Source organism: Stegastes partitus, unplaced genomic scaffold, assembly GCF_000690725.1.
Source record: "Stegastes partitus isolate 25-593 unplaced genomic scaffold, Stegastes_partitus-1.0.2 Scaffold64, whole genome shotgun sequence".
NCBI lineage: Eukaryota > Metazoa > Chordata > Actinopteri > Pomacentridae > Stegastes > Stegastes partitus.
In genome coordinates this window covers 503,992-619,852 of record NW_007577795.1, presented here as the reverse complement: position 1 = coordinate 619,852, position 115,861 = coordinate 503,992, and the positions used below count along the sequence as shown (strand labels likewise).

The 115,861-nt window shown below is 39.9% G+C and overlaps 6 protein-coding genes across 7 annotated transcripts; 3 read left to right on the top strand and 3 right to left on the bottom strand.

Moving 5' to 3' along the window:
• Window positions 1–3,366: 3,366 nt before the first annotated feature.
• LOC103353205 (EGF-like repeat and discoidin I-like domain-containing protein 3) lies at window positions 3,367–15,959 on the bottom strand. 2 transcript variants are annotated; one of them, XM_008276059.1, is made up of 10 exons: window positions 15,763–15,959; window positions 12,351–12,476; window positions 12,124–12,255; window positions 8,208–8,321; window positions 7,836–8,017; window positions 7,593–7,748; window positions 7,357–7,501; window positions 6,398–6,582; window positions 6,157–6,312; window positions 3,367–4,289 (listed from the first exon to the last, which is right to left on the bottom strand). In XM_008276059.1, exons 1-10 carry the CDS (start codon window positions 15,836–15,838, stop codon window positions 4,146–4,148), a joined length of 1,416 nt encoding a protein of 471 aa, XP_008274281.1. In that variant the 5' UTR covers window positions 15,839–15,959; the 3' UTR covers window positions 3,367–4,145. The 2 variants fall into 2 exon arrangements, with proteins under 2 accessions (XP_008274281.1, XP_008274280.1); XM_008276058.1 differs by having other exon boundaries at window positions 6,398–6,600; window positions 15,763–15,927.
• A 3,344-nt stretch (window positions 15,960–19,303) lies between these two features.
• LOC103353203 (abhydrolase domain-containing protein 2-A) lies at window positions 19,304–39,440 on the top strand. The gene is made up of 12 exons (XM_008276055.1): window positions 19,304–19,476; window positions 22,522–22,608; window positions 23,124–23,158; window positions 23,371–23,586; window positions 27,146–27,321; window positions 28,712–28,879; window positions 29,433–29,616; window positions 30,642–30,734; window positions 31,397–31,498; window positions 31,739–31,808; window positions 31,916–32,000; window positions 35,380–39,440. The coding sequence occupies exons 4-12, from the start codon at window positions 23,378–23,380 to the stop codon at window positions 35,586–35,588; spliced, it is 1,296 nt and encodes a 431-aa protein (XP_008274277.1). The 5' UTR covers window positions 19,304–19,476; window positions 22,522–22,608; window positions 23,124–23,158; window positions 23,371–23,377; the 3' UTR covers window positions 35,589–39,440.
• A 1,570-nt stretch (window positions 39,441–41,010) lies between these two features.
• On the bottom strand, window positions 41,011–45,670 carry LOC103353204 (retinaldehyde-binding protein 1-like). The gene is given in 8 exon segments (XM_008276056.1): window positions 41,011–41,817; window positions 41,900–42,010; window positions 42,088–42,246; window positions 42,329–42,507; window positions 43,427–43,631; window positions 43,739–43,867; window positions 44,430–44,465; window positions 45,634–45,670. Coding segments are annotated over 7 exon segments (978 nt in total). The 5' UTR covers window positions 44,439–44,465; window positions 45,634–45,670; the 3' UTR covers window positions 41,011–41,631.
• A 6,342-nt stretch (window positions 45,671–52,012) lies between these two features.
• slc39a1 (solute carrier family 39 member 1) lies at window positions 52,013–58,751 on the bottom strand. Its single transcript, XM_008276054.1, has 4 exons — window positions 58,525–58,751; window positions 57,199–57,329; window positions 56,009–56,329; window positions 52,013–53,738 (listed from the first exon to the last, which is right to left on the bottom strand). Exons 1-4 carry the CDS (start codon window positions 58,637–58,639, stop codon window positions 53,385–53,387), a joined length of 921 nt encoding a protein of 306 aa, XP_008274276.1. The 5' UTR covers window positions 58,640–58,751; the 3' UTR covers window positions 52,013–53,384.
• A 985-nt stretch (window positions 58,752–59,736) lies between these two features.
• tmem208 (transmembrane protein 208) lies at window positions 59,737–65,631 on the top strand. Its single transcript, XM_008276053.1, has 6 exons — window positions 59,737–59,932; window positions 61,415–61,510; window positions 61,853–61,912; window positions 62,017–62,153; window positions 63,768–63,852; window positions 64,934–65,631. The coding sequence occupies exons 1-6, from the start codon at window positions 59,927–59,929 to the stop codon at window positions 65,069–65,071; spliced, it is 522 nt and encodes a 173-aa protein (XP_008274275.1). The 5' UTR covers window positions 59,737–59,926; the 3' UTR covers window positions 65,072–65,631.
• A 22,337-nt stretch (window positions 65,632–87,968) lies between these two features.
• LOC103353200 (mothers against decapentaplegic homolog 6-like) lies at window positions 87,969–111,129 on the top strand. Its single transcript, XM_008276052.1, has 4 exons — window positions 87,969–89,367; window positions 91,144–91,197; window positions 91,683–91,760; window positions 110,146–111,129. The coding sequence occupies exons 1-4, from the start codon at window positions 88,626–88,628 to the stop codon at window positions 110,781–110,783; spliced, it is 1,512 nt and encodes a 503-aa protein (XP_008274274.1). The 5' UTR covers window positions 87,969–88,625; the 3' UTR covers window positions 110,784–111,129.
• Window positions 111,130–115,861: the final 4,732 nt, after the last annotated feature.

The window sequence follows — 115,861 nt, the reverse complement described above, 5'->3', positions numbered from 1 at the left end:
CTCTTCAAAACTTCTATCAAAAGAGACCCTTGCAGGTAAGAAAAATATGGTGAAATCAAGTAACATCAAATGAGTCATGCAATTGCTAAATTTTCCAAGTATTGATTTCATATTGGGAGGAAATTATGATTAATCACATGTCCACTAAAGTGTACATCATGCATCACTGGCTATATTTCAACTACAATCTACAGGATACAATAAGGCTATTACTGCTGCTGTTCTTGAAAATACTTCATCTCCAGGAACTTTTTTGGCTGTAAATAAACTTGTTTGTGTTTTAAGAATGTAACTAGAAGTTTTTGTATGTCTTTATGAATAGCTTTATATTTTGTAGAGCTCAGGAGCAGAGCGTAGTAGACAGGCCTACATGGTAGTGGAGGAATTATCATCACATTCAAGTGAGGAGCATGATGCTCGTAGCAGTGATGAGGAATAGCTGCCACAACAGGATGGATTAGCAAATACTAGCAGTAGTGGCAGTGGTGCTGAGGACACTGAGTCTGGAAAGGATGCTGAGGGACATGAGGCTGAGGGAGCTGAGGATGCAAATGATGGGGAAGGAGTTGAGGCCGAGGATGCATCACTTAGCAGAGGTCAAGGGGAAAAGGGCACATAAAATCCCAGCAAAAATGTCTGTAAAACTAAAGACAATGAGTTTGAGGGAGACGTGCCTCCTTTTTTTTAAGAGAGTGGAAAGTGGATGTTGAGGGAACAGAACCAATAGATTTCTTTATGTATCTATTTCCAGAAGATCTGATGGATGATATAGTGCACAATAGAAACATTTATGTACTCCAAAAGGGAAAAGAGAGTCTTGCCCTTGACATTACAGGAGCTGAAAATATTTCTAGGAGTAAATATGGTCATGTCATACATCAGATAACCAAGATGAAGAATATATTGGTCATCAGAGGCAGGCCTTTGTCTGGATTTGATTGCAGATGCAATGCCAGTGAACAGATGTCTTGTGGCTTTGTGCCCTGGGTGCTTTGCAAATTATCACAGAAAATAGTCTCTACACAAGTAGCAACTTGTATGCTTTGACAATAGATACAGCACCCTCCATAATTTTTGGCTTAAGATGGTTAAGATGTGTTCTGTAGCTTCTAGTAATAGGACTACAATGAAAAACAGAGGAAAATTCAACCTTTAATTCAAGTGCATTTATTCAGTGTGAAAAAATCCCACATTAAAAAGTAATTCTTTTACATCAAATCACGTGTGCCACAATTATTAGCACCCTTGATGTTAATACTTTGTACAACCCCCTTTTTCCAACAATTCATTTGAGTTGAGTTGAAGGTTACATTGTTCTACAATTTTCAGTATGAGAGTATGCTTCTGCAATAAAAATTGAATTTATTTTAAGGCTTTTAACACATCTTAACCAATAATTATGGAGGGCGCTGTATATGATGCATGCCACCTCTAGTCAAGACACTGTGAGGATCTATCTTTAGTTTAGAGATTTGTTACTAGTGCCAAGCGGTCCTCTGTTCAATGACAGGTCCAATTTTATGCCAGTTGTATGTACACTCTTTCTGTTATGACCTGGCTAATGTAACAGATTTTAGTTTGATTTTGATGGGCTGGGAAAGTTTAGAAAAGGTTTCGTTGCAGTAAAGCTAGCCATAAAAATACTGAGTATAAGTTAGTGCTGGGGCAGTGCACCCTACTATGGCTGTTATGGACAGTTGATGGATAATGAGCGAGAGACTTGGGAATCTATACAGGAGAGTGAATCCTTCAATGGTGTGTTGGTTATGTAAACATAAATTATAATATTTTATAGTTCACATCACATTTCACATTTCAGAAGACTGTATGATATGATTTTATTCATGTGTTTGTTTAATATATATTTCTACAAAAAATGCATGCTGTCCAGCTGAGTGGACATGTAAATATATTTTTACAAAAATGGGTTGAAAAAAAATTAAAGTTCAAACCTTGATTTTCATGCCTAAAGATGAATAAAAACACTTAGTCAAAAAATCCTTACTGAAGTTATCATAATTCATGCATGAAACGGTTAAGATGATGAATTGAAGGTGGTGTGACTTTCATTTGCATAGGGTGGGGACCTCTTTCTGCAAGCTGCACTACATGCAAACCATCTCCATTAGAAGGTAGGATGGGCGTCTCTATAGCTCATCTGGTTGAGCGGGCATCCCATGAACAGGGGCTATAGTTCCCCAGTGTGGCGTTCGTGAGTTTGTTTCCTGCTCACAACAGTTTGCTGCAGGTCTCTCCCCATTCTTCTCCCCCCTTTCCTGTCTCACTCTCTCACTGTCCTGACTAATAAAAGCAAAAATGCAAAAAACAAAAAAGAAGGTAGGATAAAGATTAGTATTGTACATGTTTACATGGAAAAATAATACCTCAAGGCAACACTGTGCAGTTAGCCTAATTTTTTTCAAGCAATATAATGCATTAGCATATGTGTGTAGACATGTGTTTATGTGCATTTATATGATCATAGTCAATGTTTTTTACTTTACAATCTACTGATAATTTCAGGACATGGACATAAAAACATTTTATGGAAGGAAACCAAGGAAATGTGCAGTTAGGGACATTCCCTCAGAAAATGAGGACAGTGTGCTATCAGGGAGTGATAGTGAAGGAGAAGTGGAGGAGTGGATCCCTGAATCAGGTTTGAGGGACACTTAGGAGCTCAGGGGTCAGTGAGAGGTCAGGTGTGAGTTGGAAAATAATTGTGTGTGTGTGTGAGTAGGTGTGTGTGTGTGTGTGTGTGTGTGTGTGTGCGCGCGCAAATCTTCCTGTTGCATTTCTTTCTTTCCAATATTTTTTTGCTTTTCAGAAGAACACCAGCCACAAGGTAGTGATTCTGAGGAAGAGGGAGATTCAGATGAAGAGGAGGGTGAAGTGTCCCACCTCCCAAGATGGAGAAAAGTACACAACTCCATCGATGCCTACCCAAAAAAAAAAATTAATGCAGCGCTGGATGTAAATAAATGTGTGTTTGGGACGATGTGTTTGGGACGATTTGTGCTTTGTGCAAGAGGCAGAGGAAACCTGGCAGCAGGTTTGTTAGTAAAAAGTTTGAGTTTAGGGTTCAAACCTAAAGCCCTGCTGCACCTCCTTTAATTTTTTTTAACTTGTCCTTTTCCCTTCTCACTTTTTCCCACGTGTGACTTCACTGACAAGTCTGGTTATTCAGAAATCAGCTACCAACATCCATGTACACACACTGTCTGACCTAACAGGGCTCTACAGTCAGCACTGGCTCCTTCTGACATTTAGTATAACAGCTCAAACTTACGCATGATTAAGACACATCTTTTTGTCTCTTGACAGGAAAGAGACACACACACACACACACACACACACACACACAGATTTATTTTAACATTTAATAAAGGATCTTAGTCCAAGACCAACAATGAATTAAAAAACAAATGTAAAACAATGTTTTCTACATATATGTATCTTTCTACATATTTCACATTTGTGGTAAAAAGTTTTAAATTAGAATGAAATTTTATGTAAGAATGAAGCTGAAAAATGTGTCAAAATGTGTAAAAAAAAAAAAAAAAAAATCAACAAAACAGACACAACATGAAGAACTTGCCCTACAATTTACTGGCTTCATCAGTGTGCTGCAGTACTACTTTGAAAGTTTTAATTTTCTACTCTTGGACACACTTTGTCTTCCTGAATGGTTGGAAATTCCAAAATATACGCTGTATTGCACCGACCCTGCGTCATTATGCGAATTTGTGCTTGAGTAACCAAACAGCAGTTGAATAATAGACAGAGTAAGACACAGTGAGGATGATAGTGACGATGTTTTACCTCTGCAGATTGTTAAAACTACAAAAGAGCAGAGTTTGGATTCTTAAAGGGAACAAATCATTCAGACTAAGCAAATCTGTGCAAATTAGAAAAACAAAAACAAAAAAAAACGCTAAAAGCATAGTTACTAAATAAGGGACTCTGTGAGCAATCAAAAGCTGCAATTTCAAACAAATATATCAACATAAACATAAAAAAGTCACTAGTTAGAAAGTGCTACAAGTGTTAAAGTCCAAGCTATGCAGCAAACATGATCTCGGTGGATCCATTCTCTGCTGCGGTCGGAGGAGATGGAGCTTTGATTATTGGTTATTGATGAGCTTCTAGTCATCGCAGCCGAGCAGCTCCATGCGTAGAGTGATGCGTTCGTGCCACTCCCAGGGGATGACGCGGATGTATTGAGCGTAGAACGGAGGCTCAAACAGATTCTTCTTGTGGGTGTTGTTGTCAATGTTTCCTTGGAAAAGCTGCAAATAAATGTTGGGGTAAAATATTTACTCACTGAGCAAAAGTATCGTGCATTTTCCTATAAGACAAAGTAGCGACCTAAATTAAACTTCCACTGGATGCAACCAAGCTGAATCAGCACAATTTTCATGATAATGGCACACACCACAAAATGCCAAATGCAAAATGACTGATTGTGATGTGTGTTGCAAGATGCTGCTGGCTCCACCCTGATGTTCAGAACAGTTAGACAAAGCCTTGGGCAGCATCATTATGCCATGAACCTAGAAGCTGTTTGCAGCTCAGTAAAAACATCAGTTTGTTTGACTTTTTATGACTCATCTGCAGCAAAAAATCTGATCCTTTATCAAACAGCACAGGGAGCTGCCTTGTTGGACTTGTGTCTTTACAAACTGCATGCTTTGTGTACTACTTTTTCAGTTTATACACAAACACTGGAGAAAATGTTTTAGCATTTGTAAGCGCAATGGCAAAAATAAGTCACATCCTTTCCACTTCTGAAACAAAAAGGCCTAACATGACATTTAAATGACTGTAGCTTCTTAACTACTCCCTCTACACATACAAATGAGGTCTTGCCACAAACAGCCCCTCATATAGTCTCTTGTAATAATGGCAAAAAAAGACAAACTTGGGGGTGATACAGAAAACGAGCTGTGGATGACAACGAAAAAGTTCTCCGAACAAATATGTCTGTAATGTGGGGTATTTTATTTTAAATTTGCATTGTGCATTTTTCTTTCTATGGAGCATGCATATAGCTACCAGTTGTACTGATGAAATTATCTTTAGGTTTAGGCCACAGGTGTATGCTGTATATAAGCAACATAATGAGTGAAGTTACTGGCAGAACATTATTTATGCAGCGCTCTGATGCTCTGGACTCTCACAGACTGTGCTGTCTTTAAAGTTGATGAGAATAAGTTAATAAAAATGGAAGTTGAATGAGTTAGTTAAAAAGTTGGATAAAAAGTTTAAAAAGCTGTTTTCTGTAGTTCTCTGAAAACCCGTCAGAGTGAGGCTCTATGCGCTGTTTTGGTTTCAGACTTTGCGGCAGAGTGAGTGATCTTACCGCTGTACGGTCGTAAGCTATCTTAACTCTTCATCATCTCAGTGAGCAACTTGTTTACAGCAAGCAGCAGCAAAAAAAGGGGCTGTTGCTGAAGTGCTTTTACACGCTTTTGCCTTTTAACAAAATCAAATTGTACAAAATGTATGAAAGCGACTGTGACACTTCACATCATGTAGTGTTTTATGAGAAATTAAGAATATATTGGTGTTTCATCAGCAAAACTCTGGCTGATTATGAGTACCTGAAAAGGGCTGTAATCAGCCGATTTAATCGGCCAGTTCATAAATCAGTCAGGCCCTAATTTTGATACAAAATTCCAGTATAAACAATATTTATATTATTTGTAATCCTGTAACTTTCGCTGCTGAAATGCTCCAAGACGCAACTTGCAGCATCATTGTAACTTTTTACAGTCTGTGCTTTGGCTGCTGTTGTGCAAAATGCATACGAGAAAGAAAAATATTTGATGTTGTTTTTGCCCAAAAAAAAAGAGCTTCCTGAGTCCTGTGATATCAAATATGTTCATGTTTACTGAAGAGCAGGGTGTGGGCCAACTGAAAGTCTCGCACAGCTGACAGTGTGTGAGAAGAAGAGGTGGGTGTCCACACCCACTTCTTCTTCTCGCACAACTGAAAGGTATGTGAGAAGAAGAGGTGGGTGTGGACACAGGTGAATTATAAGGTTACAAAAACTGCACTACACTATGACTCACTTACTAGGACATACATTTACAGTGTACTGTATACTGGTATATTATACTAAAACACAGTTTTAGATATTCATGTATGTCTGACCTTATCGTTTTCGGTCTTGTCGTCCTTCACCGTACTCCAAGTCTCCCCATCGTTGCTGTAAGCAACTTTAAACACCGACACAAACTGGACCACCCCAAAGTCCTTTGCACCTTGAGTGATGATGCCTGTGAGGCGTTTTGTTTTCTCAAGATCAACCTGGCGAAAAACAAACAAAACAAACTGTGATACTCTGCTTTGCATTTAATCAATACTGACGCCTGACCACAAACGTTTCCCTCACCTGGATCCACTCTGAGCGGTTGTTGTGAGCAGGAGACCAGGCGTTTGTCTTCCCCGCCTTATCCAGTCGGGCAAACTGAGGGTGCCACGTGAAGGTGTCGATGCCCCATGTGCGGAAAGTGCTGGAGGCTGAAAGCTGCCCGTCCGAGATGAGCCGAGACTTCATCCCCAGAGGCTCTGTGCAACCTGCCGTGTTTGAATAAACTGTGAATCCAAAGCAGATGGAAAGACGGAGGGAGGAAAAACCCAAAGCGAGAGAAAGAGAAAGAGCAGACAAAGAGGAGAAAAAGACAAGTGAGTTCACCCGAAGAAAAGAAGAATCAACTTCACCCAGCATTTGAAGAAATGAGCAACAAAGCATGTAACTGACTGAAATAAATTAACACCCACTGATGATCAAGTGGAAGGAAGAGAAAGAGGTGCACAGAGTAGAGGAACGCATGCCATGGAGTGCATAGAGCTAAGTGCACATTAAATCTGTATATCTGGAAATGTTTAACTTGTTATGATTAAAGAAGACACAGTTTGGAGGTGGACAAAAACACAAATGTGTGTGTTTCTGTCTGACTGCTTAGAATTGCTGCTTTTGTTGTTGCAGAGCGAGTGCTAACCCACAGGGTGCTGTTTATACTATACATTTTCTCTGTGGTCTGACCATGGCTAGATGTTGTGCAGTTGAAATAAACTCTCTGACTGTCATTTTGCCTGTCAGCAAGACCACAATAAGAAGACATCAAGATAGGAAAACCAGAAACAGAGGGAAAGGTAAACAAAAGAGACTCATCACTTTAATTTTGCATGTTTTTGTTGATCTGGCTCAAAGTGGAAAGGTCAGCGAGGGCATAACTTGACTTGACTTGAACCTGAAATGGGTCATCCGTCTCTTTTTATTAATATCAAATTACTTTTGGTGCTTGCTGGGAGAGTTAAAGCTGTATCGGATGCTTTCTTTGTGTTTACCATTGAGTTCACAGCCCACCAGCTCCATGCGCAGCGTGCAGGCCCTGCGACAAACCACGGGGATGATGCGGATGTACTGGGCCACGATCGGAGGGTCAAAAAGGTTGGTTTTTGTGCTGTCGTTGTCTGTGTTGCCCACAAACACCTGCAGCACACAAACATAGGCGATGAGGTGAGGGAACTGAAGGAAGGGAAGCTTTCTGTGCACATATATTTAATAGAAAAGAACGTCTAACCTTGTCCCTCCGCTGATTATCCCCTTTGTAAGTGACGTAGCTGTTTCCGTCAAAGCTGCTCGCCACCTTGAAGGCCTTGATGTACTCAGCTGTGCCCATTCGACTGGCTCCCTGAGTGATGATGCCCGTCAGACGCATCTTCTTCTGCATGTTAATCTGCAAAAAAAAAAAGGCTCCTACATCAGTAAAAATCATTGCTTCTGTTGGTCGGCCTCATGACTTTAAAGCGTTAACTTGCCCCACCTCGATCCAGGGGTTCCTGTCGTGGGTGGCAGACGTCCAGGCGTTGACGATGCCTTGGTTGTTGAGTCGAGCCAACTCCGGGCCCCAGCGCTGAAGACCCAGAATGCCGTAGTGCACAGAGGAAGCAGAAATCTGAGACTCCACGATCGCTCCTCCTTCCATCCCGAGCAGAGAAATGCAACCTGGGGTATATTGTAAAGTATTTAAGTCACTAAATGACCAGTAAAACACTTGTTTAAGATGTTATACTACTTTAAAATAGTCCTTGCACAAACAGAGTTTTGATAAAGACTTTTGATGAAAAGTAAGTGACACTAAGCTGTACCCATCTGAAATAAGCCTGTATACAGACGTGGTAGTTGCTGAACTTACGTAGCTGGCACTGCTTCCCAACATACGGCGAGAGGCACTGGCAGGTGTAGTCTCCATCAAGATCTCGGCACGTCCCTCCATTCTTACAAGGCTGGTTGGCACAGTCGTTCACATCTGAAAACACATCAACTTCTATTAATCTCGTGTCCTCAGATCAGTGAAGTAGTCTGTGAAACACATCAACACACCTGCTGCCCACAAACAGCTTAGAGAAAGAACATAGTGTTTAGTTCAGACAGATGGACAATTGTCTCACTGTGTCTCCAAAACACAGTTGGTAAAAAGGTAGTTTCTCTTAATTCTACAGAAATGCTCCTGAAGGCAACACTGAGGAGGAGGAGGAGGTTAAGGGTCACAGCTTGATAATTTTGTGCCATGACTTGATGAATGTGATGACACAGAAGATATTCAGAGTTTATATCCATGTTGTGTCACCAACAAACTCATTGTCAACAGTATAACAGAATTTAATTTCTGACACCCACTAATGACAAACATACCAGCTGGGCTCTTTAGAATACATTTTGCATTTCAGCTCATTGATGTAGATTTCAGTAAATATTAGAAATCAGTAGAGAATTTCTGACAGTCTTACTGCATTATAGTCCAACATATTTTTAATAAACTCCTAAATCTTGTGTTTTCCTTAACATAAATGAATACATTCCACTTTTTTTTTTTTTTTTTTTAACATAAATGAATACATTCCACTTTTTTTGTGCATTAATTTGATACAAACTGGACCAAACCTACGCCCATGTTTCATCTGATAGCGAGATTTATCATTTGTGAGGATTTCCAGATATTTCTTCTTTGACAAAAGATAACTGACATGACTGATAAAAGCCTTTCCTCCACAAGTACCATAGCAACAAATTACATCTGCAGTACCTACTGTAACCACCCTGATCCCTGCTGTGTAACTCCCACTCATCCTCCACAAGGTGGCGTGCTTACACAGCATGTCTAGATGTTTATGTGGAGCAGCGGGCTCAACGCACAATTTCAGCTGAGCAACAGTACATGTTCACTCTTCAATAAAAAGGACCTACACATTTTTACAGAGTAGTGATAAAGCAGATGTGGTGACCAAACAGAAAAAAAAACTATGAAAAAACAAACAATAACCCTCATTGGCAGCACTTTTTAAATATAAATTCTTCTCTGCAACACTGTTTAACCAAAGAAGCTGTATCCAGATCACTTGGCAATGATGTTTGTCTTTGGTTTTGTTTTAATCAAATAAATGTGATATATCTTTAGAATGTTTCTCTGACTCTAACCTATACATTTACACAGGACTCGAAGCAGCCAGATCAGGCCTGAGTGCAGCTCTGCTCCCTGTTACTTCCTAACAAATCCACTAAAAACAACAAGTGGATCACAACCAGATGACTGTCAGATTTTGTGCGTAGGTCTTGGTATGTGTACATAAGCCGCTGTCTGTCCCTGTATTCGCTTATACAGGGATTTATCATTTATTTTCCTTGCATGTACATCTACAGGTGGGTGACAAATTAAAGGAAAAACCTGAACTCTTGTCTCCGACAGTGAGGGGATCTGGTGGATCTGCAATTAGAGGGGAAGGTCTTTGCAAATCAATACAAAGTTGTTCTGAGTGATCACCTTTATCCTTTAAAGAAACTATCCTGACGGAGGTGGTCTCTTCCTTGATAAAAATTATGCGAATAATTTGTTATGGCCTTTGCAGTCACTAGATTCCAACCAAATTGAGCAGCCATGGAAGATTTTGGACTGATGTGTTCACCAAATGAGGGAATATCTTACGGAAGAACAGTGTTCATCCCTCCAGGAGAGGTAAAGAGATTTATCAAATTAATACCAAGGTGCACTGAAGCTGTTCTGGCAGCGAACTGTTGCCCAGCACCTTACTAAAACACTTAATGTTGGTTTTTCCCTTATTTATTTCCTGTCTTTACACCTATCTGCCAAACAAATAGAATAACGTAACTATGTACCTGAGAAAATTTTAATTTTAATAGGCTTTGAACCCCAGTTTTAGGAAAAAATAAGCATAAACCTGGTCTAAATAAAAGCTGTGTAATCACTAACTGTCCCAGCACATGCGTGAGAGCCTTATTTAATTGTCTTACTGACCATAACAAACTGCAGAACTAAAGCAGATGACAGGTTGACGTAATGCCACATGGGTCTTTTTAAATTCTTGTTCCCGCTAATGCTAAGAGGATTGGTCACAACTTAGAAACGAATGCCTGTATGGCTGTGACAAGTGTGTCCCAGCAGAGCTAATAACACTGAGAAACAAGTGATCTTACTGAGAGATGGACCGTGAAATAGCCTCATTCGATCCTTAAATCCAGCTCTGCAGAGGCTGCTTTCACTGAGCATCTCATTTAGTCAAGTGGAAATATTTTCCATGTGCTTTGGCAACACTGTTCACATGATGTTTATACTAAATATGCACAAATTATTAAATCAAATTTTAAAGAAACCTCACCTTGTTAACTTCTGGAATGCTCTCTACCTACAACCATGTCACTATTTTTTAACAATAAGGCCATGTCTGATAATAAGATAATAATGGACTGAAATTTAAATTGCTGAGCTTAAATAATTGTAATAACATTTTGAATTTGAATCTCATAATTTGAATTTAAATTTATTACACTTTAATTCTATTCTAATAAACTTGAAACTGAATGTAATATGTTGCAATTGCTCTGAAATTGTAGTTGAATTTAACCAGTGACATGCTGTTTAAGCTTAAAGCATGTTAACTATTAGTTAATGTTTGTGGTGTTAATGGGCAGACATTTGTGACAGTCAGTTTTCACAATTCAAATTCATTTCTTGAGATTCAGATTCAGATTTTGCCGCACATCTGAGTCTTTTCTTTTCTTTACTGTACATATTATATGTTCCATCCCATTCAAGCACCTCGTCACCAGTTCAGCCTGTAAAATCTGCCTGATTCAAAATTAGAAAATGTTTGGGAGTGGTCGACCAAACACTACAATTGGTGGTCAGACTGTGGGCTTTAGGAGGTTGAGCTGTTCATTCACTAAAAATGCAGCTTGAGTAACAGCATGAGTTACAGTCCTGAGAGTCAAAGCTATATTTTGAATCTTTTTCCTCAGAGTGAGTCATAAACACAAATAAGCTTTGTGTGTTTCAATCCATAACTACGAATATTAGTCACAGTTAAGAGGATTTTCAAAACGATATTTACAAAATAATCCCATATTTTCTCCCCTTTCTTAATCTTTAAAGTGTTTTTTCCTCTAATAAAGCCAAACTTCTTGCGATAACCACAAGCCGACATCGTGATTATAATAAGAGGATGTGATGGAATTTGCTGTTATTCAATTCTTCGTGTGATTGGATCAAACTGCAATACAAATGGATGCAGTGTTGCCCCTGTGTGGAGGGCGTCTGCATGCTAAGAGACTTGGAGTGGCCTTTTACTAATTAGCCAAACAGAATAACCACAGAAACCCGCTGAATGAGTCCTTTTCATGAAGCTGCCGAGCAAACTACACATCTCTTTCACCGCTGATGTTGTGACAGGATGGGAAAAAAAAAAACCCTCATATGTTCACACTTGTAGAGAAATCTGCTGAAAGTAGAGCCTTCTGGTATTTGTGCTGTACTGCTTGCTGAGCTGTTCTGACCATAGACTGGAGAAGTTCCTATGCAGTCTATGGTTCTGACTAAATTTGACTTGAATTTGCTTACTTTTTCTGGAATTAAAACCAACCTGTTGTAGATTTTCTGCTTTACATCTTGGTGATAATGTCTTCCCTGAATGATAAATCCTTCGCGTAGACACTAACTGGTTAAGAGGCTTTCAAATTAGGCATCTTCTAAGAAAGTAATAGTAGTTTTATAGGTGCTAAAGACGTAAAGGGAGCAAATCAGGTCAGGAGTAACTTACTGATCTGGCAGTGAACTCCCTCAAAGCCGGGCTGACACTTGCAGACGTACTCATTGAAGACGTCGCCTCGCCTGGTCGGAGCGATGACCTCGCAGGACCCGTCGTTCTTGCAGGGGTTGGGACTGCAGGGACCTGAGGCGAAGAATAAGAAGAAGGAATCAGATTAGTCTTGGTTCAAAAATAACCAGGCTTGTACCCAGAATTTCCCCCTTTTTTCCCAGCTCTACCTATCTCCGTCAGGTTGCAGGTGTCTCCTCCAAAGCCGTCAGGACAGATGCAGATGAAGGGATCCTCTCCTAAACCCGTCACACATGTCGCCCCGTTGTGGCAGTGATTCACTTCACAGTAGTCACCTGAGGGAATAAGAGAAAAAAAAAAGGAAGGGTAATGATTATCATAAGTTTATGCCCACATTTTGACCTGCAACATGGCAGAGTATTCATCTCGTTGCCATGGAAACTGGAGATCCTGACAGTTTCTCCAGCAATGCAGCCACAACACAGACGTTGCTCTAAACCACTGGCTGTTTCTTGAATGAGAAAACTTTTCCTATCACGTGTTGTTATTATATTTGTGAAAGAAAAGAAAAGAAAAGAAAAGAAAAGAAAAGAAAAGAAAAGAAAAGAAAACAGGTTTTCACTGAATTATTAAATTACTAAGTATTGTTGTTTTACTTAACTGATTCCTGAAAAAATAAGCGAATTTAAAAAGGCACTACTTTGTCTCTAATGCAGCTTCCTCTCTCAGTCTGTGCTCTTAAGCAGAGTCACTGCACTATGTGACTGGTTGCAGACCACAATCAATAGCCTATCAAAATCGGAGAAAAGTCGAAAACTTCTCTTTAAATTAAACATATTTAACATATACACAGACATTCCAACAAGGTTTTCTGTTGGAGTTTGTGCTATCCTATATTTTGAAACCAAAATATTGATTTTTCCCTACTCTATATTGGTTCCCAATATCATTATTCACTCTTCTTGATTGCTAATAATTAGTATTGGTCCAGAAAAAAACCTTGTCAGATACCCTTCAACAGTTCTGTGCTGCAGCTCCATAAAGTTTGGTGACTTTCAGGAGATGAGTTTTCAAAAAGAATCACAGAGACTGAAGCAGAAGAGGATGAGACATCCAAACTGTTGTTTTCAAATACACTTTAGGTCAAGACTCCAAATGCACCGTAGTGTTGTGTTTCCCAAAAATCAATTCAAAAGCATATCTAGTTTGAAACTTGTTTGTTGAGTCTACAGATGACTTTTGTCTGAATGCTATGACGGCTCACAACTGCTCAAAAGAAACGTTGAATATTATGGAGGTTTTCAATGTATTTCAACGTGCAGCTCGGTCACTGTTAAGCCTTTTGCAGCTCTGAGACAAAGGAGCTTTGTACCTGAGGATGAAGGAGCAACTGTAGCAGACGGGATGAAGTTGCAAACAGATGTTCAACACTGTATTGTCTGTAGCCTGACTCCTTTAAGATAAAGAAATCCTCTCAGTTAAACCTAAACAACTTAGTTTATTGTGTACTTGTTGAGGCAACACATCTATTAAGTACACTGATAGGCAAGTGAGCAACATAATCTAAAATAAATATGACTGCATGCTCAGCCAATACAGTGCATCTTAATATCCGAATCTATGATTGAAGGGTTAAAAGGGATCTACTGTGTTTCCTCAACACTGCTGATGCAGCTTCAGCAGTGAGGTCCAAAGTGCTGAGTCACTGATCCTGTCTGGATCAGCTCAAAAGATGGCAGAGGCCTCCGATGGGAGCGGCAGGGTACAGATTTATGAGTCACAATGTCAAAATCACAAAACCTTTAACTCACAATGTTTGCTCATGAGAAGCCACGTCAGAGTCACCGAGCAGCCCCAGGTGGAACTGCCGGAGTCGAACTTTCTCTTTTTGGAAAAACAATGAGGCGTAGAAATGTGATTTTGAGCATGTGAGCTGGATAACTTAGCATATGTTGTCACCATACTCAATCATTTGCATACTAAGTGGCACATCTGACAGCTGTGGTTGGAACCGGGTCGACTGGCTTTACCACTGAAGTCAAATGTTTCAGCATGAAAACAAATCTCAGTACAACCATGTATGACTAGAAGGGACAATTTATGCAACGGAAAATGTGGGTTTTCATACACTTCATAGACTGATGTGGAAACAAAATCCTTCAAAAGTGTGCTGCGGATAAATGTTGCGATGAGAACAGTTAATGATTCCTGTTGTACAGATACAGTAAAGAAGATCTGGAAACAACTGTAACAGATTTTTATGAAACCAACTCTGACGGCAGAATGTGTGTATGTGCAGGATTAACAGCTTGCGGGATTAGCCAGGTTGAACAGAAGCAGCTCTTTCAGGAATGAGCCACAGTTACACAACATGACGGTGCAGCAGGACACGCAGCACATTTGACTGACAGGGTGGCAATAAGCAAAGCAGTTAGCTCCTGCATGTACACAAACAGCATGGCCGCTGAAGAACAAAAAGCCACACAGTATAAAGGAAGCCAAAACACTTGACATCTCCATTTGACTCCAGGTCCTGCAGGTTGGCTGCACATTTGCAGGTCGAACTAAAGCTACTGTAAGTGAGCAGACAGCTGGCTCATGTTGGCCTCAGACAACAACACATATGGTGTTATTTCCACCTCCATCTGCACCACCTCTTTGTCTGACCAGAAGTGCGTCACGGAACACTCAAAAATAAATGCTGAAAAAAATCACATATAAGTACTTTGCAATGCATCACTTTGCTTCCAAGTGTGTCTGTAGATGCTTTTCACAAACGACTGCGCTGCCTGCTGTGGATGGTGCACGAGAGAGCAAAACAAAAAACAAAGAGTAGCATCTCTTTTGCAAAACCTGCCTCTTACACTGACCACTGTGCAAAACTGAACTTCAAGTAATAACAGAGTCTCGCATGTAATAACAGAGCAGCCTCACATTTAATCATCCATTCTGCCGTGACAATAATAATAAGTTTGCATCTAGTACTTCGGTGCAGATTGTCATTTCATCCTGGTATTTTTGAGTGTTATAGCAGAAGCCTGAGGAAGCTTTTTGGACGAGAGGAACCAAAAAATAAGTGACGCTGCTGTCTGCTAAAGCACTTAGTACTCAAACTATATGTACAAATGACATATTGACTGTTTTTCATGAAAAAGTGCATATTTATATGATTGAATCCTAATTTTGGGAGTAAATTGGACTGCTAAAGATGAAATAAACATGTTTTTAGAGCAGCTACTTGAATATAACAAGAGAAATACAAGTATTAGGTATTTAGAAAAACACTTCCAAAGATATTTAATGTTTAAATTTGAAGGCTGCACATCTCCTGATTCATTAAATCCACATCACATCTCAAAAAAAAGCGTATATACAGTGTATAGAAAGTAAAATCAACAAGCCCGTGACCTGGTTTGACTACTGAAGGGTGGGGAAAACGAAAGAAAATGAATGGAAACTACAGGTGCCACTGCCAAAGTCAACTTGTGGATTATATGGAAAAAGAGTAAATGGAGTCTGGAGGCAGAACTCTGAGAGACACAAGTCACCAAGTAAACACCAGACAACAGGAGCTGATCTGTATGAATGCGATTAATCAGATTTATTTAAAAGAGTCCTTACCTCTGATTGAATACAGGCAAAGTAGAAGAGTAAAAGCTCCTAAATACGCCGTGAACACATTTCCAGGACGCTTCATATTCGTCTGTCTCTTGCGAATTTTTTTTCTCTCTGCAGGTTTGTTTGTTCGGAGCGACGCGCTGCCACTAAACGTCCAGCCGGTGCTGCCTTAAAGTGTTGTGGGAAAAACCGGGATTCGGAATGAAACGCAAATGAGGAGTCAGGTGAGAGGAGAGGGAGCTGCTGGGATTTTCCGATAATACCCGAGTTAACGACGTGTGACGTGATGTGTTGGGCGGAGAGTTTAGAGGAGGAAGAGAAGTCCAGCAGCATGTTAATTAACATGTTGTGCAACTCTGCTTTATCTCTGCTGCCTGTTGAATTCACACAGTCGGAATTCTGCTGCACATTCAATTCAGCCAAAACGCATCTTTGTGCTAAACTATTTCCTATATCTTATTATTTTTTACTTATACTAGTGCATACAGACAATTAGAACATTAATGAAAAGTTAAATGTCATAAATCAGTTATTTAATGAAAGTGAATATTGAATATATTCTAGATCCATTACACATAAAATAAAATGTTTCAAGCATGTTTTCCATTTTATCTTTCATAATTATGGCCTACAGTCAAAAATATATATTTATATATTTTTTAAAATCTCAAAAAATGTAATAAAATAAAATAAAATCTATTTTAAGTTTAAATAAATTACTATTCAAATGGTTATTTAGGAAATTAAACAATTGAAATTAAATAACTTTTAATCTGTCATTAAAAAAGTGGGAAAAAAAATATTCCAGACTCATTACACATGAAGTAAAATGTTTCAAGCATTTTTCCATTTTATTTGTCATAAATATGGCCCACAGTTAAAAAACAAACAAACACATATCTCTAAAATGTGAATATTTAATTTTAAGCTTGAGCTAGTTACTAGTCAAACAGCATGCATACACGGTATCTTTTGGTCTAGTTCAGTACTTGTAACCTGTTGACTTGAAAGATGATCATCAACACCCTCCATGAGGAGTTTAGGCCACAGAAGGTCATTGGTGAAAAGCCAAAAAGGATGATCACAGCCTTAAGGGGATTGTTGTGAAAAATCCATTCAAGAACTTGGGAGAGCTTCACGATTGGACTAAGGCTGGTGTCAGTCTTCCAACATCTTCAGGAAAGGAGCTACAACTGTTGCTAATATCAAGACACTACTAAACCAGAGACCATGTCAGAAGTATCTCATCTGGTCTAAGCAGAAAAATAACAGAAGTGTTGCTCAGTTGTCTAAAGTCTGCCTTTCAGATGAAACAAAATTTTGCATTTCACTTCAAGATCAAGTTTCTAGAGTCCGGAAGAAGAGTGAAGAAGCACAGAATTTAATGTGTTGCAAATCCAGTGTCAAGTTTCCACAGTGATGATTTAAGGTGCCATGTCATCTGTTGGTGTTGGTCCACCGTGTTTTATCAAGTCCAAAGTCAACGCAGCTTCTACCAGGAGATTATAAAACACTTCGTGCTTCCATCTGCTGATAAGCTTGACGAAGACGCAGATTTACTTCTCCAGCAGAATTCATCCCCTGCCCACAGAGCCAAACTACTACTAGATGGTTTTCTGACTATGACATCACTGTGCTCGATTGGCCAACTTAACTGACCTGAAGCCAAAAGAACACCATATTGATTTATTGTCAAGAGGAAGATAAGAAAGAGCCAACCTAAAATTACAGACAAACTGAAGGCGCTTATCAACCAGCCTTTTGCATCTAATTCTTTCTCTTTACTATAAATGAGCTCAAAGACATGGTCATCTTAAATTAAAGTTATCGCAATAGTCTAATTAGTTGTCATTCCTTTTTGACCTGTTTTATGAAGTGCATGTGAAGGCACCACTGCCTGTCCAAACTGACAGGGGAGGCGGAGCTTTGAATAAACCCCATGAATTACAGACTGCCTCTTTTCCACACCATTTAAGGTTAAAATAAAAAAAAAAAAAAAACAAACTTGGAACTAATGTAAACACACCTAATTAAGATTGTAGTTCTTATATTAAATTTACAGGCTTTATTGGTGGGATCTGGAGTCACAGAGCTACTCCCACCATCAAATCTGAAAGAGTAAAGTGAAAAACTGAGTGATTTACTTAACAAGTTGGTACTTTGAATTAATCCTCGTGGGAAAGCTCTGCTTTTGACCCTTGCCAACTATTTAGAGACAGAGCAGTCACAGTGCAGCGCTCAGCCTACTCCAAATCTGTGGCCACTGTTGCCTTTGGTCAAAGACACTGGCCACAGTATCATCAGACATCATTCATTAACTTTTATTAAGCGGAGAAAAATCTAATTAAATAAAACCACAACTGCCCCACGAGGGATTACAAAGCAGTTGCAGAAGTATGATTCATTATGTTTTCAACATAAAACATTTTAATGCAATCCAACACTTGCAGAAGGATTTATGAATTCTGTAAACAGATATTTTAAAGTTATATTTGAGCAGCCTAAAAGCTCTGAAAAACAGCTGAGAAACATTAAAACCCAGGGCCTCTTCCTAGCCTCTCAAAGTGTAAACTTCAAATTGTCAGTATTAGTCAGTGTATGAATCAGTCTGACTTTGTTTAGCACTTTTTATACAAACAGAACGTGTGTAATTAAAAATCAAGAGTAGCAAAATATGACAATAATAGAAACGTGTTGAAATTAAACACTAAAACGTGCAAATAGATAGTCGAGAGTTTTGTTAGTCTCTGCTGCCCTCAGGTCCACAGTGAGGGTATTTTGCATTAGAAATTTCAATATCGCTCTGTTCTCATGGTGAACCCATAACTAATTAAACGTGATTTTGTTTTTGAATAAACTACACAGCACTGAAGGTTGAAGGCGTCATAGTATTCATCTGTTAAACTCTGTCGCCATCAGGTGGATATAATACTGCAATTACAACAGGGTGCTGCTTCCAATAATGCTCTACTGCTATCTACTTTTTATTAGACTAATTTCTCATTTCAAACACCCGTAAAATAACTAATTAAGCACAGTGTATGTAAATAACAAACTCTTGCAAATGCACATTTTCATGCCTTATTGCAGCCTATATGTACATGCTCTATAGTGCTAAATAACAAAGGGAAGCTTTCAATCTGATCTGATAAGAAATCGCAACCAAAAAGCGTCCAGTATCCTCTAAATAATAATATCTATTGCTTTTATTGAATACAGATAAGCGTGGGTGAAATGTTGTGTAACAGGTTTCAGCTCACGTTTTTGTCACATTCAGGAGAGATCTCATCGGTTGTATGTCGAACACTAAAATCTACAACGGAATTATTATACAGATTTTTAAAAAACTGATTTACTTATTAGCCACGATATCTTTGTTAAAATATTTTGAACGTAAAAATACGAAAATACGAAAAAAAGACAAATCCGAAGGGGCGCGGAAACTGACCAACCTGTACGTCACTGAATATTTTAACCAATCAGAAAGCGAGTATGCAAATAAGGGATTCTTCTAGGAAGTGAGCTGCCAGCAACCGCCGTTGCTACTCGAGCTAGTGCTGTTAGCTACGGCTGTGAAACGGTGCGGAGGGTGTGCGACACATCGTGCTGCCATGCTTTGAAGACACATTAGCAACACAAATGAAAAGCCACGAACACAATTACAGCCCTCGTCGCTATTAAAGGAGAAAGGAGGCGATTCATACTTGCTCGGCTGAGGTGAGTAAATACCGAAGACGATGCAAGCTGCCGCGTCCTTTGCGATGCTACACCGTTAAATCGATAATAGCGACGCCCAGACACTGATTTTTTTTGGTTTTGTTTGGATTAAACCGATTTAAAAGATTTAAAACTACGGGTTATGCGTAAATAGATTTAAGTTGTACATTTTGTGAAAATGTAAAGCTACTGCGCAAAAATATTGAGGGTGGGTGGACAGTAACGGAGACCCCGGTGCTCATTTACCAGGGCCAATAAAGATGCTGTCGGCCTGCCCTCGGATAAACACAACACGGATGCGCAGCTCGGTTAGCATCCTTTTTATATCGTCCGTGAATGTGATAGTAGCTAGCGGTACCTCGGTGCAATATTGTGTCATTTGTGGCTGTAAAACGGCTCCCTGGCTTGTTGTGAGTCGTGACAAAGGAGAAGAGCTAATATTAGCAGAGCTGCTCCGGAGTCAAATTGAATCGTTTTATGACCCGACACAGTGCGGCTTGCATCGGAGAAAGCACACTTGTCTGTTTGCTTCAGCTCCACGCCGCTGTCAGATGCGCTCTGGGGGTTTGTTTGCAGTGCATGAGACGGGTATTAGTGGTGTTATTTTATGTAGCTAATTTTATGCAGCTGGGGAAAGTTCTGGCACCAGCGGCTGAGTGTCGTTTACATGTAATGCTTGTATAAACCCATTACTTTGAGGCTTTTGTGGGTGTGAAGTTCTGATTTTTCTTAGAGCAATGTAGGAACTTCTTCTCTCTGGTGACACAACACAGATAAATGCAGAGAACAAACGTTATCAGGTCTTATGAGCAAGGCTGGGTATTGCTTCATAGGAACATGTTGTACATAATACCAGCTCCTGCAATAGACACATTCAAGAGGACTGAATGCAAGCAGCGGTGAGTCTAGAAAGTTAACACTAAAAGCTCTAACTGCTTTTCAGTCATTTTATATGATTTGTTCTAGTAGCTAGTTGAAAACTATGTCAATCTGAGGGTCAACAAATCCCACTTTTGCTTCCTATTTAACACCAAATGTTATTTATTATCTGATCTACATATACTAATAATGTAACATTTAGTGGATTTGTTATTAAGGTGACTCATATTCAGAATAGCCCAGAAGAAGAGCAATGGAGTATTTTAGGGTAAAAAGTTCATAGAACAACATATGATTTGAATTAATCTTACTTATCAACTTATGGTACAATATAACTTTCTTTACTGATTGGAGAGGTGGTGTTCTTTCCTGCTTCCATACGTACATTAGTGTCACTGCTCCAGATATCTTGCTCTTAAACTGAAAAATCTTCTTAATAGTGAAAAACTTGAAATGACAAAAACATTGTGACTTCAGTTAAAACAATGTATAGCTTTTTCCAGTAAACTAATATCCATCTGTGAAGGCATTCAGTATTCCACTGTGCAACTAATGATTTAACTGTAGCCTATAAACTGTGACTCAGTGTCATTTACCATTATGTCCTGAATGATCCTTTCTCCAGTTCAGGGATGATTTATGATTAAAAGCAATATTTAAGTTACAGGTGTGTTGTGTGTAAATGTGCACACTTCTTTCACATCATGCTGCTGTTTCATGTTGCAGCTGTTCAATAAACCCAGAGGAAGGACTTAGACGAACCGCTGGAGGCAACAAACTGAACTTTAGATCATGTTGACATTTTTAAAATCTATGCATGCTGCTGTGCATAGCTGTTAAGATAATTTATTGGCTCTTTGACCTGCACTTGAACACCGGAGCTGCTTCTCCAAAACTTCACTGAAGGAATTTGACCTATCGCATCTTGGGTGGAAACCGGAATGGCCAGTCAGATTTCGAAGATGGTCATGACCCCCTGTGGCCTCCCTTTCAGGGCCCCACTGAAGGCATGTGTCTGTAATGACCTCTGTCCACCAGCCAGAAATAAAACAAAATCATGTAAATTAGAATGACATGAAGAGAGAACATCAGGTAACTCTTCATAAATGTCAAACTTTGTACAGTGTTTTTGCTTGATGTAATGGTTTTGTTGGAGATAAGTGACAGGATCAGCTTGAACTGAGATAGGGTGAAGGACACGGCTAGCAGTGGTAACCTCAAAATGTGAAAGTGGGAGAGATTTTTCTCAGAATAATGAGACAAAAACTGAGGCTTAGATTTGCTTGACATGTCAAAATGTGCATTTTTCTAATTGATAAGGATGAATAATAAACCATCTTTTACACCAGGGGGAAGGGCTTGGTTAGATAATGACATAACATCTCAGTGACCCTTCTACTTGTGTGAGATATGGAACTCAGAAAAAGAACAACAACGAAGAGTCCCTGTCTGACCTTCCAGTATTGCTATTAACTGTTTATTCCTCAAAACAATAGATTATTTAAGGAATGTGCAAACTCTCCTAAACCCAGGGACAAGCAAAAGATTCCACAACGGGATTTGGAAACTCTGACAAAGAAACTTTCTCTCTTGAACGTCAAACACACACACATACACACAGACTTTGTATGTATACGTTTATGAATTAATTTATAATTTTAATAATCATAATCAGAATAATCATCAGAGTTTCCTGGATTCCTAAGACAAATAAATATTACTTTACAAATTATTTGAGAAGAAACAGGGTTCTCTGCATATCTTCTGTTTATTTAAAATCCAGCTGGATGGGTGTTTTTCAGCTCAATAAAAATAAATCCAGAATTAAGCAACTTTCCAGCTTCTAAGCTTCCTGGCTGTCTTGCATTCTCTCCTCTGTTTTGTGACTCCACTGCTTTTTCACCTGTCAGTAATTCGTTTTATCAATTTTATCTGTAAATAATTGCATATGTAATTAGGTATGGTATTGCTACAATATCAGAATTAGTTAGCCAACTAATTTAAGCACTGAACTAAATCACTGTAGTGACAACAGGCATATTGAGGAAGGTGCTGTGAAGTAGAGATTAGACCTCTAACACTGTTCACCTAAAACCAAAGAGAAGTTGATTGTTGTTATAATCACGTTCTCATTGGATTTTGTTTGTTTTCTTTTGTAATTCTCAGGTTTGACCGTGTCACTGTGACTTCCCCTCTGGACATTTTTAGACTTTTGGAGCAAGTTATTATCGGCGGCTAACTTGAACACAAAATGTAAGTTAAAAAGCTTTTTATTTTCAGTTTCTGCCTAAGTTGTTGTGCAATGCATCATCATCTGTACCAAAGTCTACATTTACCTTTTATGGAATTTTTTTTTATGTGTTTACTTGGTCAGAACAATGCAAACACTGTGATCTATTTTTGGGAAATCATGTATCAGAACTTCCCTTTTTCGTGGTAACAAGCAGTACTGGGGCCTCTGTACTCTTTGAAGTTCCTGTTTTTTTTGTAACTTCTTGTCTTAGCTGACTTGTTCATACTCAAGAGTGTTAATTTTTGTGTTAAAGTGTGAATGTGTTGATGTAAGGCCTTAGAACTGATTTCAATCAAGAATCAGTGTGTGTCTGCTGTATGAAATGGTTTATTTAAAGTCATGTCAGCACCATTATCCTATATGTGGCAAGGCTTCCTATTGGCACTGTTTAAGCTGTAATGTAATTAAGGTGAGTGTGTTAAATAACTCACTGTGCTTTATCTGACTGAGTTGCTCTCTCTCCGTATTCCCACAGATCTGTTGCTATAAGGCTCCAAGAGGAATATTTAGGTCAGTCAGACATCATCAGATATTTCTCTGCTTCATCTCGTCTCTGACTTAATCCCAGCTTATCAAGAACTCAATCATTTTAGCATTTTGTACAAGTCATGGGTGCTTTTATTGTATTTAAATAACAAGACTGAATACAAGACTGTGTTGTATTTTTACAGAAATTTGTGTTTCACTGGGTAAAATACTAAAAGTTTGTTTTTGTTTTTCAGAATAATCATGAGCACCCACGACTCAGACGTGCACACCATCTCTCCAGAGCTGCCGGCGATGTTCGACGGCATGAAGCTGGCGGCAGTGGCCACAGTGCTCTACATCATCGTCCGCTGCTTAAACCTCAAGAGCCCCACCGCGCCACCGGACCTCACCTACCAGGACACACCCCTCAACCGATTTCTCCTCAAGTCGTGTCCTCAGCTGACCAAAGAGTGAGTTGCATTTTTCGGCTCTGTGCCTGTCACTTAAGGTGTTTCCATGGAAATGTTGCTGCTGCTCAGCCATCTGTGGCTGCAGTGAAGGTAGCAGTTTGTCTGGCAGTGGTCCCATCTGTCATCAGTGTTCCTGAGTGTGCCACATGTCAGTACCAGGAATGTCTGGCTTTGCCATCAGTTCTAGCATGAATTAAATACGAGGCTGTATTTTTTTTCCTGTTGGGGAGGGTGGGTGGTATCCCAAATGTAGACCGGGTTTGTCACACTTGCATTATGGTATGGAATCATCCATGACAGGGAAAGGGGATTTGCATTCATGACTATGCTAGTCTCCCCATCAGTAATGTCGACTATAATTTGGCTCTTCCATCTGAGTTTATAATTGATGCAAACCAGTGGTTGTGGGAAGAGGGCAAGTCTTCCCTGTGTAGGCTGAACTAGGTTAGTAGCACCTCCATTCACCGTCAGCAAATCTAACAAGAAAAAATACAGATACAATGTTATGTAACTGAAGAAGGGTGACGAAGAGATACCTTAACATTTGCTTATGTGCCATTTCCAAACACTGCCTCAGTTGGATCAGCACTGCTGGAAGGTTATGTTTGCAAACAGAGACTAGTTTGACTAACCCTGTGACCTAAAATGTCTCTAAAGTCCTCTGTAAACAGCTGAAAGCATTTTTAAACTGAATATCGGGTCACATTTGTTTTTTAATATTATTTTGTATTGCACTGCTGCTGTTAGCTGTAAGTTAACACGCAAGTGTCATTGTATTTTGCACAATGACAACAAAGTCTCTATCTATGAGCTAATTCGTAATTTCATCACATTTTACTGGATGCGAACATGAAACAAACACTCTAATGTCTGATGTCATAATAACTGATGCAAACCTGCGGTTGCTGGAACAGACACGTCCTCCCTTTATTTAGGCTAAACCAGATTAGCAGCAGTGCTCAAACCTACTGTCATTTGTAGGAAAAGCTCTCTCTTCCATTTCACAGGGTCAATTTAACAGTTTTTTCTCATATCTGTCCCTGTCCTACTGTTGTCGCAGTTCTCGATGGCAATGTTCAGCTCTGTAGGGAGACTCTTTCCAAGCGTTCATCACAAGTGTCTGCTTATATAACCGATTGTTACTGAGCCCTTTGCCTTTCAGCTGCGTGGACAGGGAATCATAAGGCCACACTGATGTTTACATTTTTGTCTGACTTGTTATCATTTCGTCCTGAACAGTCAGATTCTCCTCAGCACACAGACACGTATACACCAACGTGTAGAAATATGAAAGCCGAACATCCTGTCTGCATTGTTAATGTGGTTCTCAACATCATCTCTGTTGCTGAGGAGTCACGTTTGCAACTCATGACACCCTGAGTCGTTGCATAACAGATCAATTATACAGTGGAAACCATGGAGGGGTGTTGTGAACTTGACAGAGGCAACAGTTTGGGAACATGCACACTAGGGTGTCTACAGGCCAATCGAGAATAAATAACTTGAATCGCAGTACTTTATTTTTTTATCTGTAGAAACTTGTTTAAAGTTGACAAAAAAAAAAGTTACAGTCACATATGCCGAAGCTGATTGTGAAAGTTTTTACACTGTATTTTAATTTTTGGTCCTTGATGTTAAGGCAACAGTGATGTTACAGATATATAATATATTAAGGCAGGCACTGAAAGTAAACAGAGCAACATCTGAAACTTTAAATAGTCTAATTTTCTTTGGCACACTTAGCATAGTGTGACGCCAATCCATTCAGCCTCTATTGATTTTCACCAAGTATCAAACAAGCAGAGAACGCTGAACTTTACTTCTGGACTTTGATCTGGACTTTAGATCTTCGTTTCGTCAAACCGCCCTTCCGCGTCTGTTTCCCCTTTTCTGTTACCTAATAGCTGTGAAGGACAATAGCGCACACATTGCCTACAAAGGTGACATTTAGCGCTTCATAAAATGCAAATTTGGCAAACCAAAGATTTTCCCCATCACCCAAATCGAAGAGAAACTGAAACTTGCTGTCATTCGTAACATCATTTATTACAGAAAATTACAGGTTTTAATCACACAATGTTTAATTTAACATTTGTTATATCAGTTTTACTTCTAAGCTGAAATAAAAAGTGTGTTCAGTTATAATTAACTTAAATGTTTTTCTGTATTTATACATGTTTTAAATTTCAAAAAGGAATTGGGCTTATTAATGAGGATTTTTTAAACTATATTCGGGAATAAACACAAGTTGTCTGTTGCCTCCCATTGTAGGACTCAGCTAATCTGGCTGCGTGCTTATCTTCCTATCCACATTACAACAATGAGGTTATCCTCTTCCCGTAGTCATAGATTAAGCAGAGTACCCTCTAGAAGAGAGTGGTTAAGCTTTAGCTACAATTACAGTGCACGCTGTTGGTGATTACATTGTCACCAAATGGAGGTAGTCTGCTTTTTTGATTGGCAGTTCGCTTATGTAAGAGTGTACTTACTAGGTACAGTAATTGTTGGAGCCACAGCAACAGATGAGGAACAACAGGTTAAAGGGCTTGTGTAACCTATGATGTTACTGAACCCTCAACGCTCTGCTGCTTCTTACTGTCTTACCGTGTTTTGGTCTGTGTACTGTTAACACAACCAATGTCCACGTGGCGGCTGTGCTGTAGTTTAGAGTTAAGCTGATCTTGTTTATCTCGTCCCATTGCCTCAGATGGCCTATTCTTCACTTCACTGTCAGCAATTCTGACAAGAGAAATTCCCGATAGGATGTTATATAACTGAACGAAACACAGATACTTAAATATTTGCTAATGTGTCATTTCCAAACACTAAATCAGTTGGATTGGCACTGTTGAAAGATTACGTTTGCAATGGAGACTAGTTTATCTATAACTAAAGATGTAACATAAAATGCTCCTGAACTCCTCCCTAATTAGCTTCTTAACTAATGAGTTACAGTGTCACGTTTTACATGGCATTAAAAGCAAGTTGTCTTAGTTGTTGTCCCTGTAGCTCTTTTTTTTAATCATCCATGGTTATAATATTCAATATATTAGGCTTTGCTTTGCTTTACATGCTGGAATAGGCCAGCTGATTTAAAAAAAAAAACAGCATCCTTAAAGGTTTTCCTGTCAAGTTGTTCACATTGTTTTGCTCTCATTGTGGAAATAAGATGGGAATTCATGATAATGCACAACAAAAGGCGCAATACTTCAGAGGAACATTACATAATCCAAAGACTTGACTCCTACAGTTCACTCCTACAGAGATGTCACTGGAATTCAAGTGTGCATACAGAGCATAACTTAGCAAAACACAGCAACAGACGGGCATGAAACACTGATGAATGTTGGCCGCTAGAAATGTGACTTTGTATGCAAACTATGTGCGAGAAAGTTCATGTCCGTGTCATAAACCAGCAATGCAAATATCTGTGCTCAGGATAGCTTTGTGTTGATGTCGTTTCTGGGCATTAACCTTATGCTCTTATCAAGCGCATTAGAAGATAAGCTCATATTTCTAGATCAAATTTCATAGCAGAGCTCAATTTTGTGTTTTCCAGGTACATTCCTCCCTTACTGTGGGGTAAGAGCGGTCACCTCCAGACGGCACTGTACGGCAAACTTGGGCGGGTGAGCTCACCTCACCCCAGTGGAATCAGGAAGTATTTACCCATGCAGGACGGAGCAACTGCCACCTTTGACCTCTTTGAGCCACTGGGGGACCATCGAACTGGAGGTGATTAGTTTAATCAAGATTTACATTTTGTTAACAAAACACTTACAGTTCAGTGGCAAGAAAACACATAGGAACCCTTTGGAGTTACCTGGTTTATCTGCATTAATATGATCAGATTTAAGTCACAAGTTTCGACAATCACAGTCTAAGAGCTGCTTTATCTCGACCACATTCTGAGAACGTTGGCTCTCATCTTACATCGCATCTCTAATGTGGGCCAACCCACACTTCCAGTCTTGTTTCATTGATTTGAGTCCAGGAGCTTGTTCAATCTGAAAACAGTGTGCACCGTTTGGCAAACTTTCCACATTGTACAATATGTTTCCTCAAAATGGGCTGCAACAGGCTTTGAGGTATGTTTTCTTTCATTTGGTGTTTGTCTCAGAGGTGTTACTCAATCAGTGGTGTGTATAAAAACTCTGCTGTTTTAAAAAGGCAACAAAAGCTTTTTCAGCTGCCATGGCTGGAGAACAGAGTGTTCAACACACCACCATGGCTGTTTAAATACACATTTTGTTGGGACTGAATGTGCAGGTCCAGGTGTTTTAACTGGACTTCAAATGGCTTTTGTTTAAGCCATTAGCGTAGCAACCTACGCTGTAAATGTTCACATTTTGTGTTCAATGTGGACAATAATAGTATAATTTGTGTGTAGCTCCAAAGAGTTCACTTATTTTTTTGCTACTGTACTGTTTAAACTGTAGCTCTGTAGTCTTTTGATGCAACCCCTAATGAGTGGATGAGGGATCTCTCTGCTGATCTTTCTGAGGTCTCTCCCATTTTGTTGTTCCTGATAGAATTCTTGCTTGTTCAAGGCCAGGAATAGATAGAGGATGCCATTAGATGTAAAACCCTCCGGGACCAACTGTTGTGCCTTTTATATATAACTGTATTAGAAAAATGTAAAAGGGCTTGTTTTGAGATATTTAGTAAATGAAATTAAGTAATTTTGCCAGTAGAGTATTGTCAGCTTTGGATTATTTTTCCCTGGATTTCCAGGTCAGCTAACAGGACTGACTCTTTCTTGACTTGTTGGTCCTTAAATCTGGCAGTAGTAATGCAGTTGCGTGAGGACCGTTTTAGAGAGGGATTCCTTTCTTTGAAGGCCTCAGCTGAACCCTGACCCTACCACCTTAACTTTGATCTGATGGTTGTCTCAGAAAGCTTAAGCCTCACATGACATCTGGGGCCCAAAAAAAGTAGCACTACTATTTTTATTTTACTTTGACTGAAGCTATATTTGACAGATTAACAACCTAATCCTTTGTTTTGGATCGGCTGCCATGCTTGGCCTTGCTCCTTTTATTATGGTAATCTCTGTTTAGGAGAGTGACATACCTTCCTCCTTAACTTACCTATTTCTAATTGGCAAATTCTCCTGTTTCACCAGATGACATCACCATGGTGATATGTCCCGGTATCGGTAACCATAGTGAGAAGCACTACATCCGGACCTTCGTGGATTACGCGCAGAAGGATGGTTACCGCTGTGCTGTGCTGAACCACTTGGGAGCTCTTCCCAACATCGAGCTCACCTCTCCACGCATGTTCACTTATGGTGAGACTATGGCGCTGACTTAAGTTTTTTTTTCACTGCAGTTGTGAACCCACATTCCCCCCCAGGCACCTTTTCAAAAGGGTGTGTAGAAATTATACACTAGTTTTTCAAACAAAGAAAGTATTTCATTGGGTCTGCTGAGCCTGCTGGTGTCTTGTAATATATTCTCATGTGGTTGAAGCTTAACAAATTCTGGACAGAAGCCATTTAATTGCAGTGAGCACAGCTTAAGAATTATTTCCAAGCAGCTCTGGATCTATTTGTTTGTTCTGGTTTGGTGAAATGTATTTTTCATTTTCCTTAATTCGGATCAATCCTGGTACAACATATTTCAAGTTAAAAGCTAAGACACTAATTGAGCTTATGGAAGAACTTCTAGAAATAGGGATTATGAGACCTGAGCTACTTGGAAACAGCTCATAGAGATACAAATCTGATACCCTGAGCTAAGGGCACCTTCAGCCAAAAGTGCTGAGCAGAAACAAAAACATCCCATCCTACAGAAGTATCGCTGTATGTATTGAGTAGTAACTCTATACTGTTTCTTTTACAGGGTGCACATGGGAGTTTGCGGCCATGGTGGGCTACATCAAGCGAGCGTATCCTCAGACCCAGCTGATCGTGGTGGGGTTCAGTCTGGGTGGAAACATTGTGTGCAAGTTTCTGGGCGAGAACAGGACGAACCAGGAGCGAGTGCTGTGTTGTGTCAGCGTCTGTCAGGGGTACAGCGCTCTCAGGTGGGTTGCTGTCCTCTCATCTCTTAATTAAATTCATGGTTTCATCAAAGCCGCTTTAGAACCCCGGCACTTGATGTACACACACTTCTAAATATAAAATGAAGCTCAGCATAATGCCACAAAATGATTAGAGCTTGCATAATGTCATCACGCATTTATTCACCAGTCTACCCAACAAGTCTGTGCAGCTGTTTCATCATTGAGCTGTTCTTTTGTAGTAATGTAGTAATCTTAAATGATAGTACTGTTTTGATATAGCAGTCACTTTTAGGATCTTTAATAAATGTAAGCAACAGTCACATAAAAACTTGACTTTAGTGCTGGATACTGCTCTCCACTAATTCATTCACTTTGTCCTCGGTTTGCTCTAATTTTTTTTAGCGTGCATGATTTGTGAGTTTGTGCACACAGAGTCAAATTTGTGAAACACGCATGAAAAACAAATGTATTATGATGCTGTGTTTAAAGCATTAGTGCATGTGGGCGTTTGTACTCTGTGTTCATGTTGGACTGAGCCACACCTTCTGTGTTTTAAATGCAGCCAGCATCTCTTGGCAGACTTGACAGGCTGAGTCTGTTAAAGTTTGGATTCAGACAGCAGGGGAATGGTGTGTTGCAGAGACTGGCCTTCTGTGAAATTGGATTTGCAGTTTCTTGTCCTTTAATGAATTCTCCTTTCAAATCGTTGTCCAAACCTAAACCGTTCTCCTGTCAGTGTTCCTTGAGAGCTGAGGGTTTAAATTATTTTTACAGTTTTGTTGGACATCAGATTGTATTGAAAAGCCACAAGGAAAGTGAAATAGATTTTTTTTGTTAATGGTTGGTAATTTGTTGAATGTCAATAGCTGTTGTTTTGCTTCATTCTGTCTCTGTCAGTGAGTTGCATACTGATGCCTGACAGGATCGCTGCTCTCTACCAGTGTGACTCTTTGTCCAGAGGATTATACACAGGACATTCAGTGTTGTTTGGAATGCAGACAGGCTGCACAAAGCTAACTTCCTGTGTGTTTGTCTCTATCTCACAGGGCCCAGGAAACATTCCTGCAGTGGGATCAGTTTAGACGCTTTTATAACTTTCTCATGGCAGACAACATGAAGAAAATCATCCTCTCACACAGGTACCACTGTTGGCCTTCCACAAAATGCAAAATGCTTCCCCACAGTTTCTCATTCCTTATTTTATGGTGTTTGGTGTAGGGGTCAACAAATCAATTTTTAAAGTGTTTTTGCTATTATCAATATCATTATTTTTTAGATTTAAAAACAAAAAATCAAAACCACTACTTTGGCTCTGATGCAGCTACCTCTATTTGTAGTCCAACCAACAGCACTGCAATTGTGTATTGTATAAGGTATATATGTCATTTCCAAATGTCTTCTTGATAACCAATAATCTGTATTAGCCTTGAAAGAATCAATCGGTTGACCCCTAGTTTGAACTTAAAACTATGGTTCACCTTTTTGATCCAGCAAAGACAATGTCAATCCATCTTGATTACGGTCATGTTTATTGGACTGTAGTGGCACATAACAGATCTGTGTGGGTTAAACAGGTCGAGACATTAACTTTTATTCTGCTTTATGATAAGTGGAAATAAATGGGAGCCAAAAATTGTAGCTGTTGATGTCACAATGTAAAATAGATTTGGTCACTTTCCCACTGTGGTAATAATAAAGTCTTATTGTAGTACTAATGGTTAAGTTATGGACTGCTGAAATTTGTTTAAAAGTCATCCGATATGTGTGTTTGTGTTCACAAGTATGTTCATGTATGTTACAGACACAGTTTGTTTGGTGGGAGCTCAGTCAAAATGATCGATACAGAACTAGGTCGACTGTACACGGCAACATCCCTAATGCAGATCGACGACAACATCATGAGGTATGTGAATAAAACGTTTTATTGCTTCGAGCAGAAATTGTAGCTGTCAGTTTTTTCATGTGGTAGAGTGCAGATCTGTGTTTTTGCAACTCGTGTATGTATCTTACTTGTTACTTAAAATAATGTTAACCCATTTGTAAATATCGAGATTCTGCAGTAACTAAGATTTTCTTGTCATTTCTGCTGAACTTTTCTTCTTCGATTGTAATCGACGCTGCTTTATTCGGGGGGCTTCAACAGAAAATTCCATGGCCACAGTTCTCTCAAAGAGTACTATGAGAAGGAGAGTTGTGTACATTATATTCACAATGTAAGAACTGCTCTCACTTGCACCTCACACCTTCTCAAATAATGTTTCTGTCTTTGGTCTGTTTGTGTACATGTTTGATGTATGAAATGTTATTCTTATGTTTCCAGGTAAATGTACCACTGCTGCTAGTAAACTCTGCAGATGATCCTCTGGTTCATGACTCACTGCTCACCATCCCTCGCACACTATCAGGTAATAACCAGCATGTTATATGACAACAGCAGCACACCAGGTTCACTTTAGCAACCTTAAGTCACACTTTTGAGCTTCTTATGATCTTTTATTTGCGTGGGCAAGTTGTGAGTGTGGCAGTAGGCTTATTGTTGTCAATCTTTGATTACATTTGTTGTCAAAAAACAATCCAAGAGCCAAACTAATGACCTGAAGGAAGACACCCGAAATATGTGTGTTAGTTTAAAACCGGCAAAAATGAATAATATCCTGATAGACCGGTTTGTTTTAAACTGTTTTTCACATAGAGAGATGGTACTTCTGAATATGCTGTTCAGTAAACTTCAGAGTAAAATGAGTCGTCTTTTGGCAATATCAGCTCACAACATGCTTTCATTGATAAAAAGTGAAGAAAAAAAAGGGGAGAAAGTGCTTAAAAAGAGCTAAATCGGTTGCAAACAAAGAAAAGGAAGGTGCAAAAAAGCAGTACAAGTCTTACACTGTGTATGGTCATTTAATAAGCTGATGCTGGATTATACTGACACGTGGAAAAGTAATGAAAATAAAGATGTTATGCTGAATATTTGTTGCAACAGACAAAATCTTCAGAATTAGAGATAACATTTTTAATTAGTACATGCACCTGCAAACAGATTGTAGCAATCATTCACTGTTCCCTGTAATCTGGGGATTAATACAGCAGGCTTGTCCTGTCTGACTAACTGCTGCAGTTGAATCTCAACGCTGGTTCTCAAAAACCACGTCTGCAAAAAGGCCCTCTGATGAGTTGTCTCCGCACCCTGACCGGGGCAGGGCGGGGCAGAGTTCAGGTCTATGAGTAATGTTTTCTGGTCTGCTGCAGCAGCTGTAACACTCACCTACAAGTATAAGTGTCCCTCTGTCTGTTTAAAGTGAGTTTTACTCCATCACAGGTTCCTAAAACCAATCTTACCCCGGAAATAGGTTGAGTACAAAGTCTGAACCTCATTTTTACCTAACATAAAAAGGCAGTCACTCAGACTGACTGCACATTACGTAGTGTCTATCAAGCCTTCCTTTTCCTCAGCCTGTGCTATATTTAAACTTACTTACCACTTCAACTGTTTTGGAAAAGGAAAATTCCTCAGGCAAGGGTGTGTGTGAGAGGGTGAGTGGGTTCTGACTGGAAGTACGTGCCACTCTATCCTACATATATGACTCTGGAGAGCAACACTTACAGAAAGTGGATCAGCTGCCCCTTTGGTCTAAAATGTGATACAGTGACTCAGACAGGCAGCTACTGGCAAAGGACCCAACAGAAAGACACGCGCTGTGTGTTGATGCTCGAATTAGCTTGGGTTAAAAATGCTTGATAGGAGTGCACAGCTTACTATGAAGTCAATCATGTTACATAACGTAAGAATACTTAAACGAGGAAAGCTAACCCTCTTCCTAACGTGAGGTTATTGTTTCTTGTTTTTCTAATACAGTGAAACAAAGTCAAATCTTGAAGCAGTATTTTGTTTCAGTCAGGTCACAGTGCATGAAGTGCCCCAGTATTCAGATCTTCAGCTTCAGTGTCTTTTTTTAACTTACGAGGTGTTTTTTTAGATCATTTTGTTCCCACCTGTCACTCAGCACCCTGCTGAGGCAGTGGCTCCAGGGTCTGCTCAAGCACTCAGTTGTTCGAGGGCAGCTCAGCGACTGTCGTGAATAGTGCACAGCGGTGAAAGCCCTCTGGGATCTTAATCGCTAGTCAGGCAAATCATGCTCCCCCACTAACCCAGATAAGAACAGGAGAATGAAAAGATCCAGGCCAGTCCTTTTCATGAGAACACTTTGCTCTGGTCGTCCACAGCTGCAGCGCTCCAGAGGTTCATACAGCTGTCACAATGAGATTAATGTTTTGTCAGCTGTGTGGAGATGACCTACTTTGAATTTCAACATTTATTCATTGTGAATGATGGAAAATTGGTATGAATGGATTCACTACGTTTTCTTGTGTAGAGAGCACAGATGTAGCATTGCTCATCAAGCATAGGTCTCTTTATTGGAGCTTTAAAGCCCGGTGTGTAGGTTGTCAAGTGTGACGATTACATCAGTTGGAAAAGTATGTGGACATCTAAACATTACACCCTGACAAGAATCTGAGCTGAGTCACCTTGTTCAGACTGCAGGGAAGGTTATGGCAAAGAGAGAACAGCGTTCACTGCAGTGACGTCTGTGTTTAGAATGACACAGACAATAGAGAATGATCTGACTCTCGTCCTGCACTCTGAATATGAGCTTTGACATCTGGACGACAGTTTAGAGTTCTCAAGTGTAAAGTAAAATTAAACTGATCAAGATTTTAAACAGCAGTTGCGCAATGTTTATTGTCTCACTTCATTTAGTACTACAGAAGCATGTGCAAGACATTGACAGTAGCTTGACAGCAGAGCGTCTCAAAGTGGCCACGCCCATAAATGTGCATAATTTAGGCCTTAATACAGTTTTTAAGCCCTTTTAAGCCTGTAAACATGTTTGTTTCTGCTTTTTTGAACATGCTGGTGCTTTAAAATTGTGCTTTATTTGTTTTAAATGTTTTATTGTTTCATTGCTACCATGCTACAGCTGTGCAATAATTTACTCCCTCTTCTATATCTGCTTGTATCTATTTATTATATATAGGTTTATATGTTGACTGTCTGGGTTTCTGCTCTTTGTAAACTTTGGTGCTTTAATGCATCAAATGTCACAACAATGCTGTAATGTATATTTAGGGTTCTGTGTGGCAGCACAGTGAAGTGGATCCTGATTTTCTTAAATATCTCACCCCAAAAAGCATGAACAATAATATGGTGCTTTAGCACATTAATGTTGCAGCAGGGGTAAGCCTGTGTTTAGCCATAGAAGCATTGATGAGCCCTGGTGTATGGCAGAAAGATGTGTGATAGAGCTGACATAAGGGCTATTTGCAGATCAGTCAAGTTCTTCCACAGCCAAGTAAAAAAAAACAAAAAACATTTGTCTGGGTGCACAACGGCAAAGACAGGCGTGTCCACGTACTTTTGGCCATATAGTTCCAACAGTCGAGTTTGTCATCCAGTGAGACCTGCCAGTCGAGGCACGCCTATATCAGTGTGTTTATATAGTTTTCAAAATCACCTCCCAGTTGCAAAAGAGAAGAAGAAAAGCTTCTTTTACTGACGTGTGTGTTTTTCTAGTGCATCACACTGCATCTTTAGAAACCTATTGATTCAGTGTAGTCATACTGTTATCTTTCTGACCATGCAAACACACCCTCACTATCTCGTACAGGCATGAAATAATTCCTGGAAAGCCCATGTTTGGGCATGTGTCCAGCGTTGGTGTTCAAACGACGACGACACGCTGTGCAGAGTACAGAAGCCTAATTGCTGTCTACTCTTTCCTCCTTTAGCAAAGAAGCAGAATGTGATCTTTGCCCTGACGCTTCACGGAGGCCACCTGGGCTTCTTTGAGGGTGCCGTGCTCTTCCCCCAGCCCCTCACCTGGATGGACAAAGTGATTGTGGGATACGCCAACGCCATTTGCCAGTGGGAGAAACAGAAACCACCGTGCCAAAGCGGCCACCTGAGTGAGGGCTCCTGCGTAGAAGAAAAAGCATAAAACTGTGTAACTTTCTCATTCGTTCTCTTTCCTTTCACACCCTCTCCAACATCACGTTCCCCACACTGCACTGAGGAGACACCTTAAACTGCTCTCTCTTCTCTGCCTTCTCCTGCGGTGCTAATCACCACTACCGACCCACACTTCCCGGTCATACGCCTTCACAGTTTCCCCCCCTTCCCTCCTCCCCCCTTTGTAATCACCATCACCTTACAGTATGTGAAAAGTAACTAACTGCCTTTGTGCTCTTTTCCGCTGCGAGGACTCAGAGCAGGAACATTTTGTTTCTCGACATCTACACAATAATGACACTTGGCTAAAGGAGGCGTTGACCAAATATGACCAGACATTAAGTCAAGTTGGCATTTACAGGAAAGAGAGACCACCACTTTAGAGTAGTCCAGTGAGAAACAAAAGCACACAAGAAGCCTCCTATTACAGACCGTGCTGCAGTCGGTGCCCATTTACAGCACCTGTAAGAAGCTCACTGCTTATCACCGCCAAGGCCATAAAGCCTAGTCTGCTGTCTTAACCAACACAGCATCTTTGTAGTTTGTATGTCTGTATGTATGTGTGAATGTATGTGTGAATGTGTGTTGCTCACTGATGTAGTGAGTATGTCAGTGTGCGCCTGTCTACACCGAGAGTTAAAGACCCACGACGGAGTGTGTGGTCCTCGTGTTCGGTTGGTGTGATCCGGATTCTCTGTTCATAGTCTACTGGCCCTTATAATGTCTGTTCTTTTGGGTGAATTGTTGCTCTGTTGTTTATAGAAAATGTACAGTAGAAAAATTAAGTATTACGGTGGGATCTTACATGTTATTTCCAGCTCATAACATCCTCCTGGCACTTTTGTTTGGCGCTTGAAATGAAAAGTGTTCAGTGCTTACCAGACATGACCCGGGATCAACCCCAGATGGGATCTGTGCACATTCCCACGGTCGCATACTATCACTTTGATTCAAAGCACTTTACACCCTGTACGCCACAATCTTTTTTCTTTTCCCCTTTTTGTTTTCTCATTAGTCAAAAGTGCAGGTATGGAAATTATTAATGGTTTAGCTCTCTGTGTGACAGCAAGAGAAAAACTAGAGGGAGCAAGGATGATAACGAAAAGTTAGATGACTCAAACGTTCCCCGTGTCGTGTGTTGTCAGTGTCTTTGAGCCCTCTTACTCTTTCTTCTGCCTTTGATCAGCTGCAGTTCCAGCCAAGATATCCTTCTCTTACGGCACAGAGGCTAACGCTCAACCCACCTCATGTGGTTCTAACATCTTAGTACAGTTTTGCATTTTCCTCCAGACGATCCTGTGGTTTTGAAATGTTGAAAATGCAGTCCACTGATTGGCCCATGTGGTGCTATTAAAGGGACAGTTTAGCAATGCAAAGCATATTTTAAGCTTTTTTTATATATATATATGTATTCTGAGCTGTGAGGTATGATGAGTAGGAGGGCTAAAGATACCAAAGCTAACTCTAACGTTTATTTTAGTGGATTGTTTGTTTAAAAAAAAAAAAAAAAAAAAGAAATACCGGTGATTGTTATATTGTATAATTCGATGGAGAATGCGGCATGCAAGAGAAGACGGATTTTAATTCTAGAGAATATTTTTGTTTCGAAGACTGTATTGACTGGCTAAGCGTGGAAAGTGTTGCAACACAGCAGCAAAAAACTGCAATGAAAGATCACCACAAACCTGTTCTGGATGAAATCATACTGCAATACTGGGACCTGTGGACTTTTGAAAACCTGAATCAAATTTAGAACTTGTTTTAAACCTTGCTGTAAGGGCTTAGGAAGCTTTTTCCCAGGCAAAGTCCAGCCAAGAAATCTGTGCTCTAAAACCTGCTACTGAACACTGTGATGAGACACGTGGGTGGTTTGAAAGTGATCGACAACAGTGCGTTTTGTTGAGCTGTTTCGGCCAAGACTTGTGTGTTTATAATACCTGGGTGATCGTATTTGTATATCGAAGTAGTGGTTGTTTTCTTTTTTAATTGGAAGAGCAATATATAAAGGTACACACTGCAAATCAGTAGAGGAATGCAGAATGTAAAAATATATTCAGTTATTAGAATCATATGTCAATGCTACTTGAGGAACCTAGAAAACATCCGTCATTATGCCTTAAGAATAAATATCCTGAGCATTAAAGTTCGTTCAGTAGTAGTATTGTAATGGTGATTCAGTTCACTGCTGTTGTTCCAAATTTAGAAAGATCCATTGCTTTTTTTCATGTGTAATTGGCTGAAATTAGAGGAGAGCAAATACTGTAAAATCCAGGTATTAATCTCCTCAATGCTGGCTTGGCTATTTAAGAAAAAGGGGGAATCACTGATCCAACACTATCTCCTTCAACTCAGGGCATCTGCCAAATACCAAGCACCAGTTTGATATCAATGCCTTCTTTTCACCTCCTGTGAAATCTGCCCGCTCCGCTGCGTGGAGCTCTTTGAAATCATTTTTACACACTGGAAGGAAAAAAAAAGAGACGAGGACCTGCTGTGACATCAGCCTGCCATGACTGAATTAGTGAATCTGAAAGTGAAAACACCACATTTTATTACAGCATTGACGATGAAACTGTACGTACTGTGGATCCGTGACCTCCCGACTGATATCCGACCCACTTAATAACGTGTTTCACCCTCTTTCTTTGCCGTCATCCAGCATTGTTCAAACCACAAATCGCTGTTTTCATCAGTCGTGAGGGGAGACGTAACTACAACTGCCAGTCATTCGTGGCGAACATCCTTTCATCCACCCGCAGTCAGATTATATGGTTCATGGTTCACCCTGTCCACAGCTCTCATTTTTTAAAAATAATCAGGTGTGGTTTAAGTTTTTTCTTGCTCGTGGAAAAATGTAAAGACTATCGGTGACACCAGCACAAACCCAGTTTCTGCAGTAGGAGCCATTTGTGTTTTTAAGGTTGTGTTTTTTTGCCTCTCCCCAACTTTGCACGAAAATGCAGATTTGGATGTATTATATTTTCTAGTTAATTATTTTTGGGTATTTTTGTTTTTGTATTTTGTATTGTTGTTATGACTTTCTTGTTTTGTTTGCTTGTGCAAATGCAGCAGAGCGTGTGTTGATGAGTGAACATGCAGTAGATGCATACTGTCATATCACCACCTCTGATCTACAAAAACCAAAACTTGTTCACTTTAACAATGAAAAAGCAAAATAGATATATAAAGATAGTGTATATTCAAATATTTGAGGGACCAGGGATGGAAAAAAGTAAAGGCAATAACCAACCAGGAGGGATTCTTTAATTATTTCAACACTAATGTGACTGGAAATGGTGTCAAGGTATATTAGACCAAAACATGTCCTACACATAAAGATAATTTCCTCATGGAGTGTGCGATCTGAAATGTTGTTTTACTGTATTGATATGAGAATGTGCTCTTGTGTATTTATGCTAACCCCAGTGCTTCAATCATCAAGATTGTGGGCTCGTGTTTAATTGCTTGGAAACTGAAGAATTCAAACATTCCCAGTAACTTGAAATCTCAATAAATCCAAAAAAAACCACATCTCGGTAAGAACGTTTATCTTTTAAAATCATCACCTATCTGCACATCCAAGCAAGTGGACAGGAGCCCACAGTGTGTTAACATACAGCAATCATTACACAGCTTTAATTTTGTGTTTACAAACTTGCAGAGGGAAGGTTAAGGGGTGTGGTGACGACTAGACGGGGCACGTAACGTGATGTACTCAGATACCGAACACTGGGTGTTTTTTTTGTTGTTGAAGGAAACCAGTGGTGTGTGTGATCCAGTTATGTGAGGAAACATGGTTATTGTGTTCCAAAATAAATTATTTTCTCAAATGAAAAAAAAAGTGTTTTCTTTTCACTTTACTATGACAATTAGACTACTAATGTTGTAAAAGAAGAAGCTTAATGTCAAGTTTATGTCAAACAAGGACAAAAATAATGCGATTGAACAATGGGATTATCATGACGTGGACAGTTAGGCCCCCTTGTGGTGGCAGCATTGAAGTCCTTTATATTTCCCCCTACACTTGTTTAGCTTCTTGGGTTTGACACATGACATTACATCCTCCACAATATAGTTTTAAACCCCTCTAGCATCATTGATTTAACACATGAAAGCTTATCTCTGATATTAGTTTTTTTTCTCAACTTAGAATGACTTTACATTGTTGTTTTCTCCAGAATATGCAGATGAATAAAGTCCCACCTTTCTTTCAACTCTAACTACTCTACGCTACACAATGTCCAGTTGTTGCATTCAAGTAATTCAGACTCATGTTTGAATGGGATTCTGAGGAGAATAATGATACAGTAAGTCCTGCCCTGCAAGTTGACAGGATTGGTTCTTTAGGTTTGTTATGTATGAAATCCTGGAAGTCTGAATCTGTGTTTTTGAGACTGTAATCTGTAGTTTTATTTTTTATTTTTAGGTGGAAATGCTGTGATGTGGCATTGACCGGTTATTTTGTTCATAAATTGTTGTCTAGAATATAAAAACACACCATATTAACATTTCAACAAGATTTTTTTTAAAAACTTGATTTTCACCAGAGGGTTCTTTAAGTAGGGCTGCAGGGTGGTGCAGTTAGCTAGCACTGTTGCCTCGCAGCAAGAAGGTTGCCGGTTTGCGTCCCAGTGGGGAGCACCGGAATCTTTCTGCGTGTTCGCATGTTCTCCCCGTGCAGCGTGGGTTCTCTCCGGGTTCTCCGGCTTCCTCCCACACAGTCCAAAAACATGTTGAGGTTAGTTGGTGATTCTAAATTATCCGTAGGTGTGAATGTGAGTGTGCTTGGTTGTCTGTCTCTAAGTGTAGCCCTGTGATAGACTNCCCTGTGATAGACTGGTGACCTGTCCAGGGTGTCCCCTGCCTTTGCCCTAAGTCAGCTGGGATAGGCTCCAGCCCCCCCGCGACCCTAGTGAGGATTAAGCGATGTATAGATAATGGATGGATGGTTCTTTAAGTATCTTTAAATTGGATGATTACTCCTTTTATTTATTTCTTTTTTTATTTTATTTTATGGACGTCTCAATTGTTTCTTAGTTTTGTTTTAAATGCAGCATATTTATATACTGGAATAATGTGCAGAACAAGAAAAACATATGAGCTCAGATGTTAACTTCAGTATATGCAGCTCATGTCAACTTGTGTTTTGTCTGACATGAACGACAAACTGACTCGTTCACAGATCAGCCTGAGGTAGCTGCTAAGCCTGAAAACTACCTTGAAGAAGACGGGGAGTCCGAAGGGGATAGGTTTCCATGGCAACTTAGGTTAGACTCCTCCTTTCCGAAGCAGAATTAGCTGCAAATACTTATGAAGTAAGCCTGGTTTATCTGATAATCCTGCTCTCAGGTAAATGGAAGAACAGGTGGGCAAATGACAAAAATGGCAATTCATATAAAACCACAGACACGCACACACAAAAACATCTATTTTATTGAACATTTCCCGACCCAACACAAAACTTCACAATGGATGCTAATGTTACTTCAGGCATCTGAGTATCACAGCTCTGTGATGCTGTCAGATCTGAAAAGAAGGCTGTGGAGACGGTTTCCAAGGCACTGCATCAGGAGGACCTCGCTCCTTAAACAATACTCTAATGCAGGCTTTTCCCTCATCGGTTTTCTCTCTGCACGCAAACCTAAAATTCACCCTCGTAATACACAGAATCTGCAGCGACTTAATTCGTCTGACAGGGTTTTAGGCATGAGCCTGTTCTTGTGATTTTTTTTTTTAGGGCAAAGAAACTTGTTGTGATCTACATCGTCACATAACCAACTCTCTCATTCTTGATCCGCTCATGCAATAGCAAGGAATGTCAGTGCTGCAAAGTAACAAATGTTAACTATCAGTTATTCTCTCTGTGATATCTAAACTTCCTTTTTCTTTTCCTTTTGTACCACATTTCTCATTTGCAAACCATCCCCTGCTTCTAACTCTAGATACTTTTTTTTTTCCTTGAGTAATAACAATAAAAAACAACCTAGCTCCAAAATAGACCACGTATCTGATCTGATCACACAAGAAGCATCTCAGGTGGAGGACTCTATTCTTGGGCTTGAATAGTTCTTTCAGAGAGCAGTGTCTTCAGAGCCAAAGACCTTGTTGGCGATGGTTTGATAGTCAGACACGGGGCCTTTTCCATCGAAATCCGCAGGTAGGAGATCTGCATCGAATTCTTTGAGGTAGTTGTCGAGCTCGTCGCCGTGAATGAAGACCTGAGGAGAGTTAAGAACAGAGGAGATGAGATCGAGGTTGATCAGATTGAGATCAGAGATGACGGTACGTTTCTGTTCGTACCCTCTCCAGCAGTTTGCTCTTCATGAAGGGTTTGACCACGTTGTATGTGGTGGTGAAGTACCAGGGCTGGTGGGTGACGTGGACCGCCTTGAAACGGGCCGGGAAGGAGTCCTGCAGGAAAACACACAGATCTTTAAAAAAAAAGGGAAGCTCTGAGCCTATACATGAAGAAACTCACAGATCCTGACCTGCAGCATGTCCACCATCTTTTTGAGCTCAGCCGGCTTTATCCCCGAGGCGTGCTGCATGGTGAAGCCTCGGAAGTTCTCGATCAGGACAAAGCCATTAATCTGGGTCTCTTCATTCTCAAGCAGCTTCTCCAGGATCACACAGTATGCTCTCAAGATCTGTTACACAAACACAAACACGTGATGCTGAGTGAGTTCTGAAAGGTTTCAGGTTGTATGCATGTCTAAGGGGTGCAACTACCTCGTCAAAGGTGATCTCCTCCAGGTCCCAGGTGTCGATGTTGAAGAGCAGCACCACGCGGCCGAACCGGTCCCTGCTGGGGAGAACCACGGGGTAACCGGCCTCGATGGTGCTGCGGACCGCCTCGGGGGTCAGGTTCTCAAACAGCTCCGGATACTCCTTCCTGAAGCGCACGTAACCTAAAAGGAAACACACATTCAACTAAAAATATCAGCCACATTCTCTAGAAGTGCTTCACAAACCTTCTGTGTGTTGAACGTAGCTGCTCGCTGCAGGTCAAACACAATGACTCCACTGTCTTAGTGCAGTTACAGTGCAGCCTCTTCATGCCGAGGCACCAATTAACCCACAGTAAATGTGTGAGTCCATCTGCGTGTGTGTGTGTGTGTGTGCATGTATTCAGCAATTAACCCTACAGAGCAAGTTCACATCACACCCCCTACTCACTCTAACAAGTTTCTGTCTTTGTGAGAACCAAATAATCAAACAAAAGCAAAAAGTGGGGAAGAAAATCAGCTTTGTACTGTGCACATATTACTTGTGAAGCTGAGGTTTGCTGGGATTGCATTCACAATCACAGCGACACTTGAAAGTTTATCAAGTTTAGGGTTAAAGGTCAGCTCAGGGTTTAATTTAGTGGAGTGTTGGTTACAGTTGCAGGGTTGTAGCAAGTAAACATGATTTTACTTTGCATTTTTCTCATCAAGAAGACAAAAACATAACAAATACATATCTCATCTCCTCTCCCAACAGAGTGAGCACAAGGCAAGGTGGAGTTCCCATCAGAGCCCCGAGGGCTCACTAGTAAGGCAAACTTGCTGTCCCATTTGGACACAAAGGAGGGCTTTGTCAGGGGAAAACTCAGAGGCATCTCAAAGCCCCCAATTAATGAACACATGCCTCTCTGTCTCATAGATGGACAGAACTCATGCAAATACAGAGCACAAAAGAGGTCTCACCCTCAATTACTGATGGAAAATATCTGCAGAGTCAGAAAATGTCTGCAGAAAGCATATGGGTGTTTTAATAATGTGCACCAAAAAAATAACATGATCTCTGAAATATGAAGTTGTGTGGATTCATAGGTGGCTGATTCACCTTTCAGGAGCTCGTGGGCTCTGACGATGTCAAACTTTCGGGCTCTGAGGAAGCGCAGCAGCAGGGAGTCCGGTGTGTCCCCGAAGCGCTCCAGCACCAGTTTGGCCAGATCGTCTCCCTCCGCTGCCCTGTCCTTCATCATGGTCCTCAGGTCCTTCAGTGACGACACCCGTCTCTCATCTGTTTCATTCAGCTCATCCTTTGCCTGCGAAAAAAAAACACATGAAACTTGTTACAACATCTTCTGCACAGGGAACATATGAGGCCACCAGTGACAGAATGAATATTTCTGCTATGTTGTTGCTATTTTACCTTCTGCACAGTGTGTCCAGGCAGTTTGTGGCACGGCCCAAACACCGGCCCATGATCCTTCACTGTCAAATGCTCCAGCTTTGCCCTCATGGCCTGCTCCTCCTCTGACACCATACGGAAAGTTCCAGTCTGCACAAGCATGAATGCAGGTTATTATCAGTCACATTTTCCTCCTGTTTCTTGGGTGTACTGCCACATATTAACATAGTCATTTGGTTGAAATCCTCTTTGTATTTAACAGCAGCTTTGGTTTTTAAACAACAAAAGTGCATCACTCCTGTACATGCTTCAGCTGCAGTTCGTTGCATTGACCTTAAGTGTTTCTACAAATAAACCACACACACACACACACAGAAGAACCTGCAACACATGTGAGCCGGAGCAGAACCAAAACGATGCACACTGGCGAGCATCCGGCTAATCTGCTTCACATGATTAGGTAAAAGGACTTCTAAAGCCACTTCTTAAAAACAGCTTAAGGTTCCATCCCAGTGCCAGCATCTACTGGCACAATAACAGCCCTAAGCGGCATCATGCGCTGACAGTCAAAGCAGCAAGAGCTTTTTCACCCAAACCCAAGATATTTAACTGAACCCTGAGCTGGGGCCAGATGCTGACTGAAGCAGCATAAACAGAGACAAAGTGACACTCGAGTGCTTTCTGTGAGTTGTTGCACATAAATTAAACTTACAGCAGCCATGGTTGCAGCGTCTCACAGCAGCCACCACTGTGAAGACAGAAGAATTGGCACAAACAGAACATGAGCACAACAAACCGTAAAGAGTCTTTCTGTGACTTTGTTTGAGTTTGTTAAAGAAAAAGTCACAAGATCAAGAATCAGTCCAGTTCTTGATGCGTTACATAACCAATGTACATAAAGGAACCACATAAGTAAAAACAGGGAGAGGAGGACATATTTTATTTTGGTTCAGTGAAGTCCAAATGTTGGTTCTTTTCCTTGTTGCTGAAGCAGACATCCTCTTACATAATGGGCTGATACAATAGAGTAGATCTGAGTCACAGAGCTAAGCATCCACTTTTTCTGCTAAATAAATATCTAGTGATCTCTGAACACCTACTTCACAGAAAAGGAAAAATAAATGTAACCCATTTTTCAAGTGGCAACTGTTTTTAAATCCAAGCAGCAAGAAAGGACATAAAACACAATTTTTATGATTATTTCTTATAATATTACACATCCTACATATTTTTAAACTCTTTTTAAGTTATTTTTTGTAATATATATTAACAAGGAGATATGTCGCTGTTTGGATTTGGCAACAGATGTGCAACATAAGTTTTTTTTTTTTTAATGTATATAAAAATATTTATTGTGAAGAAACCAAATATTTTTTACATCCAAGCATTTAGAAGACATTCTGTAAGTACCTTCTGTGTAGCAGTTACATAAACCTGAAACTAGATGCTTACCTTTGTGGTAATATTATATTGGATTGCAATCTCATTGAAATTGTTCTTTAAAATAATAACAACCTTACAGCATCTATTTGGCCAAATAGCGTTAATTTAGTGTAAAATAAAGTCAAATATTGGTGTTGATATTAGCTGCTTAAAAGTCATCCAACTGAGAATCTTGGTACAGATGCTCTACAGCATCTCTCCAGGCAAAAATGTAAATCAAATACTAAACAGGAAACATTAGCATGAGCTAAACATAAATTGCAAAAACACTGAATTTACATTTTACAATGCATTCATTCATTAGAGTGAACACAGATTTATGTCATTCAACGTCCAATCAAAAGAGGGCTTGGTTACTTTGTTGGTGGCCTGTAATCACCACACTGACTAACACCATTACACTGATAATGTTTACATACCCGCCACCTGATGTATCTCTGGTTTGTTTGATCTGAGGAGCAGAGCAGCCTTACCTTGAGCAGACAGGATGAGAGGGCAACAGAGAGTGGCAGAGGAGCACACAGGGGCAGAAAGGACTGGGAGGGGAGGAGCCACACAAACGTCAGTCAAAGTAGGATTAAAATGACACAGTGGATTACTACCAGTGGCTAATCTACGTAGTGCAAACTGTGAAGTGGAGGCGGAGCTGGACGGAGGAGGAGAGGGGCTGGGCTGTCATTCTGGGATGGTTCTATGGGGGCAAAACACAACAACATTGCGATGGGTTTCCAAAACTAACAGAATATTAGAAATCCAACTGACCATACAGAAAAAGTGGCTTTTCATGAAAGTATATCATTTTAACGTACCTCATCGGATGTAAGACAGCCTCAACATTTCATGAATCAGAATCAGAATCAGTCTATCCCAGCTGACTTAGGGTGAAGGCAGGGGACACCCTGGACAGGTCACCAGTCTATCACAGGGCTACACTTAGAGACAGACAACCAAGCACACTCACATTCACACCTACGGACAATTTAGAATCACCAATTCACCTCAACATGTTTTTGGACCTTAGGGGAAGAAGTCGGAGAACCCGGAGAGAACCCACGCTGCACGGGGAGAACATGCAAACTCCACGCAGAAAGGTCCTGGGTGTCCTCACCAGGACACAAACTGACAAACTGCTTAATGCGAGGCAACAGTGATAACCACTGCTCCACCTTGCAGCCTCCATATTATATATTATAGAAAATTTAGGGCAAATTAGAGAAGTTTGAGCCGAAATTGGTTTGAAAATGTAATGATATCAGATGGACTGACCCACATTTAAACAGTTACGAAGCACATAAGCAAAACAAACTGTTGTGTTTTGTCCAGTTTTGTCCAGTTTGGTACATCTAGGCCACCGTAGTCTGAACTGATGGTCAACAAGAACACACACGCTTCAAACTGAATGGTCCACAACACACAGCGTCAGTGTTTAAGGTTTTCATGTGTTACCTCCCAAATGTCACATCATATTGTGTGAGACTTTGTGTGTTATTTTCTCACTGCTGTGTCTCACGGCCCAGGGTCAGTCTGGATGTCAACCCACCACATGCGACATGAAAGGTGGAATTTCAGCTCGATACTCGCGTGGAAATGTCATATGAGCGAGTCGACCACCTCTAAAGCAGCAGCGGCTCTTTCTGCTTCACTTTAAACATTCCTTCCTGCACATTCTTTGAAATCCTCCTCAGAGGAGACCACTTGTTTTGGGTGTCAGATTATGGATTACTTATCCATGATTGCACAACATCACACAGACCTCCCTCTCTTTTCGTGCCAGTCGTTAATTATAGTAACTGAGAATCAGCGGTTTGCTTTTATTATTTGGAAACTGTGGGGTTTGTCTTGTAATTGCTTTTAATTATTATTCATCGTGGTGATATTTGTGATTCAGAAATGTACATTCTTAGGCTGAAACATGCACTTCTAATCGGAGTTTAAGTCATTTGGTTGTTCCAGTAAATATCTAACCAGCTGATGGTTGGACTAACATTTAGTACAGACAGTCATGTTCCTCAGAGGATGAATCCATCTGACTTTGGTGCCACCTTATGGTTGACATTTGTGAATTTAAGCAAAATATTTCAACATTAGTCAGAGGGATTGCCATGAAATTTGATGCCGACATCCGTGTTCATCTCAGGATGAAATGGAACAACTCTTTAGGTCAAGACAAACAATTTTAGATCATGAAATTCCACTCAACCACATCTGTACCTTATATTTAATGCTAATCAGGAAATGATAGATTAGATAAGACAGGACAGGACAGGGTAAGATAGAGCTGTATTATTCTGGAAGGATGTTTGTTGTTGTGTTTTTTTTGCCAGATATTGGTCAGAAAATATTATAACCTAACATGAGAATAAATGCAGTGTCTAGTAGAAAGCAATAAGGTTTTAGTACATTACTGGAAATAGAAATAAGTAAACTAAAACAAGACTAGAATAGAAAAAGTCATAAATAATAATGGAAATGATTCTGAGTGGGTAAAGTTACATCACACATAATAATCAAAAACTGAATATGAAATCGAAATATTGCACATGATCACGAAATACTGCAGATCCATCCACAGTCCACAGTCCAATCCATCCACCATCTACAGTTGGATCAGATGCAGGATAAACAATTGCCCTGACTTCATTCATCCATCCATTATCTATACACCGTTTAATCCTCACTAGGGTCTGGAGCCTATCCCAGCTGACTCAGGGTGAAGGCAGGAGACACTCTGGACCAGTCACCAGTCTATCACAGGGCCACACGTAGAGACAGACAACCAAGCACACTCACATTCACACCTACGGACAATTTAGAATCACTAATTCACCTCAACATGTTTTTGGACTGTGGGAGGAAGAAGAGAACCTGGAGAGAACCCATGCTGCACGGGTAGAACATGGAAACTCCACGCAGAAAGATTATGGTGTCCTCACCGGGACGCGAACCTGCGACCTTCTTGCTGCGAGGCCATGGTGCTAACCACTGCCCACCTTGCAGCCCTGGGGGAGGGGGCTGGAGCCTATCCCAACTTAGGGCGAAGGTATAATAAATAACCAACGTTTCCCACCCAAAGAGCCGTCATCATGGCTACAGATGTACACACATGAAGTCATGTTTTTTTAGATGCTGTTTCCTTTTATTACATTTGGTTTCTGTCATGTTTCTTGTCCAAGGCCTGTCCATTTTTCTCCTTCTGTTGCTCTTCTTCTGTCCACTAGATGTCCTCAGACTTCCCTCCCTGTTTCAGTCACATGTCTTTCCCCCCTCAGCTGCTCAGCTGCTTCTCAGTCCTTAATCATGAGTCCTGATTTCAACATTCACCTGTTTTCCATTTACTAACAACCCCCCAGTAAATATTTCAGCTCTCTGTTCCCCAAATCTTCTGCCACACTGTCATGTTCTTTGTTATGTTGTTTTTGTCAACGTCATCCTTCTGTCTGTTTTGCTTCTACACATGCTTCTTTTGTCTGCCTGTCTCACACCTTTCATTATCATTTATCTCTAATAAAAGTATGAAATTTTCTCAAACCTGCCTTGTTTCTACAGGTAGATCATCTCTCCCGTTACTAGAAACAAATCACTTTGGCTTTATCTTTCCAGAACCATAGGGACATTTTTGAGCTTTTTGCTGCACAATAAAAAAAATAATAATTATCTGCATCATACTCAGTGTCTAATCAGTGACATATCCCAAAGTGTGATTTACACACAGACAAAAAAAATTCCACTGACTGCTTATTTAATGGAAAACCAACTTTTTTATTCTTCTTCATTTAAAAAACAAGAGTGACATCATGAAAAACTACATTTTAAAGTGTAAAAATCCTGAAAGTCAATGAATATTTGGTAGTTGTGATCAGGAATGATGTTGGTTGAAACATCTATAACTCAGTGAAAGTGAAAAGTAATATTAATATATAATATTTTTCTGGCTTTTTTTATAACAAGGACATTTTTGTCTTCTTTAAATTGATGTGTGAAGGTTACAGTTTGACATTTTATTTTGACCATTTTACAACATTGTTAGTTTTATAAAGGATTTTGCAGCTGTGCTCTGTTTTCTCTTGTGCATCAATATGCTTATGAAGATTTACAACAATCTGGTTTTATTAAATATTGAGTCAGAGGCAACAGAACATGCTGTTCCATTCTTCATCAGTCAGGAAACTGATGACAAAAGGCATTTTAGAAATATATTTTGACATTGTGTAAAGTTCAAATATTCACTTTCTTGCTGAGAATTTAATGAAGATCTGTTCGTCAAGCTGTAGCCAAGAGACAGATCCTTAAACTTGGTATAAAGAACATACCTGGTTCTGTCCAAGGATGAACACATTTGCCCATAAGCATCTCTAAAGCTCACAAATGAACAGTTTATCATTATTTCAAAGCTGGGAACAGACAGGTTTTGCTCCCTTCACCTACATCTATCTTCAAATTCATATCAATATCTTCATCTAATGCTTGTGTTTCCACAAATACAGCTGAACTGAATAGAACTCTGCATCGGTCAGATAACTTTATATGTAATTAGAACATTTTAAATGATGAACAATGGCTTGAATATTTAATTTTAGCTTCAAGATGTGTATGATTGTGCATCCCAAGAGTAAAATATGCCATAGCTGCAGGAAAAAGCAGACCTTATGTATACTGAGGACAGAATCTGCATCGTGTCTGAGAGCAGAACAGGAGTATAACTGCTGAGTGGCATCGCTGAGAAGAGGTTAATGAGCGTTGGGCAAACAGAGGAAGCGTCCATCCTGCACTAAAGCTCGATGCTCTACTGGGTCTCCCTCCTCCAACACTGAGGCCTCTGTCATCCAGAGCTGGCAGACTTACTGTACTATTGTTCCTCTATCTGCACCTCTCATTAGTGCATGTTTGTGAATAACCTCCCATTCGCTTGCAGAGACAAACAGGGGTTAACAGGGCCTCCATCGGATACGTGTTTTTGTCTCGGGGACACGGTTAAGTTCCTTGATGTGAGGAAATTCCTGCCAGTTATGTCACCCTGAAAGCCAACAAACAGGCCTGAATGAACACAAATACAGAATAAGTCCCTCGGCATCATGAATTAGACTGTTCTGCTGCTGGAATGTATAAAACATTCATATAATCTGTGGTTTGAAGGTTCTCTGAAGGGAAAAAAACCTTTTTATTAATGCAATACAAGATGATAAAGATTTCAGTATTGGCACTAACAAAAGATGGACGAATCTAAAGCACTTTGCAGGTGAAATTAAGGTGGCTCTGAGTCTTCAGCAGCACGACAACTACTGATATACAACAGTATTTTATCAGGCAGATGTTTCCACAATAGATAGCTTGACTTACAGTGTCTTAGTGGGGAAATGAACAAAGCTCTGTATGTGACAGTAGGCCACCATGAAACTTAGCTCTCGTTATTTTAAGGATTTAAAAGGTAAACTAAGTGAGGAAACTAGAGTGGCTTCCCAAAGCTGCAAAGAAGCTGGTCAGTGCTCACAACTGAGTATGTAAGACTTTAAATGTTGTATGGCAGCAAAGAAATTGACCAGTTTTAGTTCTGTACATGCATTTTCTTATTGTTAGTACATAAATGAATTGGTCATTGATTCGATTATTGCAGTAACATAATATGATGTACAGTGATTCTTCTTTAAAACTGAAAAATGTGTTGTTTTTTAAAATTTGTCTATTGTTTTATCATCTGTTTTCTTTTCACAGCTCTTTAGATGCAACAATTTACATAATTTAACAATTTGTTCATTTGGTACAACATGTTCTCAAGTAAGGCGGCGGCCAGAGTGATCAAACCAGAGACTCTCTCTCTAACAGAGGGTGCAGCTGCACAGCATTCACTCTGTGCCCACCTGCAGACCTGGGACTGGATCCTTCTACAGAGCATGTCTCTGAACCCCAGTGACTATGGATGGACATTAGATGTGCATGGGTATGAGCCAGTTCCAACACTAGACCCCATGACTCCTGAGGGGCGACTAAAGTTGACTAGCTGTAGTTGTCATGGAGATTGCAGCAACCGGCGGTGCAGCTGAAAGAAGAATGGGGTCACGTGCATCTCGACCTGTGGAATCTGTAAAGGCATTACATTCAGAAACTGCAGTCATGATGTTGTTGTGTCTGAAGAAGACATAGACAATGACTCTTGAAGCTTCTGACATTGTGAATAAGAAATAACTCTGAGTGTTATATAAGTATGTGAAATAAAAGCTACTGTGAATGTAAAGTGAGTGGGGTCTTTTTCAACAATGGAGTGTTTGTGGTGAAATAAAAAGGCTAACAATAAACTCAGAATCATGGAACAACCCTGATTTGACTCCTCATAAGTTACTTAAGGCCGATTTTTAAAAAAAATCTATTTTTCGAGAATTACTTATTGGTACCCTAACATGAGCAAATAATGGTTTGGTAACGATTTAGTTGGCAGATAGTCATACGTTTACCTCACTATGAGTAGGCTTTTAAGAGTTACACATTCTGAAATGGACTTATTACCACTTCTAAACACATATTTGAATTAAATTAAATTAAAATTAAAATTACATTAAATTGAATTTCCCTTCTGGGATAAATAAAGCATTTTTCATTTTTTTCATTTCATTTCATATCATTTAAATATACTCCTAAAACTGTATTTCAATCTTCACTGTGTGAGACATTGCTGATGTGTTTTCAGTGAGGGGATCAACAGTTCCACCTAGTGGCTCCAATAATCGGCTACCACAAGTGGCATCGAATCCCCCACAGACCCACATTCAGTTTAGAAACGCTCAGTTTGAGCTAACACTGTTAAAGATTTTACCTCCAGTGATCACACACTGATCTCATAAATAACCACAAACAAGCAAATTGCACTTAGTTTTAGTGTTTTAATATATTTGCTCTGATTCATTTTACATACAAAGTCACCTCTCCCATGAAACCAGTGACCATAAGGCACAATGTCATACATGCAGCTCTGATTGCAAAAACACAGCCAATAGAGTACCAGCAGGTTGATGCTGTGAAGATTTACACTGACAAGACAGAAACGGCACTAATGTTTTAAGGAAACAAAAGATGACCATTTATTGAAAAAAAAAAAAAAAAAGCAGCTGTAGAAACATTGAAAAATCCCACATTGAATTGACCGTAACAACTTATTTGCTGACAGTTTCTCTTTTATCAAACCGTATATTCCTACTTCCTGTTTGCCAAAAATGAGGAAACAATCTGATCATCACATGACGGACAAAAACAGGAATCGTAACAGTTTACTGCTCTGCATGCACAAATAAGACTCAGTAGTTCCTTCTGAGTGGGAGCAGGCTGAAACACAGATAAGACTATACTTATTAAAATGTATTGTTTTCCCAAATACTCTTCAATTCTCTGCAAAAGAAGTGATGGAGAATTGATGTGCTTTACTGTGTCCAGCAAAATATTACCAGAACATATGAAGAGTTAGATATTTGTGTTGTACTTTTGCATTGGTCCACAATCAAAATAAGGCATCAAACACTTAACATTTACACTTGTGGACTGGACAAGTGTAGGAAATGCAGCATTATCCAATTTGTAATGAGCCGTAAACGCTAATGAACATGTGCCAATGGAAGCGCCATTTATAATACTTTATAAAGGCTGGCATACATAGTTGAGATAAAACAGTGCAAATTAAAATCTTTCAAAAAGAAAAAAAAAAGGCACAGTCAGTGCTTTTTGGAAGCAAGAAGCTGTCAAACTTCCCCTCTGTCTTTGTCATGATTCATATGTAAACATTAAAGATCTGGAGGTACCGATATATTGACAAGAATGAAATAATGACAAGGTATCATGTATTTACAACACCGATCTTTGTTTCCAGTAGTTTCCTTAATAGTGTGAAAGGCGGTTTGGTTTGTGGGTTTCAAAACAAGGTCAGTGATATGTGGGAGAATTCACTCCTGTTTTCCTCTCAGTCATTCAACTTTGTAATCAGTGGCTCCTCTTGACATAAAATCATCTTAACAGGAAGTGATAAAAAATTGTCTGGACTCCTCCATCATAACATTCTAAAAGTTACACGAGTATACTGAAAGCAATAAAACACATTGTCATGCTCCCTTTGACATTTAAAACTCAATGAACACAGTGAACCTCATTCGTCTTCTCTTTAACATGAGGTAGAACGTGACCCAGATACCGGCGGAACCTTACAGCAGCGTCCCGACAGATCTGACAGCTGAAATGACGATAGGTCTCAGCCCATAAACGTCAACGCCGCCATGATGCTGAAGCCCAGCAGGATGAAGAGCGCCTTGAGGAGCTGCCTCCCAGGGGAGTTGAGCTCATGTGGGAGGATCTCCAGGAAGGTAATGTAAACAAACGTCCCTGCGGCGAGCCCCTCCAGGACGGCCTGGATCAGAGCCCCTGCTGTGAGCTGAGCCTCCACCACGCTGATGCCGATGGCGATGCCTAAAGGTGACATCACGGCGAACACTCCGATGTAGGCGACGACCCATAATGGACGAACGGCGCTCTGGACCAACTTCACAGACAGACTGAACACAATGATGCTCTTGTGGACAAGAATGGCGATGCAAATCTCTAATACCTGGAGGAAACAAAAACATTTCATGCTTTTTTCTTCCTCTTATTATCGAATTATTCCTTGACAGCAGGAAAGGAGGAGGAACAGAAGCAAAACCTGTGGCTACCCAAGCTGGTCTTTCATCAAATCCTCTACAAAACCCAGAGGAGATAGGGAAGAAAAGACCAAGAAACAGGAGTTTCTGAGAAGCTCAGGTGGATTTTTGGTAAACACAACATTCCAGTGCACTTCAAACCCACGAACACCCTGAGACAGAAGTTGGTTCACCCTAAGGACAAGACACTGAGACATAAACAGAGCAACGTGGTGTACGCAGTCCAGTGCAGCGAGGAATGCCCAGACCTGTACAGTGGGGAGACAAAACAACCACTCCACAAGCGTATGGCACAACACAGAAGAGCCAGCTCCTCAGGACAGGACTCAGCAGTCTACCTGCACCTTAAGGACAAAGGACACTTTTTTGAAGACAATAATGTACAGATTTTGGCCCGGGAGGACAGATGGTTTGAAAGAGGAGTGAAAGAAGCCATCTATGTCAAACTGGAAAGACCATCCCTCAACAGAGGTGGAGGTCTGAGGAATCATCTCTCACCTGTTTACAATTCAGTCCTAAGAACTCTTCCCAGAAAGATGAAACCCATTCACACTTAGCCACAAAAGACCTGAACGAACCCCTTTGTGGCAGGGGGAGCACTAACGACTCACACACCAAGGGTGAGGAGCAACAAACTCCCCATTAAAATCGGAACTCAAGTGTTAATGGCTCCTTAAGGATCTAAGTATCTGGAACTCCCAACTCATCAATCAGAACTGATGAAGGCTCTTGGATGAGAGGTGAAATGAATTTAAGCGGGTTAATAGGACTTGGCATTGTGATGACACATATTATAAGACAAGGCCCATGTTCAGTTTGATGGATTAAGGAAGAACAGTCAGTTGTATTTGGTTATTTTATCCATTCACTGTCTTTTCAAGAACATGTATGCACTTTCTGATTGGTATATCTATATTAAAATCTAACAACAATCTACAAGGCCAAAGAACATGTATCAGTCTTGCCCACATCCAGCAGGTAACGGATTCATAAATATGAGTGACATTTGGGTTCAAATAAATCCAAAAAATAGCAAAAAAGCTCATTGTGCCATACTTCAGTTCATCAGCTCCGGCAGCTAACATGAACTTGCCGGCTGTCCTGCTGATTTAATGAACACCAAACTGGGAATCAGTGATTTACTGATCTGGTTAGAAGTTCCAGGTTTGTTACACTTTCGTCTGCAGGCTGCTCTTTTGCACTTGTAACCACTTCCAATCGTGATGTGTCCCTACCACATCCTGAGGACACTTCTGCATCACGGTAGAAAGTTGAGAAATGATATCACAGCAAGTACGCAAAAACAAGATTTTCAGTTCGGGTTTCATACAGTGATGTCAGGGCAATTGTTTGTCCTGCATCTGATCCAACTGTAGAGGTAAATGATTTAGAGAAAATATTTGTGTTGTCTGTTCTTTAACATCTGTTTGATATCTGTTGTTTGGCAGATATTGTAATTTGATTTCTGGTATCATTTTTAAACTCAATCTTTAGTTCAAAATTTACTGTGTAATGAAATATAGATGTAAACGTGACTGAGCAACAAAAAACACCACCAGAAGCAGAACTGTCATGTATGGAGGACGCCATGAATTTATAAAACCACTGACATAAAACTTGTGTCGTATGCAATGATTAAATTATACTTTAAATTGCAGCCTTTGCGATTTTCTAATGGCATTGTTTGCAATTTTGACTTTAAATCCATTAGTTGTTTAATCCACAGCATGGTACACTTTATACGTTTTTTATTTGATTATCAAATTAATATTTAACTGGCTAAAGTTTATTTTTCTAGATAGTAAACTAAACTACCAGCTGAACAAACAAAAGCCACAAACATATGCAGAGGAAAACCCCTGAGGTCACACTCACAGTATTCTTAGGCTGTCTTGTGATCAGAACAAACACATCTGATCCTCATGACTCTGTGATTCTTTTTCCTGTCAAGGCGTTGTGAAGCTACAAACTGAAACTTTCTTGCAGACACGTGACTGAGCCGCAGATAGAATTCCAACTTTCTCTGAAAAGTAGCTTCCTGCCACAAATGTGTACAAAGTGCATGAGATGAATTAAACAAAGAAAAGCAGGGGGGCTTCTTTAAAAATATGGAGAGTGAGAAACAAACAAACACTTGGAGCAGATGTAACATGAGCTGAGGTACTTTTCAACTTCTTACCTTTGAGTCTGTGTTCTGCAGGCCGATAGCAAGGCCCTCAAAAACCGAATGCAGCGAGAGAGAGAGGAAGAGCATAAAGGAACGAAACGGGGAGTGAGCCTGAAAGTCAGCGTGGACGTGGTGGCCGCTGCCCTCCAGATCCGGGCTTGTGGTCACGCCGTGGCCGTGGCCGTGGCCGTTCCTGTCCCTGTTGTCTGGTATAAGAGGTGCCCTCTCTGCGTGACTCCCTCTCAGCTCCCGGCAGTTCAGGACAATCCTCTCCAGGATGAGGACCGTGAAGAAGCCGGCTGCAATGATGAACTCTGGAAGGGGAAAGTTGGTCTGTTTAAGACCAAAATAGGGATTAAAAAGGTTGCAGGTTCAGTCTGGTGCAGTAAAGGATCAGTGAACTGGGATTTTAAACAGACAACTGAACAGTAAAACCTGTAAGGTATCAAATATTGGAGCGTTGTTATAAAGTTGTGTCACAAGATAAGATAAGCCTTTATTAATCCCACAATGGAGAACTGTAGGGAACATTAGTAGAAAACAAAAACATACATGAGTACTGATTCTTCCATGGGTGGATATTCAGATAATGCACATAAAAATTCTACTGTTGTGGAAAATAACAACATTGTACACATCAATGGTATAGCACAGATGCTTCCACAAGTAAAAATACTAATGTTTCACAGAATTTATCCATATTGCACAAACAAATAATGGACAGACTTCAGTATATGTAAAAAATGTACATTGCACAGAGTTTTTAAATGTGCAAATTATTCCCAATGCACAGGTTGAATGTGTTGACGTTGCACCAGATTGAAATATGTCAGTTTCTCTGTGTAATAAAACAAGAAGAAAAAAATGTCGATCACGTGTGCTGACTTTATTTATTTACATCTTTTGCATTCTTTTAAATTCTTGAAGAACAAAATCAGCTCAGCAAGGTTTTAATCTTGAGGAGAATGAAACAGCAAATATCTTCTATTCTAAGTAGTTTAGCACATACAGATAAATCACAGTAGTTTCAATGATTCAGTCAGATGTGTGCATGATTCAATCAATTAACTGATAAGGTGAAGTCACGTCTTAAGTAAAAGCACTTATCTGATTCCAGGTTCTCTAATGTGAGGGTTTGCTGTTTGTCTTGTTTTTTTGTTTTTTTTAATTAATTAAATTTAAATTTAATCAATGTGTCATACCTCCACTTCCCGAATATCGAGCTCCGTGTTGATGTCTGACAAATAATCTGGAATGATGTCGAGCAAACATGCTGCCAGAAAAACTCCTCCGGCAAAACAGCTGATCAGACTCAGAACAGTGCGGTGGGTCTCTGTAAAAAGAAAAAGAAAACATGAGGTTAACCACACTGCTAAAACCATGGCAAATTAAAGTAAATAAAGCATATTTTCCATGTTTTGCATCAGTGGTATGTTTCTGACTTCATCTATTTCTCCTGTATTGTTCCTGAATTATGACTTAATGAGACATTTTACATTTTCCAACTTATTATCAGTTGATTGCAAACCATTAATATTTAATTAGCCCATAACTGGAGGACTGGGGATACATCTTAGACACAGAGTTCCTAATAAAAAATCAGTTTCACTCCTTTCAAAGTTAGGACATCTGACATGGCACAAGTTGAATATCAACAGAAAGTAGTCAAACTGAGTCATCAGTGTGTCATAAACGTAATGGAGAAAAGTGTTACTTTTACTTCCACGTAAAAAAGGCAAAGTTCACCATCCCAATAGCCATGTTCTGTGGGCTATAGGTGAAATTAAATGTGACCACGAGTTTAGAAGGCTTTAGGCTTCATCCCTGTCAGGTGACTGCAGTCATGGGTGAGAGGAGCGCTGACATAGGTTGATATTGTAGTGATGCAAGGTTCAGCTACCAGTACCAGAGCATCGCAAACTAAATGAAGATTAAACATTTGCAGAAGAATTCTTGCTCATAATGTTATTGGGCCTGTGATCAGTGTTTAAATGCTACTCTGTTATTCATCAGATTATCTGCCCTCTATAATCTCAGCAGCATTACATTGTAAATGACTTCTAGGTGATAGTTGATCAAATCACCCGCATTTCATTGCCTTCAGAACACTATCTGCAGCCAAAACATGTGATTCACATGTAGATACGGCTGATAAAATCATTGTCTATCACTCTAAATTGACTAATCTTGAGTGATACACCAAAGTTTATTTAAAATTCCGGCAATTTAAGGTTCAATGCTTTATATGCGAATGGCAGCACATCCTAGAACATAAATGAAAACTCTACATAAGTCAGCGACTTTCCTTTTTTAATTCGGCATTAGTATAATAAAGCAACAAATAACCTAATCAATACAAAATGTTGAATTTGTTCGCCATTGTTCACCTGTGATTGGAAGCAACTTTCATGTTCCTTCTTCTTATAAACATGGACACAACAGTGACACAGGCGATCGTAATAAACACAAATAGTAACTTTAACAGCTGGTAACGATAGGTTGATGTCATATTATTAAAGTGTACCGACCTGTCCCGTGTGTGTCTCTGAACCATTGGACTCGAGCAGGGATGAATCCAAAAAAAAGAGTTAAGAGCAGCAGCCCGATCAGAGCGCCTATTTTCACCTGGAGCAGATATTCCATTTTGTAGAGTAAAGTGTCAGTTTTTAGCTACCAAACGGTCCCAACATCAGTTTAGCAGTGGGGTATAAGGAAGCCTGTTGGACCTACCGACACAGCGATAAGAGCTCACTGAGGCAAACAGCAGCAGTGATGTTATTATTTAGACAGCGACGGTGGCCGAGAAGAGTCAAAGTGCATTCTCGAAAAATACAAACGCCTTTTTAGCTTTGACTGTGTGAAAACGTTATTATGCGTACATATAATACTACACTACTACTACTACTACTACTACGACTACCAACAATAATAATAATCATTATAATCATCGTCATCATTATTGTTGTTGTTTATTTACGTATATGCCACCTTTAAAAACAGGGATTATGACAGACAAAGCGAAGGCATAATACCAAGATGTCAAAATAACAAGAATTAAGAAATAAAAGATTTAAATGCAAAACCTAAGATGTCAATTTTTGTAAGTACAAATAAAATAATTCATCTACACAACATTTGCAGTCAAGGAAAATCAAGCTAAATCACCATCTTTTATATTGCACATTTAAAACAAAAACCGTTGTGCATAAATTAATATATTTTAAATATAAAGTTAAGACCCTTTAAAAATATTTATTTTGTACATTTACCTAACTAATCTAAATAATAATGGTAGGACCCTACAGCTTCTATTCTATTCTATTCTATATTTAATTATGTAAATTTGCCCATTTTAAATGTCAAGGATTAGAACCCATAGTTTTACTGATTATGTACATTTACCTGACTAATGTAAATTTTAAGGTTCAGGCCCGGCATTATTATATATTATGAAACTTAATTATATTTTTTAAGAATCTGCAATATTATACACTAATTAAAAGTTAGGTTTTGTTTTTAACTTTCATTTTAACTGAGCCATACCTTGAAAGGGGTATGACTGTCAGGTATGGTCTGTCAATTTAAATTAAATTAAATTAAATTAAATTAAATTAATCATCGTGTTTTATCGACTTAAAAGAAAAAGACCAGCAGATGGTAGTCTGTAGCCAAGTTTAACGAGCTGATTTGTCCACCACACGAGGGCGGATGAGGCGACGACTTGATGACGTCTTATTCGTGCGCCGGAAATGTAGCTACTGCCACAAGCCCCAAATGCTGATGTGTTTCAAGAAATCACAACGAAGGGAGACACCAGAGTCAGTTGTTGCTTTTTGATGCAGTGGCAGAAAAAGTCGGAAGTGGCTCAGACGTCGATGTCAAAGGAGACGCAGCAGAGGAGATCAGCAGCAGCAGCGGTTCACAGAGCGAATGGCGGTGAGAGACTCAAACACATGCAGCTGCAGCAGTGACAGCAGCGGCAGCGACTCTCTCATTCACTTCTACATCCACTGACTGTTTACTACGACTGGTGCTGCTGCTGTGTACAGTGACTCAGCTGCTGGCTGCCGAAGAGGCGAAATGTTCGCGTGTGTGGAGGGAAAGAAACAGAAAAAGCTCAGTTCTGTCACTTTTTCACGTTGAATCCAGTCAAATCAAGTCACTGGTATTTATTCAGCACATTAAAAGCAAATCAAATAAAGCTAGTGAACCAAAGTGTTTTCCAGTGGAAAAATAAAACTGTGCCCTGCGAATTGACCTAAGAAGTCTAAATATTAAGTGTAAAACACTGTAGTATTATTTCTTTTTTTTAACTGACCAGAGTATTTTAAATGCTAAGGTTAGAACCCTGTAATCTTATTAAGTATGAACATTTATGTCACTAGTTTGAATTTTAGGGTTACAGCCCTACAATATTATATAAAGTCCAAATTTCTCTCCATAAATATAAAGGTCTAGACCTGACAATGTTAACGATTATTCAAATTTACTTGACTAAATTAAATGTAAAGACCGTACAGCAGTACTGATATGGACATTTACCTGACTAAATTGAATGTAGGAAGGTTGATACATTTGTATTTATTATGTGAAGTTACCTAAGTATTGCAAATATTGCATTTAGACTCCTACAATGTTACATAAAATACTAATTCACCAAACTAAATATTACAGTTAAGACCCTACATGAATGTTTATTTTGTAATTATACCAAACTGTTTTAAATATTATAGTTATGACCTCTACACTATGATATAAAATGCAAACTTACCTGACTAAATATTAAGGTTGCAGCCCTACAATATTAGAAATTGTGCAAATTTAGCCAACTAGTTCTAATATGAATATACAATTTTAATTTAACGGACTAAATATTGACTAAATAGGAGGTTATCACAAGGTTTCCCAGGATTTACAATAAACTAACAACATAGAGCAACGCTGTAATGTAATAGCGTAAAATGTGTAATTGGAACATTTCTACCTGCCAGAAAGCAGTTTAAAGTTAAACATGCATTTACTATATGAAGAATTTCAAAAAAAGCAAATAATAAAGCTTACACATTAATAAGCTTAAATATTCATTACTTATTGATGCTGTAATCGCCCTTTTGATAATCTGTGATTCTAGTGCAAGACGTATGTTTAAAAAAAACAAAAAACAAACTGCACATAAAATTCTCTACTCTTCAGGTTTCCACATTAAATGAGATCCTAGTTATTGTTTCTGAGAAGAAAACTGTAAGATGTGAGTGACATTTACTACCTTTAGAAAGCAGGATGTCTGGCCAGGCACCATAACAAAGGAATGTCTGAAAAGCTCAGCCTGTTTGGCACTGTGTTTACCCACAGTGCACTTTTACACTGATATAGTTGTGTTGATACTGCTGACACTTCTCTCTGTATTTCACCCAACAGCCCAAAGGTAAAGTTGGCACAAAGGGAAAGAAGCAGATCTACGAAGAGAACGAGGCGACTCTGAAGTTCTACACCAGAGTCATCCTGGGAGCTAATGTGAGAACCTCAGTGATATTTTTAGGTTGTTTCAGTCAAAGGAAAAGTCTAAATGTCAGAAATTTGCTTGTTTTTTGTGTGTGTGTGTGTGTTTTTTATTTATTTTTTTTAAAATAAACGTTATAAACCTTGAGATACTAAATGTATTCTCATATAAGACAAAGACAACCAGCCACTTGTCACGTGTGAGAAGCAGGAACCAGACACAGTTTGGTGTCTTTGTTCCAAAAGTGACTGCAACATTTGATAGACTGTAAAAATGAGTTGTGAACTGTCTGATGGACTAAGTGTTGTCGCTCTGTTACACTGTTCATGTCCATTTCAAATGCTCTTCCTCTGCAGGCAATATATGCTGCCATAAATTTCCTGGTTTTCTACAGTTCGTCTACATTTTGGACATGGGTGAGTGTGTCAAATCAAGATTATTTAAAATGGCCACAAACCTATTTTAACTTCATGTAACTTACCTCCCTTCCTGGTTTTTAACACTGCCGTGTCTCATGTAGCTGCTGCTGGTGTTCGCACTAGCAGTGTACGTGGGGAGTTACCGCTCCATGTCAGCCATGGCCAAGCCGGTGTTTGCTGAGGATGGGAGTCTGCTGGACGGAGGAATAGACTTAAACATGGAGCAGGGGATGGCAGAGTGAGTAATCTTCAATACACAAAGTGAATTCAGACATATTTTGAAGATAGAATTCATGTACATGCACTGTGAATGCAACTGACACAGTGAAGAATAACTTGGAAATGCTGTGTTGAGCCTGGTTTTATATTCAGGTGGCTTAAAGTAACCAAGACAATGGGAAGTATTTCTGGATTTCTGAATGATTTCCAGCCTCCTTACAGTAAATGTGTTATTAAGGTTGCCTTTATATAGTACTTTACTGATATTCCTTGGGAATAGCTGCAAGTGCATGGGGAACTTGTTGGCTTTGAGTTTCACCTAATAGGTTTCATTTAATCAATTCAATTCTAAGACTGACTGATGGACAGGAAACTCTGCAAACTTTACTCAGGACTGAAAACCCTACTGGCCCTCCTCCACTGCCTGAAGGAGTGAATATATTTTTCATTTACAATAATTCATCTAAATGACTCAAAATTTAATTAACAACTTTTCTGTAGTTGCTCTGTAGTTTGAGGTGCGTGTAGATCATTGATCAGGATTGACTCACTTCTTTATTGTTAAATTATTTATTTAACTTTTTGTGTTGTATTGTTGTAACCCTTTTTGCTGCCCTCTTGACCAGGGCTCCCTTGTAAAAGAGATATCAATCTCAGTGGGACTCACCTGGTTAAATAAAGGTTAAATAAAATAAAAAAATAAAAATTTTAGAAACTGCATAAAATTTTCAGTAGGGTTTGTAAATTGATAACATTCGGTATTAGTCACAACACATGTCTCTTTTGTCTCTACGAGGTGTGTCAGAAAAGTTTCAGGACTGGTGTCACAAAAGATATATTTCAAATCCAAACTACAAGATTTCCCCTTCAAAGTTATCCCTCTGGAGTCTAACGCACTTTCCCAGCCTTCCATGCACTCCTGGAAGGATTCTTCCGGGATCCTCCTCAGCTCCGTCGTCACAGCCATCTTGATGTCCTCTACGTCTTCAAAACGAGTACCCTTGATGACCCCCTTGAGCTTGGGGAAGAGGAAAAAAAATCCCACAGAGCCAGTTGGGGTGAGTAGGGAGGTTGCTCCAGCACAGCGATGTTCAGCCAGGAACTGTTGGATGCTCAGGGCATTGTGAGCAGGCGTGTTGGTGAAGCAGTCACCAATTGTCCTGCCACAACTCTCGCCTCTTCTCACGCACTGAACGAGGCAAAGACGCAGGATCTCTTTGTAGACGTGCTGGTTGATCGTCTGAAGGGGAAAACTCATAGTTTGTAGTTTGGTTTTGTGACACCAGTCCTGGAGCTTTTCTGACACACCTTGTATACACACCGAGAACACCTCCTAATCAGTGCCAATTAGTGTGAAGGTGATGATACAGGTCGACCCTGTTAAGGTGAAAAGACAGTCGGGAAATGACGAGCAATAAAATTCCAGTCGGCTGGGAGTCAAACCAGGGACTGGGCTGATATCAACGTTTTTGGCCCATGTGGTCTCAGCTCTAAACACTCAGCCATCCGGTCGCCATGTGACTCTTAACTCCTAAAACTAAAGCTACAGCTTTGTCTATACAGAAAGTTCCTCTTTGCACACAGAAACGTTTAGTCTTGCATTGATAATTTATTGTCTGTCTTCTGGTTTTAGGCACCTGAAAGACGTCATCCTGCTCACAGCCATAGTACAAGTGCTGAGCACAATCTCCTCTTACTTCTGGTATCTTTGGCTGCTGGTAAGAGCTTTTTGTAGAACAAGTCCAGTTGACCTGAGGGGTGTACTGGGAAGCAACATAGATGGGTTAACAAAATATGTTGAGCCTGAAGTCAGAGTATTTGAATATCATGAATGTGGCTCACTTTCAGCCTGCTTGATCACTATGCTAATTTATTCTGCACACTTCTGTTCAGAGTTTTAGATTTAAATCAGCTTTAAGACATGTCACCTTTCACCAGTTCTTTTCCTAAGGACATTCTCTCTGAGTAATGCAGATTCCCCCACGAAGGATTATCTTAGTTCTGCAAACCTGTTGAGCCGTACGTTAGTGATCCGACTGAACAGAGCTCAAACTGTATCCATCATGTTGCCAAGGGGAGCCCACATGCATTCAGTTGGTGATGCAGAAAATACATAAATATGTTCTTGTGATTGGTCCTGATTTGTTGCTACGTCTGCTGCAGCCAGATCAGAAAATTGGTTACTTTATTGGTAATTTTCAAAGGAAATATTCAATCAGTTACATTAATTTTGCTTTGATTTTGCCAAAAACTAAGGTGATTTCCACATATCCTCTATTATGGGACACTGTCGCACCTAAATGCACATTGTATCATTTTGAAGTGATGACTTTTAAAGTTTAGGGGACGGTTATCATGCTTGTGCCACGGTAGAAATATACAGCAGTCAAATACATAAATTAACTTACAGAATAACAAGTTTTCTACCAGCATTTCTCTCTTGCACCATTTGCAGTAACTGTGCTGTTTTATTCTGTAGCACAGTTATATATTCTCGATAGCTCCACATATAACAACCTGTTGTTCTTAACTGAAGCAGGTGGCATGTGATTGGTCCATTTTGTGCAGAAAAAGAGACAAATGACATGTCAGATTTCTCCTTTCGTGGGACGGCAAACAGAGTCTGATGAAGGAAAACTGTTTTAGGTTTTGTCAAGCTGGTTTACACAAAGAAAGCCTGGCTATCTCAAACTTGCTTTGCAGTTCACCCCTCTGAGAAATCCTATGAGATCGCTGTTATTTTCTGCATGATTTTGTCTTCGTTTCTCTTAATCTGATCTTGTCCTCTGTGTGTGTCAGGCCCCGGCCCGAGCTCTGCACCTGCTGTGGGTGAACATTCTGGGTCCCTGGTTTATGGCAGAAAGTCCATCAGCACCAGAGGAGGTGAATGAGAAGAAGCAGAGAAGACAGGAGCGCAGACAGATGAAGAGATTCTGATGCTGCAGAGCAGACTGAGCAGTATTTTTGTACACAGAATCTAATATACAGATAGTGAGGAACTCCTAAGTTATTCAGGAAGAAATTTTGTTATTAAATTAAACTCAATTCAAATCTGACGCTGAGGAATCTTGTTTTCCGTATTTGTTTTCTTTCTGCTTTCTCCTGTAATCCAGTTTTCTTCCTGCATTATAAACTGAAATGTTCCTTTTCAGATAATGTCATGGTCCAGACATCATTTGTCCCCATGCAGAGATTTAAGAGTTTTGCTGTTGCACAATGCCGTCACACTGCCCCCCTCCAGGTTTCCATTCAATTACATCTCAAATCCCAAACTGTTTATTTGTCCTGTCAATGCTGCTAATGTTGTGGCATGTCTTTAGTTGTTTTTTTTGTTTGTTTTTTTTGTAATGTCTCTGTTCATCAGTAACCCTTCATTACAGAACATTTACTTTGTCAGCTGTTGTGTCTTATTAAATCAACTGGATATAAATGAAGTTTTAATAGAAAAATGGAAACAATTTTGCAATAAAAAAAAATCCGTCAGTGTTTGGAGTTTATCATGATGTTTTTTTGTTGTTGGTTGTTTTTTTTTTTAGTGGACAGATGATAGTCTCAAAAAATCTGATCCAGACTGATGGGATTTTATCAGCCTAAAGAAAAACCATTCTGTCAGCTTGCTGAATGGGACTTTCTGTATCATTATTCTCATCAGAATCAGTGTCCAGTTCCAGGATGCATGTCTAAGTTGATTTTAAATAGTTGTACAGTGTTTGAGCAGAATCTGAAGTGAGCCGGTGTGCTCGAGCTGCAGCGAATGGCAGAAGAGTGGATGGAGAAAGAGGCAGGGGATTTATAGGCCACTGCATTCTAGAAGAAGCAGCCATGTAGAGTTACATCTAAGTGCCTAATCCTGGTCCTCGAGAGCCCCTATCCAGCATGTTTTAGATGTTTCCCTCTTCCAACACACCTGATTCAAATGATCAGCTCATCATCAAGCTCTGCAGAAGCCTGATAACGATCCTGATCATGTGAATCAGGTGTGTTGGAAGAGGGAAACGTCTAGAACATGCTGGATAGGGGCTCTCGAGGACCAGGATTGGGCATCCCTGCTCTAAGGCATTTTAACGCAGGAAGAGATTATGTTCATGAAATATTCTAAGTCTGTCATTTTGATACACAGAGATGAGGTTTTTAGAGGTTTAATCAATGACCAGAGGTGGACTTTAAAGTCAAAACAACACCTAATTTGGTATTTAAAAAAAAAAAAAAGTCAAATTTCTTCCTCAAGATTTGAGCAATGTACTGTTTTTGTTGGTAATGGTGATATTTAAATATGAAATATTGCTAAATGTTGACGAAGCACCATTTTCTCCTTGTTTGACACTCCTGCATAGGAACAACAGAGTACAGTTATGATTACAGATTCTCTCTTCAGCTCATGTTTTGAGTGTAATGCTTTTGCTAACAAAGAGAAAACATACAATACATTTACAGATGACAAGCATTTTAACTACTTCTCTATAAATATCACAACAATATTGTTATTGGGAATGAATTTGGCTACAGTAATGGTAGTGAAAACATGACAGAACCTCATTTGAATTTTCTGTTAAACCCCACATGCCTTTAAGATGCTGGTCAATGATGTGGCAGTTTCAGGCTTCAAATAACAGTAAGCAGGTTGGTCAGTTCTAACAAATGAATTAAATGAAACATCACGTGACTGCAGCACTTAGCATCCTCACCTCTAAGCGTTTTCTCTTGAAACTGCTCGCATATTTGAGATTAAAGATTTGATCCGACAGATCAATACACGGATGACAACTTAATCCCCAAACACTGAAAAATGTTAAACCACTTGGTGCACATCTGCATTCAGCACGACTGTTTCCATCCGGTGAGTTGAGCCCTGTCCTCAGGGGAAAAATGTTGTTTATTACCAAGTCTGCTAAGTGACTCTGCGCCGTCTATCCAGTGTTGACAAAATGAATTTAGTGATTACGGTGGAGCTCTAAAGAGAGTGAGTGGGCTGGCAAAGCCCTGATCTGCTCCCAATATAATTACACATTTGTCATTATTGTTAGATCCATGCTTACCCAACTCAGCAAGCTGCAACCTGCAAGCTTTCATCGCTGTCATGGTGTGAATCAACAAAGTTTGCCTTAATCTAATACGTACAGGAATTCAGACTGCCTCTTTTCTTTTTTCTTTTTCTTTTTTTTGCATAACTTTATACTCGTATTCCCAGAAGCTTTTTCGAAATGACTGCTTTTACTTCGCCTGTGTCCTGCCCTCCTTCATCCCAGCCCTGTGGTCCTATACTGTCTCTATTATAGGGTTATAAACAAAGTAACCAAAATTAGCATCCAGTTGTCAGGGCCAATCCCAGATGTGGGCTTTGAGAGGGACCGTGTTGCAGTGTAATTTAGTGCTGGGGCCACTCACTCGCACGTAACCCCACCTCCCCTCTCTGAAAAAAAGAAAAAGAAAAAAATCACAGATGTACTTTGTGTTTTCTTACTGTTTTGTTCGTCTATAAGAAGATGGGAAGAATCGTGTATCCGTGGGGTTGTTTCTACTTTGTAATGTGTAGAAAAGTACGTCTTAAAATAATGCGCCGCATGTGAGAGTCCTTTCTGCCGGCTGTTGATTTAAGATGGAGAGAAAAAGAAAAGAGTGGGAGAGTGAGGTTCTTGTTTACCATGGCAGTAAAACAGGGTTCATCCTGACAAGATGAAATAAGGGAGTCGAAGCTGCATTCCATTTTCCAGGCTTGGTGTGCATCGTTGTGTGCTGCAACCAGGAAAAGAAACCACAACCTTTTCAACACATTAGAACCGTGAGAGTTGAAATGCTCGCAACAATCATGCAATCGGAGCTTTTCTGTGTCATCGGCACCGACAGAACGCGTTTTAAATCCCTTTAGACTCGCACAGCCAGACAAAACAGGAAATTGGGGGGCATTTGGGCAACAGTGGAGCCTTTGACCCCTGAACTGCAGCACTCCCCGTCTTTGAAGTCCACAGAGAGAATCACAAGTAATTACATGCAATGCAGAGTGCCTTCCCTTGAACATTCGGCCTCCGCTGTGTAAACAGAATCAGGGCTCTTGTGAGTGTGTTTGGCAGAGCTGTGGGTGGAGTCCTCTTCGACTTCATCATCTCTGCTCTGTTTCCACCTTGTTTTGACTAAACTGACCCACACACTGCGCTACGGTTCGGGTTGGAGTGCAGGACTCTAATTCTTGCAAGCATCAAGCAAAAACCGGGCCGCTCGGGCTCCCACATGCTTTCTTTCTCTAATAACAGATAAGCATCACTATTTCCAGCATCATCTTTTAGCTTAAAGATGACACCGGCCAGGCAGCGTTCACAGCTCCCAGCAGGGCCTTAAAAGGAAGCCGTCAAGAGTTCCTGCTGCATTTGACTCGAGTGTGGGTGTCTGTGCTTGTGTTACTCATGTTGTGGCGACGTGCATCTGTCTGCACATTTGTGGGGCTTTTTTTGGGGGGCCAAAGACACAGGACATGTAAAGTGATTGCCTGGTTTAAAGTCAGGTTTATGCAAGTAGTGATCAGGGTTAGAATAAATCTCTGGAAGATTAATCTAAGTCCTCTGAGGTGATGGAAACACAACTCAGTGTGTGTGTGTGTGTGTCTGAAAGCGTCTTGAGCTTCAGACTAGGTGGCAAATACTCGACCCTCCTCGGAGATTGTCGCCTCTGTTTGACATCTCGCTGCGTCTCCTGCCAGCCGTCATCTGCTCCTGTTTGTCACCACCTGCAGACCGAATGACATCAATATCATCGTATAACGTCACGTCTTATCTGTTGCCGTGCCACAGACAAAAGCACATTAATGTAACGCATCTTTGACATTTAATCATGTCCTCAAAGATCTGCGTTTGACATCCTGAGCTGTAACATATTTAATGATGAAATATGTGTCTGCTTATAAACGCCTACTTGGAAACGATCTGTCCTGTTTTCTCCCTGTTAAATGAATTCGAAAGTCATGCATTTCTTTACTTATTAGCCTCCTGTAGAAAGCCGTTTGTTACACTACTCGTTGCTTTTGCATGACCTTACAACATTGCCTTAGCATTCTGCAAATTTTCCAATTAAGGATATAAATGTTAAACCTCATATATACACTCACATCAGCACAAACCCCTAATTTAATACGGAGGACATACCCAAAAATCATTATTTTATCTTATTTTTTTCCTCTTTGATAAAGTGTTTCCACAAAGCCGAGAGCAAAATTGTCGACAGAAAAACATTGTGGCGACAACAAGGCTCAGTTAGATAAGATCAAACTTTATTAATCCTGAAGGAAATTCTTGTGTCAGATGTTGCTTTAAAAAAACCCAAAAACAACAAAAAACCCTAAAAAACATAAGAATAAATGCAATGTCTGATAAAATAAATAAATAAATGAAAAAGCAGTAAGATATATGTGCAATACATTTTTAAAAATAAGAAAGTTAAATATCACTAGAATAGAAGAGTAAGAAGCAACACTGGGACTAATACCAAAGTAGAAAAGTAATATTGCACATGGATTTGCAACAATGCACATAAACATGAGGTATAGCACATAAAACTGAGATAATACACGATCCTGAAGCTGATATAACTGTAACTGATAAGTTAGTGTAGTGGGATTTCTGAAGTTAGAAGCTTAATGGGTTACATTCCAACAAATGTAATGTAATAATGTTTAGTATATTCTGGTGTTTATATTAAATAACTTTGATTAACAAAGATGAGTTTTTAGGGGGTTGTTTAAAGCCCGAAGAGGAAACTTTGAGTATAAAAGTAAACTGACTGATGACAACAGCTAGAAGCCACTTCTGAACACATGGTTTCTAACTGTAGGCTTCCTGAATACTTTAAACTGAGGAGAATGCTGCTACATATGTGGAGAAAAATGGTATTATAAAGCATTTTGTTGCTCCAGAATGAGATATATCAGATCTGATAAACTGTCTCATGAGATGTCACTTGAGGCTGAGTGTGTTGAAGCCAACGACTACATGTTTGAAAATAGAAAAAGATAATTGGAGTTACAAACCAGTGAGACTGTGATCCTTATCTGGTGGCTCAAGGCTACTGGAGTCTGACACAACCAATGCAACAGCCCTAAAGGTCCAACCACACTGGTGGCAGTTAAGCTTGAATGTGTGTCTTCAGTTAAATCAGAAAAAAAAGAAAAAAGTTTTTAAGATATTTGGCAGTATTTGAAATAATTTATTATTGCACTTTTTTTAAACCAGATTTTTCCTGTCAGAAATAAAACTACAGAAAAAATGAAAATGGATGTGATGACACTCAGCAGACATTTTTATGCTGGTATTTGTGAAATGATTATCTTACAGATATATGCCATTATTTGAAATTATTTGTCATTATACATAATTTTACAGCTTTTCGTTGTCCCAAAAAAGTCATTGAAAAAAAAGAAAATTGAGATGCAGGCCGTAAAAATAAAAAAAACAATATTAAAAAAAATTGTCCAAAACTGTAAATAATGTCCGCATCAAAAATCTTTTTGTTGTTGTTGTTGTTGTTTTTTTATATACATTATTTCTTCTTATCTTTAACCCAATCTTTTAAAAATGTATATTACTGCATTTAAATTAATTGCTAAATGCGGCTATTTTTTTTACAGATATTTCCCCTTATTTATTTTTTTTTGTTTGATTGTTTTGTTTTGCTTCTTCTTTTTTTCTTTAACAAATTTTTAATGTTAAAATATTTTACCTTTTTTTTTTTTTACTACATTCTCACTAGCAACCTTATTGACAGATTTTTTTTGCTTCTTCTTTTTTTTTTTTTACTGGATTTTTTGCTTTTTGTTTATTTTATAGTCGGCAGGCTTTGACGTGGAAGACAAATGGAACAGGAGTGCAATAAATGAGTAGCCTGCTCCTTTGACAGCTTTTCACAGTGTAATGAATGAATTGTTTGTGTTTGATTGGGATGCATGTCAAAAAAACTTAAACATCATAAACCGAACCTGGAAGTCATTTTAAAAAAAACCTGAAATTTAATATACTCCTTTATAATAACAACTATTAATTATGGATTATGTTCTCAAAAATGTGTTTAAATAGAGTGACTAAGCAGTAAAATGAATAAATGGAAACTTATGAAGCCCATAAAAGTAGCTGAGGTCACAGTTACATAAAGGATAGAAAAGTAGGGCCAGTATGGTGTCATGGAAGTCCAATGATTAACACATACAACATATGATCCCCCCAAAATCAATAAATCAGAGAATGAAATGGCAGCATTAGGTGGTAACATGACAAAGTCTATCATGGAAACAACAAGCAGATATTTTTCACTCAGGCATGTCTCCAGAAAGAGCTGGCAGACCTGAAATTAAACAGAAATTGCTCCAGTAGAGCAAAGATAACCTCATAGTTTAAATGAGGAAAATCATGGACAACAGCAGTGCAACATCCTGAGTATCACAAGGTTTGTTTTAGTCATTAATCTCAGTTCAGCCTTGTTTGATGGTTTATATTAAGTTTCTCTCTAAAGCTTGCTATATCCTCACTGCCGAGGTTATGAACTCAGAGGCATAAAAGTCGAGTTTGTACATTGAAATTTTCTGGCTGAAGCAACCCCACCAAGCTGCCATGTCACGATGAAATACTTGACTGTCAGACGCTGTTAAAATAAGCGTCTGACAGAAACAGAAACACGAGGAGCCTCATTTATGGTTACATGTATTTGAGGTGATTCAAGGATAAAGCTAACAAATCAGCTGAGAGGCAGAAACGTCAAGTTCATGATGGATGTTCTGCTTCAGAGCTGAAATGATCATAAATAATTCACCGTACAGCGAACAGCCAGGAACGTGTTACATTCTTACACTCACAGTTTGTAATGACTGCACACACAAACACAAAATTGTCTCCAAGTTCGGTTTTGCAACACTATATATTTCACGAGTGTGTATTCAGGAACATGTCTTGGATAAACCGTGCGTTCTGTTAAGCTGTAATGTAAAACAATATGAGCGTAATGCACACGAGGACTAAAAGTGGTGAAAATGCAGCAATAAAATTATTAAAATAAAGATCCGTCCAAGACAGCCCTATTCAGTCTCAGTTTCTTTGAAAAAGTACAGATTTCTGTACGTCTGCCTTTGATTTACAGTAAAAGTTTACTGTTTGTATCTCTGATCTCAGTAAAAAGTGAGACCTGAATGTAAAGCACTTTCAGTTTAAGGGCAATCAGAGCGTAGATAACAAATGAAATGTAACCATGACACTGTTGTACAATCAAATAAAACATTCAGAGCAATCTGGGCAGAGCTGTTCACGCAGCTTGCTCTGTTTGTCTCAGTCTATGAAATAAAATTAGAAAATAAAATAAAAAAAATATTGGCATTTAAAAAAAATAAGACCAATCTGAAATTACCTTTGAATAAAAATGTGGCAACATTTTTAAAAACAAAGATATTTTTTACATCATACTGGCGGATCCATAGCAAAAGAAAATGCTTTTTTTTTTCTTTCAACTGGGAGTTTTCTATGGATTGGCAGTGAACTAAGTAAAAATCAAATCAAATTAAATCAAATTAAATCAAATCAAATAAATAACAGGACATTTTCATGTTACTTATTTTTCTGGATATTATTTGTAATTTAACAATACAGAAAAAATCTGACAAATAACACTTTTAAAGAAATTATTTACAATTTTTCAATTCCTAAGGGTACATGATTTTTCTTTCAAATAATTGCTAATATCTGTAAAAACAAAAACATAAAAAAATAAAAAATAAAAAATAAAAATTATATATATATATATATTCAATTTATTTAAATATTTTTTTACAATGTGTAATTTTATGGTTAAACATTGTAAAATAATAAATTACCATTCATAAAAACACAGATTTTTGATGTGGACATAATGTATAATTTTGGCCTGTTGTTGTGTTTGTTTTTTGTTTGCTTGCTTGTTTTTTACAGTCAACATGAAAATTTATATTTTTTTATGTGTTTTACTAGTTAATATCTGTAATTTAACACTGAACAAGAAATTGATCCAAAAAAAAAAATTCTAACATTCAAAACAGTTTAAAATGTACTTTTTACAGTGTGCACTATTTTCTCACATAAATGCACTCATCTTTAACAAACTCCTGAGCTCACGGTCCGGCGATGTGATGTCTCCACCGAGACATTGTCTTTTGAATATATGAATGACTTCAGTGACTGATTCTAAGCTGCGATAACAACACATCAATTCTCCCTCCATTCATGACTTTGTTTGCTTGTTTGTGCTTTCATTAAAAATAGATAAATTAAAGCTCCTCTGTGAGCGGCCACAGGCATTAGCTGCGACTGTGGCGCCACGACTCCGGCTGAATCAGGACCAGTGAGGGACAGTCTCCATCACACTGGGTTCCCTTCCTCTTCCTGTGTTTTCACCCAGTTTCCTTCCACGTTTTCTTAGATACTGTTCCCCCCGATGGAAGTCTAAACAAACTACAATACTGTGAAAGTAAACAAACGCACAAATATCATGTCCTACAACCTTGGCCCTCACCAAAGCCAGAGTCAGTTTTATGAGGATCCCAGGACAAAGTTTAGACACATAAATCAGGTTTTTGCCTAAAAAAGCTGCAATAAGGCTTGATGAGAATGACTCTGGGCAGTGGTGGAATGTAAGTCAGTACAATTATTCAAATGCTGTGCTTAAGTACAAATTTGAAGCACGCATACTTTTATTTCCATGATACTTTCTGCTTCATCTCAAGTTGAACTATTTTACTTTTTACCTCACTACATTTAACTGACACCTTTAGTTTCTTTACAAATGAAGATTTTTGCACACAAAAAAAACTCATGCTGTATGATTTCTGCATGTAAATGAACAGATTATAAAAGTACGGTGAAAATGATCAGTGAGAAAAATGACAACTATGATGAACAGAAATATAAACGCAGCATATGACATTTTGCTTAGTTCTATCCATTCATTTGAACATAGAATAGGTATTTATTTTTAATTCCAACACAAATCTCTACAACATAATGGACGCCATAAAACAACAAAATATGCATTATGTTAATGAACGGGTTATAATCAAATGATATCATATAATAGTATAACAGTCACAGGGGACAGTGATCTGAATCGAGTGCTTTTACTTTTTTAACGACATACTTTTACACGAGAAACATTCCCTTACAAAACAGTGCTTTGACAGTGTGGTTTTAAGCAAAAGGATGGGAATATTCTCCTCCACCACTGGTGAATAACTGTATTTTCTAGCAACAGTGTACCTATTGAACGGCTTGATAAAGGAGGATATTGTCAAAACTGAAACGCCCTTGAAGTGTGACAGGATGTCATATTAAAAAGAATGTAAGCTGAACAATCTCCCCTGATGGCCGCTGGCACATTGCATGTAATTACAATGTTCTGCATGAGATCAGACAATACGGGCCTGTGTTTAGCTTGTCATTCCGGTTTTGTTAAGGCAAAATTAAAGCAAATGTTGCAGTGTGAGTTTACATTAGTGTAAAAAGAAAAAAAAAAGTCAGTCATCATAAGATCACAAAACACCCCGAAGCTTTTCTTGGAACGTCCAAGTGATGATGCAGCATCTTTCAACCTGGGCGACTGCTCGTTTGGTTAAAACTTAACATTTGTATACTTTTTTTATGCGGATCTTCTTTCTCGTTACCCTTTTCCGCCATCCATCCCCGCCCACCTCATGCTATTAGACACATAATGGAAGTCTAGATTAATGGTTAATTTCCAGGAAACCCCCGTGTTCTGTCATAAAGTGCTTTCCATTAATTAGGGACTCTGTTTCTCAGAACGGAGGGAAAGAGGAGACGAGTGATTAATGAGCTTACTAGTGTAGTCAGCGGCTCGTCTGAGCGTAAGAGTCCGACCAGCAAAGACAGAGAGGAAGAAAAATAAATGTGTGGCCATTGAAAAAAAAAAAAAAAAAAGTGTGCATGGAAATTCATTGAAAGGGTAGCTGGGTGCAGTTTCAAAGAGAGAGCCGGAGCATTTGAGCTGAACTGTGAGTGAGAGGGCAGAGCGAGGCCTGATTACGCCCTCTCTGGTGCCAGCAGTCCGGCAGACGGGGATGGGTGTGTGCTGGACTGAAATGCTAACAAGGAGAGCAGAGCAGGGAGCTTCTTGACGTCGTTTGCTCTCTAAAGGTGTAAAGTTCAATCTGCTGGAGGTTGAGATGAGACGCTGCAGAAGGATTTGACCCCAAGAGACCTGCAGACTGAATATTGTTGGAAATACTAAGTTAAAGTGCATCCCTAAATGCTTGGTAAATATCTCTCTCATTAGAAGTGTTAAACATGTGCTATGCAAACACCTGCTTTCATGATTTTTAATTGGTGTTAACTTTTTAAAATAGTTGAATTGGAAAATCAATATCATTCTTATTGGAGTGCTAAACAGACCCTGCAGCGAGCTGGTCAGCTTAGCTTAGCATAAGGATTAGAAACAGGTACAAAGTTAGCCTGCTTATGCTCCATGATTAATAAATTCAGTTCGGTTTAGGGGCAAGTAAACAAACATGCAATAACTTGTTAACTGGTGAGCTTGATGCAGTTCGTTTCCCGTCTTTATGCTGAACCAAACAAGCCTGCAGCTATAGCAGTAACCTGATATCTGAAGGACAGGTACAGTTTGGGAAATATAGTTATGTGCTTTTTTGTGTGTGTGCAGAGAATAAGATCAAAATAGAAAATAATTGACTTCCGGAGGAGCTCAGAGTAGAGTTGCAGCTCCAGCTGAGGTGGTTTGGGCATCAGCTACCTCTTGGACGCCTTCCTTTAGAGGTTTTCCGGGAAGGTCCAGTTGGGAGGAAACCTCAGGGTAGACCAAGAACTCACTGGAGGGATTATATATCTCATCTGGCCTGGGAATGCCTAGGGAGTAACTGGAAAGTGGTACTGGGAAGACGGATGTCAAGGTGATGGAAAATTATCATCCACCCAAATCCATGGATGGACTGCAGGGACTGCCTGCACAATATAATGTTCACCATGACAGTTCATCATCAACAGAGTTGTAACTGAAATAGGTTCTGCAGGACTTTGGAGGTGCTTTGATGTGTCCATGCTTTCCTTTCATGGAGCCCAGACACACTGGGAAGTTCTAAATTCTTCAGAAATCCTGTGTTATGTGGGACCGCGGTGGTCAACACAACTTTTCAATAATTACTGACACATGCTACAGCCCAACTTGTAATTCTGTTGGTGCTCTGTCCTGCAAAAATTGTCCCGAGCGTTTCTTTGTATTTGACACGAGAGGCCATACGTTCGTCTGCACACACTGTTGCGATCTTATTGTAGCATCAACGTAGCTGCGTGGACCACCGCTCACCCATGGACATAGAGAACATGAATTGGTCCTATGCCTGCTGCTACTAGGACCAAACTCTGGACAAGTGGAAGAAAATGCATGGATGGATGAAGGATAGCACCCTCATATCTGCAAATATAAAGCCGAAGCAAGCAGTTGTTTTAGTTTCCCAAATGTAGCAAAAAAATATCTGCTGTCACCTCAAGTTCTAAACAAATTGAGACATTAGATCTCATTTGATTATTCTGTGTCCCCCCTCCCCAAAAAAAATCATTGTTGTGGTTCAAAGGTGCTGTTTTTTTATCCATTTATTTTTCTTTACAGACAGACATACTGTTTTTCCATTCCCACACTATGCTAACCTTCTACCCGTTGCAGCTTCATGCCATGTTCACAGCATATCTGCATATAAATTGCGTTACCATCCAAGACAGAAGCACAACTGGGAAAGTGGGAAATTCCTTAAAGCTCTGATACGTCCAACTACACCCTATAAAGTCCACGAATGCCTTCAAAAACAAGCAAACATTTACGCCTCACATCAACCAAAATCCCTTGTTAAAGTTAATTAAACGTTAAAATTGAAAAGCTGTGGCGCTACATTGGCATATTAAAGCATCTGTCTTTCTAATTTGTTTTGTGAGTGTATATTAACCCAACTGGAATCTCCAGTAATGAGTGAGGAACAGCAGCACCAGAAGGCTGGGAGCAGTCGGCTTTGAGTCATTTGATGACATGAAAGTTGTAAACATGGGAATTTTCTCTCCCACATGATGCGAACGTGGCATCGCATCATAGAGACTGGTGAGAATGGGATCAAACTTCTCACTGAATGAAAGCATCAGGACACCTGGAGATTACACCTACAGGAACTTTTATGACATCCCATTCTAAATCAAGAGGCATTAATATGGAGTCGGTTACACTGTGCGGCTTTAATAGCTTCCGCTCTTCGAGGAAGGCTTTCCACAAGATTTATTTTTGAGTGAGTCTTTGGGAATTTTCATCCAGAAGAGCATTTGTAAGGTTAGACACTGGTGCTGGATGAGAAGGCCTGGCTCACAGTCTCTGTTCATTACAAAGGTGTTGGATGGTCGTTGAGGTCAGTCAAGTTCTTCAACACCAAATTCAGCCAAACTATGTCTTTGTAGATGTTGCTTTGTGCTCTGGGGCTCAGTCATGCTGGGTCTTCCCCAAACGATTCCCACAAATTTGGAAGAATTGTTCAAAATGTCGTGGTGTGCTGCAGCACTACGAGTTCCCTTTGCTGGAATTAAAAGGTCGAGGCCAACCCCTGAAAAACACCCCAAACTATTATCTGTCCACCACCAAACTTCACAGTTGGCATGTAGACAGGTAATGCTCCTCTGGCGTCTGTTGGCGTCTGGTTTGGTGGGTTCATCCTTTGTTGCTGCTGTCTGACTTTTACAAGCAGCACTGCTCCCAGTAGATCACACATTGAGAAACTGACATATTTCACTTGGTGCAACATCAACACACTCAAACCTTTTCTTCAATATTATTTTCTACCTTTAAAAAACTCTGTATCATATTAATTCCTCTAAACATTCAAGTATCCATGCAGTATAAAAATGAAGTAAAATAAAGCATTTGAAGTAGTCAAATTAAATTAGTCAACACAGTACAGACAAGTTGAATAAAATTCCCACAGATTTACAGAATAATTAAACCTGATCGCTAAAAAGAGAAGAGATATGATGCAGAGGAATCAGTGCAATATCTGACTTTCTACATATGGCAGAATCAGCACAATATCAGCAGTACTTGTGTATATTTGTTGTTTATTTTAACCTTCTACTAATGTTCCCTAAATGTTTGCACTATCACCTTTGCTTTAAATTTCCTCACCTTGTGATTAATAAAGCCTTATCTTAGGAGGTGTGTCCCAATACCTTTGTGTGTTTCCCAAAACGTGCGACTATTCCTTTAAGTCAGGACCAGCTCCAAACAGATAAATATTTTAGCTGGCTAATGTTCCTAACCCTTGGCAGTGTTTGTATGCAGAGATTCCTACGGACATCAGATTAAGAGGGCAGCCTGGCGCGAGTCCAGAGGTCTGGCTCGACATTATCTCCAGCACCCCTGAATGTTTTCATAGCGGGGCCTCCTGGTCTCTCCGCTGCTGGCCTGTAAGTGGCTGGGAGTGGGCAGCAGGAGTGTTTGTGTGTGCATGAGTGTTTATGTACGCCTGCATGCGAACGTGTGTGTGTGTGTGTGTGTGAGTGTGTGAGTGCAGAGTAAACTGCCGCCTTGGTGGGGCAACTCGCCGCCTGCCATGTCTCTGGTCCACAGCAGAGCCATTAGGGGAGCGATGAAGCTGATGACATGTTGTTCCTGTGACGCCCCAGACTCTCCTCTCTGCTGCTGCTGGAGCTGCTGGAGCTGCTGGAGCTGTGGGAGCCCGCTGGTCTGCCGCTGGACAGACACAGAGACACAGGGACGGCGTTTATTTTGGGAGGTGGTTTGGTGCCGGACACCCTGTCTGCTCTCCCACCAACCTTCATGCACCACCTCCTCCAACCACCCCCCCATTCCCACGCTCACAACACACACACACACACACACACACACACACACACACACACCTCAGCGCCAACAGCACGACGCTATTATTTGGCAGCAGCAGCCGAAAGTGAAGGCAACTGACAAGCTGACGCAGATTCTTTTAAAGCATCACTCAACACACATTTACCTTGCAAATATTTTTTAACGTTATTTCGGCCTCCACGCCCAGTTTACAGTAAAACTCAGCAGTTTCTTGGTGATCATTTTTTTGAAAGGGAGTCATTTTCATAATAACTCTTCATGCAAAGGTTGGTAAACACTCCTGAAAAGCCTTTTTCCCAGGTGATGAAAGTAACCTCCTATACAGCTCTGCTCTTGTGATTGTTGACTTCATTTCTTATTTCCTTCCGATTTCATCTCTTTGTTGCGTCGAATAGATGAATAAAATGTCCAAAAATGAATACAATTAACTCAACAATTTTATGGGAATGATTTCTCTGATAGAAAGAAATGTTCACTAAAGGTTTGAAAAGAGTGCTGAGAAGTCTTTTCCACAGGCCGTGTGTGACAGTGCAGTGCTGATTAGGGCTACTTTAATCAGAAAACGTATCAATCCTTTCCCATTTCTTTCTACCCTCATTCCTTCTCATCTCTCTGCTGCATGTAATAACAAACAAATAGATTTTTAAAGGTTATTTTTGTTGACAACTTTTAATAGTTTATGGGGGTCACTTCTTTGATGGAAAGTAATTCTCACAGAAACTGTAAGATTAGTAAACAGTCTTAACAAGATTAATGTGTATGTCAGTGCAGTGTGGGTTGCGTTTATCAGAAAGCTCATGATTGGTGTCCAAATGTCGATTTCAAATCAAGTAGTGATCCTTGTTGGTGATCATTTCCCATCACTTTCCTACCTCATTTCTTGTCATGTCTTTGCTTGAACTAAGAGAGAAATAAAAGTGTCCACAAATAAATGAAATTATAAAGAAACAATGTCAAACACATTGATCTTTAAAAGGTTGTTTCTGCCTCCACACCTGGCAAGTCTACAACTTAACCGTTTAATGGGTATGATTTCTTTGACATGCAGTTGTGTCAATAAAAAAATGTTCAGTCGAGGTTAGAGAGCAGTTTCATATTCACAAATATAACAAGTCTTCTCCTCAGGTTAGTGTGTTTATTTATCAGAAAATGTATCACTGATATACAAAGGTCCATTTCAAGTTCAGCTGGTGATCCTTGTTGCAGTTCATGTCCCATCTCTTTTCTCCCCTCATACCTTCTAGTTAGCACCGTCACCTCACAGCGAGAAGATCCCCAGTTCGTGTCCCAGTGGGGGCACCAGGATCTTTCTGCGTAGAGTTTGCATGTTCTCCCCGTGCAGCGTGGGTTCTCTCCGGGTTCTCCGGCTTCCTCCCACACAGTCCAAAAACATGTTGAGGTTAGTTGGTGATTCTAAATTGTGTGTAGGTGTGAATGTGAGTGTGCTTGGTTGTCTGTCTCTAAGTGTAGCCCTGTGATAGACTGGTGACCTGTCCAGGGTGTCCCCTGCCTTCACCCTGAGTCAGTGGGATAGACTCCAGCCCCCCGTGACCCTAGTGAGGATTAAGCGGTGTATAGATAATGGATGGATGGATGAATAAAATACAGCTGGCATTTTTTTAAAAAATCTCTTTTTCATCTTCATTCAGTCTCTGTACTGTCCTTTAGGGAATCAATTCACACTGTACATTAACAATAACTGAACATGCAGTTGTCATTCACTGATGTTGTGCTGATTAGCCTTTTTTAAAAAAAAAAAAAAAAAAAAAAGAAAAACATGTGTCCAAGAATCCATTTCTTCCTCTTTGAATTTATGCTCATGCAGACTCAACAGTTCCCTGACTATTGATTCAGGTGAATAAATACAGCTTAATTGTCATTTTGTCCAACAAAAAACTGCAGCTGCACGTCCAATCAACTTCAGAATCATAGAAAACATGAAAATAACATTATTACAGTACAAAAATTATACAGTATCTCAGGAAGGAAACACCATTGGGATGTAAATGTAAATGTAAATATGAAATTGCTATATTTATACAAAGTTAGATATGGATAAAGACAGGTGTTACTGTTGTGTTTTTTTGTATACTGTGTAGCCTTTGGACACACAGTTGTTTGGCTGCACATCAATCTTGTCTGTGATTAATGTAAACATATTCCATTGGTTTTTATGTGTAACCGGCACTCGCTGTGTACACAGTCATTATACTGAACACTATAGAAGCTGTATTTGTCCATAAACGCTTATCAGATACGTACATCAGGTTAATGCCATCCTGTCTGACTCACATTAATCACCACTTGGGTGGACTTTGGCTTCGGCCTTTTGATGTCATTGTTTGTGTTATTATCACATGAATTCCCAGTTTGATTCATGTCACAGATGTGCATCTTGTCCAACCGTATGCAATATGAGACAAAAAAAAAAAAGCAGATTCCAAAGTCCTCACTGTGACATTTAAATACATCTGTGTCTGCTTTTCCGTGGAAAGTTCATGTTAGTGGTAATTATAGGCTTTTATTTAAAAAATGCATCTAGTTTTTCTGCCACACCTGACCTGGTAATAAACTTGCTTTTTTTTTTTTTTTTAGCTTTGACAACATGATGTATTACTGAGTGTTGACTTCTAGAAGTGTGTGTTACACCCACTTTGATTTATGTGTTTGAGTCAACTGAGGTAATAATTGACTTTTTTTTTTTTTTTAGTCATTTAGTATTTTTAATGTGTTACAAACAACAGCAACATGGAGAAAACACAGGATGGACAGTAAAGGACGTCAGCTGATGTCACATTGTCAATAATAATAATACTGAACCTCTCCCAAAGATTATTTGATGAAAAATATACATACATGAGGGTATTTTACAATAAAATAATTAGAAATAGCTGTTTTTTGGCTTCTGTGACTCCAGTGTGGCTTAGCAAGCAAGCAAGTTTATTTTTATAGCATCTTATCGTATACAGAGCTTATTTAAAGTATTTACAGGTAAATGTTTAAAAAAAAAAAAAAAAAAAAGTCAAATAGAAATAAAATTGAAAAAATGTAACAAAGTAAAACATTGAATAGAAATCAAAGTAATTCAATTTAATGAATCAAAAAAAAAGTTAAATAAAGTTCCCACAGATGTATAGAACAATTAAACCTGGTTGCTGAAGAGAAACAGAAGTATGTACGTGATAAAGTGTCTTTAAACCACTTGGACTACTGGTGTTTAGAATAAGGTCACATCTTGAGCCTCTAGATTCTTCTCAGCAGCACTGATCACTTCTTCATCACTCTGATAATAGCGACCAAGGAAGTGGGATTTCAGTTTGGAAAACAGATAGAAGTCAGATTGGCTGAGTAAGATGCACGAGGAAACAGTTCAAAGGCACATTTGGCTGCTTCTGCCACCTGCAGCAGCAGCACAGCAGTTCGAAGAGTTCCACTCCTTACAATGAAATGACGTCAAACATTTGAGCTTTTATGGACCGTGATATAAGACTTTATGGTATACAGTTATGTCATAAAAAAATGGGATTTATGCCCCTTGTTTCCAGGTGAGGCTGAGAACTTCTTGAAGTAGATCTGAATTATGGCTTATTGAAACATTCAACTCCAGACAAAGCTCTTCCAAAACACTTCTTACTTCCCTTTGCTCCATCTCTGCATCTGATTGAGTTACACATTTTGAACAAGTGCCCAGTCGACCTCTCTGCAGCTACACACATACTGCTTTCTTCTTCTTCCTCCTCTTCTTCAGCTCTCTGTCATTGTAACTTGACTCTCACTTCTTCATCCAGCCCAGTAGTTCCTTATACACTTGTGCAGAGTTTGTTTCTTAGACCAGCACACGTAGCTGGACATGCCACTGATAAAAAGGGCTGCTGATGCACCACCAGTGCTAACCCTGGTTAGCACTGGTGGTGCTTTTACTGTGGTCACTGTTGTTTGACAGAAAAATTACATATACTAAGGATTTGATTGTTATATTACAGCTTTCTCTGTTTTGTTAAATTTCAAATAGTATGTAGTAAAATTTTAGAGAAAAAAAATGTTAATTTAGGTGCTATCCACACAAAAAGAGGCCAAATTGTATAATGTTTACATTAAAAATCTGGATTTGTTTTTCAAATTGTAATTTGTTTTTTACAGCGTTTGACTGTAAATGTATACTATAGCTACTGCATAAAAATCAGCAAAAAAAAAAGTTGTTTTAAAAAAAAAATCAAATATTTGCCGCTATTTGAAAGAAAATGTATGTATATTAATGACTTAAAACACTTTTTTTCTATTGTGTTGAATTACAGATACTATCTTGTAAAATCATTTTTAAAAAACGGTATGAATTCCAATATTGACTGTTAAAATGCAGTTAAAACCTGTAAATATTGTCCACATCAACAATCTGTATCTTTATTTTATTTTAAGATTTTCTTCTTTTAAAATGTACAAAAGTAGTAATTTCTATTGTATTTAAATCAGCTAAAAAAAAAAAAACTATTTTTCCAAATATTTGCCGCTATTTTCACAAGTTTTACAGTTTTTGAACTTTGCAGTTTTTATCCTTTTTTTTTGTTTCTGTAAATATTTTCTGGCACACTTGCTGCCAGATTTTTACTGTAATTTTCCAGGATTTTTTTTAATTACAGTGTGAGATTGGTGGACGACCTGCTCCATCTCCTGAGAGGCAATGCGCAATGTATGACTGCAGTGAACAATACTTTTATATACAGTATGTTATCATTTTTTAAAAAGCCCTTTGAAATCTTCATGTGTCTGACACCATAGAAATACTGTAATATTTACATACAGAAAAAAAGGACTTCCTTTGTAACAGTAAACATGTATTTGTGCGAAGAAAGAAATGTGATGAGGAGGTTTGACACTGAAAATCTTGACTAAAATCAAAACTGTAAAGCTGTACACTCCATTTAGGTCTCACAAGCAGCAGGAAGTCTCTGTAATGGACCTAAAACTTTACATTTTAATCTCTTCATGTTCCTGTTTGTGGCAAAAAATTTGAGCATCTGAACAACCAAGACTCTAAGTCCCTGCATGTACCATCCTTTAACAAAAAAAGGCATCTCTATGACTCCACTTTAAAAGCATTATGCTAATCTTCTCCACTGTGTAATTACAATATGATGGCAATATGCTGAATAACAGTAATGACATGGATCTCACCATCTGTCAGTACCAGTTTAGGGAGTTATTCTGTCATTTAAATGTGTGTTTATATGCAGGCTGTAATTATATGCTCATGTATATGTGATGAGTGTGACTGTGTTGTGCTGCTCAACATTTCCAGTTTGAGCAGAGCAGAGCAGGATGTTGCGTCTTTAAGAGTTAAGAAACTTGAAACCGTGTTTGCGCAACAATCAGTGCGGCTCCCAGCCGCCAAAGTGTCTAGACTGGCACATGATGGCGGGAATCAACCAATGGCTCCAGAGCTTTCCTCTGGGGCCCCGAGAGAGAGACAGAGGGGGAGACAGAGACAGAGAGGGAGAGAGAGGGAGAGAGAGAGAGAGATAGTGAGGGGGAGAGAGACGGAGAGGCAAAGACAGAGGGGGGAGACAGAAACAGAGGAGGAGACAGCGGAAGAGAAACAGAGACAGAGAGGGGGAGTGAGAGAAAGACAGAGGGGGAGAGACAGAGATTGAGAGAGTGAGAAACAGGGGGAGAGAGAAAGAAAAAAGACAGAGAGACATACAGATGAAGAAACAAAGAGACATAGAAAGCGAGAGAGAGACAATAAAAAGGAATAGAGACAGAGACAAAGCAACATAGAGATAGAGACAAAGAAACAAAGAGACATACAGACCTAAAGACAAAGAGACATAGAGATAGGGAGACAGAGGGAAAAAGAAATATAGACACAGACATAGAGCCTTAGAGACGTGGAAACAAAGAGACATAGAGACATAAAGAAAGATATTTTAGGACCTGGAGAGACACACAGATAGTTATCAGTTTAACCAGAGAACATCACAGGAAAAGATTGCTCTTGTGATGTTTTTCAACATGTTCTCCTTTAACTTCAGCAGTCCATCGATGTTCAAGATTCTCTTCATAGAAGCTCCAGATTCTCCTCAGCAGCATGAAGGTCTTCGTCATCACTCTGTTAAAACAGACAGAAAACAGACAGAAATCAGACGGTGCAGGTCAGCTGAGTAAGATGCACCAGGAAACAGTTCAAATGCACATTTGGCTGCTTCTGCCTCCTGTGCTGTGAGGACAGACTCATTGTTTTGCAGCAGCAGCCAGCTTGAAGCTTCTCTCTCCTCCAAAAATATACATATATGTATGTATGTACAGTTGCCCATAAAGCTGGAATAAAATCTCATGAAATGATTGTGACAATACGATTTATTCTTGATAGATGACGTGTATATCTTGTCAAAACTTTATTGATATCACAATGTTCATACAATACATATCAGAGTAAAGATTAAACCACAGCTAACATTTAAAAACTGTGTGTTCAAGCTTAAACTAAACTGGGGGTATTGAACAAATAGATTAGGATTTTTTTCCATTTTTCGACCTTGGTCATATAACAGGAAACACATATTCCAGGTGATTCCATGCATAAGAATGTTCAATATTACTCTTTCAAATGCCACTCAGTCACTAATATTGAGCATGACCACCCCTGACACAGATCAATGTGTTAAGACATGGTGGCATACTGTCCACCAGCTTGTTGATGGTGTCAATGGGCAGGAAATCCCACTCTTGGATCAGATCCTGAAGTCAGAACTTGTGTCACCTGGTAACTGGGACTCAGTATGTAATCACTGAACCTGGTCAAAAGGAATTAGTGATGTGTATAAATAGAAATAAAAAGAGGAATATGTCTGAAAACAAAAAAAATATTCACACTTTATGGGCAACAGTGTTTGTTTGTTTGTTTGTTTGTCTTTTTTCCTTAGTGAATGAAGGAATTGAGTGAATGATGCATTCATCAAGTTTTTTTAGGATGTCATTGATGCTTTGGTAATGTTGTCCTAATAATGTCCTAACTTTCATGTCATTAAAGCAAATTGAAGAGAGAGAGAGAGAGAGAGAGAGAGAGAGAGAGAGAGAGAGAGAGAGAGAGAGCGAGATGTGTGAACAGAAATACACTTGAGGCTCTGTGATTTTGGTTTCAAAATAAAAGCATGATGTTTTGTAAAAAATAAATGTTTTCTTCTTTTAAGAGCACATGTGACAGCAAAGTAATGAAACTGTTCTATCTATTTTAATAATCCATATTTGAGAACTTAGGAACCTAAACTGCATTTTAGTAGTAATTTCAATTGTTTTTTTTTTTTTAATTTTTTGTTATTTTTTTAAAATAAATCTTTCTGTTTTCGTTTTCTGTATTATTCTTCCACCAGTCGTCATGCCCTGACAGTCTTGCTATCCTGACATTTGTGGCCGTAAAGCATGTTAAATTGTGGGAGATAAAATGGAATGAGAGTGTTTTTAACAGTTACAACAGATGCACATGCAAGCAATCAATCTAACATATGTATTAATGACAGTTTAAAATAGTTATCAAGTCAAATGAACTTTACTGATATAGCATGTTTAAAGTAGCCTGTACTGACCAAAATGCTGTGTGTGTGTTACAAGGCAGTTAGCAAATAATGTGCAAAAAGCAAGACAGCAGAACATGAGGTTTACTGTTAAATAGACTTCCCGATGAGATCATGGCTTTGGGAACGTTCTCCGAGTTCCCAGATAGAACTTTCTGAAAAAAGTTCTGCAAAGTTCTGCTCATCTGTTCAGGAGGAAGTTTTCTTTGGCCTGCTTTGGCCTCTGTGCCTGACTGATCATAGCGAGCACGGTACCTGCTAGTCAACCTCCACTTAGATCCTGTGGCTTCAGCTGTGTTTGTGATAAAGATACAATTTGTTACTGGCATTAACAACTTCCTTTAACTGTTCCATTTAAATCCTGTATGTTGTTGTCTCTTAGGAATGACAGTTGCTTTTATGTGTGTAGACGGTGAGAAATGGACTATGATGTGTGTCCAGGACCACTTGGCCACTTCTGTTTTATTATAGAACATGTGTTTCCTCCTGAGTTAAGTCATCATGAACAAATGCATATTCTGTACATTTCACATTTACAGCATATCCAGGATTCATCATGTCCCATATTTGTTTATTCTCATCGCATTTCAGAGGCGTTTGAAGCCATTTTTGAGTTGTTACAAGCAAACATGTTTATCACAATGAGGAGGAACCTGTAAAAGTGTTTATAAAGTGTGTCAACACCACCAACTGTAGCTGCTGTTGCCTGAAAATCACAACATTTTCTTCTTTTCAAAATGTATAAATGTCACAGTATGGCAAATTAAATATATTTTTGAAACCAAGGGGGGAAAATTCATGAATGTAAAAAAGGAAAAAAGTCAGATTCTTAGTTGCCTAAATCAAGTTCCTGCTATAAACAGCACTTTCTGAACTGTTGTGCAAAAACTTTTTGCTTCATTTTCACTGGAAGTTCTCACTGGAGCCTGCTGTTGATGGCCATACTTGTTCTGGGTAAAAAAAAAACAACAACAACAACAACAACCAAAAAATAATCTGATTTTACAGTTTTTAACATAACTTCATGGGGGGACAACTTGCACTACTGTTAGAATTTGGCTGTATTTTCATTGCTATGTTATACAGTGTGTCATTAGCAGCAAGTCCTAAACATATATCTGCATTTTAGGACGTGGCAATAGGCTTCTAAATCATAAATAAAGAACAATTTACCTCAACCCTGAAGGTATCCTTTATTTTGACAGTAGCATACATTGACATGAGGGGTTTTATTTTGAAATCCAGAGTGAAATAACTCTGGTTGTGTTATGTGCAGCTTGACTCTAAGTGTGTGTGTGTGTGTGTGTGTGTGTGTGTGTGTGTGTGTGTGTGTGTGTGTGTGTGTGTGTGTGTGTGTGTGTCAGTGGAGGACTTGCAGGGGAGTGGAGGCAGAGCGGAGTAATTCCAGCTCTCTTTAAAACAACTTCTCAGCACGGAATCCGTCCCGGAGTTTGGCGCTGGAGTCTCCGATCATCTCAGCTTCACAGCCGGGACACTGAGGCGGAGCTGCAGCTTCCAGAGCGGCGACAGAAACCTCCTGGAGTTCAACGCTGTGGAGGATTTATTTCGGGGTTGAAGGAAGGAGCGAGGAGCTTGGAGAAACTCAAGGAGAAACTCTGGAAAACTTTTTGGGTTTGTGCCTCGGATGGTGTTTTTTGTCACTGTAAGCTGATCCCGGCGCTTGGGCGGTCTGACTATGGTTTGTGAATTGTGTGCGGGATCTCCAGGGTGTTTGGGAGCTGAAGGCTTTGTGAGAGGGCTGGCAAAAGTTGTGGCTTAATTGAGTTGGCGACAGCAGGTCACTGAGCAGTGACTGTGTGCAGCCTTCTCCCTCTGCAGACGCTTGGTGATGTTTAACGCGACGCATGACTGAATATTTCTTTCTAATGCTGCCGGAGAGCCAGAAAACTGCGACCACCGGCTGCGCATGTTGTGCGCACCGTGCAGCACAAACTCCCGGTGTTGCGCGACGAGTGTAAATCGATGTGGCATCTCCCGAGAAGCGGACGGGACCGACAGGACTCATCCAAAACTGTCTAGGTTGTCGTATGTTCAAGTCGAAACGCTCAGGTCTTGTACGGCGACTCTGGAGAAGCCGTCTGGTCACCGAGAGCGACGGGCGGGATGGAAGCAGACGAGGTGAGGCAGGACGGAACGGTCCGTGCGGCAGACACTCAGGAAAGCTCCACAGACACGAGCAGCGGTCGGTGACGCACGCTGACCCGGCTCCGGGACTCGCCGGGGAGGCTGGAGAACCGACGGAGAGCGCGGAGAGGGAGGACGAGGAGCAGCCCGACGATGACCGGGGTGCCATGTGCGTCCCGGAGCACAGAGGCTCCCGGCGCGGACAGGAGGGCGACGCTAGGACGGTGACGTGCTGTTTGTTTGGAGAATGGGATCTGAGACCTCGGAGCCCTTACTGGGCCCCGAGGAAAGATGGAGGTGGCCCTTGTCAGTGCGCACCGAGGCGTGCGGGGCTGGAGGAGGAACTGGCGAGCACCGCTCATGCATTTTTGAAAAGACTGAAGGAGAGATGTCTGGACGCCTTGGTGAAGGCTGTGGAGACCAAAGGAGGAATACCAAGCGAGTGCGTCATGGTGCCGAGCACGGAGCTGCGGCTCGGCGCTCATCTCATCTCTCCACAGTATCTTCTGTGTAAGCTGTTCCGCTGGAGCGACCTGCCGCTCACAGCCCGACTCAAAGCGCTGTGCCACTGCCAAAGCTTCGGCTCGGTGGACAGCGCAAAGGTGTGCTGCAACCCCTATCACTACAGCCGCTTATGTGGGCCAGGTAAGGACAGCAACTGTGGAGGGGAGCGGGGGGTTACATCAGAGGACCAGATCCACAGGAGGCCTCAGAAAAGACGCTCAAATGTCAAATAAATCAATCTCATGTCATTCTGCTCTAAAATACTCCCAAATAAGCATCACGCATCTTCTACATGACCCTTTGACTCCATTAATGACCCCTGAAGGCCCAACATCAGGCGGAGGCACTGCTGAAAGTTAATCTCATAAAACAAAAGTGCATCTCCAATTTTATTTAGGCAACCTAAAGACTGACAGCTCTCAGCACTGCAGCAGAAAAACAGCATGAAATTAATGGAAATGTTCAATTAATCAGCTTACTTAACTGCAGCCAGAAGCCTGGAGCTGTAGAAGAATCATATTATTGTTGACTTCCGTGTCAAATAACGTCACAATCATTTAAAAATGCGCCCATGATATGATTTATGACTGTTTTCTTGGTCTCTCAAATTATTTGCAAATGAAGCTCATTTGCTGGCCTTTAAACTGACAGTTCAGCACTGGCTCTGCTCAGGTTTTGTCGCCTGACCTGCAATTTTATAATCTTTTAATGACTCTTTTTCTTTTTCAACCATTACGTTGGTTCCTTCACGACATTCCAAACACACTTATTTAAATTTGCGCAAAAAAACAAAAACAAACAAAACAACAACAAAAAAAAAACTCTGCTGCTTCCCACATCATCCAAATGAAGGTCGCTCTCAAGTTGCACTTAGGCTCTTTTTCCTCTGACAAGGAGGTCCTCCTCTTGTTATTTAGGTGAAGGAGTGCCGATAATATACAGTTTGCATAGTGCTGGCGCCAGACTGACTCGCTGGGTATCTGACTGACTGAGGACTCCGGCAATTACTGGCTCTGCTCTTAAAGGGGCCGCAGCCACAAACTCCGTGTCCACTGTGGATATGCAGGGACTGTCAGGCAGCACCGCTTCGCTTTTACAGCTGCTTTGCACACACAAGTCGTCCTGAGAGTCTGTATGTGAATGAAATATCTCTGCTGAAAAACAAGGAAGATGCAGCACAGGCTGAGGATGAATCAAATACTATTTAAAAAAGAACAACAAGAAGAGAAAAGTACACTGTAGAGAAGTGGTTGCAGTGTCTGAATGGATATGACTTGTGGTGTTACATTATACATAAGACTTTCAAAATAAGGCTAGATAGTGTATATTTACAGCTGTGTTACTGTGATATTCAATGCAAAGTATTCATGATAAGATGTCCTGCACTTGCAAACATATCCTCTTATTAGAAATAACCACAATATGCAGCCTTAAGTGATGCACAATTCAAATAAATCTCCGGGTGCAAAGTTACATTCTGGTGAATTACCCTTGGCAACAGAAGCAGATACTTTTAATGGCTTCCTTGTCAAGAAAATAGTATATTTTGTCCTTTAATGGCTGCAGTTTGTGGTAAAAATATCCTCAGTTTGTGTGTTTAAAGAAGGGCACCATTACTTTGAGACACTAGACAAAGTTGTCCGGATGTAATGTCATAAGTGAGAGCTTATATTCTCGTTTGACAATGATTTACAGCATGCTTCTTGTGCTGCCTTGTTATTATGTATGTTTATGACAACATAAATAAAATAGAATGCAAATTGTAAGTATTTCGCAGAGTAATCTTATACTTAGTGTTGTTAGAGATTCATGCAGGGCCTTATATAATGTCCGGGATGATTAGCTCGGGAGTATTTTTTTGCAAAGTTAATAATTTAGCCTTTAACTTAACCTTGTTTTTCTTTCTTCTATTTCCAGAATCACCTCCTCCTCCATACTCTCTGTCCCGTTCAGATGAACACAAGCCACTGGGTGAGTTTGGATAAATGGTTACTGTGTTACGAAACATGTAAATGACACAGAGAGGGTCATATTTTTAGACGGTAAACACAGATTAGCTTTGAAAGTGGCACAGTTGGACTCATCTTTCCTTTGGATGGCACTTTGTAAGCTCTGTTTGTGCAGTGCACACTCAGGCAGTCCTGACACAATCACTCAAAGGAATAATCTGATAATTATTCAAATATTTTTAGATTAACTCATCACTGGTTCATGTCTAAGAAGTATGTTCAACCTGCTTCTGTCCTGTAAACCTCCAGACCTTTTAGAAGCTGAAACTAGAGAGGATGGTTTGCATTTTTCTTGATGAATGAAAATAACTGCAGTTTCCTCAGTGGATCAATAAAGAGCTTAATCTATCCATCTTAAAGGATAAATCATTTACCAAAATAGTTGTTAAAAACTGATCTGGATCCAACTCATCTGATGCATGTTTGCTCTTTTTCTACATTCACCAGACTCAACTCTGTCTAACACTGAAACTGCGCCCCCCCTCCTCCCCAGTCCGCCTCACATTATGCCAAGAGACTACACAGGTGAGTAACTTGCATAATTCATGCAGTAGCACACGGATATTGTGACCAGGAAGATGCGTTTGACTCTAAAAGTTGAACTTTTTTGGAAGTTTGGCAGCACGAATGGAAAAAAAAAAAAAAGTTTTGGAGCCAGACGTACACACTTGTCAGTGCAAACCCACATCGCCTGCATCCTCTCTGGATGTTTACCCCGAAGGGTTAATTATATTTACTGGAGTTGTTATGTTGTGCTTTCCTCCTATTTTCAAAGGCTGCTAAGACAACCAAAAACTCGGCTGCATAAAGCTCCCATTGTCAGAGAGGCATGGAGGGCTCGGTGGGGGTCTGGGGTCTCACTATCTAGATGCCGCAGCAGTGTAGCCTTTCTGTCTCTCTTTCCCCGTCTACGCTTTCTCCACAGCAAAATATTTCACTGGGACGAAGCTGCAATAAGATCCCCGTGCATACTCCCAATCCCCTTCGCCTCTCCAAGCACCCATCCCCCTCTTTCCCTCTTTCTTCCCTCAAATCCCTTCATTCCTCTCTGCAATTGAGCAGTGGAAAGAGGCTGGCACTTTGGGGGCGGGGGAGCCCAGCGGCTCTGATGAGGCGGAGGTGTAGAGTTTTGTGTGCGTATATGTGGAAAAGAGGGGAGGGTGGGCGGTGGGGGCTTGAGGGCTACGTTTGGACAGGAAACAGCCCCCTCTAGATGATGAAACTGGAGCTTTATTTGTTTACGTGCTGGGGTCGGGTGGAGAGGTCCTTGTAGCGTTAGAAGAAACCCACAAACCCACTCGATCAAGCCTCCCTGGGCTCACTTGTGGACGGTGTTGAAAGGTGAATGGGTACCTATGAAGTCTGTGCAGTGTAGTCACGGCATTGCGGGGCTGTCTGAAGAGTCGGCAGCAAGCCAGTGAGACGTTGTTGGGTTTGTTGTATCCAGAAATTAATTCAGTTAAAGCTGATGTTTAAAGTTGAAGTTGTTGTGGCATGTTTTCCATGTAGCTGCAGCGCTGGAGGCAACATTTTAGAAATACTGAGATCAGGAGACTTCCAAATGCACCAGAATTTGACCAGATACCTGAAAAACAAGCTCCCCCCCTCATTGATTATCCATTTATTTGTGCAAATGCAAATGTAATTATTCACTATCAGGAATAACATTCCCTGATGCCCCCTTTCAAATCCACGCAATTTAAAAATGAGCTCAAAAACACCAAACATTTGTACATTTTTACTTAAATAATGGCAGGAGTGTAATGTAAACTCCCCCAGACTTAAAAAAAATACAGACAATATGAGCTCAGCGTTCATAATTGCAGCCTGGCGGTTCTGTTTAGACAGTTTTTGTGCAGCAAAGGTTTGAGAAAAATAGGAATATAAGAAAGATTTGAGCTCAAGCAAATTAAACTACACATTTAAAGTCCTTTGAAGTTGATTTACACTGACTAAATGCTGCTTTTAGAAACTGTACTGAAAAATCACCCAAAGTTTGCTGCAGCCAAGGTCACAAGTCAACCAAAAGTCAAGTTTCCAGCTGTGATTTTGTCGCGTCTCAATAAATTGCGTAGTGAGAACCGCTACCTCCTATTGTCCGTCTGTTGAAATGAGTGGAAATATATCAGTTTTCTTCCTAGACGTGTTGTGTGGAGTGTGTAGCCGAGTCTGTGAGTGTGTGTGTGCGTGTGTGGTCTCTGATCCCCTGCCCCCCACACCAGAACGCTGGAGCCGAGAACCGGAGCTCAGGCCAAGAGCATAAGTAGGAGCGAGACTTGGGTAAACAGAGGCAGCCAAGAAATCTGCATGTAGCTTTTATTGTTAACTTTGACAGGTTATAAGACTCCCGTTTTGAGCTACCGCCGCTCGAATAACAGGAAATAAGCTGAACATAAAACCTACTCCAACATGTATCAAAGAATTGACTGGAGGAAAGAAAAAGGCCTTGATGTTGGGTAGATCTTTCAGGAGTGTATGTGAATCTTTCTTTTTGTGCAGGTAATCCTCTGGCATATTATCTAAAGCCTGTGATGTTTTCTTTAGAACAAATACAAGCATTGAACACGAGCTCTGGCACTTCAGCATCTTTTTTTATTCCTTTAAAACCAGTTATGTACCCGAGCTTTAAAAAAAAAAAAAAAAACAACAGCAGGGTGTGGTCCATACATACCTTTGCCCTGGCCTCTTTTATCATTCGATCAGTTTAAACCACAGCAAACAGCCCTGCTTTGAAAAGGGAAATGTCTACTGGAAGTTGGGTCGGCTTATATCTGCTCCGATCGTCCCTCTGTGACTCCAACAAAACGCGTCATTCAGTTGCTTATTGTTGGCGTGTGCGTGTGTATATGTGTGTGTGTGTGTGTGTGTGTGTGTGTGAGAGAGAGAGAGACAGGGAGGAATTTCTGTCTGACTCAGTGATAAGATCGTCTCAGAGACTCACATAGGGGTTCTATCAGGACAGACACACACACACAGACATTCACCAATCACGCGATTCATTGGAAAGGATGAAAAGTTTTAATTTTTTTACTTTTATAACTGATGTATAACTACAAGTTGCATGTTTGCTGTGTATTTGACAAAGCTTGTGTTGCATTTTATTTAGATTATTTGAAACTATCCGCACTGTAGGGCTGAACTTTAAAGTCAAATTTTACTGCGATATGTGCAATATCCTAATTGCTTCAATTGTTTTTGATAAAAGCAAAATGTGTCACAACATACTGTTAGAAACGAAGCATTGCGGTGCGACAGAAATCTAAAAATCATGCTCTTTAGACATATGGGAACATGCTTGTTTGTTACATATTGCAGCCACAATCACATTATAACGTGAGGAGTTCAAAGACCTTTGCAAAGGTAAAAATGTGAAACTTTATTCTGTTTTTACAGTTTTTGGCTCTGATAAATGCTGTAATTTGGGTATTTTTTTGATGATAACATGCTTTCAAACCTTCACCTGGGGTTTAAAGGGTTAATTTAGTGATCGTTTTGTGAATTTGCTACTGGCTTGATGAATATGATGCACACTTAGTGCAGTCACTGGGTCACAGTATGAACAAAAAGACTTAGTTTGTGGAAGAATACCTTCACAATTAAGTTCCTGCCATTCATAGATGTGCTTTATGATGAAGATTAAAATAAAATGTGACCATAGCAGGTTGAAATAATAAGTGAGTAACAATAAATTTACCAACTGTTGCTGCAGATTTTCTGACAAATGTCAGCAGGAAAGATGCATCACTGAATGGATGAAAATGTTTAGCTGCCATGCTGCAGCTCGTACTATAATATATATTATAATGTCAGACATACAAAATGTTGAATGGGTGAGTTTTCAAATCTTCTAGTGGGAGTTTTATTCGTTTGTTTATTGGTTTTATTAAACTTCTTTATCTCACTGCCTCAATTAAGGAACTTTAATAGGTCTTTAAAAATATTGAGGCGAACACAAACCCTACAACAAATACCTAACTGTTAAAACCACTATATGAAGATGTTAAAACACAGAAACCTGGTCCTAAGAGCAGATGTTTCTCCCACGGTCTCAATGCAGACTAAAGTCAAGAGCATTCGGATGCATATCAGGTTTTCATCAGTTTTTCCTTCCGTGCCTAGCTGGGTGGCTCGTCTGTATTGACCATGCAGGTATTCGTAGCTCGTCCGAGGTCGCAGAGCAGCCTGCTGCACTTTGCTTGACATAGTCGGTGGAAATAACAGGTTTCAGAACGAAGCGTTGTCATTGATCCTGTCTGAAAATTCCCTAATTCTACAATCAAAGACCGAACACACCACAGCAACGCAAAGATGGCTGTCTCATTTCAAAGGCTGCTTAAAATCATAGACTGTATGAAAGATGGACGCAGCTACCGTGACGTCACCCGTTGGTTTCTGCACTGAGAAAATGAAGCCAGGGTTTTGCTACTTCCTGGTTGACATCTTGGATTTTTGGAGCCAGTGACGCAAAAGTCATCCGGGGGGGGGCAGAGCCATAGGAGCAGCGATTGGTCAGACGGATTGAGAGGCGGGCCCTCTCTGCCCGCATCGTCGCTGCCGACTGTCAATCAAGCCAGCCACACCCTATGCCCCGCAAAGTGTTGACGATTTTTAAAACATTCAGTATTGATTTATTTTCAGATTTTCCACCTGATCTCTGAATTTGACTATGAAAACTAATAAGAAAAAAATCCTGAGCTGTAGGAATGCAGTATTTCGTGATCTGTGATCACTTCTTTTCCAATTCAAGTCTATGGGAGCCAGGGCTTTGTGGAGCCAGCAACAAGTGGACGTAGTGATATTGCAGGTTTTTGACACTTCCGGGTTGGCTTCATTTTTCAGGGCTGGTTGCTACGTCCATCTTTTGTACAGTCTATGCTTAAAATGTAGCCGTCCTTGTTGGGCTCCACAAGCAAAACTTTGGCAGTCGAAAATTATGCTTTGCATTGAGCCATCTCCCTTTCCTCCAGTGTAAGATAAAACAATCAAAAAAAAAACAACAACATTTTGGCTCATTTGTCATCCTTTGATGGATGCAACGCAACAACCTGAGTCTAACTCCTCATTAAAACCATGCAGAATCGTAAACTTATCATATGACTCGAGAGGGTCCACATGTTATTGGCAAGTGTTTCCTGTCATCGCACCATATAAATAATAAAGCAGCATAAATCAGTATCATAAATCATTTTGTAACATATTAATAGACCTTTATTAGCAGGTTAAATTACACATAAACAAACCGGGTAGCTCATTTACAGTTATCTGAATCAACATCTGATTTTATTTACATTGAATGCCCATTCCTCCTTAGTCTTCCCACCCAGCAGATGTTGTGATGCTATATGTTTTGTTGCTATAAAACCGGGGGCTGATATTTAATGTTAAGCTTATATTTGCACTACGTAATCAAGGTGATGCACACACACACACACCCTGTCGTAAAATGTAAATACCCCTCCAGGTCAAATTATATATTCTTGGCAAGCTGTTTTTTCTGCTTTTGTTTTCGGGTTTGTTTGAGTATTACAGTGTCTCGATGCTGTAGCTTGGCTGCACACTTTTCACTGTGCAATTTATGGTTTTACCGCGACGAACATGGCATTGTTAGAATGCTGGAGGACAATGCCAAGGAAGATAAAGAAGCCCTTGCAGGTTGAACATTATTGTATCGTCCAGCATCTGTTCACCTTGTTGTCATTAGCGTCTGAGCTTTCGAACATGTGGAAACAAGTAAAGCAGCGATACTTAGCGGACATTAGCACGGCCTGGATGCGCTGCAGTAAGACAAGAGGACTGCTTACTCCCCACCCTCCGTAATCATATTTTGGGGTTTTGTTTGCTTAAGCAGAGCAAGGTACCAGCCAAACATCCTGTCTCAAAGCCCCGTCTGCACTCGCTGCAGCATTAACCCCATGAATTGGCCCTTTGACTGATGTGGCACGGCCCAGGAATGTTGGGAAATTGGGAAGGTGAGGGGGAGCGGAGTCTCGGGCTGAAAGAAGTGGGAGGCGGGGGATAAGGGGGTCTGACTCTGGAGAGTGACATCTGATACGTGTTTGAACATATCGCCATTAATACTTAAGAAACACGCAGCTAGAGCCGACATTCTTGGGGAAACTCGGAAGAATATGGTTTTAAGAGTTTGACTGTGTGAGCTCGGCTTAGAAAGTGTGAAGCTTTCCAGGTCAGCGCAGGTTGACGCAGTTCAGCGAGGTTTTGTAAATCATCTACCGAGGCTCTGCTGCTCTCAAGAAAAGATTTGAATCAAAAGCATGAGTGTCAAGTGAGGTAACTTTGCAGGAATCAAGCAGAAAACTGATTTTGGGACGGCACACAGGCAGAAAGTAAACAGCCACATTCTGTAACGTCCAGTGAGAATCAGTCGGGTCCTCGCGGTGACCTGAACCTCCAGCCTGTTTGCTGGCACGTGTACAACACTTGCTCTTATGCCTCACTGAGACACATTAGACTATGGAATTCAACATCAAGTGCTGGCCCATTAACCATTTGCCATTTCCTCAAATATTTTCCATCACGACTCTTTCTCACTACAAGCTGAGGACACAGCTCACTCAGAGACCTTTAATATCACTTTTCTTTCAGCTGGTTTGGTTGGTTTTTGACTTTCTTTTTTTTAATTTTAGGGCTGAATGCCAGAGTTTTAACAAAGTTATTACAAACCTGATTCCCAGAAATTACATATATATACAATCAATTTGCAACAGTAACAGCACATAATGAACGCAGACTGTTTTCTGTTAACAGAAAGAGAATATCTGGGATATTTGGCAAGTCACAGAGATACTTAATACTGAATGCAACATGTTCTCATAGTGACTGCAGCATTTATTTAGCTTTTCATGGTTGTGTGTAAGCACTGGCAGCCCACGTCTGCAGTGATTTAAATCACACAAAGCAATGTGACAATAAACATTACATCAAAACCACAGTTTTTCCTGAACCTTGACCTTTGCTGCACAAATCAAAGCAGCCAGGATGCAAACCCTAATTTCTTTGGTCAAAGCCCTGCTACTTATATATATGACTGCCTCTCAATATAAAGATTTTAGCTCTTCATGCAATGCAGGCAGAGATAACTGGAGTAAAAGACGTGGTATCGTACAAGCGCATCTTCTAAGAGACACAGTTCCGTATTCCGAATTACAGCAAGAGTAGCGAAAATGTAGATATAGTTTTTCAAAATGACAAAGCAATAAATGTCATAAATTTACACTAGAAATGAAGAGAACAGCAGAAGGAATGTTTAAATCAAGCACTGTCTTTGTAAAAAAAAAAACACTAATCAAGATAACAATCAATAATGCTTAACAGACTAAAGTTCCGAAGATTATTTTGCATTTCTTCGTCATCGAATTTCTCTGCATAATGCTCTAAGCTTCAACATGATTTGACCTTGTGACCCCATATTAGGAAGAACGTTTGTATTTCATTTGGACAGAAATCCTGAAAGGAACATTTTGTCTCCATCATTATTCTGCTTCTTCCCCCTTCAGTTTCTGCTACATTTTTATTCTGTAATAAAAAAAAGTTGTAAAATCTGAACCGGCTTTTCAAGGCTTTAAAGCTGATACGTCAGTTACAGTAGAGAGGGCTGGTTTGTGGGTGAAGATGCCCTGAAACAGTGAACATGCATAAAATACTTGAGGGAAGAACGGATTCGTGGAGCAGCGTTATTCATGTGCAACTCAAACCTAAAGAAGGAAATGTTTAATCATTTCCTACTTACGGTTCACTAATTTAGTTTTTTAGTTTGGCCTTTCTTTATATATGCAGGTTTCGTAGATGCAACATTGCGACATATACTTGTGTTAAAGAGCTCATAGTATGACTTTTGGGAGGTCTTCCTTTAGGTATAGCTGTTTTGTAAAAATCTTGCAAACTAACAAAGTCCATGCCAACAAAAACTCTGCTTCCTACCTGCCTGAAACTCCTCATTTAAAGTCCAGGCATTTCTTCTGTGACTTATCAACATCACTGTGTACCACATTTGCATAAGGCTAGTTTGGCCACGCCCTCAAACTAAGAATGAACAACTTCCTTGCAGTCTGTCATTATTTCCCAATGTTACCTGCTCTGTTTGGGCTCGCTGACCAATCAGATCTGACTCTGGGGGGTTCTTAAAGAGACAGGAGCTAAAACAAAGTGTTTCAGACAGAGAGTGGAAAAGTGCTGCAGCAATGTACAGTATGAAGAAACCAATGTGTTTTCTGAATGTTAAAGCAAGTGATCATAATGTAGTAGATCCTAGAAATTAATCATGAATCTGTGAATGAGCACAATGTGGGCTCTTTAACACTGCGAGTGCTAAACTGCAGCCAGATGCAAATGTGTTTATAGACTTGCAAATGCATGTTTCAGACGTTTGCACCTGAAATGTGCAGCTGCAATCTGGATTATGAAGCAAAAGCTGCGTCTTACTGTTGCAAATAATGTTGTATTGGCGTTTCTCCCTTTTTCTGTTTTCTGTAGTCGTTTTAGCGGGCTCTCTTTAGCCGACTGTTACCATTGTTTTCCCTTAGTGCTCATTTTACTTTTGCTTTTATAAATGTTGTGAAGACTCTTTAGATGATAAAGAATTTCCACCTCTGTTGTTAGTTGTCCACACTCTTTTTCTGTCTTATCCTCCTTCTTTCTGTCTTCGTATTCTTCCTCCCTCTCTCTCAGTCCATGTTGTCAGGCAATCACAATTTAAAATAAGGTTTAAATTACAGGACTGGCTGTGGCTTTCCGTTGTTCCCTCAGAGTTTTTGCCAACTCGCAATTTGGCTTTTAATGGAATCCTGCCATGCTGCTGAACCTAAAGATTCTTTGCAGATGTCGGCAGGCTCTGACTCCATGAAATGTAAGAAACTGTCGCCTGCGCTGTGAGCTCCGAATGCAAGGCCGAGTTAAGACGAAAGTTTATTGAATTAATTTTTTATCCGTTTTCAGGACATGTAGCTGCCTGCTGTTAGTGAGAACAAATGCCTGCGTGTGTGCGAAGCATTTACCAGCCACACTGACAGTATTTAACCTTAATTATCTGACTTTGATGAGAATTAGCAACTCAGTAAGTTGATAGTATGTTAGTTTGTGTCGCTCTAGTTTCAAATTAACCCTTTGAACTCCTTACAGTTTCTGCGCATTTTTTGCTCTCCACACATTTTTGCTCACTGTGGGCTTATCTTACGCTGCAATATAAAGTCCTGCGCCTCTATGGAAACAGCACAACCACAGCTAGAGGTAGAGACATCTCAGAAATGTCTTTTGAGCAGTATGACAATGTTATAATGACATATATCATGAAAAAGAGGAAACTAAAGTTGCATTTCTTTAATTACGTCTTTTTGCAGATTTTTCTCAAATCAACTTGTGCAACATTTTTCCAGGAGCCCACAGGTGTTATCAATACTGAAAAAAGAAATTGTGACTCCTCATACTACAGATCTTTTACTATTTACTGTTTCAATTTGCTTCCGTACTTATCCCCTATCTGCTCTGTGTAAACATAGCCTGCAGCTTAGCCCACTTCAGCAGAAAAACTTCTGAATTTTTGTCATGTGTCTGTTGGTGGCAGCTGAGTCACTGAGTGCGTCTCGGTTTCATTGTGGGGTGCAGAATTTTTTGTTTTGTACAGAATTGCTTTAGAGCAGTTGGTTTATTTTTGGTGCATTTTCAATTGAGCCTGGTAGAATAAAGTGATTTTGCTGAAATATCACAATTTTAATCGTAGATTTGGCTAATTTTGGCAATTAATACAGAATTTTTTCGTCTCTTTTTACAGTTTCTCATTCTTAGAAATGTTGTGATTTCAGTGACTTAAAAGATTACTAACCTTTCAGACTCACCCAAGTTTGCGGTTCAGAGGTTTAAATCAAATTTGATATATGCAAAATGTGCCAAACGGTAAATACACATTAGCAAAGTGTGTTTGCACATGTTAGTATATACATTTTCGAGGTATATATACCACATTGTTGCACAGTCCTCTTGTCACCGCCTGCCTATGCGAGTTATGTATCGCGATTGTGTGTTGAGTCTTCAGCCCACAGTCTTGTATTTCTGTGCCAGCACTTCTACACTGGAGTTTCACATTCAGATAATTCTCCCAAATTAAGTTTGAGAAGGAATTTCATAATTCCGTCTTTATAGTGGAACAAATGGATCTATTCCACCAATAAATGTGTGTAATTATGTTGTGAGGAGTGAAGGCCATATAGTCGGACCACGTGAGGCTCAATGAGAGACTTGTCAACTTGACCCCTGTGACTGGCTGAGCGGGGGGAGGAAGTGTTGAGGAAGAGGGCCTGTCCAGGAATGTGTTGGGAGGGGAGACTTGTCAACTACCGAGCTCTGCTGCTCTGTGTCTGCTTTTGTGTCTCTACTCAGACTTTAAATCATCTTTCTTTAAATCGTTTGTGCAATTCTAAAAGCTCAGTTACTCTATAAGCTGCACCCTACTTTCTTTCTTTATGAAGCAGTGAAGAAGTGTCTTAATCGTGGCTGATTTATCTCCCTGTTGCGGTGCCATATGTGTCTCTGGTGTCTCTGTAGGTACATATAGGGTTGCACGTATAGGAGCTATAAGAACTGTGACTGAGCTGCTGTGTTTGTCAATAAGGAAGACGGCGTGGAGCAGGCTGGAGAGGAGAAAAAGAGCCAAAAATAGATGACAGATTAGCTCATCAGCCATTTCCAGTGCAAACTTTGACGGTGATGTGATTATTTAGAAGACTCACCAATTATCTGAACGAACGTATCATTTCTATTGTTCTTATGCGTTTGCTAAAAGAAAGTGTAAAAGCTGAACAGAGGAACCAATGTTAGTAATCAGTTGAGCATATGATCCCTATTTTATTTAATTATATTGCCCTTAATCATTAAAAAGGGGAAAAAACAAGAAATTAATTTCTTTGATTATTTGTTTTAAACAAATTGAAAAAACCTGGAATGAACACATACAGCATTTTTCCAAAAGCCCACGTGTGTTAGCAATACTTGAGAAAAAATAGTGGCTTTAAACACTATAGATATTTCACTACTTACATTTTTAATTTTGTTCTATATTTATGTGCTGTGCATAAACACAGCCTGCAGTTCAGCTGAAAAGACCAAACATTTTTGTCACAGTTGTACAGAGGGAAGCAGAATTATTGTTTTTTTTTTTTTTACAGAATCTTTTTAGAGCAAACTATCTATTTTTAGTTAATTGTTAAAGGAGACATTGATTTTGATGAAATATCGCAACTTTAGCTTAGATTTTGCTTAATTTTCACAATGGAACCACATGTCACAGATAAGTAGTTAAAGGTCTGTTGGAAAGTTGAAAATTTTACAGTTTCAGTCTCCGCTTAATGGTGTCATATTGGCAATTCTGTAAAAAATAACATGTCTTTCAAACCTGCTGGAGGATTTTGGGGTTCAGATGGTGAAAGAATCCAGATTAGCAGCATTTATTGCACGTTTTACTGCGTAACAATTTGGAGAATTTCCTCAATGACCACATAAACTTCTACGTGGATGATATAAGACATGACAGCAGCATTGTCCAATGAACGCAATGATGCAAAACCTGAGACATTCCTTGGCTTGGAGCTGTTTGGCACTTTGAAGTATCGCAGCAGAAATGCAGGAAACTGGCTACTTTCTCTCTTCCTTTTTGGAGCAGATTTACTAAACTGGCCCCGAACACGTCTTCCCAGGAATTTTACAGCGACGCACAGTCACTTTCCTGAAGCGCAGTCGGGTTCAGGGCAACGTGTCCGGCCGGCGGTGCAGATTTGTATTTCTTGTGTTATTGAATGCAAAACATCTCTAGTTGCACAGTTCCTCCATCACAAGATCCACTTCACAATGGAAAAAGAAGGAGAAGGAAAGTGTGTGTGCGTGCGTGCAAGAATGTGTGTGTGTTTGGGAGCGAGAGCCCCGTTGTGTTGGACTGTAAAGGCCATGTCTGGCGATAAGGCGGCCCGCTGATGGCAGAGATAGTCGAGACGCCAGCTTAAATGTGGCTTGCTGGATTGAAGTTGCCCTGTAATGATAGTTGTCTCAAACAACACAGAATCTACCATTTCTAGGCAGGGAGGGGTGTTTCTTTTTTTTCTTTTTCTTTTTCTTTACTCATTTGATTTCATTACAACTTTTTTATAGGCTTTTTTTTGCAGGAAATGTGAGGAATCAAAACAAAGCATCTTAGAGGCGACCGACAATGGTCAGCGGCTGAATTCTATCCTCCCCTCTCGTCCCTCTGTCCCCCCTTTAGGCTCCCTCCTCCTCACCCACCCACTTCTTTCAGCACAGTGGAAGAGTCTAATAACTGGAGGGGAATCTAATCCTTGGCACTGGATGAAAGACGAGGGTCTCCCCTCCCTCCCTCTCTTTTCTCACAGTCTCTTTCTCTCTCTTCATTTTTTCCGTGGATGCTGGTTATGCTTGGCAGGTTCTCGCTGCCTCTCATTCTCCTGCTCCCTCTTTCACCCAGTCTCCCTCTCTCTCTCTCTCTCTTTTTTTTTTTCTTAGTTTTCCTCTCAAACTTTATTCCTCTCTGTGCAGGTTAAGATTAGGAGGGTGAAGCCTCCGCTGCTCCTCAAACAATACTTTGACATTCTGGGAAATATGTTTATTCACTTTATCGCTGAGAATTTCAGATCAATACCACTTTCACGTTTCTCCATTACATATAAAGCTGCAGTTGGTTATAGCACCGAGACGAGAAACAGGGAAACACCTCGCCTGGCTCCGTCCAAAAGTAATCATCCCTTCGGTGGCACCTTTAAAGCTCACTAATTAACACATTGTTTAATATGTACAAAAAGCAAAGTGTAAAAATAACCAGGCCAGGGTCTTGTCAGGCTGTCGGGTAGCCGACGGAGACTCTGGGAAGTCTTGTCTCCTGGCGAATAAATAATCTGCCACATAGCCTTCCATAAAACCACAAATTGTTGTTTCTACACTTTGGTTTCTGTGCAGATTAAACAAAAGAGTATATCATGTTGGACAGATGTTTTTACCGGCTGTACAAGCTGCACTGAACAAAGAAATACCCATTTTTCCAGACTTTATGGGAAGCTAATCCATCGATCTGTGGATCACGTTATATGCCTGAAATGTCCAACTATTTCTTTAATATACATCTCCTGTGACAAGAGGAGGCAATGAAAGAGGAAATATGAGTGTTGGTGTCGTCGTTTGAAGTCCAAGTTTAACAGTCTGTGGGGAGGAAACTGACTGACTGACCCCTGAACTTTGATTGGCATTGTTATTTTGTTTTTATAAACGAAACTGATCCTCACATTCAGATTATTCTGATGTAATTAGAGTGAGGTATGACTTTTATATCCCACTTATCTCCCCACCTTTGTTCAGGCCTCAGATTAAAAAAACAACTGTGAAGTTTAGTGGGCGTTGTGTTGAGATTGGCACTAAGAGACAGTGATTCTGAAATGAAATAACAAAGGCTACTTATCTAATTGGTAAACAGAGCTGTTAAAAGGCGGTCGGCTTAAACGCTTGCAGGTCGTCGTAATTGCTGCCAGCCGTCGCATACAGATGCAGGCATGCACGCCAACACACGCAGCTTTTCGACTTCCTCCGCTCGAACATAAACACGCTGATAACCTCTAGTTTGAACCCCTCTTTAAAAATTCCATTGAAGAAGTCGGCTGCCCTCCTCCTCCTCCTCCTCCTCCTCCTTCATCCTCCCTCCCTCTCTGCTCTCCTTCGTTGTTCTCACACCAGCTTGTTCTACCTTTTAGCTGGATGATAGCCAGGCAGCAGCGTGATGACACTCAGAACCGGGCCAGAAACATTAAACATGACTCGCTGTTCCACTTGGACTGTCAAACACTGGTGGAAATCATGATTGAAAGTTTTGAACTTCACAGCATATCAGTCAATCTTCGCTTAAGAACAATAAAAAATAGTCAACTTAGGCTCTGTGGTGCTACTGCTTAATATAAACTGCAGCTGTCATTCATTTTTTCAGTGAGCTTTTTACACTTTGTCAGATGTAGAGTGAACCTTTTAAACCAGCAACTGACATCCATTTCTGAACTAATACTATGCAATAAATAAGAAAACGATAAACAAATAACCTATTGCTGAAGCACACGCACATAAAAGTTTAATAACTACTCAAAAGTATGAATATGAAGCACTTAAAAAGCACTTTATGTAAGAAATGAAAATAATTAAGAAAAGAAGTTGAACTCTCTGAACCCCAAGCAGTGTCTGGGCGTTTTTGGGAGCTTTTTTTTGTGGCTCCCATCATATTTTTTACTCACTATTAGCTCATTTTTACTGCAATATAAAGTCCTGCACCTCTACGAAAACAGCACAATCATGGCTAAAGGTAGAGAAAACTCAAACATGTATTTTTTTGCAAACACTAAAGTTACATTTCTCTGATTATTTAGTTTCCAAAACTTAAAAAAAAGTCGGAATTGGCATACACAACATTTCTCCAAGAGCCCAAAGGTGTTACCAATGGTAGCTTTACATACAATAGCTATTTTTAGTACTTACATTTTTAATTTGTAACGCGTAAAACATCAACTTTTCACACTTGTCTCTTATCGCTGTGTCAACACCACCTGCAGTTGAGCTGAAAAGTTCCTGAATTTTTGTCATTGGACTGTTGGTCGCAGCTGGAGTGGCTTCTCTGTTGTGTCAAAGAGAGCAGAATTATTTGTTTTCAACAGAATCAGAGTAGTCTATACTGTTTATTTTTGGCAATTTTTTTCCCACGAGACATGAAAAATCAAACAGCATTTTAAGCTTAGATTTGAATTTGCAGTTGAAGGCATGCCACGGATGAGTAGTTCAAGGACCATCGGAAATTCTTAGTTTCTATCTCTGATAAATAGCATGATTTTGGCAATTATTTTTTTTAAGGGAACGTGCCTTTCAAACCTCCAGAGGGGGTTTTGGAGTTCAGAGTGTTAAAGGAGCAGAGTATGAGTTAAAAAGAAGATTTTAAAGGCATATAAAAAAAAATATAATGCATATTGAAAGTAAGTTGAACTACAGTCACATATGTACACATTCAAATATTACAATATTTAAGCTTTGATTTAAAAGAACTACGGCTTGAAGCAGATGTTAAGATTTGTTCGTGTCATATCTACGTGTTTTTGTAGATGCTGCCTCTCTGGTTGCAGTATGCCATGTGCAATATGACTACTTAATGTATCAGAGACTTAAAAGTCAGGATTTAATACTATATCATTTGTGGCATCATTCATTATATGATAGAAGTGTTTTGTGTCTAAAAAACCCTAAAAAGTCCCAGTTTGTTTTATGTCTTCTTTGGGAATTAATTTGATCGTGAGCTCGTAAAGAGTCCCTGTGTTTCCCCAGACATGTTTGTGTTGCCTTATTACAGGGAAGAGCATGGCTCGTAAAAGTGTGCGAGTTTGTGTGTGTGTGTATGTGTGTGTGTTAGAGAGAGATAGAGTGGGAGAAAAAAAGAAAGAGAGAGATCCTGCTAGCTGAGCAGCCTGCTCTCTTATTGGAGAGCTGTAAAAACTCCAGACCGCAGGAGTTGCCAGCCTGGAATTCACTAATGACACACGTGGGCCTCAGATGAGAAGTGCAATTTTGTGTGTGTGTGTGCGCGTATGTGTGTGTTACAGTCTTTTCAGTTTGGATCAGAAGCCTCAATTTGTGTGTGTGTGCATATGTGAGGCCCTATCTCATCGTCTATTGTGCACGCGCTTGTGTACAAACATCTACAGCTCCTACAGATGCACCGTCCTCCCTCAAAACAGGGGGAAAAAAATGGCTGCTGTGCAAACATAGCACACCTAGACTAATCTCAGTCCCGGTTTCACCCGAATGTTAATGGGAGGAGGGCCGCCACCGTTTTTGGCCCAAAGAGAAGGGGGTGATCGGTGGAAAATGAAAGGAATGGGGCCACAGGCACATGGGTCTTTAAATCCTCTGTGTCAATAGAGTCTCTGGAGCAAAATAATGGCATCACTCTGTGTGGGAGTTAATGTGAGCTGATAGCATGAGGGCCGGGGGGTCAAGGGTTCACGGGCTTGCGCTAGGTTGACAGAGAGCTGAATGCTTTCCACCCCCGACTCCCCTTCTCCGCCGCTGCGAACCTCCTCTTTAACTCCGGACCTGAAGGAGAGTCACGGAGGGTGATGGTGAGGGATGTCAGCGGACCAGAGTGGGGTGATCGGTGTTGACAGGTTCAGGCCCCTTTTCAAAATACGACAAATTAAAGAGAAAAACAGGAATGAAGGGAAACAAAGTGGCTGCAAATGCCTCCGTTCGCAACATTACCGAAGGTGATTTTAATCAATCAGACGACACGTTTACAAAATCTTTGCAGGTATACAGCGAGTACAGCTATGATTTTCCTTCTTCCTCTCCTCCATCTTCTACCTCTCCTTCCTCTTCTCCTTTCCCTAGTTCTCCTCCTCGAAGTGAAATCATTCATGATCGACGCACAGCCTCGTTCATTTATTTAATTGGTTTTGTATTTTAGATGCTAGCACATCAGTCACACCACAGCCTCATGCAAAGTTCTGCAGCAGCTTTTTCCTATAACTTCGAAGCATGTTTGTAGATTCTTACTTACTTAGATTCACTGAATGATCTGACTTATTTCAGCCTGACTCTGTCGTGTTTACATCACCTCTATGCAGTCACCTCTTTCACTAAATATAGCATCTTTGCCTCACGTCTCTCCATCTGCACGTTCACAGGTAGAAATTATAACAACAACAAAAAAAAAAAAGTCACCCCAAAATCTGACAACACTGTGGTCAGTTTGTGTTTCGTTATTCTGCTGGACATTAGGTTGTAATTATGAGATCATAAGTCAAAATTATAACGTCTCCCAATGTAATTGCAGCGTCCCTGGTTTGTGTCTGGCTCAGGACTTTTGCTTTTGGGCTGTGTGGAGATTTTAGAGTGATGTGTTATACGTTGTGTCTTCCACCAAAATGGTCAATGCACCAAAATAAGGAAATATCTTGTTGGTAAAATGGTGTTTCATTTCTTCAGGGGCGTTTAGAGGATTTAGAGGAGAAACGAATGACCCCGAACCCAAACTATGAAAGTTCTTCCCTTTATTATTGTAGCTCATTCACTATGGGAGAATTGATCTTTGTTGTCATATTTTGCTGCCGTTTTGAACTAAAATATTTTACAATTCGGAGGAAATCGTGTGTTCTGTTACATTGTTAGGACTATAAAACCAAGGATGGTTGTTAAAGGTTGTTTTGAGAAGATGGAAGTTCATGCAAAAGTGATTCCTGAAGTGAGTAATCTGCAAGAGGAGGATATGGGGGGATATGGGTTGTAAGAAGAGGGAACACATCGAACAGCTTTGCCTGAAAAACACATGTGAACTCAATCAGCTGATGATTTGGTCAGAACAACCTCCAAGACACAAATAACAGGCAGCATCAGTGGCAACAACAGTAAGAACCTTTGATCATACTGCAGGCATCTGGACATCTTGTTGCGTTCATTACTTTTCTGCTGCTGCTGCTTTTTAAATATGTTCTTTATCATTAAAATGCTTGCTCCTGTGTTTTAGTATGGTCTTGTTTACAGGCATAGTTTGGTTTGATTTGGTTTATTATCTCCAGTAGATGGCGGTTTGTATGCCAACAGCTTGGAGAAGCAGACAGGAGGTATGATGTGGAAGCTCTGTGATAAACGGTCTTGTATGGTGTCAGCAACAAAGCATATTTTATTCACCTACAAAAACCAACCTAAATGTACACTTAGGTTTTACATCAGTCGAGTTGCCTTCAAAGCCACCAGACTGTATTAACAAAAACACTAGTTTTACCGTGCAGAATACAGGAGTTACTTGTCTACCGCTGTACAACTTTGGTGTTTTAACATGATAGTTACACGATAACACAAATAAAATAACCAACTGAGGTGGTGTTTGACCAGCATCTCCCCTGTTCTAAGGGGGAAATTACAGTTTTTGGCTTTGAAGAGAGTAATATACCTCCCTCTATCCCCCATCAAAAAGGGTTTTCTGACAGGAAAGTAAAGCAGTAAAAATACTCTAAATATAGGACACACTTAAACTGATGTAAATTTTTTAAAGTGGCCTTTTTCTAGGTGGTTAAATATGTTTTGCAGTTGACCCTGTTCACAGCAGTTCATAGATTAGCTTCCCTACAAGTCCTCCTGTCTGCTTCTCCAAACTGGGGACATACTGACCATCAGCTGCTGCTGCTACTATTGACAAATACCTCACATGACCAGACTTCCAAGAAACTGTACTATCCCTACCGTATAGCATAAAGAAACACTGAAGCATTCACTCGCAATTAGAATGAACTCAGAAATTGCCTATTTAACTCGATGACCTTATTAAACATGGGTCTCTACTACATGACAGTACATCAGCTGTTAATAATGTTAAGTGTTGGTAATGATATAATGATCCTTGTCCTGATAGTATACATCAAATCCTGGGACTTTTACTAGAAAGCAACTAAACTTCTGTTTTAGGTTCTTAAAGACATTTTACCTTCAGATTAATTAGACTGATTCCTTGACACACACACACACACACACACACCCACACACACACTCACACATATACATATTAATAGATTGATTCAGATTAGAGTTGCCTCTTGGATGAGAAGTACACATCTTCATATGTTCAAGTTGCTTTTTGCTCCTAGGATTACCATGACCTGGATGACTGAAAAACTAAAGACATCATAACCAAATGTCTTTGTTTCCCCACCTCTACTGAAAAGAGAGTCCAAATGTTGGCTTTCGTTCATCAGTACTTCCTCACCGATCCTCCTCCTCTGCTACTCCAGTACCACATAATCCTCCTCCCTTCAAGAGGAATAGCTGATGTAAAACAATGACCAGAGCAAACGTTAACTCTTCCTCCTCTCCTCTGTCCCCTCAGACACTGGTACCTCCCTCGGCTCCTCAACCTCCGGCGGTCATCGCTCTCACTGGTGCAGCGTTGCCTACTGGGAGCAGCGCACTCGCGTGGGTCGCCTCTATCCCGCCTACGAGCCCTCGCTCAGCATCTTCTATGACCTACCTCAGGGCACTGGCCTCTGCCTCGGCCAGCTCCACGCCAACGCCTACCACAGCCGCCGTGAGGACCCGGGCAGCCACGGCACATTGGGCCTCCATGGACACCACAGCCACGGAGGCGGCGGGAACAGCAGCAGCAGCGTGCAACAGATTCGCAGTAAAATCGGTTTCGGCATCGTGCTGAGTCGTGAGCCGGACGGAGTGTGGGTGTACAATCGCAGCCAGCACCCGGTGTTCGTGCACTCGCCCACTCTGGACCCACCCAGTGCTCGAGGACTGAGCGTGAAGAGGGTGATGCCAGGCTTCTCCCTCAAGGTGTTTGATTACGAGTGCTCCAGCTGGATGGCGGAGCACGGCGTGAAGCCCGAGAGCCAGGAGGGGCCCTGGGACCCCCACAGTGTTCGCATCAGTTTTGCTAAAGGATGGGGCCCCTGCTACTCCAGACAGTTCATCACCTCCTGCCCCTGCTGGCTGGAGGTGCTGCTCAACAACCACAGATAGCACACAAACACTCAGACTCACAGGAGGTGTCCTGACCCAGTATCCTAATTGTAATCTACCTAGATTTAATATAAAATTTATATATTATATAAAATATATTATACATGTAAATACTTGAGTCATTTTTACGATGCAATTATTTATGTATAGTGTAATGTGTATATGGACAAAATAAAAAAGGAACAAGAATATGCACTTTTGATTCTCTATATGCATTACAGATTCTCAGTGTCATTTTACATCAACATAAACTGTAAGACAAACCTGGTTTATGTTCATGATTTAGCATTTCCATCAAGAAGTATGCCACACACACATTGTCAATAAAGTATTTGTATTAAATGAAGGTTTCTGTGGTGGACTTGAGTGATTTTATTAGAGATTGGTTGACTTGTGTGAGCTGCAGAGTTGCTTTTTTTTTTTTTAATTTTGCCTGTTTTCTTCCTTAGCAAGTCGACTGATTCTGTTTACACCGTAGATTTCAGCATCAACAGGATTTGTTTTTTGAGCTTTGGACAGGCTCAGGCTAACTCACTTTACTCTTAGTTCTAGGTCAAACTACCATCTTCGTAGTTTCACATTTTATGGAAAAATAAGAGGCAGGTATTGATTTTAGAATACAAGTGTATTCTACTAAATGAGTAAAAAGTGTGCTCTGCTGTAAATGCCACCAGTTGAGGTTTTTCACTCCACTGTCTGTTAAATAACAGTTCAAGCTCCTTCCATTGGTGTCATGAGACAAGTTTTGGCAGTTAGACAAAATAATCAAAGGTCAGATGTCATTTTTATATTTTTTCATTTATTAGCTTTTTGGTGCTTTTAGCCATTTCTCATGATTGTTGCATAACAGAGTGTGAAACTAGAGTCACATGATCATATTCTTTACTGACTTAGAGTTGATGTTTTGACCTCTGCAACTTCATAATTTACAAGCAAAATCACAAATATAGGCCGGATTTGTCGTTCAAGGTCGAGTCTGTGATTTTGAGTCACATTTATTGATATTTAGCGAGTTAGCCAGATGTAGCATCCCACCGCTACACTTCTTACATCTCCCATGTACAACAAACAGGCACAACCACAAATGTACACCGATCTCGCTGAAATAATTGTTTCCCATTTACAGAGCCACATCTGTGCACATACAGTGGACTTGTGGGGGAAATTCACTGAATTAGAAGACAAACCTGTTGGATTAGAATTGCTTACTTCATCTTTAAGATGCTGCGAGCCTTATATCAGAGCCAAAGCAATTTTAGCTAAGCTGCGGTTGACATGCAGTTCTTCAAAAATGTAAATTCAGGTTGGGATTAGAATTTTTAGTTCCAGTGAAGAAAAGATAGTCACAGTTTTAAAGAAATGTTCACTTATTTTCTCCCTTTCAAGCCATTTCTGCTCCAGCATCACAGTCATAGTAAATGAAATAAACACACTGACTGCATGGCATTCGTCTTCTGTTGGTAATGAGACAAAGAAAATTACAAGTTATCTGGTGTTTCTCCTGTTTTACAGCCACACAGCTCAACATCATTTGACAAAGTGAAAGAATGTAAACACAGTTACTGCATGGAAGATAAAGCACAGCACAGCCTGGGCATGTACAGCACATCTAGGTTTGCAGTAATACTAACAAATCTGACATATTTAGTCAGGTTAGTAGCTCCAGGTAACACAATGATGAGTGAGCAAGCTGAGGAAGAGCTCTTAAAAGCTAATGAGTTTACCTTTGCGCTTAGATTTGTTTTAATTTGTACTAAACGTGCATGTTTTGTTGTGTCTCCACGCATACGACCTGTTTCATTCCACATTCACTGCATGTTCTTCAGAAATGGGTTCAAACTGTATGAATCCAGTTTTAACTATCTCCTTGGCATTAAAAGCACCAGCAGCAATGGAAAACAGTGAAAGGCGTCACAGTGCCAGTGGTAAGAAAATAAGGCGCATAACTGAGAGATTACACAACAAACCACAGCAGGGCACTCAGGGCCCAAACCGAAAGTTCTGTGTTTACAGCGTAATGGCATCCTGTTTGAGTCTCTCGACAACACCATTATTTATGGCAACTCATATTTGAGGAAGAGGTCAAAGAATAGGACCAGCGAGATGAAAAAGTAATGCAAACTTTAAAAAAACTATGAAAAAGAAGCAGCAGCAGCAGCAAGACTTTGCTCAGCTTTGACATTTTTGTTTTGACCCTGAACTTCTGCAGGCTGCTTTGCTTGAAACCTGTAATTAACTTTAGCCTGAAAAGTAAAGAGAGGTTGATTACAAAGTTGCAGCACTCCTGAGGAAAAAAAAAATTAAGCACTACAATCTTCAAAAAATCGCTGCAGTGTGACAGTATGCGTTCGGGCTGAGCTCAAAATAGATGTGACAGCATTATGGGTACAAAAAGCAGCGGCGTTCGTGGAGTACGGTGTCGTAGTTTTACACTTTGTATAACTGGATAAAACCTTTTGTGAAAGTTCTGTGCATTCCCATACACCCCCCAAAATTCCAATGTATATTTCCGTCAAGTCTCCTCTCTGCTTTTCCAGGCAAAGTGTGGGGTTTGTGGTCAGGATACAATGGAAGGATTCAGAGGAGGGGTTGGGGTGGGAGAGTTGCTGCTGGCAAGACCAGTTCAAAAACGTACCATGTTTCTCTTCCATCTCTTCTTTGGTTTTCTCATCTGAAAACACCCGGGCCCAGTCTCCTGTCTTAATTGTTTTCCTTTGTCAGGACTCAGAGTCATGAAGACGGTGAAATGGATCCCAGGCAGTGAGCGGCGGAGGAGGGTTTCTTGGCCCTCGTCTTTGGGGCTGCGGTGGCTGCTGACCTCACTGTGAACTGAAGGAAAACGGGCTAATTCTGCCACTGGCTCACGAGCTCCACCCCTTCACCGTATAATTATCCCTGTACAGATTATGATGTTATAATTATGTTAATGAATACGTCAGGCATGGCTAATTAATGGAAGACATTCTCTGCTTTTGCTACAAACAGGGTGAGTGATTGCTTGAAGGGCCATGCCAGTGTGTTTACAGGTTTTTCAGCTCCAGAACTGCAAATCATGTAGATTTTGTGTTTTTTAATTGATCATTTTTCAAATGCAGTGGTTTCCATCCTGTGGGTTGAGGCCTCCTATAAAAGGGCAGCAAGTTCAATGTGAGGGGCTGCAAGATTAACAGTGTAGGGAAGCACAAATCATTCAGCGGTTGAACTGGTCACAGGAAGCCACAACATTAAAACCACTGCCAGGTGAAAAGAATGACATTGATCATCTCGTTACAATGCAACGGCCTGCTGGCAAACCTCGCATCTTGGCATTCATGTGGATGTTACTTTGACACGAAACATCAACCTAATCGGCAGCAGCGTCCTCGGGCAGGACAATGCGTTCGTCCACACCGCAAAGGAACGAGTTGAGGACCATGATAAAGAGAACAAGGAATTGACCAAGACTCCAAACTCCCCAAATGTCAGTGTGATTGAGCATCCAGGGCTGAATCCATGGAGGTCCAAAGCCACAGAACCCAAAGGATCCACTTCCAGAGGTCCCGTGTCCTTTCTGTCGACAGGTCAGAGCTGTTTTGGGGATCTACACAATATTAATGTTGTGGTTGATCAGTATCGGGGTGCCACATGTAGGCTGTGCTTTATTTTTAAGAGGTCACAAGCCAAAAAAAGTTGCCTAATCACAGGTGTACAGCTTTAGATTTCCAGATGTACTCGTGTTCTCCTTCTATTTCCATCAGATTCTTTTCAAATGTTACAGCTAAAGAGCCAATCACATTGAATATTTTGTTGGTCTGTATGTTGAGCAATTCAACAGCAGATTCACGTGAAAAGTTAATACTAATTGTAACACTCAAGCTGATTTGATGCACTTTTCAAATCGTGAAGACATATTTAGAATCCACAAAGTGCTTGATGAAAACTGAATTTAAATGTCTCACATGGTTTGTACAATACTGTAATTAGCTGAGATGTAAAGGATAAAAGTGCTGCGTGATCTGGACCATGAAACAAAACATTAATTTTCTACACAGATATCTAAACAAATGTACTATATTTTAAGAGTTTGAGTCACAGGTAAGATTAATTTATTACATGCAACACTGTAAAATCTGACAACTTTCACATTTACGATAAACACATACAATAGGCCTAAGAAAAGCAGTGTATTGTTAAATATTGATGCAGTTTCCCTTCACCTTTTCACCCTCTGACCTCTTACAGAAAGGCAGATATCAGATATCTGAGAGTTGTTAGCGGTTCCACCCAAGAGACTTTCCCCCCTCAGCTTGTCAAGTTTCATGTAGCTGACAGTTTGAGACGTGAATGAACACAAATTTGTGTTCTTGTATTGCACAACTGTGTATTTTTCTGCCTTTTCACCACATATATCCTGTCACCATTTAGAACAACAACCATGGCATGATAAAAACAAGGGGTCGGCCTACAAACACATTGAATTTGTGTAGGCTTCATGGAAGTAGAACTTTAAATGCAGGATTTGTAAATGAGTACTTGAAAAAAATTACTTGATATTAGTACATTTATACTGTAAAAAAAAACCCAAACATGTTTAACAGTTTATATGTGTCATTTTTTAAATACAGTTTTAAATACAGTTATTTTACAAATTTGGGAAATTATAATCAGTACAATCACTGACATAATTTACATATTTAAAAAAACAAGTAAAAACTAATTATTGGGTTTGTTTTATTTAGTTTTTTACAAAAATTAGTTTTTCATTTGTTTGTTTTGTACTGTAAATTACACAATTGTTTTTAGTGTGCTTATAATAGCAAACATTGGCATAATTTGGGAAAATATCTGTTTATACATCAAGGACTGCAAAATGGCAATTAAAAAAAAAGTTATTTCTAGTAAAGTCACAGAAAAAAAAGTATTAATTTACATGTTGACTGTAAAAATAAATAAATAAAGGCTAAAGTCATAAATAATGTTCACATCAAAAAATGGTATTCTTCCAATGAAGATGTTCTTTCATAACATTTGACCAAAAAAAATCTGCAAACATTATCTGACAGATATTTGCTATTATTTAAAAGAAATATATATATATT

What these genes read in the sequence shown, in the direction of transcription:
- tmem208 (XM_008276053.1), top strand. An exon ending in ATGGAGCAGGGGATGGCAGA is followed by an intron (nt 62,154 to 63,767) that starts GTGAGTAATCTT and finishes TTCTGGTTTTAG; the next exon opens with GCACCTGAAAGACGTCATCC. An exon ending in TCTGGTATCTTTGGCTGCTG is followed by an intron (nt 63,853 to 64,933) that starts GTAAGAGCTTTT and finishes TGTGTGTGTCAG; the next exon opens with GCCCCGGCCCGAGCTCTGCA.
- LOC103353203 (XM_008276055.1), top strand. Translation starts at nt 23,378, where the DNA reads ATGAGCACCCACGACTCAGACGTGCACACCATCTCTCCAGAGCTGCCG. An exon ending in CAGGGGTACAGCGCTCTCAG is followed by an intron (nt 29,617 to 30,641) that starts GTGGGTTGCTGT and finishes TCTATCTCACAG; the next exon opens with GGCCCAGGAAACATTCCTGC. An exon ending in GTGTACATTATATTCACAAT is followed by an intron (nt 31,809 to 31,915) that starts GTAAGAACTGCT and finishes TTATGTTTCCAG; the next exon opens with GTAAATGTACCACTGCTGCT.
- LOC103353205 (XM_008276058.1), bottom strand. Translation starts at nt 15,838, where the DNA reads ATGAAGCGTCCTGGAAATGTGTTCACGGCGTATTTAGGAGCTTTTACT. An exon ending in CTGCAACCTGACGGAGATAG is followed by an intron (nt 12,256 to 12,350) that starts GTAGAGCTGGGA and finishes TCTTCGCCTCAG; the next exon opens with GTCCCTGCAGTCCCAACCCC. An exon ending in ACAAGACCGAAAACGATAAG is followed by an intron (nt 4,290 to 6,156) that starts GTCAGACATACA and finishes ATTTATTTGCAG; the next exon opens with CTTTTCCAAGGAAACATTGA.
- slc39a1 (XM_008276054.1), bottom strand. Translation starts at nt 58,639, where the DNA reads ATGGAATATCTGCTCCAGGTGAAAATAGGCGCTCTGATCGGGCTGCTG. An exon ending in CAGAGACACACACGGGACAG is followed by an intron (nt 57,330 to 58,524) that starts GTCGGTACACTT and finishes TTCTTTTTACAG; the next exon opens with AGACCCACCGCACTGTTCTG. An exon ending in TGCAGAACACAGACTCAAAG is followed by an intron (nt 53,739 to 56,008) that starts GTAAGAAGTTGA and finishes TGTTTCCTCCAG; the next exon opens with GTATTAGAGATTTGCATCGC.
- LOC103353200 (XM_008276052.1), top strand. Translation starts at nt 88,626, where the DNA reads ATGTTCAAGTCGAAACGCTCAGGTCTTGTACGGCGACTCTGGAGAAGC. An exon ending in CAGCCGCTTATGTGGGCCAG is followed by an intron (nt 89,368 to 91,143) that starts GTAAGGACAGCA and finishes TTCTATTTCCAG; the next exon opens with AATCACCTCCTCCTCCATAC. An exon ending in AGATGAACACAAGCCACTGG is followed by an intron (nt 91,198 to 91,682) that starts GTGAGTTTGGAT and finishes TACATTCACCAG; the next exon opens with ACTCAACTCTGTCTAACACT.